This window comes from Chrysemys picta, chromosome 2 (genome assembly GCF_011386835.1).
Source record: "Chrysemys picta bellii isolate R12L10 chromosome 2, ASM1138683v2, whole genome shotgun sequence".
Taxonomy (NCBI): Eukaryota; Metazoa; Chordata; order Testudines; family Emydidae; genus Chrysemys; species Chrysemys picta.
In genome coordinates this window covers 275,106,690-275,249,210 of record NC_088792.1, presented here as the reverse complement: position 1 = coordinate 275,249,210, position 142,521 = coordinate 275,106,690, and the positions used below count along the sequence as shown (strand labels likewise).

Here is a 142,521-nt window from a genome sequence, read left to right as displayed (position 1 = left end):
AACTGTCAGGGTGGTTAAACACTGGAACAAATTGCCTAGGGAGGTTGTGGAATCTCCATCTCTGGAGATATTTAAGAGTAGGTTAGATAAATGTCTATCAGGGATGGTCTAGACAGTATTTGGTCCTGCCATGCGGGCAGGGGACTGGACTCGATGACCTCTTGAGGTCCCTTCCAGTCCTAGAATCTATGAATCTATGAATTTGTAGATGCACAGCACCTATTTATGCCTGTGTGTAATTAGCTCAGTGGTTTGAGCATTGGCCTGCTAAACCCAGGGTTGAGAGTTCAATCCTTGAGGGCGCCACTTAGGGATCTGAGGCAAAATCAGTACTTGCTCCTGCTAGTGAAGGCAGGGGACTGGACTCGATGACCTTTCAAGGTCCCTTCCAGTTCTAGGAGATGGGATATTATGTTCCAATTCCCAAGCTCCACCCTCTGATAAAATTAATTAAGATACAAGTTTGTTCTGATTTATTTTCCCCTGTCTGAGCTGTCCTGACAGCAGGAAAAAAAAAAATCCTACCAGCAGTCAGGAAAATAAACAGGACATTACTCTTAATGGATTCCAATTGTATTTTTTCTTTCCCTGATGTCAGTCCTGTCACACAGGGGAAAAGAAAGGAACTGATGTGCATCAGAGTCTCTTTTCTGGCATAGAGCGCACAGGCAAGCAACCGTGTACCCTGCCAATTCTTAGTTATTATTCAGGACGCAAGTTGGGCTTCATTTGGGATTTAAAAAAAAAGTATCTGCAGTGAAATTGTTGGATAAAATGAAAGCAGAACGTACTGCAGGCAAACCAGCAGGCTGAGCGTGGGCACATCAGTGACTGAAGGTTCCTCCTTCACTGTCGGCTGAGAGGAATGAATAAGGGACGGGACTGAGAGGTTCGGGGGAGGGTCTTTGTTTTGGGATTGTTTTGTTTTTAATCTAGTTAGTTTCAGTTCAGATACTGGCATAAACTGGATAAAAAGCTGTTGGATCTTTTCAAGCTCTGCCCACATGCCAACCTCTACCCACATGAGATGCCAGAGCAATATGCCACTCATAGTAAATTACCCAGAGGTTTACACTATGGCCCTGTGTGGGCTGGTGAGCTCCTCCGGCTTTGCTGCCTTTCAGTGGGACTTCAGGTGCCACATTTGGTTCCCCATTGGCAGAGCTTGGATGCCCTGCTGCGTCCTTGGGTTTGGTTCCACCTTGGTGGGGCTCAGATACTCTGCTGGGGGTCTTCAGATTTAGCTCTCCCTGAATGTGGCTTGGAGGCTCTGTGGGCCTGGTTCCTTGCTGGTGAATCCCACTCAGATGGTGCAGAACTTTATAATATGAGGGCTTTCCTCCTCACTTTTATGTTTTGAGCAACTATGAAATAATCATCCCTGTTGCAGTTTGCATGGTCATCATTAGGCTCCTGAGCTAACACCCCACTGCAGGGCCGGCCTTATGGGTGACGTGGGCAACCGCCCAGGGTGCCATGGTCGGGGGGATGCAGCAGGGCCGTGCCCATCCAGGAGGCGGGGGAGAGAATAAAGGGGGCTGCAGTACGGGAGCCAGGCACTCAAATGTGTCCCCTCTCTGCCCTCCCGGCAGCATGACACCTGCAGCACCACCGCTGCTCTACCTGCCTAGCGGCCACCTGCTGCTCAGGGAACAGGACTGAAAGGGCATCAAAGAAAGTTCACCCAGGGCACCATTTTCCCTAAGGCCGGCCCTGCCCCACTCATACGAATATCATGCTTTAGAGCTGCTGATGGGCATCAGAGCTACTGCGTTACAGGCAGAAACAGACTATAGCAGGGGTCGGCAGCCTTTCAGAAGTGGTGTGCCGAGTCTTCATTTCTTCACTCTAATTTAAGGTTTCGCATGCCAGTAATATATTTTAACGTTTTTAGAAGGTCTCTTTCTATAAGTCTATAACAGATAACTAAACTATTGTTGTATGTAAAGTAAATAAGGTTTTTAAAATGGTTAAGAAGCTTCATTTAAAATTCAATTAAAATGCAGAGCCCCCCAGACCAGTGGTCAGGACCCGGGCAGTCTGAGTACCACGGAAAATCAGCTCACATGCCGCCTTTGGCACACGTGCCATAGGTTGCCCACCCCTGGACTATAGAAACAGGCAGACATTGCTGCATTCACATTTTTAAAGGTTTTCTTCACAACCATATTAACAAGAGACAATTTTTTTAAAAGTCAAGCGGAGAAAGTGGAACACAATAGGGCATTTGTTCAGGAAAAAAAAGGACCCATTCATGAGACAGCCCTATTTAACCTTTAATGATAGAGATTATTACAAGGGGTTTTTAATCACTTATTTCATGCAGATAGTAATCAAAAATGCTTTGAGTTAAGTCATGTTATAGATTGAAATAATAAGTACCAGCAGGAGAGAGAAATTAAGAATTATAAGGCAGGGAGGGTGTTTTGGAGGAGATTCAGAAATAGATGGTGGGGTGCAGAGAAACGTGCCGGCTGTTCCAGATGGAAGGAGCTTCAGAGAAGGCTTTTGTGCTAGTGATGGGGAGTTTGAGACAGAGACGAGGCCAATAGCTTGTGAGCAGACAGAGAAGGGACATAGAAGAGGATCCTGATTCTCTGTTGCCTTGCAGCTCATATAGTCTTTTTCTCCAGCACAAAGTGCTAGCAAATGAGAATGTCCTACCTGGTGACTGCATCAGGTTCAAGCAGAGATTCAGCCCAATAGTCTGTGAAGTAGGGTGGAGGGTTTTAAAGGTAAAAGCAGGAAATTTTAGAATTGGACCAAGAAGAGGTGGGGAGCTAATGGAGTTTCTCTGGAGCCTGGGGGTGAGAGAGCTGTACTACGTGGTCCCTGTCAGAAAGGAGGCAGCAGCACTAGACACGCACTGGAGTCTGGAGCACTGGGAGGGGAAGAGCGTTGCAGCAGTCTAGGGTTGTGGAGGAGAAGACATAGCTGAGGCTTTCAGCAGGGATGGTGCTGAGTCAGAGGTGTATATGGCCAGCCAGTGTTGTAGTGGTGGCTGTTTGAAGGTTTGGCATGCACACGACCTATGGAAGGAGAAGGACGGCCTGCGATTCAGGAAGTTGCAAAGGTTACAGAGTGCAGAGGAATGGAGGAGATGGACTTGTGTTTCAGAGGGCTTCTCTGAGACAAGCCATAGATTGGCTCAATCACCAGGAGCAAAGGGGCTGGATGAGAAGGAGCTATGGCAGGTGTTGGAAGTGGAGGATTGTCAGCATGAAGGAGCCTGTGAGAAGACAGAGTAAGAACAGATTGAAGAGCAGAGGGCAAGACCTGCATCTTATGGGCAGAACCCTGCATATTTGACAGCAGGCTCCTGGATTCTGTGGAGCTCTCTCTTTGCCCTGTCTGTGTCCCCTGTCTTTCTCTCTGCCTTCTCCTGATTCTTCCATCAATTTCACAACCTACTTCCCCATGCCTCTCCTGGCCTCTCCACGGGTCTCTTCTTGTCCCCCGTTCCCCAGCACCATGGCTCTTTGAGCCTTCACCTCCTCTCTACGCAGTCTGTACGCCTCTCTCTCGCCACCCTAATTCCCCACCCATAGCCTGGTCTCCGCTGGGTGACTGCTGCTGTGCTCCCTAATGAACAAGGGTCTTTCTCTGGGCCGTCCCCAGGCATATGCAGAATATGCAGCTGCGTAGGGAACCATGAAATGTGGGGCACCAAATTGCCCCAAATTTCATGGTGCCCTAGGCAACTGAGTGCTGCATACACAGCAGCATCAGCTCCGGCGGCCAGCCCTAGTCTTAGTCTTTTAGTCTTTCCCCCCGGCCAGCCCCCCATTCCACTTCTTCCCCCAGCGATGGACGCAGCCCGGAGGATTAGCAGGGGGCCTGTGCAGGCAGCAGAGGTCGGGCCCGACCCCGCACTCACCGGCAGTGGTGGGAAGTGGAGCAACCTGGCCCTAGCCCACTCCACTCCGCCAGCTCCCAGCCACGTCACTCTGCTTCCCGCTGCCGGTGAGTGTGGGGGGCGGTCCTTCCCCCTCCCCCAAGCGGCACAGCTGGGGCTGGGGTGAGTCAGGGTGCAGGGGGACTCCCTGCCCTGCAGATGTGCCCTGGCTAGTGGGGGGAGGGGGAGGGAGCGGGCGGGAGAGAGAGAGAAGGGGGGCGGCCACGCGGCCCCTCCCGCCGTGCCCACTGCTGGGAGGGCTCCACACCGCTCCGGTCGGCTGGGAGGGAAGGACGCGGGCTGCCCTGCTGGGTTTGCTGCAGGGCGCTCCCATCCTCCACGCCACTGCCCCCTACAGGGCGGCTGGAGCGGAACAACAACAAACAAACAAAATAAAAAATAAAAAAGCGGCCGTGCCGCCCTAGGATTGGGCAGAATGCCGCCTCCTACAAGCTGCCGCCCCAAGCACCAGCTTGCTCGGCTGGTGCCTGGAGCCGGCCCTGGGCTGGGGCCAAGTCGCTCCACTTCCCGCTTCTGGTGAGTGCGGGGGGGCGGTCCTTTCCCCAACCCCCCAACCCAAGCGACAAGCCTGGGGCGGGGGGAGCAGAGCGGGCTGGGGCTGGCTCGTTCTGCTTCCTGCTGCCAGCGCCAGGCCCCCCACTAATCCCCCAGGCCACTCTGGGCCTGTGGGGCCCCCCAAAGTGGCCCCCACAGCTCCTGCTTCCCCGGCCCAGCAGGCCTTGAGCACAGCCCAGACCCTCCGCGGTGGGGAGCAGGTGCTCAGGCTGCGTAGGGCACCATAATTGGTGGGGATGGCCCTGGTCTTTCTCCAGGCCTTCCCTTGCATTGACTGTTGAGCCGCCTTGTACTCCTCTGCCCATTGGTCCCACCTGCCTTCTTGTGGCCTGCAGGACGGCTGGTAGGAGAGACTCCAAGTTCCTCTTTAGGAGGGACAGGTGAAGTGAGACAGAGCAGGTACAGGCTTTGAAAAGGGCAGGTATCCCATCCTGGAACAATTTAAGTCCTGAAACAAATATCCTGCATCAACTCATTATCTCTGCCTGCAAGAAAATAACTCTCAGCTTGACTCCTACTCTCAGCTTGCTGGCTGCTCTATTTCTTGCTGTCGATCTTGGTTTCATTGTAAATCTCATTTCATTTTTGTCAGTTGGATTTCTTCTATAACCCTCTTTGCCTCCTACAATCCCAAGCAGGTGTCAGACTAACTGTCTGGCAACCAAGTCATTTCTATCACCTTCAGTTACTTTTATGGGAGATACAGTTGTTGCCGTTGCATGATGACCTTGGGCGCACAGAGCTTTGTGGCTGTCAGCAGGGGGAAAACTTGACACTGTCTTCTCAAAACCTCAGGTCCCTCCCACTTACTCTCAAAGAGAATCTCCAGTCGCTGTGGCAGTAGTAGAGTTTATAGTGTTGTTGTGCCAGCTACTGAAATGCGACAAGATTACACACATTGAAGCAAAATCGGATATTCCCATCAGCAGAGGGCAGTGTTGCACTCAGTCTTCCGTACACACTCACAAGCGTACAGTAAATTGTCCTGAGATGAGACATTTGTTATTCAACTTTGGGACATTTTGGCACAGATCTCTGTTTTTTTACTCCTGCTAAACTATGTTAAATGTTAAGCTATGTTAAGACCTGTTATGGTTACAAAAGCTTATGAGTTAGTTAATCATTACCTCAGATGTTTATCACCTGCACCTTTAACTATTTATTCCTACCTTGCAGTACACACTGTTTTCATTATCTTTTAATAAGTAACTAATGTGAATGAGAATAAATACACCTGTTCTCTCAATACTCCAGGGACTTGCATTTCCCTTCGCTGAACATTTTGAGTAGAAGTTGCTTTTAAACTTGTTTTCTGAAAGATCAGACACCCAAATTCTCCTGTTCAGTGAGATGTATAAATGCAAACCTGGGAGTTTCCAGAAAATGAAATGAATCATGATAGTAGGGACAGAAAAGACCACTAGAAAAGGTCAGCCTGGCACTCCTTATTGCAATACTTTTCAACAGTACTTTAAATGTCATTCCCACTAACATCAGAACTGCTTATCTGCTGCCGTATGCCTTGTAGTCATTTTACACCTGTGCAAATCGGATACAACGTTCTACTAGCCTGTTTTCAGAGGGGCTGAGTATCTGCACTTCCCATGTACTTCAATGGGAGGGAGGTGCCAAAATCTGAGTGGTAGCATCTTCCATCCACTTTGAATTTGGGGTGAATGGTGACATAAGGATCCAGGGGCCCCCCTACACTCTGATTGCTTTGTGCAGTTCTGGTGACGCTGAACAGCTACAAACCCAGAATTATGGCTGCTTTGAGTCACCGGACCAATGCAGAGCAGCTGGAGAGCACCAGTTAATCTGGTCTAAAATGAAAGGTAGGGGAGAATCAGGGTTTATGAGCACTTTTAGTCCCTCCACATATCTTTTATCCTTCTATCATCTTGGTACTCTTTCCAGCTTTTCTAGCTCGTTCCACAATTGAGATAGCAGAACTACACATGATATTCCATGTGCAGTTGTATCAGGGCTTTATATAACAACAGTATTACTTCCCTAGTTTTACAGCAGATCTCCCTTTATGTGAAGCATATGAGGGGAAAGCAGTGGCTTTATTTATTGTGATGTTGTTCTGCAGGCTTCTCTCTCCTAGGGTGACCAGATGTCCTGATTTTATAGGGACAGTCCCGATTTTTGGGTCTTTTTCTTATATAGGGTCCTATTACCCCCCACCCCGTCCTGATTTTTCACATTTGCTGTGTGGTCACCCTACTCTCATCCTTTGGTCTAACTTGGCCTTTATGCTTTCCAGATGTGTCCCCCATCTGCAGATGTACTGCTGAGTTACACTCCATAGATGTATGCCTGTTGATGTCCTCTCATTACAGTGCTTAGCTGATTAAGCACTATAGAAGAACCATAGCTAAATGAAATAATAGCTTAGATGGACAGGCAGATGAAGGGCCCACTACTACTAATCTCTGCAGGTCACCTTACAGTTTGAATTGGTCCTTTTGTACATTTTCTGCTATTCCAGTGTTATCTGCAAATGTAATTGCAATTAAATTTACAAATCCCTATAGATCACTAATGAAAATATCTTTATTGTACCTAGCACAATGGGGCCCTGCTCCCTGAGTGGAATCTAGATGCTACAGCAATCGAAATGAGTAATAATGGTAAATTCTGCAGTACCCCCACTTAATCTGCCTCCACTTGGAGATTTTACCATTAATGTTTACTCTCTGTTCCTTTCTCATCAACGGATATCTAATCCCTTCTCTAGTGATTCTATCTGCTTGGCATTTCTCCAATGTTCTTTATCAGTTTATGTTGACTGCCTTCCATATGTGTAGATACATACTGGGCCAAACTGCCACCTGGCGTAAAAGAGTGAATACCATCTTTGTAGTCATTGGAGCTTTGCCCTTTTCCACCAGCAGATAATTTGTCCCACTGTTGACATTACATTTCCTTTCGTGGCTATGGTACTGCCATGGCATGTTGTTTGCAGTTGCAGAATCAGGCTTAAATCAGTAGTTATGTTGAAGGAGAACATTCATTTTCATAGTATTAATTATTCCTACTAACCCTGTGTGTATCTGTTATTAGATCTCTTTCTCTGAAACATCTCCATATTGACTCCCATTATTCAGTGCTTGGAAATTTTGCCTGGAATAAATGTCAGACTAATGGGCTAATAATTTCCTAATTCTTTCTCCCAGTGCTTCTTAAACATAGTCACTCTATTCACATTTAAGCAGCCATCGGGTGCCTCTCCGATACCTGCCATTTATTTAAGATTTTTAGAGAGTTTTTTATTCCCTCCACTTCATTTAAAAGACTCAAGGGTTTCCCACCTGCACCTACATTTAATTTTGCTGGGTAATTTTTCCACTCTCTGTTTGCCCTTTGCTTTTGATGTCTGTAGTAGTCTCTGTACAACTTTTCATGAGTGATGTACCCGAGTATTCTGATTCTAAATATCTAGACTGTATTGTTAAATTTATTCACCCAAATTTGGCTTATTGCTGATTATGCACTATATGTCTCTTATGACTTTAAAAACAAACTTTGTATTTGTGGATAGTCTAAGCACTACTCCCAGATGTACAAGCACTCGTTTCTCAACCTGTGTATTATATAATTTTAACGTTAGCTTTAATAAAATTTTTAAATCTGTTCCCTCATTTCCTCATTATCCTGGCCAGTGAAAACAGAGCAAAAATAGCTCTTTTGCTGTGACCCAGCGCTCCAATCTTGCACTATTTCACTGTGCCTTTCTGCCTCCCTTGCTTTCCTTGATGCATATCTTTTATTAGCTTTTTTCCTTCCCCTCGCTTCAGTGTCCTGGGGATGCAGAGTCTGATCTAAAACCCAGTGTCATCAATAGAAACATCCCCGTTGACTTCAATATCCTTTGGATCAGGCCCTTACTACAGTAAAATGAGTCAGCATTCATGTTCTCCATTCCTAGCTTTGCCTGTGACCAGGGCCGGCTCTAGGATTTTTGCCGCCCAAAGCAAAAACAATTTTGGCGGCCCCCCCGGTTCTTTAATTACCCCACCCCCGGCCCCGCCTCAACTCCGCCCCTTTCCCAAATCCCCAGCCCTGCCTCCTCCCCCCAGGCTCTCAAGCCTAGGAGGGAGGGGGAGAAGCAGCGCCCGCGCTGCGGCCACTCAGAGTCTCCCCCCCCCTCCCAGGTTTGAGAGCCTGGGAGGGAGGGGGAGACCCCGAGCCGCCGCGGCGCGTGAAACAGCTGATTCGCGCACCGCTGCTCCCCCTCCCTCCCTGGCTCCCAAGCCTGGGAGGGAGGGGGAGCAGCGGCGCGCGAAACGGCCGCTCGGGATCTCCCCCTCCCTCCCAGGTTTGAGAGCCTGGGAGGGAGGGGGAGACCCCGAACCACCGCGGCGCGCGAAACAGCTGATTTGCGTGCCACTGCTCCCCCTCCCTCCCAGGCTTGAGAGGGCGAGTAGCGGCGCGCGAATCAGCTGTTTCGCGCGCCGTGGCAGCAGCAGCGGAGGTGAGTTAGGGCGGCCGGGGCACATTTTTAGGGGCGGCATTTTGGCGCCGGCCATGCCGCCCCTAAAAATGTGCCGCCCCAAGCACCAGCTTGTTTTGCTGGTGCCTAGAGCCGGCCCTGCCTGTGACTCCCATGTGATCCTGCACAAACCAGAGGCTCTATTTACACATTTGTAGGATGGGGATATTGTCTACTTTGAGGGGTATTTGTGAGGCTTCATCCATTAATGCGTGTCAAGTGCTTTGAGATCTACAGATGATTGACACTCGGGAAGTACAAAGTATTATTAGTTCCTTATGCAATTCTTTCCTGCGGTTCGTTTCTTTCCACAGTTCTTTGTGAAGCATATGATTGCCACCTTTGTTTATTCTGTGGTTCCTTTCTGAACAATGACTGACTGTTAAAATAACTCAGCATATAAATTCCTTGTGTGTTCAGAACCCAGTTTACTAATTTGTGACAATAATATGTGTTTACTACTGTTAGCCCCACAGAAGCAATGCAGCTGCTGCATGATCAACAACCGTTACCTAAATTCCATTTTCAGGACCACCTGTGCAGTGCAACCCCACTGTCTCTGAACTACACCCTTCAGACCTGCCCAGCCCCATTAAAGACCTTAAGGTGGTGCAGGTGTAGCTGAGCATCCTCTAAGTAAAAGGCAGTTGGATAAATATACGTGAGGGCAGTAATTATTTTGCAGAACCTTTATTACAGATTCTGATATATGATCCAGAAAATGCACAGCTTGACTTCCCGAGCCCAGAATGTTTTTAGAGTTCAATTGATTGCTGTTAATTATTTAACTCTTTCTTGCTACCCGCCTCGCCTTTCCAGCTAGCAGTATAGTCTATTTTACATTGTATTTAAAGCCTGGTATCATAAAACTCACCCTGCCTTCACTGTGCTCTTTATTAAGTTGCCTGTAACGCGCCATCTGTTTTACCTGACAGAAAGAACAATATTTTGTATATATTATCAGTTTTCTGTTAACCCTGAAGGTTAATATGCAATCTGCCTGGTCTGAAAGGCAAAGGTAAAGGGTAAACAAGAGGGAAGAATCTTTAAAATGCCAGCAGTAGTTTTCCATTTGTCATCTACTGTAGGTAGTTTGCTTGCTGAGTACAGATAAATAAGGGATTAACAAAGCACAGTGATCATAGATCTAAACAGAAATGAAGTTCTAGAGAACAGAGAGAGGGCTTGATAATTTTAGATCCAGTAATAACATTCATTGTACTTAGAAGCTTCATGCATCACAGCTCGATGTCTTTTAAAATAGCTCAGGTTGGGCATCCACTGTCACTAGTCCTTTTTTAAAAGCTTTAGCCACCGAAAATATCTTCCTCTCTGAACGGAATGTTTTCTTCAGCGTATTGCATAAGGCGTCAGCAAATCTTTAAACCAGTATCCTGCAGGAACAAAGAGCTTGGCAGTCGACTGCGTTATTCTCTGCTGAGACATTGTCTCTCTCTGACAAATTTGGTATCTTGCCCTCATAAACAGCACACCCTGCAGCCATGAAAACAAAGTACTGTATCGTCACTCCAAAATCTTGAACATTACATAGTCTGCTACCCCTTTCTTTAAATATTTGCCAACAGATGTGAATTTATGGTCATTGGAGAGATCAGTGGAGTGTATGCTTGATTATCCAAATTCCAATATTCTGAATGCATTTAACAACACAATGAATTTCATTTTGTAGCCCACAAACATTCAGCAAGCTTGCATTTTCTAATTAAATATCCAGATGGCATTTCATCAAACTGAAGCAATCCAGCTTTCATGGGCAGGGACCTTCTTGTTCATAGACACCCAAAACCAGGCTGCGAATGAATTCCGTTGTCTCACCATTTTCCCATCACTTCTCTAATAATAAATGACTGCACCGTGCTTTGTACCAACACGAATCTGTGCCAAATGAAAGATGGTGATCATGGGACATGATCCATGCCTTGCATGCTGAAAATGATTTAAAGAACTTGAAAGTGTTATCTGTATTCTGAAACGGGGGAGAGGGACTCGGAGGGAGAGTTGGCAGGTGGCTGTGGAATTTCACAAGTCTTTCATTCTTTATTTAATGGGGATTTGTTTGAACTTTGACTTAGTTCCATGGCAAATAGTAGGAAAATATTGACAAATACATAAAGGTATCTGAGCAGAAAAGCCAGCCAGCGCTCCTCACAGTAGAATGTCAGCTTAACACTGGCCATGTAATGAGGTTCCAGTCAGTCACCTCCATCATGTGATAAGGGGAAATCAAGGCTACCAGTAAACTTCCAAGCGTAATGCATTGGTGAGTGTGCGATACTGGTCCCCTTCTGTGCTCAAACTGCAGATGCTATTACTGTCCCCATTACTGAGGCTTGGCTCTTTATCTCAAGCTGTATCAGCTCCTGCTTTTAGTTCTGGAGGTCCCCAGTTCAATCCCTAGTGTGTCAGCCAAGGTGGTGACCATCATACAAACACTGAAAAGGATTTAGGGGTCACAGTAGACAAGCAACTGACCATAACCTCCCAGTGTGATGCTGTGGCAAAAAGGACTGATGTGATCCTTGGATGTATAAATAGGGGAGGTATTTTTTACCTCTGTATACAGCTTTTCTGAGACTGATACTGGACTACAGCATCCAGTTCTGGTATCCACATTCTATAAAGGATGTTGAAAAACTGGAGAAGATACAGAGAAGAGCAACAAAAATGATTTGAGGGCTCTGAAAAAATCCTTATAGTGCGAGATGTAAAGGGTACAATCAGTTTAGCTTACCAAAAAGAAGATTGAGGTGACTTGATTACAGTATTGTGATGGGGTGGACTAGGCCCAGAAGCTCCCTTCTGGAGGCCTCAGGGGCCTGCCACACTTGTCCCAGGTAAATTGCAGTGGAGAAGTCCTCCAAGCAGGCTAGAGTGCCTGCAGGGGAATCAGCCAATCAGGGTCCAGGAGGGCCCTATAAAAAAGGAGCTACAGACAGTGCCACAGTGCTGTTCCTTGCTAGAGTTAGAGGAGTGTGGCTGGCAGAGGGAATTGCAGCACAATGGACAGCCCAGTGCTAGTAGGGATTGAGGGACTAAGGAAGAGGTCCTGGCTGGCTACCGGGCCTGAGCTTAAAAAAGCCCTGAGCTAAGGGTAAGGCAGTAGTGAAGGCTGAGATCTGGAGTAGTGGGCAGGCCTGGTCTCCCCCCGCCACCCTGAGGTCAATGGGGAAGGGCCTACAATTGAACATCAGTAAACCTGCAGAGGGGGACTGAACTCTCAGGAGGCCCAGCTGGGCCTGAGGCCAAAACAGAATTAAGAGGGCAAAAACGTTGCCTCCAGGGAGGAAGCCCTGGGGATACGGTCTGAAGGCAGGGCTGGAACTGGCTTAAAGACTGCGGACACACCCAACCAGAGAGGGCCCTCGCAAGAGGTGGGTGCTAACCCCGTTACAAGTATATAAGTACTTTGACAGGGAGAAAGTACCAGGGCTCATTAATCTGGCAGTACATGGCATAAGAAGAACCAATGACCAGAAGATTAAGCCAGATACATTCAAATTAAGCACACATTTTTAACTGATTAGCTATTGGAGCAAACTATCAAGGGAAGTGGTAAATTTTCCAACTCTTGCTATCTTCAGATCAACATGGGATGCCTTTCTTTAGATATGCTTTAGTCAGACACAAGTTATTGGGATCAATACAAGGGTAACTGAGTGAAATTCTTTGGTCTGTGAGTTACAGAAGGTCAGATTAGATGATCTATGGTCCCTTCTGGCCTTTGACTGTCTGAACTATTTGTGACTAGTATCTTCAGTTTTCATCCTAATTTTTGTCCTGTGGGTATGTGAACTCCCAACATTGCCCAGCAGGACTTGCCACTGTCACATGTTGAGATATGCTTCCAAGATATTATTTTAGAGTTGTTAATAGAAACACTAGTCCAAATAGATAACAAACCTCAGTGGATAAAGCAGCACATCCTTGAGGACTATCTGTATTTAAAAAGGTCCATTGGAAGTTGGTGTTCATGGAGAATTTAGCCTAATATTGAGAGGTGTTTGGATGAGGAGGAAGTGTAACTAGTTTATTTTGTTTTTATAAAATACAATTGTAAAAGGATGATCTGAGCAGGTTAGTGGATGGAGTTAATGCTACCAAAGGCTTTTGAAACTGGAGACTTGGTTTTCTTCTCACTTATGCTCACTTATGCTAGTGTAAATCAGGAATAACTCCATTGACATCAATGGAGCAAAACTGGTGTAAAAGCAGTGCGAGAAGAGAATCCAGCTTTAGGGTTTACAGAACCTATGGGCTATACGTATGGGGAGGGTGCAGTTACACTGACACAGAGACTGCGGTATCACTCTCCAGGAGGGGCCTGAGAAAGGACAAGCTAATACCATGATGTAAGTATAGTTGATATTTCAATACTCTGTAACTAAGTTTAGTACCACTCTAGCAATGATTCATGTAGATGATCTTTCTGTTTCTGTGCAACTGCCAACCAGATCTGAAATGATTTCGAGGTAAGACACCCTGAAGTGGGTATCTAAATGTTAGCTGGGGAAGCTACTGAATGAAACAATCAGTCCCTGGGTGTCTCAAGGTTGCAGCTTTCTTGCTCAGACTATGTTGTAGTAGGGCTGGTGAGGGCCACTGCTGGCAAAAGGTAAGTGGATTGACCCCAGGGTTATGGGAACAGCCCAGTGGTTAGATGGTTAGAGCAGGTGGCTGGGGGGTGAGAATTGCCCCATACATCTCAGTGAGGTGTTTACTGGCTTTGTCATTAATTTGCTGTCTGACCTTCAGCAAGTTACTTAAACTCACTATGCCTCAGTTTCCCATCTGTGAAATGAGGTTCGTGATATTTACCCTCTTCTCTAAAGTGTTTTGAGATTCTTTAATGAACGCTGCTTTTGGCATGACCATGTGATATCTGCACCTGCTACATACAGCTTGGAGAAGTTAACTTCCAAAACAATGGAAAATTCTTTTGTCTCATCTGGCTTGCTTGGGAACAGGCATCTTTCCATTTGCGTGACATTTTCTTATAAGAGGAGTGAAGGTAAATAATATACTAAAGAGCTCTTGTGAAAACAATTCATGCTCATATTTAGTCAATGGAATTGGGCAAGAAAACCTTTTACCAAATTCACATCATGATTCTTGAAAACACTGTAACAAGGAAAAGAAACATGATTAATATAGAACTCAAGCAGGGGCAGCTCCTGTGACGTATTCAGAGTTACCTTGGGTGGAAACAGGAAAAACAAGAACTGTTTTGCTTTACTGTAGCGTGACTCAGTTCTTGGCTGTATTGAATTGGGAAATATGCCCATGACAGGTGAGTATCACAAGGAAAGGTGTCACATACTTTGCTGAGACATGTTTCTGGAGAAATTCACTTAATCTCTGAGAGGCCAGACGGCGTACAGCTGCTGAGTCAGTGCCGGGACTTTCTAACGCGCAAGGTTTTCATCTTGTTTTCCTAGTGTTAGACAATGTAGCTGTTTAGCTTCTAGGCTTAACTTTTCCTACTGAAAAAAGAACAGGAGTACTTGTGGCACCTTAGAGACTAACCAATTTATTAGAGCATAAGCTTTCGTGGACTACAGCCCACTTCTTCGGATGCATATAGAGTGGAAAGTCTAGCTGTGTCTATATCCCATTGACATTTAACTTTGCTTGTGCTTTTCTCTTTATTTCTTATCCTGTGATGATAAGCTTTGCTTTTATTTTTGATAGCTGGATTTGGATACGGTAGTGGCTGTTAAATTGGAATTACCCATTGATGGGCAATTTAAAGATGTGTACAGGAGTAAGTATCCAAATCCCGTTGAAATCCAATTGGAGCTAGGCACCTAACTCTCTTTTGGAAATCCCAGCCTTGACCTCTGATTTCAGAGGGAAAGGAGTCAGCTGGAGTGTGAGACAAAAGGCAGAAGGGAATGCAACTGTCCCTGCAAATGGTGCTGTGAGGAAGTAAACTGAGGCAGGTTGGTATCCACACACCAGTTAACAGCTGGTTAACAGCCACCTGAGCCACAGTGTTGATTACACAGTGTTACAATATTTTCTGTCTCCCTTGGCTGTTGGTGAGGGATAGACAAGGGAGAAAAGATCCATTTGTTAGTGAAGCTGTGAAATGACCTGGAGAGAAACAGGATGGTTGTTCCAGCAGGGTAGGAGCTGCTGAGGAGAAGGCTCTTGCACCACCAGGGTGGAGCCTGTGTGGAGGGATGGAAAGGAAGCCAGGGCAACTGAGGGAGAGTTGGGGCAGAAAAGAGGGGGATCCATGCAGTAGTTTGGAGATCGTTTTCAAGGAAAAAATGAGCCGTTTCAAACTGGATCTTGGGGTGCATAAGGCAGCTACTGGGGTTCTCTGAGAATCGGGTGATGTGTTTGCTTCCCTGTGCATATGAAAAACTAGCTACTGGTTTGTCAAAACTTCCCCGTCATGCTCCATTTCCACAAGCAGCACACCTAAGGCTTTTCACAATCCCATGCCAGGACGGGGAGAGGCACTGACTGTTAAACTGTCAGGTGCCCCCATTTGTATCTTGAAAGAAAAACAAACTTTCCAGCTGAAACTAATTTTATTACCAGTACAAAGTCCAGTGTTGTTGTTGGCACAGGCAAGCGAACCTGTGACTTGAAGGCAATGCACTTGACCTGTAAGATTCCAAGGGAAAGTGACTGAGTGTCCTAGCAACTTATTAGAGTTCTTTGAAATACAGAGGTGGAGAAAACTCTTCATAAGACTCCCTAGAGTCCTCCACCTGCAATTTCTTCTCTTTTGCGCTTCCTTATTTGATTAACTGTCCCCCTACATGTGTCTGTCTTCTGATCTCATTAGCACCTTTTTTCCTTTTTCCAGCCTTGGCAAATGGTAGGAGACATTCAGCAGGTTCCTAAACTCCCAAAAAGCTGAACAGCAACCAGACTTGTAAACAGTCTTCCACTCTGCATTCGGATTCTCTTTTCACTTGGGCCCTATCTCTACTGAGGACATTTGTACCGGATTACACCCAGGGTTCAGATTCCAATCTGCTTCCTTGTGCTCTAGAATCTAATTATGGGTATGTCTTCACTACACAATTAACCTGAGCTCTGACCTGGGTTTTAGCCTTAACTTCTTAACTGCTCATGCTGAAAAATATCTGACCTGGGTTTGGAGGTGCTTTAAGTTTGCTGACCTGGTTGTGGTGGGGAGTTACAACCCACTTTAACTCAGGCTCAAACCTGCCCACTTTTCAGTAAGGACACAGGCTAAATCCCTTAAGTGCTAATAGTCCTCCAATGCCGTTCCCACGATTCCCCCCAAAGGACAAAGTCTCCTGCAATTGACACAAAAAATCCTACAGTGTCTCAGCACAAAAAACCCCTGTGATATGCTTAGAGTGACCAGATGTTCCGATTTTATAGGGACAGTCCCGATATTTGGGGCTTTTTCTTATATAGGCTCCTATTACCCCCCACCCCGTCCCGATTTTTCACACTTGTTGTCTGGTCACCCTAGATATGCCACACACACACAGGTAAGTGCAGAAACAGTGAGGACACAGCAACACCAGCAGGGCTTTGCAGTGGGCATGCTCGCATCTTGCCTAGGCTAACCTGGGTACCTATCCCCTCGGCTAACTGTGCGGTGTAGATATAGCTACCGCCTGGCTGTATCTACGCTAGGAGTGCTTTGCCACTGTAGGAACACCAGTACACTATACCAGCAAAGTGCTGCTAGTGTGGACACAGCTCTACCATGCTGATATACAGCTATATTGGTCAGGGGTTACACCCAGGGCCGGCTCTACGCACCAGCAAAACAAGCTGGTGTTTGGGGCGGCACATTTTTAGGGGCGGCATTCTGGTGCGTGCCATGCCGCCCCTAAAAATGTGCCCCGGCCGCCCTAACTCACCTCCGCTGCTGCCGCTCGCGCACCGCTGCTCGCCCTCCCTCCCAGGCTCTCAAACCTGGGAGGGAGGGGGAGCAGCGACGTGCGAATCAGCTGTTTTGCACGCCACGGCCGCTCGGGATCTCCCCCTCCCTTCCAGGTTTGAGAACCTGGGAGGGAGGGGGAGACCCCGAGTGGCCACGGCGCACGCGCTGCTTCTCCCTCTCCCTCCCTCCCTCCTAGGCTTGAGAGCCTGGGGGGAGGAGGCAGGGCTGGGGATTTGGGGAAGGGGCTGGGGGTGAGGTAAGAAAAAAACGGGGAGGGAGGGGGCGGCCAAAATTGTTTTTGCTTGGGGCGGCAAAAATCCTAGAGCCGGCCCTGGTTACATCTCTTCATACCCATGCCAGACATAGCTCTGGTGCGTAGTGTAGCCCTGGCCTGAGTGTCTAGCTGTCACAGGTGTGAAGAAGAAACACTCACTTCATGTTTTTGAGATTAACCTGGAGCCTCAGTCCAGAACAACAGCTGAGAGGTGAGAACTGCCCCATACATCTCAGTGAGGTGTTAACTCAGATACCTGGTATTGGTAATTTCCCTGCCAACATTGATTGTGAAAGCACATCAAATAGGAGAGGGAGATTGCAGACCTGTGCAATCTGCTATGAGTGATGCCTCATGCTGGCACCATGAGTGGGGGGCACTTGGGAGAGACGGCCACTTACCTTTTTCCCCCAGTCAAGAAGGAGCCAACCCCAAAGAGTCCAGTAGAGCCCATAGGTCTATTCAGACCCCACTGAAGAGGAACCAAGTAGCTCCCAGAGAGCATGCCCAATCCTAATTCAAACAGCTGTATAATGAATGCACTGCGAGCAGCACCTCATGTTAGCAACTGCCGCATGAGGAGCTTATTTTGTGGCCGGAGCTTGGAATACCTTTCTTCCGCCCCCACAGCTTGATCCCGCCTATAGCAGTGCAACAAAGCCAAGAATAGACACGCTGCTGTGGTGTAAAATAGAGCTTGCACCAGTGCAGCTTACCCCAGTTTGAAAGCTACCTTAGTCCAATATCCTCAGTATAGACGGGGCCTAACACTTGGGCTGAGTCCACAGATGGCAGTGTGAGCGAAAGACTCAGGTGCACGGTTCTGAACAAGTCTGATATTTTTTAAAGAAGCCAATAATTTCAGCTTAAATTCTCAGTCCCAAGGGGGTTGTTTACATCCGCTGCCGGGTGTGAAAGCCACTAACCTTTCAAAGAAGGCAAAACCTCTCCGCCAGCGGTTCTAGCGCTGCTTCAGGCTTTCCCCAAATGGCTGCAGCCTGGCAGCCCCTTGGGACAATGTCAGAGGCTGTTCTAGGCCTCTGACTGCATGTGCTAAGCAAAGTGTTTTTGCCCACTCCTCTGTCTGTGGACACCTGTCCTCCAGAAAGTGGGTTGAATCCACCAATTTATCTGACCCACACTACTGAACGGCATTCACAAGGCAAGATCTTTCACACACTGCCAAGCTGGGCTACGTTTAACATATGCCATATTTCACTGACCGCCTTATGAGCAATCCCAGGCCAGATGAGGAGTCATTAGTATGTAATTCTATACACATGCAGGCTAGGGTCGTTTGAATATGGAGGAGCAGATGCTTTGGTGAATTACCATATGAATCCATGGCATGCAAAATACCACACAAAAATGCTGCTTATGATGATTATGTCATTTTGTGGAAACAAAACCTGAAGCTAATGGGATAGAATTGCGCATATTGAAATCCCTGGGTAATGCAAACTGTCACCAAGGCCTATTGGATAGCATGGGTAGAATGCTGGAAGCTGACCTCTTTGCAAATACTTGCTGGGAGGAAAAAAGATGCAAAATACAGTTCCGAGTCTCTTATTTTTCATTCAGAATCTCAGATAATATCAAGCAGTGGAAAGGTAGCAATTAGCATTCATTTAAAGTGGAACTCGGGAGGAATGTTTAATACTAAATGTATATAAAGATGGGAGTTAAATTAGATACTATCTAGAAACTAAATTTGCCTCAGGGGAGCTTTCTCACTGGATTTGTTTGCCAGTACATTTAAATAAAAACTGTTTTCCATCCCTCAGAAGAGTTTCACCAGACAAGCTAAGGAATGCAGCCAGCCTGAAAAGAAATCACTCTCCCTACTCTGGCTTACAGGTTTGCTTTCCATTGTCATCCTAAGCATTGTCCCAATGCTGCATCCACGCATAGCCCTATTGGTTGAGCCTAAATTTGCACACAGTTCTAGGAGTTATAGTTACCACCATCTACTCTACAATTTATGGAGATGTCCTGTCTGCTGTACACCGCTGCAGTGCGCCTGGTGAAGACACTGCATGCCGATGGGAGAGAACTCTCCCATCGGCATAAAAGAACTACCTCCGTGAGCACCAGAAGCTAGGTCTGCGGGAGAAGCTCTCCCGCCATCGCCAATATACTGCTGTGCACATGAGCGCTTCCGTCAGTGTAACTTATGTCGCTCAGGGGATAGTTTATTCATAAGTTATGCTGACATAGCCTTAGTAACACTGTTTTATGGAAACTGACTAGGGCTCCAGAGAAATTACTCTAAGAACATACTGGTTGAAATACTGGCTCTATTGCAAACAAAGACAAAACTCCCATTGACATCAATAGGATTTCACCCATAGAAGTTAATAAAGAATGAGTTCTTTTCTATAGAACTTTTATTTTAAACCAGACAAGAGAATTTTATAGGATGGATTTACTTTCCTATTAATTTCTATAGAGTATTTAAAAGAACTATAAAGGATATCATGTTCTAAACCCTACAGGACTTATTCATAAAGGGCAATCCTGTGCAGCCTTCTTTATACAATGTCTTCTTTAGGACCCTGAGTCCTTGCATCCCCACACAGGAGCCCTGTCTTGTTAATTCAACTTGTCCTGTCTGATATGGGTGCTAGAAGCAGGTGGTTCCTTTCCTGTTAGTTATTGTGCCAGCCAAACAGAGACCTGGATGAAATCTCAGAGCCCTGGCTGGATGGAACCAAATTACACAGAGTCACACCCTGCTTAAAAATGTAAAAGGTTCAGATTAGAGCTGATATTATAAAGAGCTACACAGTTCCTTCCCATCTCTTATCTAATACATTCTGTTCTTCCAAGGCTCCTGGTAGAACACTGGCTGATAAGAAGCTATGGTACAATGGTTCTCAATCAATGTTAAATGTCATCATTCTTCAAGGGCACCTAAGGGTGGAGTGTATCATCACGAATATCTGATCCTATCTACAAACCATGGTGTACAATGATGGCAGTCTGTCTAGAGAAAGAGAGGACTGGTATCTATCTGCCTACCTACCTAGTCATATGGCTCCTAGCGTCAGAGAATCTGAACACCAGCCTAGAACTAAAATGTATCTCTCTCACTTTCTTTCCAGCTTTATAGTGTGTTTTGTTTGGAGGGGAAGGGGAGGAGGGCTTATGTTTGTGTGTACAGTTCACTATGGAAAAGCTAAGGATGTGACCAGCGAATGGAGTATATATTCAGCAGCCCAGAAGTCAGACGCAGTCTTTTCAGCAGCAGAACAGTGTTCATACGAACATAAGGACGGCTATACTGAGTCAGATCAATGGTCCAGCTAGCCCAGCACCCTCTCTTCCGACAGTAGCCAATGCCAGGTGCTTCAGAGGGAATGAACAGAACAGGGCAATTAGTTAGTGGTCCATCCCCTTTCTTCCAGTCCCAGCTTCTGTCAGAGATTCAGGGATACTCAGAACATGGGGTTGCATCCCTGACCATCTTGGCAAATAGCCATTGATGGTCCTATCCTCCATGAACTTATCTAGTTCTTCTTTTGAACCCAGTTATATTTTTAGTTTTCACAACATCTCCTGGCAATGAGTTCCACACACTGACTGTGCGTTCTATGAAGAAGTATGTCCTTATGTTTGTTTTATATCTGTTGCCTATTAATTTCATTGGGTGACCCAGATTCTTGTGTTCTGTGAAGGCGTAAATAACACTTTCTTATTACTTTTCTCCATACCATTCAGAATTTTATAGTCATATCCTGCCTTAGTCGTCTCTTTTCCAAGCTGAACAATCCAAGTCTTTTTCATCTCTCCTCATATGGAAGCTGTTTCATACCCCTAATCATTTTTGTTGCTATTTTCTGAACCTCTTCCAATTCTAAGATATCTTTTTGGGGACCATTTTTTACTTACGATAGTTAAGTCCAAAGCAGACTGCAAAGAGTTACAAAGGGATCTCACAAAACTGGGTCACTGGGCAACAAAATGGCAGATGAAATTCAGTGTTAATAAATGCAAAGTGATGTACTTTGGAAAAAATAATCCTACCTATACATACACAATGATGGGATCTAAGTTAGTTGTTAACACTCAGGAAAGAGATGTTGGAGTCACTGTGGATAGTTCTCTGAAAACATCTGCTCAATGTGCAGCAGAAGTCAAAAAAGGTAGCAGAATGTTAGGAACCATTAAGAAAGATTTTGTCTTATTATCTAATCCTATCAGAATGTCACTATATAAATCCATGGTACACTCATACCTTGAATACTGCATGCAGTTCTGATTGTCCCATCTCAAAAGAGAGAGATTCATGGAGTCTAGGTCCATCAATGGCTATTAGCCAAGATGGTCAGGGATGCAACCCCATGCTCTGGGTGGCCCTAGTCTCCGTTTGCCAGAAGCTGGGACTGGACGACAGGGAATGGATCAATAATTGCTCACTTTTGTTCATTCCCTCTGAAGCATCTGGAACTGGCCGCTGTTGGAAGACATGATGTTGGGCTAGATGGACCATTGATCTGACTCACTATAGCTATTCTTATGTTCTGATGAGATGAGGCGACCAGAACTACACGCAGTATTCAAGGTGTGGGTGTACCATGGATTTATGGTCATCAGACTGCAGCTGAACACACCAGGTCCACCCAGTTGGGACTGACTAACATGCGGTTAAATATAACCCATGAGACTCCTCTATTATGTGCAGGAGCAAAGCAGGTTCCCCAGGATGCACTGTGAACGCTGGGCAGTCCAGTAGGTGCATTCCAGGAGGGTATATTGGCAGCACAGCCAGCATGTTCCTCCTGTCACACCTAATGGAGTGAGCAACTCAGCAGCTGTAGGTTAGTACATTCAGCAGCAGTGCGGAGGCATCCTGACAAGCAGCAGAATCAGGCAGGGGAAGCTGGCTTAGCCGTTGACCACACCATGGATGTTGCTGGCCAGATTTTCAAATGCTCAGCACCTTCAATTGGAGCCAGATCGTCAAAGGGTGTGGCCCCAGTGGAGGGTGTTGATACTCAGTCCCCATGCAGTACCTGTGGTGTGGTTGCTATACAACATGGTGCCATTGGTTGCCACTGGGAATGCTTGTTGGGGCTGGACATGCTTGTGCAGTCCATGGGCTGAAAGCAACAGGGTTGCTCAGGAATTCCAAGACTCCAAGAGTAGGGCGGGGTGTGAGCTGGCAAGGGGGAAATGGTGGGGGTGGGGGGGTATGAGCGAGATGAATGGGTGGCAGGGGCTATAGCTGGAGGTAGAGAGGAGGATGGTGTAGGAGAAGAGAAGAGATTGCGAGTGGGAGAAAACTGCCCAACCCCTATTCCCTCCCACCTTGCCCTGTATGGTGCCGTATCCTGGTTTTGCACGTTGAGAAGTGGTGGAAGAGAGAAGCGTTGGGCCTCCTTTTCTATCTCCTTCCCCACCAACTTCCCTTATCCCCTCACTAGACCCTTCCCTGCCTCGGTTGCTCACTTGGAACATGTAAGGTGGAGGGGACTAGGTGGAGCAAGGAGACAGGGGGGTGGGGCTCTGATACCTGCCACCCCATCACACATTTTTCAGCACCAGCTGTTGCTCACTACAGGGCTATGAAACCAGCAGAAATAGGACATGCCTGGGTTTTGGTATATTTTAATAACAAATACAAAAGATGAACCTTGCAGCCATGTTTTCAGGATGATGGGACAGAGTGAAATTGCAGCGTGACACCGTTAACCATAAACATTTCTAAGCAACACATCCTCCATCCCACCAGGGCACCCTCCAATCATTTTGCTTTTTTGCAAACACTAAAATGTGCCTGAAAAATCAACAAGTTGAGGGACAATTTTGACCCCAAAAGTGCAGAAGAACAGGGCTAATGGAAACAGTTACTCCTGCTGGTCTTTTTAAGGGTAGACTACTAGAAACATGGGATTCTTTTTAAGCTCTGTGACTTGCATTTCTGATCATAAAGAGCAGTACAAAACCTGCAAGGCACCATCTTATCTACATATTTTTTTAAGATTCAATCAATCAGGCTAGCAAGTAAATCTTGTGACTTGCTTTCACCCCCTCACTCATGCTTCTCAGACCCAACAGAGGATATAATAACGTTCATTGTGGTGTGTTAAAAATAATACGGGGGAAGTAATACTTCCTTTTAGCTGAATCAGCCTGAGGCAGATTTTTCTAGAGAAAGGCAAATCCTGTAACAGGACATTTCACATTTTGAAAAATGCCACTGCAGACCACAACAAAAGCTTGTGTGTGGCTCTGCTCCTCTCAGTCTCAGTCTGTGACTATCCCAGCATAGCGCTTGGGCTACTATACAGACAGCTCAAACTGCTGCCTAGGGCTGCAAAATATTAGGGTTGCAGAACGTTCAGTTAATATTTGCTTTGGGCAGCTATTGGCTAGTTTTCCTGGGGCAGTAGACTCTGTAGAGACAGTACTGCCCCAGTACATAATGCAGTGGAGCAGTCTGGTCTAATGAGGCTGTGTTGTCTAGTGGTTACAGCATGGGATTTATTTTTGGTTTGTTGTTTTTTTGCATCAAGACCTGGGCTTGGGGGTCGGAGAGGAAACAAGTTTGAGGGTTATTGGATTTGTAGTGAGAAGTTGCCTTCAACCTTAATTGTAGAGACGCTACCGCTGTTCCAGAATTAATAGACATGATCTCACAACTTGTGGCCATCACAGAAGAGATTACATTTCAAGGGACAAACAGGGTGGCTCAGTATATGGGGCAACAGACTGGCACTTAGGAAGCTTGGGTTCTAGTCTCAGCTCTGTTATCAACCTTGGACAAAACACTTCACCTTTCTTTTCGCTTTCTCATTGATTTTGACTGTAAGCATGGGTGACGCAGGAACCCCTCCCTTTGGGGAAGCTAGTCCCCCTGCCCTGCCCTTTTTGCCCTCCCCTCACCTGCTGGAGTCCCAGCTGAACCACCCGGAGCACCGGTCCGCTCTCCCCAGCCACCCCAAGTCCCAGACGACCCCTGGGCTGCTGGCCAGCCCAAGCATGGACCTGACCCCGCAGCCACTGACCGGTCCAAGCATTGGCCCGCCCACCCCAATCATCCCACCCTGGGTCACCAGTCAGCCTGAGCTTCCCATTGGCCCAAGCCACCCCAGGCTGCCGGCCAACCTGAGCCACCAGCTGACCAAGCCCCAAGCTCCAGGCTGCCGGCCCAAGCTGAGCCCCCGCCAGCTTTGGAGGAGATGGGGAGAGAGGGCGGGGCCTCAGGGCAGAACATGGGTGGGACCACAGCCGGGATTTGGGGAGGCTTAGCCTCTCCTGGCCTATTATACCTGCCGCCCATGACTGTAAGGTCTTTGGGGCAGGAACTGTCTGTACGGTACCTAGCACCATGAGGCCCTTGTCTCTTTTGGGGCATCTAGGTGCTACTGTAATATTAACGAATAATAATAATGGTTTGAATGAGCAGAGAGAGACGGCCTAGTGCAGGGGGATGGGAGGTTGTTCTATGCAAAAGGACAGCATGGAAAAAGGAACTAAGTTGCGAGTTGGAGACAGAAATAAACAGGGAGTGAAGCGAGGCAGGAAGATTCCTTAAGTAGAGGAAGAAGTGTTGTGTCTCAGATACCTCTGTGTAGTAATGGTTGGCTAATGCTGACTGCTGTCCTCATGCCTATTTTTCACCAGCATAAATATCTATATATCCTTTCAGTGAGGAATGCAAAATCTGAAGGAGCAGCATAACTCTATGTTGGAGAAAGGGAAGTTTTTGGTAAAACTTAAGCATCTTATTCCCCAAAGTTCTAAGATCTCAAATAATTAGTGTAAAGCAGGCCTGCGCATCATGCGGCCCGCGTGGGCTCACTGTGCGGTCCGTGGGGGGTGAGTAGGTGGGCTCACTGTGCCGCCCGCGGGGGCTGAGTAGGCAAGCGGCGGGTGGGGGGGGGCTGAGGAAGCAAGCGGGCGGGCAGTGGCAGGGGGTGAGTAGGCAAGCCGGGGGGGGGGCTGAGGAGGCGGGTGGGCAGTGGCGGGGGGGCAGGTGAGCCGGCGGCGGGGGGTGAGTAGGCGAGCCGGGGGGCGAGGAGGGCTGAGGAGGCAAGCGGGCAGGCAGTGGCAGGGGGGCAGTTGAGCCGGCGGCAGGGGAAGGGGGGGTTGAGTAGGCGAGCCGGGGTGGTGGGGGGCTGAGGAGGTGAGCAAGCAGGCAGTGGCGGGGGGGTGAGGAGGCAAGCCATGGGAGGGGAGCTTAGGAGCTGAGCAGGGAGGGGTGGCTGACCTGTTCTACTGATCTGGTCTGGCTCCCATCCCCTCTCCAAGGGTTGCAGCTACCTGGAGGTGCCTGCCTTCCATGCCTTCCTCATTCACACCTCATTCATTCAACAGGGCAATTAATTACAAAGTGGGGGGAAGATCTTATTCTCCTTCTAGCAAAAATACATTTTTCTTTTACCTTAATTATACTACCTTAGGGGCCAGCTATAACATATTACCAAGGTTCAATACTGCTGTTTCAGCAGGGTGCCACTAGGAAGGAGGGTTTTTTTCCACGGGGCGGGCGGCGCTGGGGGGGTTGTTTTGGGGGGGCTAGGTGGCGCTGGGGGGGGTTCCGGCAGCACTGGGGAGGGTTCGGCGGGGCCGGGGGGTTTCGGCCCTCAGCTGTTTTCTTTGGAGTAATATGGCCCTCGTCACTTTACGAGTTGTGCAGGCCTGGTGTAAAGTCATGTGGTGTTCTTTTCCTTCTAGCAGTTCCTCATAATACCAGCGTATGCTCTATCCTTCATATGGCTTATTCTGATGAGATTGTATTTAACTCTCTGCTTTCAACTAGTCCTAATGGTGTTTGTAGACCTCTGCTTTTATCATAAAGATGTTGATGGTTCAGGAGGTGGCGCTCTTCCCTCTTACTTACTCACCAGTGCCCCAGCATGAGGCGAGGGGGCTGCAGATGCACTGCTAGAGATGCCATCTTTGGGAGGAGATGTCAGGCCAAAGAATGTAGGATGCCTTGTTTAAACTCCCATAAATCTCTGCTCTCATGGATGGATATAAACTGTTCAGGAAGGACAGGCAGGGCAGAAAAGGTGGGGGAGTTGCGTTGTATGTAAGAGAGGAGTATGACTGCTTAGAGCTCTGGTATGAAACTGCAGAAAAACCTGAGAGTCTCTGGATAAAGTTGAGAAGTGTGAGCAACAAGGGTGATGTCGTGGTCGGAGTCTGCTATAGACCACCAGACCAGGGGGATGAGGTAGACGAGGCTTTCTTCCGGCAACTAACAGAAGTTGCTAGATTGCAGGCCCTGGTTCTCATGGGAGACTTTAATCACCCTGATATCTGCTGGGAGAGCAATACAGCGGTGCACAGACAATCCAGGAAGTTTTTGGAAAGTGTAGGGGCCAATTTCCTGGTGCAAGTGCTGGAGGAACCAACTAAGGGCAGAGCTTTTCTTGACCTGCTGCTCACAAACAGGGAAGAATTAGTAGGGGAAGCAAAAGTGGATGGGAACTGGGAGGCAGTGACCATGAGATGGTAGAGTTCAGGATCCTGACACAAGGAAGAAAGGAGAGCAGCAGAATACGGACCCTGGACTTCAGAAAAGCAGACTTTGACTCCCTCAACAGATGGGCAGGATCTCCTGGGAGAATAACATGAAGGGCAAAAGGGTCCAGGAGAGCTGGCTGTATTTTAAAGAATTCTTATTGCAGTTGCAGGAACAAACCATCCCGATGTGTAGAAAGAACAGTAAATATGGCATGCGACCAGCTTGGCTTAACAGTGAAATCCTTGCTGATCTTAAACACAAAAAAGAAGCTTACAAGAAGTGGAAGATTGGACAAATGACCAGGGAAGAGTATAAAAATATCATTCAGGCATGCAAGAGTGAAATCAGGAAGGCCAAATCGCACTTGGAGTTGCAGCTAGCAAGAGATGTTAAGAGTAAAAAGAAGGGTTTCTTCAGGTATGTTAGCAACAAGAAGAAAGTCAAGGAAAGTGTGGGCCCCTTACGGAATGAGGGAGGCAACCTAGTGACAGAGGATGTGGAAAAAGCTAATGTACTCAATGCTTTTTTTGCCTCTGTCTTCACAAACAAGGTCAGCTCTCAGACTGCTGCACTGGGCAGCACAGTATGGGGAGGAGGTGACCAGCCCTCCGTGGAGAAAGAAGTGGTTCGGGACTATTTAGAAAAACTGGATGAGCACAAATCCATGGGGCCGGATGCGCTGCATCAGAGGGTGCTAAAGGAGTTGGCGGATGTGATTGCGGAGCCATTGGCCATCATCTTTGAAAACTCATGGCGATCGGGGGAGGTCTCGGATGACTGGAAAAAGGCTAATGTAGTGCCCATCTTTAAAAAAGGGAAGAAGAAGGATCCGGGGAACTACAGGCCAGTCAGCCTCACCTCAGTCCCTGGAAAAATCATGGAGCAGGTCCTCAAGGAATCAATTATGAAACACTTAGAGGAGAGGAAAGTGATCAGGAACAGTCAGCATGGATTCACCAAGGGGAAGTTGTGCCTGACTAACCTAATTGCCTTCTATGATGAGATAACTGGCTCTGTGGATGAGGGGAAAGCAGTGGATGTGTTATTCCTTGACTTTAGCAAAGCTTTTGATACGGTCTCCCACAGTATTCTTGCCGCCAAGTTAACGAAGTATGGGCTGGATGAATGGATTGTAAGGTGGATAGAAAGCTGGCTAGATCGTCGGGCTTAACGGCTAGTGATCAACGACTCCATGTCTAGTTGGCAGACGGTTTCAAGCGGAGTGCCCCAAGGGTCGGTCCTGGAGCCAGTTTTATTTAATATCTTTATTAATGATCTGGAGGATGGTGTGGACTGCACTCTCAGCAAGTTTGCAGATGACACTAAACTGGGAGGTAGATACGCAGGAGGGTAGGGATCAGATACAGGGGGACCTAGACAAATTAGAGGATTCGGCCAAAAAAAACATGATGAGGTTCAACAAGGACAAGTGCAGAGTCCTGCACTTAGGACGGAAGAATCCCATGCACTGCTACAGACTAGGGACCGAATAGCTAGGTAGCAGTTCTGCAGAAAAGGACCTAGGGGTCACAGTGGACGAGAAGTTGGATATGAGTCAACAGTGTGCTCTTGTTGCCAAGAAGGCTAACGGCATTTTGGGCTGTATAAGTAGGGGCATTGCCAGCAGATCGAGGAACGGAGCCTCATCTGGAGTACGGTGTCCAGTTTTGGGCCCCACACTACAAGAAGGATGTGGAAATATTGGAAAGAGTCCAGCGGAGGGCAACAAAAATGATTAGGGGTCTGGAGCACATGACTTATGAGGAGAGGCTGAGGGAACTGGGATTGTTTAGTCTCCAGAAGAGAAGGATGAGGGGGGATTTGATAGCTGCTTTCAACTACCCGAAGGGGGGTTCCAAAGAGGATGGAGCTCGGCTGTTCTCAGTGGTGGCAGATGACAGAACAAGGAGCAATGGTCTCAAGTTGCAGTGGGGGAGGTCTAGGTTGGATATTAGGAAACACTATTTCAGTAGGAGGGTGGTGAAGCACTGGAATGCGTTACTTAGGGAGGTGGTGGAATCTCTTTCCTTGGAGGTTTTTAAGGCCCGGCTTGACAAAGCCCTGGTTGGGATGATTTAGTTGGGAATTGATCCTGCTTTGAGCAGGGGGTTGGACTAGATGACCTCCTGAGGTCCCTTCCAACCCTGATATTCTATGATTCTAAAAGCCTAAAGGATGGTTGTTTAAGCTCCAAAGGATGGCATTGGTCCAGTCTTATCATTTTCCAAGGGTTTCCAATTACCGAGGGAGGTAGGGAAATGCTTACTGTGCAGAACACCTGCAGTCCACCCCGGGGTTAGTAATCTCTTACAAGTGATAATAAGAATTTAATCAATAACTGACTTCCAGTTTGCTTTCACCGAGACCCTGGATCACTACTGATCTTTGGTCAAGCACATGACCTGCGTCTGAGAAGCATACGAAGTTAAGTAAGTCAGAGTGCTGTATTTCATTAGGTCTTTTGAACAGTGGAACTGACAATATTTTGGCTCTTAGTGAAGGGCTTGTATAGCGCGATTGAGAGCACAGCTGGGAAGATCTGAAAGTAGGATTAAAGCGGAGTTCTCCTCCCCCATAGATCTGTTTCTCACTGAAAGGGTATATATAGATTTATGCGGGTGAAAAATAGGCATGAATACAGCAGTCAGCATTTAACCCTTCCCCTCCCGCAACGTTGAGGAAGTTCAGATCAACGTCAGAACTTCGTGGTTGCCTCATGAGGCCTCACCGGCCTCATCTTGGCTCAGCTTTCTGCTCCCTTTGCATAGGTGCTCTTACCAAGACTGTAAAATGGCAGCTTGGGAAAGAGAGGGAGAAGAATGCTATTGGGAATCTCATAGGATAGCCTTGCTTCTCAAGCAGAGGAGTTGTGTTTCCTTTCAACATATATGATTTTATTTGCCTGCTGAGTTAGTGCGTTAGCTGACAGGCCCAGAACAAAACCTCAAATCCCAACACCTTCAAACTTGGGTAGTGTTTGCATCCACAGCTGTACATTGCAGCCTGAGCCATTTTCCCCATTTCTCCCCCGTCAAATGGACTTTCCAGGGGGATGTCTATATGGACATTTGCAGAGGGAGCTAACGTCCCGTATGCCCTAACAAAGGGGGGACCTGGCAACATTTGTACAAAGACATCTTTTAAATCGTACTGCATTGCTACCTGCCACCTACATGGGTGAGTGGCAATGGATGTTTGCAGGGTGTTCCTCCAGCGTGTAATTTTATCTACATTGTCAAATAAGGTTTTGTTGTTGCTTTTCAACCATCTCCATTAAGCTTTTGTCTGGCACACTGATTCCCATTGTGCCATCCTTTTCTCTATTCCACAGAGGTGCTGGAGCAATGTGTATAGTGGGGGTGCTGAGAGCAATAGAACCAAACTGTAAACCCTGTATATGATGGAAACCACTTTCAAGCCAGGGGGTGCTGCAGCACCCCCCGCACCCCTGGTTCCAGCACCTTTGCTACTCCAGGTAGATATTCAAACTAATCATACTTTCCATTCTTGGGCAGTGTGGTCTAGTGGAGAGGGCACTGGAGTGGGGCTTGGAGACCTGGCTGTATTCCAGGCTCGGTCACTCACCTGCTTGGTGAATTTGGCCATGCCGCTTCACCTTGCTATGCCTCTCGTTTCCCCTTCCACCGCTTGTTGGTCTTGTCTTTTTAACTGTAAACTCTTGGGTGCTGTCTCTCACTGTGTGTTTGCACAGTGCCCAGCACAGTGGAAACCCAAGGTCAGTTGGGGCCTCAAGGTGCTACCTATAAATATAATAACCAGAGAGGAAGTTTGACTAGATGACCTAGTAGATGCTAAGGATGCAAAAGGTGTATTGAACAGCTGATCTTTTCCCACAACAACGAACATGCCCTTCCACAATACTGAAGTGTCTCCTTCTTGTCTTCCACTAAAAGGCTTGGCAAAGGACTATTTAAGGGACTTGTTGCATAAATTCCATTAATTCAGCCTCTTTGTCAATGCAGCATTCTTAAACACCAGAACCAAAACACCAGGAAGCCACCAATTCAAATGAATGTGGTGGCCAGTGGTAATACCTGGCTGCTAAACTTAAAACACCTCAGGGATCAGTAACTCCAGCAATGGAATCTACTGTTTTGAGAGCGGGGAAACATATAGATTACGGCAGATACTGTAACCCCATGCAGTTCCTTTGGAGATCACTGCATTAAATCTGTCACTGGCTTATGTCTGGCTGTGTTCTACTCCAGGGGGGAGGGTTACCACAGCTCCTCGGGAACTAAAAACAGATGCAGGGTGATTAAGGTAAGTCACTGAGACTAAACAACTCTAGAGAGGTACCACCCCCTGGAGAGGTTTGCTTGTACTGGTTCAGGCTGGGTTTTCCAGCGACTCAAACTAAGAAAGGGCTTTTGGTATAAAAAGGCTGAGTTTAACCTGACTCTGAGCCTTCTTTCTGATTCAGCAAACGGGGATGGGCCCCAACCGTTGTGGAAGGGTTGGAAAGACTTTGGCCTGCTCGGGCCCCATTCGACTGGTGGGTGACTCCTGGCGTGTTTTGTGTATGTTTAACTCTGTTTATTGTTTTTATTGTGTTTTCTCCGTGATGCTCTTACCCAAAGAATAAATGTGCTTGCTTAGAAAGAGCGGTGTGGTAACTTGCACTGTCCATAGTCCTTGGAGAGAAAGCCAAGCACAGGCACTGGCCGTTAGGCAGACTGGCTTGCTGTGGATATCTCAGTGGATGGCAGGTGGCTTTGCAGCATTAAAACCCCTGGAGAGAAGGGAGTGGGGCAAGGGTCCCAACCAGGGGTGATGGAAACTCCCTAAAAGTGGGGTGGCCACCAGCACCCAAACTGTGGCCCCGCCCCTCCCATGCCACCCCTTCTCTCATGCAACCCCTACCACCCAAGCCTTCCGCTGCCCCTTTCCCCAAGGCCACTTCCCCATGCTGCCATTTTCTCCTAACACCCCACACCCTTCCCCCTGAGGCCTCTTCCTCCTGGGGCCCCACCCCCTGCTCACTCCTCTCCACCCCATCACTCACCCTTATGGCCAGTAAAAGGTGGGCAGGCATAGCCCTTCCACTTTTAAAAGTGATGGTGCCATGCCCTCCACCCCCCCGTTCTGGCGTCCCTGGTCCCAGCCCAGAGACAGGTGATGGCTGGAGACCTGAGTCCTGGCTGGCCACTACTGGAGTGTGTGTATGTGTGGGGGGAATTACAGGTGCAGTTACTATGAAACTGTGACACCAATGATGAGAAATATTGGGCCAAATCTTGCTCACTGTACTGACATTCCATTAGATCACAGCTACTCAGGTGAGTAGGTGTTTTCTCAGCAGGGGTTGAGGTCATTACCACATGTATTTCCAAAGGCTGACACACTTTTTTTTTTTCTCCCCCTACTTCAACCCAAACAATTGTACGTTCACTTGCTATATTAAGATCCTATATAGCAAATCCTGGGGATTACGAAGCATTAGCCGAGTGCATTAACACTCCATTAGTGTGTTTGTATTTCTGGCACATTTATTCCCTGTGAACACTAAAGCTCCACCTTGAACCAGCCCAAGGATGGGCTTCCCCATGGAAGATGGTAAAGGAGGACAACATACCAGTCATACTTTTATAGGCTGTTGGACAGCACTGACGGTCTAACCCCAGATAAGTAATGGAATGTGCTTCAGGAACGTAAACAGATCCAGAAGGTTACAGGATCTAAAGCAATTAATTTTAAGGCAGTCCCTCACACAGAGTCTCTGATCAGCTAACCAACAATGCCCCTACCAAAAAACCTGCAACTTCATGCTTTGTTGGGGGGGGGGGAAGGTCGTGGGTTATTCATTGGCCAGTCAGGAGGCTCCTGTTCGTGATACAGGATTAACAGTATTGACCTGGGCTTAATTACAGTGCATGAAAACTGTACATAAAGTATATTTCTTTGAGGAGGTGAATTTGATTAAATAAATCTATCAGGAAGCGAGAACAACCCGACCTCAAGTGCAAAAACCAGGCATTTACTGTAGCCTCAGGTCATTTTAATCTTCCCTTGCAATCCTGTTAACTCCCTTTTCTGTATTTTTACCCAACTCAGCTAGAATTCTTCTCCAGGTTCTCATCCTTTCCTGTCTCAACGGCTGCCTTTACCTTCCTTCTGGCCCCCGCTCCTGCAATCTTACCCCCGTCCTCCTCAAACGCATTCAACACACATCTGCAGAAATCACTGCCTAGCACAGCGTGGCCCTGAGCTTTGACTAGGGTTCTTAGGCATGACTGCAATACAGATAATAATAATCTTCCCGATTTATTGCTTTGACCACGTTGCTCCCAGGTTTGCATCCGTCCACTGGCTCCCCCTTTCCCATTGCATCAAGCACAAACTGCTGTTCTTCATTTATAAGCCCTTTATGACTTAACCCCTGGCTGAGCCACTCATCTACAGTCAAGCCCCCCCTCCCCCCCCCACCGCCGCCGCCGCCGCCTCTGCTCTGCCAGTGATGGCAGTCTTCACTGAGCAATGAATAATGAAACTTGCTGATGAAGTTGTATCCATTCTTCTACCAATGTGCTGTATCACAGTTTGAGTGTGTGGCTTGTGAGCCTAAAATCCAAAAGTGGCCTTCGAAACAGCCCTCACAAAACTGTACATGCACTTGCTTACATGTGAAAAAACACAAAACTTTGCCCCCATCTGGACTACTGTTTTCAATTTTCTGCAACATATTACCAAAACACATTGGAAAAGCTAGAGGGAGTTGAGAGAAGAGCGATAAAAATAATCAAAAGGCCAGATGCATGTGTCGCAGAAAGATTACAAGAGCTAAATATTTGCCTGGCTAAGGGCCCAATTAAACACACATTGAAATCGATGGGAATCTTTCCGTTTATTTCAGTGGGAGCTGGACTGTGCTCCAAGTAACAACCAAAGTAGACTCAGCAATAATTTACAAAGCTTTGCAGCGGAGACGGGTCCAAGTCTCAAAGTCCAAACTTCTTCAAATGTCAGAATGTTTGTTTGGGTCCAGATTATTTAGGGTTCATGACATTTGGATCCATGGTTTCAGTTCAGGCCCATTTCCCATTTTAAACAGGCAGTTTTTGATTCATGTTGTCACATTTTAATCTGACTCTTTTTTCCCCAATGCCCTGGCAAAGTGACCATGTTTAATATGCTCGAAGTTAAGCACATTAGATAAATAAGCAAAATGTACCGAAAAATAAAAGATTAAAACTACTGCACGAAAATGTCTTGCTTTCAACAAGCACTGTTTGGAGACTATTCCAAAAACATTGCTAACTGCAGCTGCTTAATTACCATTGTCTTTGTGGCTGCTCATCTTATTCAAGCTATTAAGTTGGGAAGCCACTGATTTGTTTACAAGCTAAGATAAACTATTGAGTTTTGTGTGCGACGTCTTGTTCTGATTTTGTCCAGACACATGGCAAAGACAGCAATACTGACAGACTTAAAGAATGGTTCTCCTCCTTTTTAAACTTAATTTGATTTATTTCAACCTAATAAAAAGTAATGGGTTTATTCCTAAACCAGAATGATCTCTGACCCAAAGTTCCTCTCAAGTGCATGTGAGATGATTATAGATAGAGATTACAGTTGACATTCTGTCCTATGCCTTCTAAAGTGGAGAAATTAGTCTAGAATAGACTAGTGTCCACACAGGGATTTATACTGATATAACTATAGTGGAATAATTATTTTGGTATAGCTAGGGCACGAAATTTCCCCATGTAGACAAGCCTTTAAGAGGCACAGCACAGAACTCTCAGCCCAGGGGAAGAGGGAGCTAAAATGGCTTTAAGCCACCTTTGCACCCTCCTGATTCTAGCTGCTTTTTGTTCTGGAAAGGCCCCTGGCACTGATTTAAATTAAACTGAATTAAGGCCACTTTAATTTTGAATGAGAGCATCCACACTGGGGATTAATTCAGTTTAATTAATCCACTTTAAACTCACTCCTTTAGTTAATATGGATTAATTTTCCTGAGTGTCCCAGTGTGGACAATCCCTTAGTATATAAGGAAATAGCAAAATTGAGTGTATATTAAATCCTTCCAAATGTAACCAAACTGAAAAATAGAGAAAAAAGGTGTTTTCCTCTAGTGTTATTCAGTTGTAGTTATCTTAAGTGATTCTTTTAACAATCACAGATACCTCGTTTGAAAATAGAAATATGCTTTGGCCTTTTTATGATGTCTGAAGAAGACTGGAAAAGTTTGAGAGCTTTTTTCTATTTGCTTTTACATTAGAAACGCAGGTCTGGTCTAGTCTGGAAGAGTCAACGATGACCGGAGAACTCATGGAATGATGTCACAAGAAAGTAAGCAAGCATTGGACAGTTGAGAGGGAAAGGGATTTTCAGTCAGTGTACAAAGCTCTTAGATTTTGTTTGCTTTTATTGAGGACTATTTTTTGCAGACTAATTTACAGGTTTGAGCAGGGAAGATCTTAGTGATTCAAAAGCTCCTCTCTTAGGTTCATAGATTCATAGATTCTAGGATTGGAAGGGACCTCGAGAGGTCATCGAGTCCAGTCCCCTACCCTCATGGCAGGACCAACTACTGTCTAGACCATCCCAGATAGACATTTATCTAACCTACTCTTAAATATCTCCAGAGATGGAGATTCCACAACCTCCCTAAGCAGTTTATTCCAGTGTTTAACCACCCTGACAGTTAGGAACTTTTTCCTAATGTCCAACCTAAACCTCCCTTGCTGCAGTTTAAGCCCATTGGTTAAGGAGTTTCAGAGCAGAAAATACCTCCCTTGAGACCTTCACCTTGAGAGGAAGGATGGCTCAGTTGCTAGGATACTAGCTCGCATTCCCTGCTCTGCTTCAGGCTTCCTGTATAACCTTGGGCAAGACACTGAGGCCCAGATTTCAATGGGAGTTAGGAGCCTAAATACTTTTGATGATCTAGGCCTTAATCTTTCTATGTTTCAGTTCCCCATTTATAAAATGAGGATTATTACACTTCCCTACCTCACACAGCTGATGTGACAATAAACATAGACGCATTCTGATGCAATGCTAATGGGGGCCGTATATGTACCTAAGATAGATTCAGCAGGTCCTTCAAAGAAGACACGAACTGATACTCCTGATATTTTTAAGATTAAATAAATTCACCTTTCAGGACCCCATAAAGAAGATAAAAAAGGAGACAAATCAACATTTTTTGTGAATTCTTTGAAGGTTCCCTTTAAGGGCTACGTTTTCAAAGCATCTTCCTTTTCGGTGTGCACCCATTTTCCAACAAAACTGTTGCATTTGCAAACAGACTGGGTGGTCACAGACAAATTCCTGCATTCACACAGATTGGGGGGAGATTATATACACACATTTTGGCCAGTAGAATGAATACTCTATGTTGAGTTTCACATTGCACTGGCTTCCAAAGGGCAGATTGGGTCACATTATAAGCCTTTGTGTATCTAACTTCTGCATATCAAAGGACTGATTGCTGAAACCCCAGGAGCTTTGAAATGAGTATTAATGTTATTTCCACACAGCAAAAAACACAAACAAAGCAAACCAACTTTACTATGAGTTAAATTTGTTCCCCTTTATTAATATAGCTCATAACAATAAGATAAAATTAAGATACATAAAAGCTTAAAAAGCTATAGCAATGATCCATTATGGTTGATATATATAAATGTTCCATTACCCTTACAGCTGGTGCATTCAGTTAACAATATACATACGTAAAAAATTAAATTCCCTATACTTTTCAACAACCTTCACTCTGACCCACAGATCTATTTGCAAGCTCTTTCATTCATGTTTGTTTTAACCACCAAGAAAGGGATTTAATCCCATTTTAACTGGAAAACTAATCACTGCCATAACTACAGAGCCACTAACAACACTTCCATAGCAAAGGACTGAGATTTTTTCTTGAAGTTACTTTGAATAGGGGCAGGTAGGGATCAGAGCCTCCCTGCCTAAACAGCCAGCCAGCACTGACTGGGTTTTAGCTGACGCAAACCTCCTGGGGGACATTCACTCCAATGTGGAGGGCATTTGCAAGGCCCCTTTGCACCACTGACCTCTCAACATAGGGCCTAAATGGGGCTAGGGCATGGCTACACTTGCGAGTCAGAGAGCATTAAAGCAGCCCCGTGTGCTCTAACTCACGACGCGATTAGGGAAACCCATTTGTACAAAGCCAGTCACAATGTCATGCACGTTACCCAGAGTCAGGGTTCTTCTGAGCAGGATGTGATTAATGGCCCCGCAAACTTGCATCAACATGATTCCAATGGTTGGCTTTCCCACTCCAAACTGATTTGCGACCGATTGGTAGCTGTCTGGAGTTGCCAGCTTCCAGATTGCAATAGCCACCTGCTTCTCCACCATCAGGGCAGCTCTCAATCTCGTGTTCTTGTGCAGCAGGATGGAGGTGAGCTCCTCACACAGTCCCATGAAAGTGGCTTTTCTCATCCGAAAGTTCTGCAGCCTCTGCTTGTCATCCCAGACTTCCAGGACGATGTGATCCCACCACTCAGTGCTTGTTTCCTGAGCCCAAAAGCAGCATTCTATGGTGGTGAGTATGTCTGTGAATGCCACAAGCAATCTCGTGTCATATGTGTTACTTGAGTAGATATCATCGTCGGAGTCCTCACTGTCAGTTTGGATCTTACAGAGTAACTCGACTGCCAAACATGATGTGCTGACAAGACTCGTCAGCATATTCCTCAGCAGTTCAGGCTCCATTCCCGCAGACCGAAAGGGAAGACAGAGCGCGCAGTACAAAAAATGTTGAAAGATGGCGCCAAATGTGGATGGAAGCACAAGGATTGCTGGGATGCGAACCGATGCATCACTGGGTGTTGGGACAGGACCCAGAATGCCCTCCACCTCCTTCCCACAAGCCACAGCACCAGAATGGGAAGAGGTGCTCTGTGGGATAGCTGCTCATAATGCACCACTCCCAATGCCGCTGCAAGTGCCGCAAATGTGGCCACACCAGTGCGCTTGCAGCTGTCAGGGTGGACAGACTGCAGCGCTTTCCCTACTGCACTCTCCGAAGGCTGGTTTAACTCAAAGCGCTCTACATTTGCAAGTATAGCCATGCCCTTAGTGTTGTTCAGTGCCTTATGCAGGACCTTTGTATGGAGGTGGATTTCATCTTTGCAGGGTAACTCTCTCCACATCCCAGCAAGAGTGTTTCTGGCTTGTGAGTGACTCTTCTCTGTAATGAAGGTATGATCTCAGGGTTACCTTTAATCTAGGTGATCCTTTTTGGTCTTCCCCAGAAATATCACAGGCCTGTTTCTATCATCCTAACAAATGCAGAACTCCCATTAAAAATCAGTAGGAGTTACATTCTGTGAGGGCGATAGGGGCAGGAAGCATTCTGAAGCACTTTCAGGTGAAAGATGCAGTATACGTACGAGCAGGATTTTTCATAAGCTTTCTGATTACACTTAGCCTTGTAGTAGCTGAGCATCTGACAAACATATAGCCTCACGACCTCCCTGGGAGCAAGGGAAGTATTATTTTTCTCAGTCTGGCTTCCCTAACTCACACAAGTAGTCTATGGCGGAGATGAGAATAAAACCTAGATCTCCCGATTCCCACGTCTGGGCCTTAATCACAAAGCCATCACTTTGCTTTATTGATAAAACAGAGTCCTGAAAGCAATGTACTGCACGAGTCTCAACCTCTAAAACCGAACTGTCACACAGGCCTTTTAAATGTGTGGCAAAGTCTAATTAAAGAGATACATGATGAAAATTGGCGAGCGTACCACTTGTATTCATGCACAATTCATCTCTTTAAAGGGAAACTTGAAAAAAGATACATGTGCGGTCATGCTTTATCCCTTAATGGGATTTACTTTAAATATTTATGCAGTTTGTTTACTTTTTGCTTACTTTTTGCATTTCACTCAACTTGGTCATTGAAACTACACCGGTCAGATTCACTTTCCAGTTTTAATGAACCATCTGGGAAGTTCTGTAGGGGTATTTTTAAATCTGGCTTTTCACATGTTTAAATCTAAAACATCTTAAACTGTTTTTGCTCATTTATTTTAAAATCATGAAGACATAAGCCTAGATTTTGTAAAATTTCTTTATGCAAAATCTATATTTTGAACCTAAAAATGACAGTGTCTCTTTAAGGTGTATCTAAGTTACATTTTTAATAACCTAATTTTCATTATTCAACATATCTGATGTCAATAATTTACAATAATAAAGAGTGAGAGATTACCAAGTATGTGAGGGACAGAGGTAAATTTAGGTCTAAAATATTCTCCACAAGATATTCCATAATCTATTATTCCTGATAGGTATGGTCCAACCATTAAAATAAACCTTATGCAATTAAATATATAGTACACACACACAAATACATGAAAAGAACATTATTAAGCTTACAAAAATCAAGCACTCAAAAGTTGGGAAATGCCAGAATTAAGGTTTTCTGTACATAGCAATTTGTACATAATTCCCTAGGTTTTTTAAAAAAAAGCAAACTGAAAAGAACAGAAATTCCATCATGTGGCATCACATTGAAACCCACATGAGTCATCATCAGGGTTGGAAGCTTTATACACCGGAGAGATCTCTGCCACTTGAGATAGCGGAGAAACTGGCAGCAGTAATAGGTTGAAATCTTTAGGTGGAGCAGCACTACATGGGGACACGATGCTTTGCCAGTGAGTTACACAGATATTTGCTGACCGCAGAGGAATGGTGAGAGTCCGGAATCTTGAGTTCCCAGACTCTGCAGAAGAATGTGCTCTAGGGGGCACAGACTTTTTTGCCCATCCCTCCCCTCCGAATCTTGTCCCCTTCTGCCTCACCCCTTCCCAGTCCTGTCTCTGGGTACGTCTTCACTTACCGGAGGGTCCGGCGGCAGGCAATCGATGTTCTGGGATCGATCCCGGAAGTGCTCGCCGTCGACGCTGGTACTCCAGCTCGCCGAGAGGAGTATGCGGCATCGACGGGGGAGCCTTCCTGCTGCGTCTGGGCCCGCGGTAAGTTCGGACTAAGGTACTTCGAATTCAGCTACGTTATTAACGTAGCTGAATTTGCGTACCTTAGTCCGAAGTGGGGGGTTAGTGGGGACCAGGCCTCTGTCCCACACCTGGCTCCTCATCCCAGACCCATTCTCCTCACCTAACCAGTTCATCTCCCACTCCTCAGGCTTCTCATCTCGGTCTCTTTGCCCAGCAAGTTCTAGTCTACCCCTCCATGGTCATCCTGATTCCAATCTACCACCTTCCGACTTCCGTACCTCCACCTCCTCATACTGGCTTCTTGTATGAGCTGTCTCTCACCAACCCCTGGCCTTCATTGCCCCCCCCCCCCCATTGTTCCCCATCCACTCTGGTCTCCCTCCCTGTTTAGTATTTGTGTCCCGGTCCCCACTCTTCTTGTCCCAGACTCTTGTCCCAGCTAGTCCCTCACCCTAGCTCAGCCAGTCCCAGTTCCCCCCACCTCCCAGTTTTCCTGTTTCCCCCCTGCCATCCTGTAGTCCCAGTCCTCCTCCTGCCCCGGCCCCTTGTCCCAGTCGACTTCCCCTACCCTCAGTCCCACTCTTGTCTCCTCTGCATTCAGATCAGGTATTTTCCTCCTCCATACTGCCTGGGCACTGCAGGGGTGCACAGAAATGACAAGCTCCCCGCTCCCAGTTCTAGTACCTGGGCCTGGCACAACACAGCCCCCAGCAGCCCAGAACTGCAATTGCAGAGACTGTCCTGCTCAGCCCAGTCTGCGGCATGCTCAGTGAGAACAGTGTCTTCTGAGTTTTTAGCAGCAAAGCTCTAGAAAGTCTCTACTGAGCATGCACAAACTATGATTTTTTACCCAAAGGCTTATGATTTGGTCAAATTTGGGCAGATTTTCACAGGGACAGCAAAAGGGACAGCACTGACACGAAGGCCACGGCTCCACCAAATTTTAAGTCTCTGCTCCACTAGAGCTTCTCAAAGAAAAGGCCTCAGAAATTTTTAACATGGGCAAAACAGCATATTTCCCCCCTAACTTCGTCCTCAGAAATGGCTGAACTGTTTTAGCTGAAATTTTCCAAGAAAAAAAAAATTTCAGCCTGAAGCAGAAACCCAACATGGAAAATTTCAGGCCAAACGTTAAAGTTTGGCAAAGTCATAAGGAACTGAAAACTGGGTCATATAATGGGAAGCTTCAGGCAACCTTCATAACAGGCAGGGCTACCAGCCCTCTCTAAATTATTAGAATTCAGTGTGATTAAAACACCCCCATTCTTGGTACTGACCATACAGCACTGGTTCATTCTAATCCCTTTCATGCATCTGAAACAGAAAGCACCAGTCGATTAATGTCAACTTCTTATCATTCTTATAGTTTGTCTTATTATTTGCTTAGGCTGTTGCATGGACGAACGTTTTGCCATCTGACTTTGCTGTTTGTCATGTAGATATTTATTAAACCTTCAACCCTTCATTTCTTCTCCTGAATATCCATTTTGCTAGCATTTCACAAAAAGGGCAGACTTCTGAAAAGCTCACAGAGCAGAATGAGGATTTCCACTTATGCACAGGTTACAGAACAATGCCAGCTAGATCTTGCCGAACTTGTTTTGCATGTTTTCAGAATTATTTACACTGGGGGAAAAGAGGCATTGGCCCATTTTGTGTTGAAAATGCAGAGAATATGCTAAGGACTGCGCTAAAAAACCTCAAGATCTTTGGCTAAGAAAGGTAGCTGGGATGAATTAGTAAATTTCTCAGCCCATATGAAATGTGCCTTATAAAAACAGAGTAATCAATATTGGGTTCCATCCGCAGATGCATTGTACTCCAAAGATGTTTGCATACAGGTGGTTCTCAATTCCCAGTGATCCCTCATGGAAAATTCTGAAAAACCACCTCTCACCAACTTCCCCTTATTTGGTTGCCATGTGTGTTGCATTATAGCAAAGTCTTTGTCTGCCTGCATGCTAAGGGCATCACACAGGCAAATGCTGTAGGTTCCTCAGATACTAGCAAAGCCAATTCCTGCATGTCTGCCAAACCTGCAGCCACAAAGATACTTTCACTGACTATTCCCTTTATTGCTTCCTTAAACACAAACCAGTTCTGGACATGTTCCCATTACCTTATCTCACAGGACTGACTCCGCCCCCTTATCAGCTGGTGTGATAAAGGATCTGGGGGAAAGTTAGGTTCCACGGTGAAATTTTGGGCATTAGTGGTTTTGCAGGGGACCCCAGATTTGTTTCAATCAGCTCTGAAAGATGGTCCCCTTTATTCTAGCGCTCAGTTGATTCCTTACAGCATAACCATTCCTAAGAAGGGAGCCCATGTACATCTAATTATTATTATTAGAGCCGATTGAAAAGTTTCCATTGAAACCTTTTTGATGATAAAAAGCCTTTTTTCTCCATATAAAAATGTTAAGAATTTGCAGCATTTCAATGAAAATCCTTTTTTTTTTCCAAACTGAAACTTGAAAAAAATCTGATTTGAAAATCCAAACAATTTTTGGTTTTCAATTCCAGAAGCTGGAAAAAGTATTTGGATGATTTTTGGTTATGATTATCTCATGGAAAATACATATCTTCTGACCAGCTCTCATGATTGTAATATATTTTGTGGATTCAATTCTTAAGTGGCTATCTCTCCCTATGCATTGTATTGAGATTCTGGGCACCTAACTCAGGGTTTGTGGATTCCACTGGATAAGTAGGCACCTAATTAGGCACTGCAATGCTCAGAATTGCAACACCTAAGTCCCTTTGTAGATTTGTGCCAGTGTGACAAAGAGACTGATGGAGATCACTGGGTTAGATGCCCACGCTGTTCTGGGTAGTTAAATGTATAACTAGGAGGCCTTGACCAGCAAATAAATTGACGTGATAGCAGACTTACATGATGGATATAACAAAGATAATTAATAGCACCTTCACCCTGGAAGCTATCCCTTCCCCCACATGCACCCTATTGCTATAAGATATTGCATGAAGGAAGGAGCAGAGTTGTGTTGGAAGTTTAAATCTGATCTGGGCTATTTCCCAGTTGCAAAAGGGAAGCCAGTAGAGGAATTCAAAGACCGGAGTGACCAACTGAAACACATGTTGTCAACAATTAATAAATGATAATATCAAACCCATTTATGTTATCCTCAGGAGTCTCAGACCATGGTGAAAGCCACTATTGTAAATGGGGCTGCTAGATTCTGTTTATTTAGTTCTCTGAATACAAGGGAGGGAAAAATAACTGTAAGTAAAGTACAATTAGTCACCAAATAATAACTACTTTCAAACTAAAAGCCATGTAATATGCTGTTGCAAAAATGCATTGTCTGCATCCTCAAGATTATCCCTTTGAGATACTCTGTGATCCCACAAGACAAACAGTCAAAGGGGAAAGTTTATAGAGCCAGAGATTTTCCAGCCAAGTCCCCTTTGACAGTGCAGGAGTGGAGAAGGCAATGGGTTAGTGTTTGTAGGCCATTACACAACAAAGGAGTCTTAAAGGAAGGATTTGAATGAGAAGAGGGAGGAAGACTCACATCACTGATTTCTCCTGCAGTATTATTATCTATTCACTCGAGGCTTTTGTACTGTTAAAATGCTGACCATAACTGCATCATCAGTCAACATGGAAGGCCAAGACAATGCCTAGCATTGACCAGTAGATCAGCTCCCTTTTCCCATTCAGCTGACTTGGAGACATATCGCCCACTTAAAACTATTCGTTATGCGAAGCAGCAAAATGTAATTTTGTTTCTTTTGGACTTTGCCTCCCTTATACTTGTTTATAATGAGGACTAAGAAAAGAATATCGTCTAGCAGGGCTGTGAAGAATGTGAGATGCTTATTTTTATTATGCTCTTTCTAGGGTTTGCAGCTATTTTGGCTGGCAAATTGTGATATGAAAAAATAAAGTTATTTCTTTAAAAAAAGCCTATTGCATTTGATATTTTCTTTGCAAAGCATCAAAGCTCCTATTATCCTGATATGCTTCTCAGTTATGGGCTGAGTACCTTGGTGAACAAGAATCACAAAATATTGGGTCTCTGGTTGAATATAAGCTCTGGGGACTTTCAACATTCATGGCCCTTTCACTGTTATGGATCATCCCTAAACTTTGCACTGATGCAGCCTTCCTCATAAGAGGATCTCATCGTATTTTAGAGACTCCAATGGGCAACATTAACTCTGATCTCATACTTTTCCATGCGCAAAAAGCTCTTTATACCAGTGCACTTGTCTAGAGAGTGAAATTCACCCTGTGTATAGAAGGCCCATATCCCACTTAATCCCTATTGTGAGACGTAAGTATTGCATAGGCATTGTGCAGGCCCTTTATATAGTGGTGAATTTCACTCAGAGGGAACAGAGGCCATGTCCTCTGCTGGTATAAATATCAGCATAGCGCCATTAAAATCCGTGAAACTACACACATTTAGACCAGCTGAATATCTGGACCTATACCTTGATTCCAGCTGCAATCAATTAAAATAGAGTGTGATTTTTAGAGTGTGGAGGATCAAGAGGGTTTGTTATGGGGTGGAGGAACCTGTGAGTTTGCTTGGGTAGTGGGACAGTTGGGCATTATACCATGTGATTAACAGTTGCCTTAACTCGTAGCTTCCTTGATTTTTGGTGGGATTGCACTGAAGCAACCTTACCACTATTCTAACAGTTGTTTAGTGGGGAGTATTAACCATAATACACTGCGTCTCTACAGCACCTTTTATCTGAGGATCTCATTAAGCTCTACCAACCATTAATTAATTAAGCTTCGCAACACACTCAGGATGTAATTATCATTAACAGATAAGTAAACTGAGGCACAGAGACATTAAGTGGCTTGCCCAAGGTCACAAAAGCTATAATAGAGCTAGAAACCAAATCCAGGAGTCCTGACAGTGCTGACGCTAAATGCTAGCGTATATTCTGACAATATTATAGAAAATGAGGAAACTGGGATCTTAAAGGGGAGTCTGACAAAAGTTGAACAAATCAATATTATGGCAGCATTGCTGCAAGGAGGGAATCATGGTTTCTAAACAACGAGGACACTCAAGTAGTAATGTCACAAAATGAGTGACTTTTGACATTAGGATTTTTGTAGTTGTGTTGGTGATTGATCATAGAATATCAGGGTTGGAAGGGACCTCAGGAGGTCATCTAGTCCAACCCCCTGCTCAAAAGTAGGACCAATCCCCAACTAAATCATCCCAGACAGGGCTTTTTTGATGGATGAAAGGGATTGCTAAGCTTTTAAAAATGTCAATAACTGCTCTAAATGATTCTCGCTCAGCCATGCTGACAGGCAGGCTTATTGCAGAGGGCACAGACTGCTTTATGAAATGTAGACGTCTCTACAAAACTGTACAAAGAATGAACTTGGGGTAGTAGAACTCTGGTCGGGTGAACCTATTTAATAAGTAACAGCTAGTAACATATGCTCAGCAAAATTCTATTTAAGGGTTTTTGATCCTGTTCTCAACAGAGTCAATGGGAGCATTTTACTACTGACAGGTCAGATCTTTATCCCCTTATCATTGGCACAGCGTCAGTGTTTTGCGGCGAGAAGGTGAATCGGATCCCTGAGTTACTCCTTCTTTGCAGCCTGATCAATTGAAATCAATGGGAATCTATTAACTTTAATGAGAGCAGAATTGGGCCTTTATGAGACGTGCATCACAGTTAACATCCAGCAGCTAGTTTAAAATAAACCCAGAGGAAGCCTTTGTTTGTTCTGGATTACAAACCTCTTCCTTCCCACACCTGGAGCACAGCACCCATCGCATACTGTCAGTTCTGCTCTGGGGACAAACCGAGGATGGCCAAACTCTGGAAGAACAAGGGACACACCGCAAACTTTTTGGGACAGGGCCAGTCTTTTTCTTCTGTGTCTGTTAAGCACCTAGCACAACGGGGGCCTGGCCCATGACTGGGGCTCGTAGGAATTAATACAATGCAAATAATAAACAAAAATAATGATCAGATTGCCCTCGGGCTGCACCTAGTTTGCATATAAATGTGCATAATTTTTTAAAGTGAAAAAATAATCAGGGTTAATAATAATACTTGTTTGCACCTGTATTGCCCCTGGTAGAAGAGTAGAAACTGCCTATCTGAGTTTGTCAGGAATTGATCATCTCTGTTTTTACTCTGCAGGGAGTATTATATATTGTCCCTTCCTGAAATTCTACTCACAAGTAAACCCTTTTCCAATTATGACCGTGCTCCATCTCCACCTAACTAAGCAAGATCAAGTGCCTGCCTGGTCATATCAGCTTGAAAGGGAGGAGGGTGTGGCGCTCGGTCTCCATCTGGGTGGTCCGGAGCAGTACAGAGCTGGGCAGGCACAGATTGAATTTGCAGGTGCAGAGAAGCACGTCCCAGGTAATGAAAGTCCCGCCCCATTACCTCCACTCTGCTGCACTCTCCTCAACACTCCTCTTGTCCCGCCCCCAATTGTTTCTTCCTCCATTTGCTCCTTGACAAGGAAATGCAAACGCTGACTGACTCACTGCTTCTGCCTGTGGGTGTATTGTCTCTTTGGTAATGACTTTTTGCGCGTGCTTGTGCCCTGTGTGAACTTCTGCACGTCCCCTGGCTGGCAGACAGCATAACTCTCTTCCAAACCAAACCTCACATATCTAACTGCTTCCACTCTCAGCTTTTGGGATTGCATCAGAGACAATATAATAACTGGCTTCTTCCTGGCTAAATACTCTGTAAACTGGGTCATGGTCCAGCCACAAAGCACAGCGAATTTCCTCTCTTCCATCCAGTTCCTCTGAAGTGCAGGTCCACATACAACCCTACACTGTGCCAGGAGGGGTAGGATTCCCAGAGAGCCTACCGGAGATGCACACCCCCTTTGCACACTCAGGGACAGGGTGTAGCATCAGGAGACTTGGCTGGGTGTAGGGAAGAGGCTTTGCCCCTTTTGTACAGTGGGGGCTATCATTTAGTTATTTAACAAAAACAGCAAGGAGTCCTTGTGACACCTTAGAGACTAACAAATTTAGTTGGGCATAAGCTTTCATGGGCTAGAACCCACTTCATCAGATGCATGAAGTGGAAAATACAGGAGCAGGTATAAATACATGAAAGGATGGGAGTTGCCTTACCAAGTGTGAGGTCAGTCTAAGGAGACAATTTACTTAACAGCAGGATACCAAGGGAGGAAAGATAACTTTTGAAGTGGTAATGCAAGTGGTCCATTTCAGACAGTTGACAAGAAGGTGTGAGTAACAGTAGGGGGAAATTAGTATTGGGGAAAATAGGTTTAGGTTTTGTAAGTCAGACTTTAATAATTGGAAAATATTCCATTTGCTGGCAGCAGATCGCTCTTCATATGGAGCTTACAATTCTACTGTAAACTCTTCAAGGCAGGGATTGTCTCTTCCTATGTGTCTGTATGGATCCTAGCCCAACAGGGCCTCAATTTTGGTTAAGGCCATCTGCTATGCAAATAGTGACCAGGGGGGGAACTGCAGCACAGACAACCCATTTTAAGAGGGAATCCAAGGTGCAAAAGGTGGCATGGGGACAATATTTGTGGTAAATGGACAAAAACCAGAATCAGTGTAGTCATCCAGTTGGAGAGCCACAGTATAGACGTTGGGAGACAGGATTGAAATAACATAACCTAGTTTTTTTCCTTTTCTGAATACGTGTGTGTGTGTGTGTGTGTGTGGTGTTGTGGTTGTTGTAAAGTAGAACTTCAGCGTTACAAACAGCAGAGTTAGGAACTGACAGGTCAACCACACACCTCAGTTGGAACAGGAAGTGGGCTGTAGTCCACGAAAGCTTATGCTCTAATAAATTTGTTAGTCTCTAAGGTGCCACAAGTACTCCTGTTCTTCTTTTTGCAATCAGGCAGTAGAGAGCAAAAAAAAGCTAATATGGTACAGTACAGTAATGTGTTAAACTACTAAAAACATAAAGGGAAAGTTTATTAGAAAGAGTTGACAAAGTAAGGAAACTGTCTCTGTGCTTGTTTCATTAAAATTAAGATGGTTAAAAGCAGCATTTTTCTTCTGCATAGTAAAGTTTCAAAGCTGTATTAAGTCAATGTTCAGTTGTAAACTTTTGAAAGAACAACCATAATATTTTGTTCAGAGTTACAAACATTTCAGAGTTGCGAACAACCTCCATTCCTGAGGTGTTCGTAACGCTGAGGTTCTACTGTAGTCATGTTGGTCCCAGGATAGCAGAGAAACATGGTGGTTGAGGTATTATTTTTTATTGTACCAACTTCTGTTGGTGAGAGGGACAAGCATTCAAGCTACACAGAGGTCTTCTTCAGGTCTGGAAAAGGTACTCACAGTGTCACAGCTAAATATAAATGGAACAGATTGTTTTTAGCCTATGCAGTTAAGGTGAAGTGGCCTGTTAATGCCTCTGCGATCACAGGACAAAAAATGAACTCACACAGAAAAATGATAAAAGACAAAAAGACCCTGTCGCCGTGGGTGAACACTTTTCATAAAACGATTATTCCATATCTGACCTCAGTCCTAGTCCTCAAAGGAAACCTGCACGCAACCTTCAAAAGACAAGCCTGGGAGCTTAAATTCATAACTTTGCTAGATACTGAAAGTCATAGTCTTAATACAGACCCTGGTTTTATGGATTATAGATTGTTGTAATAAACCACTGGTCCTCTGTGACTGCAGAGGCGGTAACGGGCCACTTCACCTTGAATGGTCTCTTATGCCAAACAATCTGTTCCACTTTGTATTTTGTTGTCACTCTGAGTACTTTTCCCAGACTGGAAGAAGAGATCTGTGTAGCTCAAATACTTTTCTCTCTCACCAACATAATTTGGTCCAATAAAAGATATTACCTCACCCACCTTGTCTGTCTTTCGCGTGTGTGTGTGTGTTTCATGAGTTCAGTGAGTGTTTTGCCTTAAGAAGGAGCACATTAGGACAGCAGAATTCACCCCTTGACCTTCAGTGGGAGTTTGTCTGAGTGAGGAGTGCAGGATCGGGCCCTAGCCCTGAGGATTCTCTTCCCTACAATCACCATCCCAATCCAAGGATGTCCCCTTTGATCTAAAATTGCATGCCTGATAGAGAAACATGCCTGAAGCAGAGAGGGTGGGGTCAAGTAAACAGGGTGTGCTCTGATCTGCTCTGGGCTGTTTGGAGCATTCAGACTAACAGGAGGGTGTGTGGGTCGGGAAAACAATGAAGAGTCCGGTGGCACCTTAAAGACTAACAGATTTATTTGGGCATAAGCTTTTGTGGGTAAAAACCCCACTTCTTCAGATGCATGGAGTGTGCCCGAATAAATCTGTTAGTCTTTAAGGTGCCACCGGACTCCTCGTTGTTTTTGAGGATACAGACTAACACGGCTACCCCGCTGCTACTGGGTTGGGAAAGATTGCCCAGGGCATATTCTGTGACTATCACCTGCAATTCATAACATAAATGTTTCCCCACAGCAACTACCTTATTACGTGCTGCTCAGTCACGTAGACTTCTAGAGAGCATCTTTAAACCCACCTCCCCGTCATGTGATGAGAACGTTGGCACTTTGAACAAAGATTTAGGAGCGTCTTTCAATAAAGCTGAGCCAAGCTGTGAGGTAATATATTTTATTGGGCCAGCTTGTGTTCGTGAGAGAGACACGCTTTGGAGCTTACACAGAGCTCTTCTTTAGGTCTGGGAAATACTCATGTCTATACTAGCACTTTTGTCGGTCAGGGGTGTGAAAAAACACCCCCTTGGCCAACATACGTTTCTCTGACAGAACAGTGTCTCTCACCGACATAGCTACCCCCGCACATTGGGCATAGAGCAGCTACCTGGGAGACCTTACAGCGGCCCAGCTACAGCAGTACAGTTGGGCTGCTGTAAGGTCTCTAAAATTTGTGCAGTTTAGCTGCTGTTTGTCGGCTCTCCTGACGACAAAAAACTTCCACCCCCGACGAGCGTTTGCACGCTCTCCTACCGACAACACACTGTTCACACTGGCGCTTGTTGCGACAAAACTTTTGTCTGGGGGGGGGGCGCGGTTAATACCCCTGAAAGACTAACAGTTTTGTGGTTCAATTGCCAGTGTAGGCATAGCCTGAGGCCTTGGCTACACTCGCGGATTCACAGTGCTGCCGCGGCAGCGCTGTGAAGCGCGAGTGTAGTCGCGCCACCAGCGCTGTGAGAGCTCTCTCGCAGCGCTGCAAGGACTCCACCTCTCCGAGGGGAATAGCTTGCAGCGCTGTGAGCGAGCGTGCAGCGCTGCAGGCTCTGATTACACTGGCGCTTTACAGCTCTGCACTCGCTGCGCTCAGGGGGGGTGTTTTTTCACACCCCTGAGCGCAGCAAGTGCAGCGCTGTGAATTGCCAGTGTAGCCAAGGCCTAAGTGTCACAGCTAATCACAAGGTGGAACAGATTGTTTAGCATAAGTAGTTAACACATATTTCAAGGGACCATTCAAGGTGAAGTTAACACCCCTCAGGTCATAGGGGGGAAAGGGAAAAAAAAGCCAGCTGGGGTGTGTTGGTGGGGGATGTTATTAGTGGCTTATATATTGGTGTAATAAGCCATAAATCCAGCATCTCCATTCAGTCCATGATTTTTAGTGTCTAACAATTATGAAGTTAAACACCCAGGCTCATCATCTGGAGGAGTTCCGCAGGTTTCCTTTGAGGATGAGGACTAAGAGGTCAGATGTAGAGTGATGGTTTTGTGAAAAGGGTTCACTCATGGGTGAGAGGGTGTTTTTGTCTATCATTTTCCTGTGTGAGTTAATTCGAGAGCATAATGATTATCTGGGTTCACCAACATAGTTGTTTATTGGGGCATTTAGTGCCCTGGATGAAGCACATCTGGTGTTGTGATAGGCGTGTGTAGGAACCATGGATCTTGAAAGGTGGGTTGGGGATGTGTTGATCATCACAGCAGTGGAGATATGTCTGCAGGTTTTGCATGTGTCGTTATGGCAGGGTCTGGTGCCGCTTTGAGTTGGTGTCTCCTGGTCTGTGGGGAGCTTGCTTCTGACGATGAGCTTGGAGAGCCTGGGGGGTTGTTTGAAGGCCAGAACTGGGTGTTCAGGAAAGATTTCTTTCAGGATGTGGTCCCCATCAGGTATGAGGTGTAATTATTTAATGATACCCCATATGGGTTCCAGTGTGGGGTAGTAGGTAACAACTAGGATTGTGCGGTCGGAGAGGGGGTTTTATTTCAGTATTGAAACAGGTTCTCTCGGGATATTTGTTTAAACTCCAAAGCTTGTCTCTCTCACCAACAGAAGTTGGTCCAATAAAATAGATTACCTCACCCACCTTGTCTCTCTAATACCTGGGACCGACAGGGCTACAACACCGCATATTTCAATAAAGCTGACATTTCAGTCATTTTAGAGCCTCCCTATTCTGAAGTGTTTGTTTTAAAGTGTGTGTGTGGGGGGAGGGGGGAGTTGGCTTCACTTTGAGAAGATTTTTTTTTCATTTGGGGCCAGGCCCCGCACCCCTTGCTCACCTGAGTAGATTTAGTGGCTTCAGGACTGGACCTTTTATGTGTGTTGGGGAGTTGAGGAGGGAGAAGTTGAATGTCTTTGTTTTGTCTGGACCCCTGTGTTACAAAGTACTGAATGCCCTTTGATATCAGTGGGTGCTAAGGAAACTCAGTACCTGGCAGGATCAGGCTCTTTGGTTGTGAAAAAGTGTCAGTGGGTGGTAGGAAGGGAAACACCTACTGTGTGTTTCCATAGGGCTACCTTTCACCTGCTCATGCCACTTGGGCAGCAGGATTTCCTTCTTGCTATCCCTCGTTCCCTCGGCTTCATTGTTGGATTGGAACCTGATAGTATCTTCCTAGCACAAAGGGAACTAGAGCAGGAAGGTCCTGCAAGGAAAATCCCTAGAAACAACCACAAGTTTTACAAAATGCAATACAAATCATCAAAGCACCAGCAATGCCCCTCTGCCATGTACATTGGCCAAACCGGACAGTCTCTACGCAAAAGAATTAATGGACACAAATCTGACATCAGGAATCAAAATACTCAAAAACCAGTGGGAGAACACTTTAACCTGTCTGGTCATTCAGTGACAGACCTGCGGGTGGCTATATTACAACAGAAAAACTTCAAAAACAGACTCCAACGAGAAACTGCTGAGCTAGAATTGATATGCAAACTAGACACAATCAACTCCGGTTTGAATAAGGACTGGGAATGGCTGAGCCATTACAGACATTGAATCTGTCTCCCCTTGTTAGTATTCTCACACTTGTTATCTAACTGTCTGTCTGTACTAGGCTAGCTTGATTATCACTTCAAAAGTTTTTTTTTCTCTTAATTAATTGGCCTCTCAGAGGTGGTAAGACAACTCCCACCTGTTTATGCTCTCTGTATGTGTGTATATATATCTCCTCAATATATTTTCCATTCTATATGCATCCGAAGAAGTGGGCTGTAGTCCACGAAAGCTTATGCTCTAATAAATTTGTTAGTCTCTAAGGTGCCACAAGTCCTCCTGTTCTTCTTAATACAAATCATCGTTTGTCCGAAAGTTTGCATTGGAAATACCTCGTTTGTTATTCGTGAGTTAGTCGACCATGCAATATGAACAGCGAAAAGCCAAAGTAATCCCTGTGCTGAAAGTCACTCTGTTCTACCCAGCTATCTGGGCAATTCTTAGGAATCATGAATACAAGCCAAAAAGATCAGGACTGGATCACAAATGATTTACTGGCAGAACAAAGTGAAATACTGCCCTATGCAGAGGGCCTGTATGAGGCACTCACCCCACTCAAGTCCTCAAAATAGGCCTTATGTGAGACTTCAGGGGTGCATAAGCCTTTTGCTGGCTGGCTGCACAGGGCTGAATGTCACCCTAAATGTGTAGCTGAGTTTGACCATCTTTTCTTAAGACGTTGGTAAAAGTCGTAGAGCTCTCACTACAGGTGGGTGAGCAGGTTCCTTCTGAAATAATTTGAAAAGAAGTTCTTCCATACATTACACTGGGAGCCCTGTGTGATGGGTGAATGAACTTGCTCTGGATGCTGTGAACTCCATACTTTAAAATGGAAGCAGAAATTGTAGCCATTTACAGCCGGATATTTCCATTTCATAGATCCCCATCTGTACATGTATTTAACTCCAGAGGCAGCCCCACCTACAGAAGCCCCATTCAGCACTTCTGGCACATGTCTGTTATTGAACAGATGTCATTTTGTAAGTCCCCCTAAGCAGCTCCATTTTCCAATCAGAATTGTAACCAGAATTATGTATGGCAGAAAATCACAGCATTTATAAAGGAGAAACCTAGGAGAACTGACTTGCAGCTCAGCGAATTGAGGTCACCAGTCAAGCTGCTACAGATGACCCTCTTGCTTTTTCAAAAAGCCAGATGACTTTATTACAGCCAGCCTACTGAACAGATACCATTTATATTACAAGCCAGGAAGGAAAGCTAGGATATTCTTTTGACACTAACTTATTTTTTTGACCAGACAACAAATCAATGCATGTGGTATCATCAAACCGGTAACAGTCTCTTGAGTATTATGGTAAATTATTATCATCATTATAATATTTTTTATCTGTTTAGCCCTCAAGGCAACTCCCTCTTCATGTTTTCAAGTGCTTGCTGTCTACTCTGTGACTGTCTCGTTCAGACTGCAACCTCTTTGGAGCAGGGACAGTCTCTGTTCTGCAGTTTGCACAGCACTGAGCACATTATTGGCAGTGAGATAAAGGGCCTGATTCTGCCACCTGTGATCATTTTGCATAATGCCACTGAAGTCAAGTACTAACATGAGAAAATGTGGCAGAATCTTGCCCAGTAAATAATAATTATAAGGAATCACAGAATGTTTCTTTTTCTCCTCCCCCTCCGATCACTGTACAAAAGGTCAAAGTACATTAGGATTAAATTCTCTTTAGAGATTTCTAAAGAGATATTGGCTATTAGTTTAGGCCCCTATTTTTTAGGTAATATGGGTCAGGTTCTCAGTTAGTGTAGATCAATGTAAAACACCAGCTGGGACTCTGACTCACGTGTTTTGCAGTGTTATGTTTGAATCCAGAAATTAAATCTTTGGAAACATCATTGCTTAAATTAAAATGTGGATCTGGATAAAATCCTCAGTCCACGGTGTTAATACTAACTGTAATTGCAACACAAGAGACCTCTGTAGTAAATAAACACCTTTATGTCAGACAGAGTAGAACTCTTTAAATAAAAACAAAAACCCCCATAAAATTATGCCTTGCAGAGTTAATTTCCCCCAAAAGAATCATAAGATGTCTCCATACCTCCCACCTTAACTCCATGCTCCATTCATGATAGCTAGAGGACTGATTGCAATAAGTATCACAGTATGACAGCTAGTTTTGATATTAAACACTGGATATACTGGTGATTTGGCTCAGATCTATTGTGTTTGGGAACACTGGCAGAACCTTTTATGTCCACATGGAGTCCATTGAAAGCAGTGGAATTCCATTGGCAGTGCAAGGGTCTGCCCATGTAGATCCTTTTACCCAATTGGGCCTTGGCATGCAACCTTGGGCAAAACAATTAGATTCTCTGCAACTCAGTTTACCCATCTGTAAAATGGGGATAAAGATACTTGCCTGCCTTTCTAAAGCACTTTGAGAGCTACAGATTCTGGGTGAAATCCTGGCCTTCTTGAAGTCAGTGGAAGTTTTGCCATTGACTTCAATGGGGCCAGGATTTCACCAGTGTCTGCAGAATGGGGAATGCAACCACTGTAGGCAGCAAAGGGTTAAAATGGTTGCAAAAATATAAATTGTGAGGCAATCAAAGTTCACTAGGAAGATGAGATGATGGGTTAGTTCTGTGCCATGTATATGAAATGTCATAATAAAGTAACACTTTGTACATTACGTCTGAGGATGGCTACCTTCTTTATTTACCTCAGTTTAGCCTTAGATTTAAAGTTTTGGGGGTACTGTAGATCCTGATTTCTATGTGTAACAACATGGCATACCTGCTCTTTAAGGAAATAAAGTTTGATATTTGAAGTCTACAGCTGAGCAAGAGGAAGTGGTCCCAGAATGACAGTTTGTGGTTTGTCAGAGAACTTAGGCTTTGCAATATATCAAGGCTTCTTTTTCTCCCAGTCAAAAAGATTCCTGAGAAGTGTAGCCCCTGGGCTCTGGAATTTGTAGGCCTCCACAGCCAGGCATGCTGAAGTCTGATATAAGCAGTCTTTCCTCCACATAGCAGGGAAGACTGTTGAGGTGACTGGAGGCGGTCTGTTACCTACTAATTTTGTGGACTTTGACTGCCAGATCTCTAGGGAGAGTCTGGATTCCCCATAAAAATGTCTGAGGGAAAGAAACCTCCTAGAAAGGAGCTGTTTTGTTTGCTTTGAACTTTAAAACAAGACTTCCAGTTTGTTTAGGGACTTTCCCACTGGACTTCTGAGGAGAGCCTGGGCTCTCCAGCCAATGACCTGGGGTGGGGCTGTATTGCTTGTTTTTAAAAGAAGTCTGAGGGCATGACTTTCTGTGAATATTATCTTCCTTCCACACCCTATTTTGCAATGGCTTAAGGATAGTTAACTCTCCCCCGTACAACTTTAACTCTTAATTCCCTGTCTCTGAGGTCTGTGCAGGCGGCTGGTGTTTTTAATTACAGCATTCCATTAAGGTTTTCCCCTAAATAAGTTTAATTCCAGGTTAACAGATGTTTTAGTCTTGGAATTTCCTTACTTTGGGTTCTCCCTTTAATTAAAGAGTAGCAATTAATGCATGTTAATAGCTTGGAAGCACCATGCCGGTTGGCCCATGGATTGTCATCTTTCAGTAAGGAAATAGTTTCCCCATTTTGCAGACAAGGGTCCAGTTGACTGTGCTGATATTTCATTTATATTTTTAAAGTGACACTTAACTGAGCTAATCTAAGTAACCCAGCATGCTCCTCGCTGTCATCCTCCCTCCCATGATCCCTTATTTCTCTGCTTCTTTGACTTTTTCCTTAAAATGGGCTCTTTCGCAATGCATGTTTGTACAGCGTTTAGCACAATGGGCCCTGGAGGAACAATAAGGCCTCTGGGCACTACTGTAATGCAGCTAACAAACAATGAGAACAGTCATAAAGAAGATAAAACAATGGCACAGAGTGGTTCCTAATCTTTGGCCTCTGAAACACTGGGAACCCTAATGTTCCTGGACTGGAATGCAGACCTGGGGACAATTCCCACCTCTGCAGCTAACGTGCTGTGACCTTGGGCAAGTCACTTTACCTCTCTGTGCCTTTGCTGTCCTTCGTATTCATTGTCTGTATAGACTGCAAGCTCCTCAGGGCAAGGCCTGTCTCTTACTATATTAGTAAGGGGGCTGGAGCACATGACTTATGAGGAGAGGCTGAGGGAACTGGGGTTGTTTAGTCTGCAGAAGAGAAGAATGAGGGGGGAGTTGATAGCTGCTTTCAACTACCTGAAAGGCAGTTCCAAAGCAGATGGATCTAGACTGTTCTCAGTGGTAGCAGATGGCAGAACAAAAAGCAATGGTCTCAAGTTGCAGTGGGGGAGGTTTAGGTTGGATATTAGGGAAAACTTTTTCACTAGGAGGGTGGTGAAACACTGGAATGGGTTACACCTAGGGAGGTGGTGGAATCTCCATCCTTAGAGGTTTTTAAGGTCAGGCTTGACAAAGCCCTGGCTGGCATGATTTAGTTGGGGACTGGTCCTGCTTTAAGCAGGGGGTTGGACTAGATGACCTCCTGAGGTCCCTTCCAAGCCTGATATTCTTGATTCTATGATTCTATATGACTGTTAATCCATCTGCATTGTAGTTGCGGCTAGGAATTTTAAATGCGGATGGATGGCCCAGTGGTTAGGGCATTAGTCTGTGACTTGGGAGAACTAGGTGCAATTCTCTGTTGGGTGATCTTGAATGAAACTCTTAGCATCTCGGTGCCTCAGTTTCCCCTCTGTAAAATGAGGCTGCTAGCACTGCCCTACCTCACAGGAGTGTTGTGCGGATAAATACATTAAAAGATTGTGAAGTGCTCAGATGCTATGGTGATGAGGGCCATATAAATACCTAAGATAAATGGACCAGGGCACCTCGTCCTAGGTGTAGTACAAATACTGAACAAAAAGCGGGTAGCCCTAAATCGGTGACAATCTAAGTGGTATGTTTATGTGTAATGCCTGGCAGAATGAAGTTCTGGACACCGTAAAAGTTTTTAGGAACTATTGAAATACAAATAAATAACTGTTTTTTCTGACTTAAGGCCATATCCTGGCGTCATTACTCATACCAAGTCGTACCTTATTCCAGAATAGTCCCAGTGAAGTCAGTGGAGCTACTCATGGAGTAAGGTAATACTCAGTACAAATATAGAAACTAGCCCTAAACAGCTAGCCAAAGGTAGCCATCCATGCCAAGACCAGCAGCTTAAGTAGAAATCTGGAGATTCTAGGCCAAGCCATTTTGGAATTATACTGAACCACCAAACATTAAATCACCTCCATTTTTAACTCGAATAGCATTCTAATAGCCTTGTTTGTTTTGCCTCAGATGTCAAAGGTAAACGCTGCCTTGGCTTAAGATTGTGTCTATGAAAATGGATTTGTAATGGCCTAATCTTGGCAAAGGTGGAGGAGGAAGATTTAAAAATATACAGTTATGTATCATTCTATAGATATCACACACACACAGCAAAATGGCCTATCACTGAGTCATCCTGTTTCAATTCAGGTTCCAGGGCCAGCTCTAGGCACCAGCGGAGGAAGCACGTGCCTGGGGCGGCACATGCTAAGGGGCGGCATTCCGTCCATTCTTGGGGCGGCACAATCCGTGCGGCTTTTTTTTTTTCTGCTTCAGCAGTTCGGGCAGCAGTCCGAGTGGGCTTTTTTTTTTTTTTGGGGGTGGCAAAAATGGTAGAGCCAGCCCTGTCAGGTTCATTGCGGTTGGGAGGGGATGTACTGTCTGGTATCCCTTACAGTTGTTGGTGTGAAATATGCACCCGCCTGTCTAATGCCTGGTACTGATCACAGTATACGACTAGGGGACTGGGGACTTGACCTCTTGGGGCTGTGATGTACAAACTATGGAAATGCCCTGTTTAATTGATATTCTGAGCATCAGATTAGCAAGTGGTGTTTGGGGGGTGAAAAGGGTCCCTTTGCCCCTTCCCTCCGTCTTGACCGCATAGAAAAGGGTAGGATTTTGCTCACAGTAAGGAATGTACAACATTATCCTTCAATATCGGAGCAATGAAATTTGCATTTCTCTCACTCAAAGTCACATACTAAGTCTAGTTTTACTGAGTTTTTGAATGTGCTTCTGGGTTCACAGCTTCCTTGAGGAGCTAAACTGCTCTGTTTACAACCTCAATTGCATTAATTGTGGAGTTTGATACCAAGCTGTTTCCTTGCTCAGCAAAACTGGATGATCACAGATATGCTACTGGCAAATGTTGTAAATATCATGTTGAAACCCAGCAATGAAATGACACTATGATATTCTCTGCTAGGTGGAGCCTAATTTTAATTTTTAAAATCTGTTTAATTATTTTTTTCCAGTTTACTCCAGAAAGAGATGCTTTTCTGTACGTCATATAATAAAACACTGCTACAACATAAGAACATAAGAACGGCCGTACTGGGTCAGATCAAAGGTCCATCTAGCCCAGGGGTAGGCAACCTATGGCATGCGTGCCAAAGGTTGCACGCGAGCTGATTTTCAGTGGCACTCACACTGACCAGGTCCTGGCCACCGGTCCGGGGGGGGGGAGGGGGCTTTGCATTTTAATTTAATGTAAATGAAGCTTCTTAAACATTTTAAAAACCTTATTTACTTTACATACAACAATAGTTTAGTTCTATATTATAGACTCATAGAAAGAGACCTTCTAAAAACATTAAAATGTATTACTGGCAAGCGAAACCTTAAATTAGAGTGAATAAATGAAGACTCGGCACACCACTTCTGAAAGGTTGCCGACCCCTGATCTAGCCCAGTATCCTGTCTACCAACAGTGGCCAATGCCAGGTGTCCCAGAGGGAGTGAACCTAACAGGTAATGATCAAGTGATCTCTCTTCTGCCATCCATCTCCATCTTCTGACAAACAGAGGCTAGGGACACAATTCCTTACCCATCCTGGCTAATAGCCATTAATGGACTTAACCTCCATGCATTTATCCAGTTCTCTTTTAAATGCTGTTATAGTCCTAGCCTTCACAACCTCCTCAGGCAAGGAGTTCCACAAATTGACTGTGCGCTGTGTGAAGAATTTCCTTTTATTTGTTTTAAACCTGCTGCCCATTAATTTCATTTGGTGGCGCCTAGTTCTTGTATTATGGGAATAAGTAAATAATTTTTCCTTATCTACTTTCTCCACATCACTCATGATTTTATATACCTCTATCATATCCCCCCTTAGTCTCCTCTTTTCCAAGCTGAAAAGTCCTAGCCTCTTTAATGTCTCCTCATGTGGGACCTGTTCCAAACCCCTAATAATTTTAGTTGCCCTTAGTTACAATCGGAGCAATTGAATAGAATTGGCATAGATATGCATCACTTACATTTTAAAAATTAACAGTTAAGTCCTTGCCTAATCAATTTATCCAGCACAATCATTTGATCAATGAGAATTGATTCTAAGAGTTAGACTTATTCCATCAGGGATTTGAAAGTACCACATGTAACCCTCTGACAGTATGTGCCCACCAACTCCAGCCAACACAGCTCAATTTTTTGATACCAAATACTTGTGGCCAACTTCTTCCAAACAATCTAGAGACAAATAATTATTCATAGAAATTGTTTTGTGAATAATTTCAAATAACAAATAAATTGGGAAGAAATCATAGGCTGCTTATGGACAACTCATGAACAGAAAAAGAGGCTGAATTTGTCTAATAAATTGTTCTCACTGCTCTTGTAAGTATTATCCGCATTTAACAGATAGGAAAACTATAGCACAAAAACATTGAGTTACTGGCCCAAAGTCACAGAAGGCATCAGTGGCAGATCTGGGAACAGAACCCAGATCTCCTAGTCACCTACTCTAACAACAACTATACCTCCTTTAATTAATTATTCATTATTAAGCATTTGGAAGTAACTTGGTAGTAAGAACATAAGAACGGCCATCCTGGGTCCAACCAATCGTCCATCTAGCCCAGTATCCTGTCGTCCAACAGTGGCCACTGCCAGGTGCTTCAGAGGGAATGAACAGAACAAGGCAACTATCAAGTGATCCCTCCTCTGTCCTCCAGTCCCAGCTTCTGACTGTCAGAGGTTTAGGGACACTCGAACATGGGATTGTGTCCCTGACCATCTTGACTAACAGACATTGATGGCCCTATCCTCCATGAACTTATCTAATTCTTCTTTTGAACCCAGTTATACTTTTGGCCTTCAAAACATCTCCTAGCAATGAGTTCCACAAGTTTACTGTGCATTTTGAATACTGTCTGGTCCTAGTGATTTATTACTGTTTAATTTATCAATTTGTTCCAAAACCTCCTCTACTGACACATCAGTCTGGGACAGTTCCTCAGATTTGTCATCTAAAAAGAATGGCTCAGGTGTGGAAATCTCCGTCCCATCCTCTGCAGTAAAGACTGATGCAAAGAATCCATTTAGTTTCTCTGCAACAGCCTTGTCTTCCTAGAGTGCTCCTTTAGCACCTCTTTATGCTTCTGAGGGTACTTAAAAACAAAATTGTTGTTAGTTTTTGTGTCTTTTGCTAGTTGCGCTTCAAATTTTTTTTTTGGCCTGCCTAATTATACTTTTACACTTGACTTACCAGAGTTTATGCTCCTTTCTATTTTCCACAGTAGGATCTCACTTCCAATTTTAAAGGATGTCTTTTTGTCTCTAACCATCTCTTTGACTCTGTTGTTTAGCCATGGTGGCATTATTTTGGTCCTCTTACTGTTTTTATTTTATTTTTTTATTATTTGGGTTATACATATAGTTTGAGCCTCAATTATGGTGTTTTTGAAAGTGTCCATGCAGCTTGCAGGCATTTAACTCTTGTGATTGTTCCTTTTAATTTCTGCTTAACTAGTCTCCTCATTTTTGTGTAGTTGTCCTTTTTGAAGTTAAATGCTACTGTGGGTTTCTTTGGTATTTTTCTCCATACAAGTATGTTAACTGAGCAGTTCAGCTATACTCACCTCTTGAACCAGATCCTAGGTGCCACTTAGGACTAAACCAAGAGTTGCCTCTCCCCTTGTGGGTTCCAGGACTAGCTGCTCCAAGAAGCAGTCATTTAAGGTGTCAAGAAATTTTATCTCTGCATCCCATCCTCAGGTGACATGTTCCCAATCAATATGGGGATAGTTGAAATCCCCCCTTTATTATTGGGTTTTCTGTTTTTGTATCCTTTCTAATCTCCGTGTATTTCACAATTACTGTCACCATCTTGGTCTGGTGGTCAGTAGTACATTCCTACTGCTATATTCTTATTATCCAAGTATGGAAGTTCTATCCAGAGAGGTTCTATAAGATACAGTTTGATTCATTTACAATTTTTACTATATTTGACTCTATGGTTTTCTTTCACATACAGTGCCACTCCCCAGCCAGCATGACCTACTTTATCATTTCTACATATTTTGTACCCTGGTATTACCATGTCTCATTGATTAGCATTGTTCCACCAAGTTTCTGTGATGCTTGTTATATCAATATCCTTATTTAATACCAGGCACTCAAGTTCACCCATCTTAGCATTTAGACTTCTTGCATTTGTATACAAGCACTTATACAATTTGTCAATATTCAGTTGTCTGCCTTCATGTGATGTAATGGAATGGGGCTTCTTTTTGTTTGACTGTTTCTCTTCAGTTCCTATTGGTACTTTATCAATTTGCATGCTCTCCTCTTTACTAGGATATAGAGTATCCCCTTTAATAAATCCTCCCCAAGGGAAGTAACTGTTCAAACTCTGTGCTCTTCTTCACCTGTCGGTTCACATTGAGAAGGTTAAGCTCATTATATTAAAAGACATCTCACTGGCATACTGGCATCTTTTCATCTGTTTGGGTCTTGAGTCAATATTATATTTTGGCACTGACCTAGTCTGCATGAAGTGAAGGAGCAACTGCAGAAGGTCTCCATGAATGACTAAAGGTCAGCATTTGTTTTGGTTTGTGTTGTTTTTTGCAGCACATCCCATTAGTGAACAGGCTGCAGAACGTGCAATGCATAATCCTGTTTCAATAAATGTCACATTTTTCAGTCAGTGAGAAGTTAGTTACATCAGTCAATTCTTCACTCTGTCCTTGAAGGACTTCTGCTCCTACCATCCACTTCCCCTCTCCATATCTTAAACTACCACCCTCTCTTCGAGCTTCTCTTTCTCAGTAGAGTGTTTAAAGCGCTAGCTCTCTCTTTTCTCTCCCACCACAGAACAATATCCTTGATTGTTTCCCATCTGGGTTGATCTGGGCATGCCTGAAGAACACACTGCTCTGTGCCATTAGTAGCCTCCTTTCTGCTGGTGAAGGCTCTGCCTCCCACTTCATAGTACTTGACTTCAGTGCTGTCCTCAGTACTATTGGACCCCCCAAGGCCACCCTCTTGCAGCTTCCCTCCTGTCATGGCTTGTACTGTGCCTGCGTAGCTTCTGTCAGTGCTTCTGTTGCTACTCTTCTGTGCCATGGCCCTCTAAGGCTCCCAGACACCACCTCCTTTCTGTCTACCTTCTGTCTGTTGGCCAGTCTTATCTCTACCCTTAAACTACCACTTTTACATTGATGAGGCACTGTACATGTCTTTTGACACGTCTCTCTGCCTGTCTCTACCTAGCAAACTTGTGGCTTTATTTCAAACCCACAACGTTGCTTCTGCATGCCACTGTCTCAGCTCCACCTCTCCTGAAATCCTCCACCCCCCCCCCCCATCATCATTATGGGAACTCTCTCAACCCGGGAAGGTAGAAATTAGAGGTGGGGAAAAGCTGATTAGGTCATCTTGTCTACTCCACTGCATCCCTGTGCTCTCCACTAGACTCTGCACAATGCTTCTGGCTGCCTCTCACATATACACAGCCAAATGACCCCCATCCTCAAGCAACTCCAATGGACAAAATCCAAACTTGTTTTGTTTTAAGCCCCCCCTATAGACATGTTCCAGATTACTCCATGGAACTCCTCTCTCTCTCTCTCTCTCTCTCTCCTCCCATTCCCGCTTCCTTTGCTAAGCTCATGCCTGCCTCCTTTATCTCCCCATGTAGTTTCACCACTATAAGTGGAGCCTCCTCTGCAGCTCCATCATCTGGGAGAGCCTTCCTGTATCTCTCCACTTCATTGAGACTCAGTTTTCAGATGGCCATCAACCACATCTTTCCCTCCTTGCCTAGTCCTTTTCATTTTTCCAGCCAGTAACTCTTGTTCCTGTACTGTGTAACTGCAAAAAGAAGAACAGGAGTACTTGTGGCACCTTAGAGACTAACAAATTTATTAGAGCATAAGCTTTCGTGGACTACAGCCCACTTCTTCGGATGCATATAGAATGGAACATATATTGAGGAGATATATATACACACATACAGAGAGCATAAACAGGTGGGAGTTGTCTTACCAACTCTGAGAGGCCAATTAATTAAGAGAAAAAAAACTTTTGAAGTGATAATCAAGCTAGCCTAGTACAGACAGTTTGATAAGAAGTGTGAGAATACTTACAGTATTTCATACTATCAAGTGTTTTGTGGAGTTATTCCCAATTTACACTGGTGTAAGTGAGAAGAGAATTGGACAGATTCTCCTTTCACTTACACCAGTGTAAAGTGGGAATAACTCCACTGAAGTCAATGGAGTTGTCCCAGTCTGGTGCAAAACCTGTGTGAGTAAAGAATCAGGCCTGTTGTTTATGCAGAAGATACTATACAAAATGAAGGTGTGTTGCATTATGTTATTGTCACAATTATGAATTCTGACCTGTGTGTGTCATGTGATTGCCTTGTTAAATGAGCTTGAACAGTAACATTTTATTGCCAGCCTCTTAAAAGTATGCGAGGAGCAAAGTGCCGACAATAAACTGCAGTTTTAACTGCAGTCACACACTAGAATTTTCATTACTGTTTACAGACTTTCCATATAAAAGGCATTGTTGTAGCTGAAACCTGGAGTCAAACTGGCTAATCATTTGTAATGCTGTTTACTTTGTCCCAGGCTTATCTTGTAAGATATGAACCAGTTTCATAACCTCATCTTATAAACCTAGTGTAAGTGCCCATTACTCAATCTCACTGACATGATCATGTTAACTGATTTTAATAAATTTATAACTGAGCAGCAAAACAGAATGATTAAGAGACAAACTGTACACTGTATGAGATGTATTTCTTTAAGAGGCAATAGACCAGATTCTATTCTCCATTAGATTGATTTACATTTGGAGTATCTCCAAAGAATTGACCAGTTTTAGCCAAAAGATTAATTAACTTCAGTGGTGTTACCCTGGCTTTACACTGAACCCATATGTCTAGTGATAAGAGCAGGGGACTGTGAGAGTCAAGACTCCTGGATCCTATTCATGGCTCTGTCACTGACTCACTGGGTGACCTAGGGTAAGCCACTTAACCTTTCTATACCTGGGTTTACCCATCTGTAAATTGGATGAATAATACCGTTCTCAAGAGCATTGTTAGTACAGCTGTACCAAGGTGGTGAAATATTTTCATGATTTTGTCACTGGGGATCCCTGCAAGTTTGCTGCTCAGCGAATCGGGGAAGACTGATGGTTTTTAATATCTAAGTATTCTTGGGACTTTCCTGATCCTATTGTCTTAACCACAAGCCAGTTCTTTTTAGGCACAGAGTCACCCAAAAAGGCCAGGACCAACTGTCTTTCCCAAGGGATGTAGTTACTTGTTACCAGATGTGGCTTTAACAGTATAAATGGTGTCAAATTTGGCTCTCAATTACAAATTAATCGTGCCACACCTCACTGATGCCAACTACCGTCTGGATTTTTGTTAATGTTTGTTTGTTTATTTGTTTTTTACCATATGTGTTGGGATCCAAAGTTGGAGCTACAGAAGACCCTGCTACCAGAAGCTTTATGAAAAGAATCAGATTCTGCTCTAAATTACCCATTAACATCAATAGGATTGCAGTGAGTGACCTCACCTAGCCAATATCATCCATTTAAACTATTACCAGTTTGATAAATATAGGGGAAAGGCATTAAGGAAGGGAAGTTCCTCTTGTTAAATATTACAAAACCATTGATTACTGAACTTTGGAGAAGTTCTGCCTGTGGGTCAGTTTGGGAAACTAAATATCAGAACACACACACACATGGTGGAATCTTAGATTACAAATTAATCGTGCCACACCTCACTGACGCCAACTACCGTCTGGATTTAGATTAGCTCTAAGTGTACATCACAGCACATAGGTTTATAAGTTAAAAATATTTATGAAGAGTGGAGAGGACTTTAAATAAATGTTGGAATTTCATATTTATTTGGGGGGGGGGGAGGAATTGTCATTTGGCAGAACTTTATTAATGGATTCCCTGAGGGTCTCTTTCTGGGTTCTGGCTCTATAATATATCCTTGCTGACTGTTTTTACAATATCTCCTGGCAATTATCTATCTTAAATATTTATATGGAACCATTCCCCACAGTATCTGCAATATTTGTCACTTAACTACTCCAGAGGAACATAGAATTCAGTATCAGTGGCATGCTATAAAAAGAAGCCTAATGTGATCAGCACTGCCATTGAAGACTGCGGGGATGCTGTGTGTACTAGGCTTGCAGGATTGGGCTCTCATCAAAGACCGTGTGTCCCAAAATATATGGTTATAAATGCCAGGTACCTATATGGAAGTTAGAAACGTTCAGTGCAAACAAACTACTTAAAAAAAGGTAGCCTGCCTAAAGGTGAATTAAACCTCCACCTTGCACATATTATTATATTACAGTCTGTGCTGCTGTAACCTCTCTAATGTAAAAAGCAACAGAGGGTCCTGTGGCACCTTTGAGACTAACAGTTAGTCTCAAAGGTGCCACAGGACCCTCTGTTGCTTTTTACAGATTCAGACTAACACGGCTACCCCTCTGATACTCTCTAATGTAGCCACTCTATGCCAACAGGAAAGAGCTCTCCCATTGGCTTAATGACTCCAGCCCTCACGAGCGGCAGTAGTTATGTCGGCGGGAGAAGCTCTCCCACCGACGGACCGCTGTCCACACTGGCGCGTATGTCAATGTAATTTATGCCGTAAATTATGCTGACATAAGCTGTAGTGTAGACATAGCCTCGGGCTTTCCCAGCACACAGAGTGTGCGTTGTTGCTGCTGCTTGGGTGGTGGAATGGGTACAGGTGTTTAGATCATTTGGGTCCAGTTGGTATTATTTTGGCATGCTACTGCCAGAATTTTCCTGAGGAACACAAGCAAGAGAAGGGATATGGTGATTCCGAACAGTTTATAACTCAACTAACCCTGAATGGAATTTCATGAGACAAAGAACTCCAGCCCTAGAATTTTCCCCCTGCTGAATTCCCTGCTGCAAACAATGAACATGTCAGAGCATCTCAAGAAATAAAAATATAAAATTCAGTTTAAAAACTTGTAACACTCTTTTATAATAGTGTTAGGCAATCGAAATATAGGGTTGGTTCCAGCTCCCCAGATCTGCAGAGAAAATGTCATTAAAATTCATCTTCATTAGCAAGGAGGACAGTCCCTTTTGAAACGCTGCAAAGGGGCATGTTAGCTAGGACAGCACATAAGGCTTGGAAATGGATTCTGGGTTGCAATGTGTTTTTACACCTTGTGGTTTCCCTTCTAGAATCATTCTTTCCATTAGGATACAAAGGCCTTTGTTTGACTTCAAAAGAAAAACACAGCTTTGCAAAGTGCAAGATCAGCCAGCATTGCTCATTTTAGTACCCAAAGCAGTGCACAATCCGGGCCTTTGTGAAGATTGCAAGAAGAAGAACATATGTGAGCATTTAACTGGGAAATAAAAAGAAGTGCTGGGTCAACCACCCTGGAGCTGCGATGTTTATGGATCAATTTCCTAAGCGAGTGCAGTTGCAAGTGAGTAATCAGGGGATGATTAGCAGCAGCAAACACAGTGCTCCCATTTAGAAACCCCGAATGAGAAGGGCACGTACAAGCAGAAGCAATCCAGGAGATCAAGCCCCATCTGTGTCTCTTTTACAGCGTGGATGGGTTACAAAACCAAGTATAAACAGAAATATGGTTGTGCATTTTGTTTTCTTTAAACATTCCCCAGCAGACAGAGAGAGGCGTTGACATATGAAAGTGTGTAGGCAAATCAAACACATTAAACAGCAAAGGAAGACTATAAACTGGTGCAGATGATTGTTTCAGTCTCCCTTGGGAATGGTTTGCTTTTATAGCAGCCTCTCACCCCACTCCGAAAAGTGTTTTGTTGTCTTGGTTGTAACAAAGAGAGTTTTGGACACGGATGGTATCCTGGAGCCGTGCTTTTTGCCTGAGAAGGTACATAGTGGGGATACAAATGAAAGTTAATTTTCCTAAGTGGGTAAATAGAAACAGTTGCTTTCCATATTCTTTCTGGTGTCCGCAGAAGGCTCTTTGTCTTTGTGTCTGCTGGAATGTTAAAGGAGTGAACTGAGCCACTCCCTTTCTTTCCTCTCATCCAAGCACCAGCACTCATATATCCTTTCTAAGCAGTTTAATTATACCATCTCAGGAGCTGCTCCTCCCTTTCAGAGAGGTTACCAAAAGGGAGGCCAGTCTCCCTGTCATTCTGATCAAATTAAGGAGCTCTGTTCCTTATCTTCCTTTGAAGTAACAGGTCTGTGTGCGCATGAGTGTGTGGGGAGAGAGATTAGATATACTTGTAGAAACTCACCATTTCACAATTCTCGGCACACAGTGATTGGGTCACAAAGTTAGGCGTCCTAAAGAGGTTGAATGAGAATAACCTCTCCTTCCTGCCTCTGCCCACTCAGAACTGTGCTCAGTGGTGAACGGCAACTGGTAAGCAAAGAGGCCACGGGGATGGCAGCTCTCTGTGGCATCAGCCATCTACCACCTGTGCAGGGTATTACCAGGGGTACTACAGACTGAATGGGCATATCTGGCTCTAGATAGAGGAGAATCTTAGAGAATTCGTGGGTTTAGGGGACTCGCTGAACCATCAAATCTAGGAAGCTGCATTTTTTTGCTACTTTTTACTCCTTTTACTCCTGCAGAGTCAATTAAAAAAGAGACAGACACAATTTCTGGCTTGTGCATCATCAACCAAACTGCTAACTAATTCTAACTGCAAGGCAAATTCTGCCCAGGGTTACATCTCTGCAACTCCATTGAGCCCAACTAACTGAAACCTTGAAACTTCTTTCTTAGTTGATAGATATTCAGTCAGGAAGTCCCCATCCCCATGCCAGAATGTTTGATGGCTCACCAGTACCAGGAGCATGGCTGCTGTCAGTGGGGAGGGACAGGGTAGAAGATGTGGCTGTGGAATGTCTAACTTCCTGTAGCTGCTGGCGAGGGACACTTCCCCTTTGAATAGGAAGGAGCTTCTGCAGTTCTGTAGCTGTGGAATCCAGGAGGCGTGTGGATCCGGCAGTCACTAAAGCTTATTTTTCTTGGCTTGGGCTCTTTGAACCCAGCTGGAAGTTTAATTGTTTATGCTTGAGACAGTGGAATACAGCTCACTCCATAGCAGTGACATTGGGTGTGTTGTACTGATAGGACATTGCCTCCAGGGACATAGGTGCCGACTCCAGCCCCAGAGCACCCACAGGGAAAAATCAGCAGGTGATCCGCACCACTGGCAGCCAAGCTCCCCCCAGCCCCGACCTGCCTCTTCCCCACCTCCTGCCCTGAGTGCGCCGCATCCCCACTCCTCCCCCTCCCTCCCACCCAGTGCTTCCCCCCCGCCCCGCCCTTCCATAGAGAGGAGGAGGAGGGGGGATGCGGCACGCTTGGGGAAGTAGGCAGGAAGGGCCGGGGACTTGGGGAAGGGGGTGGAATGGGGGCGGGATGGGCGCGGAGCAGCGGCGGGGTAGAGCTGGGTCTGTAGGGGGGAGTCGAGCAGCCACCAACCAGAGGGGAAGTCGGCGCCTATGTCCAGGGGCAGTATGCACACCAGGGAAAGGCAGGTTGTGCTCCCACTGCTACTTTCCCTTGGGGGCTATGCCAAGGGCTAGTTCCTGCCAGGGGCTCCCTAGAGCTCCCTAGGCTGGTTCTATGTAAAGAAGAGTCCAAGTCACACCCTGGATCCTCCCACCTGTGAGGTGAGCCATGTAAGGACCTACAGAGGCTACTTCCACCGCTGGGAAGAGACAGTCTTTGTGGAGCAGCTCCATGGCTGCTCTGTGGCCAAGGGAGGATTTGTCCCCACTGAGAGCCCCGTGTATCTGCATAGCACCCAGTCTGGCTACTCAGGCTTGGCGAGGGTTTAGGATGTGCCACTAAATGCCATTCCCCAACATGCTTTCACATCTGAAAACTGTTAGTAAGCTGTAGGAAAGTGTGAAGGATTTGACACCCTAGTTCTTTCCCAGGCTAAAAGACCCCCCTGAGGGCTCTTGGACTAGGTAAATACATTGTGTTTAAAAAACGTTACCTAGCACATTCTTAAACAGTAGTGTAGTCAGAGTTTTACACCTTTAAAAATGGGTTAGCTGGGTGTGGCCCATCGTAGGCTCCCCCATCACATGTGCTAGTGTTTAAAACGTATTAGTTCACACATTTTTTAACCAACATCTATTTGCTTGTCTAGACATGACCTTGGAGTTTTGCCTGGCTATGGCTCAGAAGCTCTGGTTTGAAGTTTGAGCTCAAAACCCACAACGTCTTTTGTCATGCTTTTAAAGAGATTCTTGTGAAAAGAAAGTAGCCAATTATTTGCAGAACAAACCAAACAGTGAATGCATTCCATCAGGGAATACGTGCTAAAGAGGAGAAGTTACATTTAATAACAAATGTTCATTTAATTTCTAATCAATTTGCTTCAGGGCCTTTTTTGAACTAACAGGCCATAAACAAAACATTCTACATGTAATCTTCCAAGCTACATGGCCTCCTAAAAGCTCAAAATATTTTGTTTCAGTACCGTTACATCATGCTGTCAGCCTGAAGCCAGCATTATTTATCATACAAGTAACTCTTACTTTGTGGTTGAAATGTACACTTCGTAAAATATGAGACAATGTGGTGAAAGTCTTATAAATACTGCATGCTTTTATTGTCTTTGAAGATCCCATGATATCTTTTGCAAGAATAGAGGTATAAGACATAGTGACCTGGCCAATGACCAGTTTTGGTAACTGCATTCTGTCTGCCTCAATCTGTCTCATAGTTTTGAGAGTAAAGATGATCTTATGGTTATTAGAATCATAGAATATCAGGGTTGGAAGAGACCTCAGGAGGTCATCTAGTCCAACCCCCTGCTCAAAGTAGGACCAATCCCCAGATGGCCCCCTCAAGGACTGAACTCACAACCCTGGGTTTAGCAGGCCAATGCTCAAACCACTGAGCTATCCCTCTCCCCATGCTACAGGGCTGAGACTTCTTAACTTCTCACAACCTTTTCGAGTGACCTCTGGCAAATCACTAAGGTCCAAATTTTCAAAAGTGACTAGGGATTTCTGGTGTTGCTATTTTTGGGTGTTCAACCCGAGACACTTTAAAAAGGCCTCATTTTTCAGAGAGTAGGTGATCAGCATTTATGAAAGTCTGGCCCTTTTCAAAGGTATATCTAGTTGGCATCCAAAAAATGTAAGTGCTCCAATTCACTAGCCACTTTTTAATATTTAATATTTAATCTCTGTGCCTCAGTTCCCTATCTGTAAAATGGGATACTAACACTTCCTTTCTCTCACTCTTTGTCTACTCTGTTTCGATAGTAAGCTGTGCAGGGTAGGGACTGTTTCTTATTATATGTTTGTACAATGTGTTAGCACAATGGGGTCCCAACCGCCGTAGCAACTGTAATATAAATATTATTAGTAATAATTGGGCATAGAATTCTTCTTCACCTCCTGGCCTACCCTGTTGTGTGGCTGTGCTGTGTGCTATTAAACACCTGCGGCATTTCATTCCCTGGTGGCTGCACTTCAGTGGTAGGTTGATTTAGGGCTGGAATGTGGAACCCTTATGCAAGCCTGGAAACACTTACTCACATGAATAGTCTCATCTAGGGTGACCAGACAGCAAGTGTAAAAAATTGGGACAAGGGGTAGGGGGTAAAAGGAGCCTATATAAGAAAAAAGCCCCAAAAATCGGGACATCTGGTCACCCTAGTCTCATCGACTGATTCAACTTGCATAAGTGCTCACCGGGATTGCTTAGGGGGCAACAAAAGTGGGAGAGTTAACGGGGAGTGGGGAGCTAAGGCCCTAGTGCTAGTCTCTGGGACTTCAAGAACTGCATATGTGTTCAGTTTCTGCCCAGGGACAAAGAGCAGAAGGAGGCTCTTTATATCATCTCTCTTGCTTGCACAATTGCACAGGACAGGGCACAGCTGAGGCCATGTCTACATTATAAAGTTATGTCAACTCAAGTTACGTCGGCATACAGCCACTGAATTTAGTACATCACTTCTGTGCATGCATACTTGGCTCCTTGTGTTGGTGGTGTACATACTCATTAGGAGTGCTTGTATCGATGGAGAGTGCGGTGCACCATGGGTAGGCATCCCACTGTGCAACTTGCCACCACCAATGGGCTGTCTTTTTAGAAGCTTTGGCAATGCAAGATGGGGCTGAAATGAGTCGCGCAGGGGTGACTGGGAGCATGGTCAATCAACTTCCCAGTTTGCAATGGTCTCCATCCTATAATGGTATCTGTATCCCATTATTTTTGTGCCTCTTTTCAAAATCTCTCAAATCCGCATGGTCCTCCTTTCTGTTCACCATCTCTGACAGAAGCATGGATAGGGTTACCATATTTTGTGCCTCCAAATGGAGGACACTCCACGGCCCCCGGCCCCGCCCCCAGCCCCACCCAACCCCGCCCCCTCCCCAAAGTCTCCGCCCCCTCCCCTGCTTCTCGCGAATATTTGATTCGCGGGAAGCCTGAAGCAGGTAAGGGAGGTGTGGGGGGAGGAGGCGCGGCCCAGGCTGGCCCCCCGGTGTTTCCAGCCTGGGTCGGCTCGGGCCCTGGGGTGCCGGCCCCGGCCGACCACCCCGGCCCGCCCAGCACTGCCGGCCCCCGGCGGCCCGGCGCACCCCCCGGCTCCCGGCCCCGCGGGCCCGGCTCCCCGCGGGCCCAGCTGACCGGCTCCCCGCCGGCCCGGCTCCCCGCGGGCCCGGCTGACCCGGCTCCCCGCCGACCCGGCTCCCCGCGGGCCCGGCTGACCCGGCTCCCCGCGGGCCCGGCTCCCCGCGGGCCCGGCTGACCCGGCTCCCCGCCGGCCCGGCTCCCCGCGGGCCCGGCTGACCCGGCTCCCCGCCGGCCCGGCTCCCCGCGGGCCCGGCTGACCCGGCTCCCCGCCGGCCCGGCTCCCCGCGGGTCCGGCTGACCTCCCGATTTTCCCGGACATGCCCGGCTTTTGGGGATTTCCCCCCGGACGGGGATTTGAGCCCCCAAAAGCCGGACATGTCCGGGAAAATCCGGACGTATGGTAACCCTAAGCATGGACCCTGCACAGATCTTCACTATTGTCCTGAACGCTGCAAGCACAGGGCACAGAATCGTGCAGTATTTACAGATCCGCAAAGAACAATCGAATCAGTGGGGAGCATGACAATTCCTTGGAGGATAAATTGCTGTGGGACATAGCAAGAACCAATTCAAGGTTGTTGGTGGTGTTCACGGAGCAGCTGCAGATTGCGGACCACTACTTCTGGGTGGGCCCGAGAAACAAGCACTGACTGGTGGGATCTTATTGTAATGCAGGGTTGGGATTATGAGCAGTGACTGCAGAACTTTTGGATATGCAAGGCCATATTCCTGGATCTCTGTGCTGAGCTAGCTCCAGCCCTCCAGTGCAGGGAAACCAAAATGAGAGCTGCACTGACAGTGCAAAAGTGAGTGACGATTACATTGTGGAAACTTGCAACACCAGATTGCTACCAGATGGGAATCAGTTTAGAGTCGGGAAATCCACTGAGGGGGCTGTGTGAAGGGTCATTAATCGCCTGCTGCTACGCAGGACTGTGACTCTCAGCAATGTGCAGGTCACAGTAGGTGGCTTTGCGGCTATGGGATCCCTGTAATGCGGTGGGGTGATAACTGGTACGCATATCCCTATTGTGGAACCAGACTACTTTGCCACAGAGTACGTCAACAGAAAGGTTATGCAATTAGTGGTGAATCACCAGGAATGTTTCATCAACATCAGTGTTAGCTGGTCAGGGAAGGTGCATGATGCATGTGCATCTTTAAAATACAGGACTGTTCAGAAGCTACAAGCAGGGACTTTCTTTCCTGACTGGCAGAATACCATTGGGAATGCTGATAATGATCCTGAGGGACCCAGCCTGCCCCTAGATCCCCTGGCTCATGAAGCCGGCCACCGGCCACCTCGACAGCACCAAGGAGTGCTTCAACTACAGGCCCAGCAGATGCAGAATGACAGCTGAATGTGCTTTTGGTCATTTGAAGAGTCACTGGCATTGTCTACTCACAAGATTGGACCTCAGTGAGAAAAATATCCCAAAGGTTATAGCTGCCTGCTGTGTCCTGCAGAATATCTGTGAAGCAAAGGGGGCAAAGTTTCTGCTGGGGTAGAGAGAAGAGGTGGGGCGGCTGTCTGCTGAATTTGAATAGCCAGACACAGGGGCTACTGGAAGAACTCAACGCGGAGCTATATGGCTCAGGAAGGCTTTGAAAGAGCACTTTAACAGTGAGTAATGTGTGTTGTTGTAGTGTGCGCTACCTGCCCTTGTTCTTTTGTAGCCAGGTAGGAATTGTTTGGTGCTTGCTGTACATGTAGGAATATAACATTGTCAATGCACATATTAATTTTGTTTGTGACTGATCATATGAATTGTGGGACACTGTGCAGTAACAAGTAATTGGTTGCTTTTGGAACTGCTAAGCACTCAGCAGCATATGTTTTGAACTAATAAAGATGAATTATGTTCCAAATAATAAAATTTTATTCTGTAACAAAATCTGTGCAAAAAAAAAAAGGTGCAATTTTAAAACAAATACATTAAAAACCTAATAAAACTTAATAAATTAATAGTACAGAACTTATGGATGGGAAAGATGAGTCACGTTAATTTCAGCTACACACTCACCAACTGTGGCTTTCACTGGTCAGTGTAGGTAAAGCTGTGATTGTCTTTAATGTCCCCTGGGCTGGAGTGGTAGGGGTAATGCAGAGACCCCCTGATGCCATGTGGAATGTTGATGGGGGTTGTAGGGAGATCCCAATATTGACTCCCAATGGACAACACTGGGAGGTGAGCCGGGATTGTTGAACTTGCAGGTCCACCAGAGTCTGCATCATCTGTGTTTACCACCTGAGAAGCCCCATTATGTCCTGGTGCATCTTCCTCTCCTTTTCCAGTTGGGACTCCTGGGCCTTTCTCCTCTCCACTCTCTTCTTCTCCAGGTTGTCTGCAATGTTCATCCTCCAGGCCCTGTGCTCATGGTCCAATGCAGCACTCTTCTTTCTCCTCCTTATCTGGCTCAGGTGTTCTGCAGAGTGGAGGGGGAGACCATGAAGGCTGCAATGGGTAAGATGGCTGCAGATAAAACACATAGAGGTACCTCTGTCAGTCTATTCACTAGGGAAAGCAAATCTTAAGACACCAAACTCATTCCCATTGCTCCTCTAAAGTTTTAGGCATGACGTTTTCACTTCTGCTTGGGACTGCTTATGCACAGCAAAACTCACAGCACCAGCTATGGTAAATATGGCCCACCAGGGGTTGGGGAAATGAGGAGGGAATTGCTTGGTTGAATGAATCCAGTGGTATAGGGCAATGATACTGAGTACTGGCACCAATTTCCACAGGCAGTGGTGAATTTAGCTGATATCTCACTCCTGAGGGTCACAAAGGCAGAGAGAGCACAGCTGCTCCTGGAATTCCGAAGCCCCCCAGGCCCATATGCTTTCAGCCTGGGTACTGCAATGGCGCTTGCTGAAGTATCACTGAGTGGTATGGGAAAGTGTCCTACCGAGGAGGAAGGAATAAGGCAGCCCTCCCCAGAAACCCTCGGCAGAGGATTGCAGAGTATCTCCAGGAAAGTTTCATTGACAACTCTCAGGAGGATTCAAGGGACATCACTGTTTACATAAACTGCTCCGCATGGCTACCCCTTCCTAGCCCTAGAAGAGAATGAAAAGCAGATAGCAACTCTACCTCTCTTAGCTGTACCACTCAGTACCTATTCTAGCACAAGTAAATTAATGAAAACTCAAGAGATTGTGACCTGCTACTCTGGGGGGGGAGGGGCAGCATCTCTGTCATTGAAAATGTATCTACACTCTTACCAAGGTTCCTTCCCCTGCATCGGGCTCACCTGTGCTTGACTGGCTGGATTGCAGTGGAGTCAAAAACAGGTCCTGGCTCACTGCACCGCTGGATCCCCCGGTCGCCTGTTTCCCACACTTCTCCTCTTCCTCATCCATCTCTTCCTCATCATCATTATTCATGGCAGGGGCCTGTGGCTTGGGCTCCTTGGAAGTATCCCAGGTGCTGTGGGGGTGGTGATAGTTTGCAGCTCTTTGTAAAAGTGGCAGGTCTGCGGCTGATCAACAGATAGCTTGTTGGCCTCCCTGGCCTTCTGGTATGCATTGCACAGCTCCTTGGCTTTCATGTGGCACTGCTGCTGGTCCCTGGTGTACTCCTTCTTGTCCATCCCCTGAGCAATTTGCTCATAGATGCTGACGTTTCTACAGCTGGTTCGAAGTGGTGCCTGCACAACCACTTCTCCCCCAAAAGCCCAGGAGATCCAATATCTTCTGTCTTCTCCAGGCAGGAGCATGCCTGGAGTGTGTATCTGGCATGGTCAGCTAGGCAGTTGCACTCAACAATGGAGAACTGCTAGGTGTGCTCACCAAGCCGGGCAATCAGGAAAAGGCATTTCAGAAATCTGCAGGGCTTTAAAGGCGGGAGGGCTTCCAGTTTCCGTGACATCTTGGCAGTGGAGTTCACAATGGTGACCAGAGTGGTCAGTGTGAGGGGACAGTTAATAACGTAGAATCTGCGTCAACCTAAGTACATTGACCATGGCTCTATGCCGCTCAGAGAGGTGGTGTTACTGGTCAGTGTAAGAGAGTGCTTACAGAGATGGAAGATCAATTTAAGTGTATACACATGGACAGCTAGGTTGGCGTAAACTGCCTTGCGTTGATCTAACTTTGTAGTGTAGACCAGGCTTGAGCCTTTTAAGTTTACACTTGTGTACATTGGGATTTGATTGTGGCCGAGTTACTGAGCTGGTAATCGAAATGGTGGAATTTTTTATTTCGATTTGCTAACCTGGGACATGAAATCAGATGTTCTGCCAAGAACCCAAATAACTCTTATTCATAGATTCATAGATTCATAGATTATAGGACTGGAAGGGACCTCGAGAGGTCATCGAGTCCAGTCCCCTGCCCGCATGGCAGGACCAAATACTGTCTAGACCATCCCTGATAGACATTTATCTAACCTACTCTTAAATATCTCCAGAGACGGAGATTCCACAACCTCCCTAGGCAATTTGTTCCAGTGTTTAACCACCCTGACAGTTAGGAACTTTTTCCTAATGTCCAACCTAGACCTCCCTTGCTGCAGTTTAAACCCATTGTTTCTGGTTCTATCCTTAGAGGCTAAGGTGAACAAGTTCTCTCCCTCCTCCTTATGACACCCTTTTAGATACCTGAAAACTGCTATCATGTCCCCTCTCAGTCTTCTCTTCTCCAAACTAAACAAACCCAGTTCTTTCAGCCTTCCTTCATAGTTCATGTTCTCAAGACATGTTCTCTTGGAGGAGAGCAGATCCAAGAGGTTGATAAATACGTTTATTTGGGCCAGGAAGTCAACATGATCAGAAAGGCGAACTGTCGCGCAGAGAAAAAGCTGGATGGTGCGCATTCAATTACATCAAGGACCTCCTCCAAGGAAAGATCAGCAAAACAACTCGTGCAAATCTTTTCAACTCGACCGTGCTTCCAGCGATGTTATATGGCAATGAAACATGGTCGCTGACAAAGATTGAAGAACATCAAATGTCTGTCACACAGAGGGCGATGGAACGAACATTTTTGGGCATCTTGCTCCGCGATCACATCCCCAATGAAATAATTAGGCAGCAGTCTGGCGTGCGAGACGTTGTTGTTGTTGAAAGCAGGCTCAGCAAAATGCAGTGGGCGGGACATGTGGCCCGACTCAGCGAAAACAGATGGGCCGCAGCTATATCCAAGTGGTATCCGCGAGAACAGAAACGGCCACGTGGTCGGCCTCCAAAGAGGTGGGATGATTTCTTAACAAGGAGATATGGACAAGCATGGCGAAGGATGGCCACAGCGAGAGAAAATTGGAAGACGTGTTGTGATTGGCTCAGTCTCAACTGATGAAGGACCGACAGTCTACGAAGTCTACGCAACCTGGGACAGACTCATGATGTCCGATTTAATAGGGAGTTATCTTTAAAGCTACAGAGTCAAAATCAGTGCTGATTTAGGGCCAATTGTGGATGTTATCTCCATTGTCTACAACAGGAATAAGGAGAACTCAAATGAGCAAGAGCTGCTGCAGGATTGGACCCTAACCCCCTGTCTAGTCAGTCAGATTACATGGCATGTAAATCAGCACAGCAATGTCATTCCCTGTAACAACTAATCAACATCTCTCCCTTGTGTTGAAACAAGCAAACACAAACAAACCCCCAAACCCTATTTCTGAATACAGAACAAGGAATAAACTGAAACAGGTATTTGTTTACTGGGTGTTTATATTTTGAATCCAGAATCACAAGACCATATGCTTAATTAAGGGCACATGGTTGCAGTCCTTGTTCATGTGGTCAGTTCTAGTATGCTGTGGGAACAAGTTTAATTGCTATGAGCTTGCATGAAAGTGGGTACAAAGCGGTGAGCTCAGCATTCACAACATATGACTTTAAAAAACATTCCAGGGTCATCCAACAGTTTGAAAGTGTTACACGTGATTTAGGACAGAGCTGCCTGATCCAGACCTTTTCTTTCCTTTTGATATTCATTCCACTTGCTATTGCTATGTAAATGTGCACTCTGCCTTAGAGCCCAGAAGTATATATACCTTCAAATGCAACCAGGGGCTATACATTATTACTGCCTTCTTACTGATATTAGACACCAATTGTGCCATTTTGCTAGCCTTCCTTATCAGATCTGAGTAAAGACTGAATTCTACTTGTTTCTGAATTGTATTCAGTTGGATGTTCTCTATAACTGATAGGCACCTGCAAGCTTGTTTCGCCTGATTTCAAACCCACTCAAACTTTGTGGGTTCAAAAGTTCAATGTAAAGGCTACTTGGATTCTGCTTAGGAGAGACCATGCAGGGGGAGGAGGAGGAGGACGAGGGAGACATTCTGATATATATATATATATATATATATGGGACATACATGTGCCAGCCCAGTTTTTGAGGAGGGTTCTTCAATTCCAAATGTATAGCACTGGCTTCCATCTAGCTAGAGGAACATATTTTAAAATAGAATTGGAGCAGGAGAGCGAATGGTTTTGCAAAGTCAAATAACAGACTAAGTTAATCACAAAATGTCAAACTCCACTCAGTCTGTTCATCCCTTATGCCTGGTATGATTCAGGGGTGGCAAAATGTTAGCCAGAAACCAACGCTGCAACCAACTATTTAGCCTTTGGCAACCATAGCTCCCAATATGGATTGCTCAGAGTGGCCTAGTGTATCAGATCAAGAGGGAGCATTGCATGCTGGGCCATGTAGTCTCCAGGGGTCACACAAATGTGTTGAACAAGGTGGTTGCAAACTGCTACATTTTACACAAATCAAGAAAAGCCCTCTGGCTTGTGGCAAGTTGTCTGTACAGCCCTCAGCTGAGTAAAGCATGAATGTCCCTCGGTCAGTGTCTGCTGTGGCAAATGCTGCTCAGGAAATTCATCTCATCACCAATGATTAATGAGAATCTCAGCTTTCAAAAATAAATGTATAGCCCTGATGGTTGCAGAGTAAAGCTTGGAAATGTAAAGCCCTATTGCTCGGAAGCCAAATAAAGGCCTCAACATTTATTATTGGCTTAAAAATCATGAGATTTTAAAACAATCTAATGACTTTGGGGGGCTTGCCTCATGAATTTTGAACATTTGCCATTGACAATACTGCATCTGGTACCCTAGGTTTGAATTTAAATGAGAGGGTGAATTTTAACAACTTATAATATATTTAAGAAGTAGCAAAATAATAGGGTTTTGTATCTTTTATAGAACCAGCTTTGGGGGACTTTAAGCTCTGCGATGGCGGGCACACTAATGCAGGATAGGCTAGGTGGGGGAACTAAACATGAGCTCAAGTTGCAAAGTCTGGATCATATTCAAGCATGTCTAAAGTTTGGGAGACTTTAGATCCAGGGTTTCTGCCCATTACACCACTAGAGACTGTAAGGATACACAAACTGTTTCTTTAAAAGTTTACCAGGCAGCCTAGTAGAACAGGCTGGGGAAGGTTCTACAATGAGGTGGAAAGAGAAACGGGATAGCTTTGGGAATAATATCCCTTTCCTCTTTCTAATACAGTTCAGCGTTAGATGAAAAGTAACTTTCTGTTATTCTTGAGCATTATCACATCACAGATACCAAGATGATGTTCAGATCTGGATCCAAAGTTTCTCAAAGCGTGCTCAGGACATGAAGCATTTGTTTCAGGCTCAATCTTAGAAGTTAAAAATCACATAGATTCCATTCTCTACTTAGCAAAACTGGCTGTGAGGCAGTTCTCTTGGTAAAATGCTCAAAGACTTCCTTATTAAACTGCATTTGCCACTTCAGCAAAAGAGCATATTGAGGGAGAGAGTGACCTTAAAGACAAATATTTAAAAATCATAATCTCTTCCTCTACAAATGTTTCAGATTTGACCGTAAGACTCATGCTCCCAGACAGAAAATGACCTCATCCCACGTATAAGTTCTGCTGAATTAGTCAGATAAACTGGCCAAAAGCAGTTTACAAACTGGAAGGAAATGAGTACTTTTGTGTGGCTATGAGTAATGAATTAATTTCAGGCAAGCATCAGGCAAATCTGTGACAGCAGCAAAGCGGCAGGGGAAGAGGAGGGCGGAGTTGATGCAGCAGGAGGCAATCTGTCGTGTTATTTATTTATATTTTTAAATTGAGGTCAGCATCCTCGATCTAAAGCTGCAATGGATGATTTCTAGAAGGACAATTGATCTGTGTGGGTGCATGTCAACATCACCAAGGGATCCATAGACAGCAAGGGAAGGTTCTATTACACCGTAATTCCCAGTTGGTGGGGTGTGTCTCTCGAGAGTGGAATTTCACTTCAGCATAGACCAGCGAAGCTCTAATATACTGTACATGATGTATACGTTAGCTGTTCAAAATTACAACGGCAGCACTATTAATAAGCACATGGAAACACCCAGAGTTACTCATGCAGTGACTAATCATATTACTGCTGCTTGAATGTAAAGAGTGTGTAGGGTTTGTTTGTTTGTTTTTAATTAAATGCACAATGGTCTAACTGGAAAAAATGATACTAAACTTTAACTTTTACTCAGCTTTTCTTCCTTGTTTACAACTGGCAGCAGTAACACTTCCACTCCCACTTTTAACACTAGAATTGCACTGATTTATATGTCAAAAAAAAAAAGGAAGGATGATCTTGTGGTTAAACTCCAGGAGACCTGGGATCAATTTTGGGCTTTGCCACAGATTTCCTGGGTGAGCTTGTGCTTCAGTTCACATCTGTAATATGGAGATAATAAATCTACCCTTTGCTGGTCTGTCTGTATTTAGATGGGAAGTTGTCTGGGACAAGGGCCCTCTCATTTAATGTGTTTGTTCAGCGTTTAGGGCAATGAAGCCCCAGTCCAGGTTGGGGCCTCTAGGCAATACTTAATACAAGTAATAATAATAATGTCCTACATTTCTCGAATTCCTGAGTCCACCTTTAGCGCTAAGCATTATTGTTAACCTGCCTGTATTTTTACGTTCCCTGCTTCAAACAGCAGCATTCTATGGAAGGCACTTTTTGCAGTTTCTTAAGTGGTATTTAGACACATTTCAAGTCCGCAATGCACTACTGACACAAGAGGCAGAGTGGGTTAGTAGATTAAATAAAAATGTGGACAGCACGAACATCTGTGTTCCAATTGTAGCACTGACACTGATTTGGAGCCTGATACAAGTCTAAGCGCATTGAAGTCAATAGGAGTCTTACCATTGACTTTAGTGAATTTTAGATCAGGCCCTTAACCTATTAGTGCTTCATTTCCCCCTTCCTCCATTAGTTAATGTTTGTAAAGGGTGATCTAAATACCTGCTCCGGGTCTACACTCAAAAATTAAGTCAACCCAGTTATGTCACTAAGGGGTGAGAAAAATTCATCCCCCTGAACGAGTTACCTAAGCTGACCTTACCCCCAGTGTAGACAGCTGTAGATTGACAGAAGAATTCTTCGATAACCTAGCAACCACCTCTCAGGGAGATGGAATAACTACTTGATGGAAGAACCTTCCGCTGCAGTGTTGCTGCTGTAGTGTTTCAAGTGTAGATAAGGAAAGCTCTAAGTGTTATGACTTCTCGCTATCAGAACACAATAGGCAGGCGAGAGAACCTGGTTAGTTAGGGTTACCATATTTGAACATTCAAAAAAGAAGACACTCCATGGGGGGTGTTGGCCCCACCCACAGTCCACCCTCACTCCTCTCCCGCTCTGCCTCAGGTCCCGCCACCGCACCCCCCCATATCTCCTAGCCCGCTGCTGGCTTGCTGCGTCCCTCCTCAGTTCCCCACCCACCGCCCGCCTCCTCCCACCTGCCACTCACCTCCTCACTCCCCTGCCAGAAACCCCCATGCCCACCCTGAGAACCCCCGCCTGCCGCTGGCTCACCACTTCTTGCCTCCTTATCCTCGCCCGCCCACCTGCCGCTGGCTCCCTCACACTCGCCTCTTCAACCCCTGCTGCCTGCCGCTAGCCTTTTCACCCCCACCCCCGCTCACCTACTCAACACTCACCTACTCAACCCCGCTGCTCACCCCTCGCCTCTTCACCCTGCCCCGCTCGCCTACTCACTCCTCCAGCCGCAGGTCCCTCTGGCTCCTAGGATCGGGGCAGCCGAGGGGTCTCTACGAGCTGCGCCCGCCACAAGCACGAGCTCCGTGGGTCCCATTGGCTGGGAAAAGCACCAATGGGAGCTGCCAGAGCCACGGAGTGGGGCTTGCAGGTGCCGGCAGCGCGCAGAGAGCCCTCCACCCCCCCTGACCCGACCCTAAAGAGCTTTCGGTTCATAGCTGTACCGCTGAAACAGAGGAAGTCCCTGGGATAGATCACAGCACAGGAAGCGTGGCTGCAAAAACCAGCATGTATTTTGATAGATCATTTCAACCAAATACTCAGTTTGCATCAGATTTGTGGTAGGACCCACTGAGAAGCATAAACGGTCTCTACAGAGATTCAGCCTACTCGGGGGGTTTCCCACTATTTGGTGGTTGGAGTTTATTTACATATTTTAATCCCAAGCCAGAACAGCCTCTCTTTGAGGAACCGGAGAGTCCAATATCAATCTTAGTAATACGTTGCTTTCAAAATTCCGCGCAGGCTACTAATATTAATGGACTAATAAATCTGCAGGGCGCAGAAACTGGAAACAGGTGATTGATTTCAGCTTCCAGATTTAAGGCTTGGGGGGAAAATCTCCACCGCAGGGCCCAAAGCAACTTCCCACCCCCCCACCCCCCTGCTGGGACTGCTGCTGCGCGTGGGAAGCGCCCAGCCGGAGTCGCACGGGCTGGAGAGCGGCGGGAGCCAGGAAAGTTGGAGCCCGGGGAGGAGGTGGCTGCATGCTCTGATGCCGCCCGCCGCCTCTGTGCCTCCGCAGATCGCCGGAGCCTGGCGTTGGCTACTGCCCTGGGAGTGGCAGCGGGAGGTGGCGCAGGACTAGGATGTATGCTGCTGTGGACCGTGGCACCAGACAGAGTGGGGTTTCCTGGGAAATGTTCCTGACCATCGCCATCTGGCTGGCTTGGCAGGAAACCTTCACGGCACCAATTCCTAGGGTCAATGACCTGAACCTGGGAGTTGTAAGTTGCAGCCTCTCAGGGTCCCCTTCCCCTCATGTTACTAGGGTTACCATACATCCGTATTTTCCCAGACATTTTTAGATACTTAAAAATTCCTCCCGGACAGCGATTTAAGGACTAAAAAGCTGGACATGTCCCGGAAAATACGGACATATGGTAACCCTAGGTTAGTCCTTTTCTCAGCAAGGAATTGTGTACAATTTCTCTTTGGATTTAAACTCTCTCAGTATAGCTATATAGATATAGATACATAGAATCAGAGAAGTGTAGCACTGGAAGGGATCTCAATAGATCATCTAGTCCAGTGCCCTCCACTCAAGGCAGGACTACGTAATAACTAGACCATTCCTGACAAGTGTTTGTCTAACCTGTTTTTAAAAACCTCCTTAACTGTTACCAACTTATCTTAATAGAACAAAGTTTATGACGCCTCTAACTTACTTTAAAACACTAATGATAGGATTGCCTGTTAGGCCTCCAGCTACTTGGGCAATGAAACTGACAACAACATCTGTTATATTCCAGGTTAAATACTGCCATTGCAAGTAACAGCCATACATAGGAGTTTGGGGCAGGATGGTACTGGGTGCACATTAGTTATAGGAAACAGACTGATGGTGGGGGCTGGATGGATCTCGCTGTGCAGCCACCGAGAGTGACCCCGCCTAGGACGTGTAGCACACTGCAGTATAAATACTAATTAGCTCCATAGGGATTGTGGTACACTAGTTTGTATGGCAACTTGCGTAATTCTCTAGCACTCTTCTGAGCCCTAAGCAGGCCTCTTGCTGTGAACTGGGGCAGACACAGAAAGAGACTCCTCAAAGCCTTATCAGTGCTCCTCTGTAGCATAGGGCAGGATTTGGCCTTTTGCATAGTTTAGATATTGCATCTTCACATAGTAAATACTTCCTAATTTGGACTACTGGAATTACTGTTTTGTCTTGCAATCCATCCTCCTGCCCAGAAAGACATCATAAACCATTATGATATTCTCAGCCTGAAAATGAGTAATAAATCCCATCCTTACAATGGACAATATACCTTGGAATGTTGGTCTTTTGTGGGTTTTAATTCCCAGGGTTTCAGTTCACATGGGTTTGCACCCCTTATATTATGGATGCATCTCTTCATCTATTTTCTGTCTGTCTCAGGTACTTCTAAAGTGCCTCTCACCATGTGCAACCTAAATTTCAAATAAACTGCAAAGCTCAAAGTGAAACTCAAATGAAATGACCAAGTTTTGCCTTGTTTTCATCCCAAACTCAGCAAAACTTTCAATGAGTCTGGTTAGTAATAAAACCTGAAACCAAGTTCCTGAAACCAAGTTCATTGCAAATGTTGCCAAAGCTTTGCCCAGCTCTAGTCTGACCTCCAGTTTGTTCCACTGGATCTCTTCAACACGCAGGACCCTTCCCCAGGAAGCACCGAAGCACAGCAGACTGAAGAACTCTTAAGTTCTGCATGAAGATTGGCTGAGCCACAAAGTCCAGACTGGAATTTTCCCCAAATGTGGGTGTTTCTGAGCTGGGGTTTTGTTTCAGGCTCATCTCTATGAAGGAATAATCCCTTGGGAAAATAGTCCTGTCTACCTTTTCCTTCCAGTGTTCTTGTTCTTATGGCATAGTTTTAAAAACTGATGAGCTATATACACATTCTGGCATGATCATAACAAATGCAGTGAGATTCAGTGGGGCAGTGCATTGGCTCACCTCTTAGTTTTGAAGGTTTGGATTCAAAATAGGCTCAAGTTCCAAATGAACGGATTTTGGTGACTTCCTCAGCTTCCAGGTCTCAAACTATAACATGAGTACAAAGATGGTAGAACTACTATGTCCAATGTAAAAGACCATGGAAACATGCACTAAGCAAACATGTCCATATTTTAATGTTGTCACCTTTGCTGTTTTGGACCAGTGCAGGGGGGAGGAAAAAAGGGGGGAGACAACTACGCACCATGAGGACACTTTATCATTATGTTAGTGTTTCATAGTTCTGGCTAGTGCAGGACGCAGAATAGATATGTTAAAATCAGGACTCCTCTTTGAAATAGCAAACAGTATGTCTCACAGCAAACCAGAGAAACGGACTTTTCTCCAAAGTAGCTCAAGCCTGTAACAATTTAAACCTACTCCATTGTGGACTTGTGTACATCATAAATCTAATACCCACAAATGTGGTATTTACTGGCAATCTTTACTCAACAGAGCCCAGGCTGTTGATTGACTTCAATGGGAGCACAAGCAGACTGTGTGTTAGAATACAGATGTGATATTTTGAAATTCACAGTCTACCATACTGGTTTTGCTTTATTTTAAACTGATACATGTATATGATACTCTTTTTACTTTCTACAACGAGAGTTCGCTATTATACACATTCATTTTTCAACATTTCCTAAAACTACTGAGCTTTGGACCCTTTTATAAATTGCCACTGCACATCCAGTAGGTGAACTGTGATAAAAAGGTTCTTGCTAGTACATAAAGTGTGGGGACTGAGAACCATGACTCTGGGTTTCTATTTTCAACTATTCCACTGGTTCACTATCATTTGGTCATTTCATGGGACTTGATCCTAAAGTCCTTGCTCATGCTAGTAGTCCCACTGACTTCGTTGCCAGCTTAGGCCCTTGATAGGTGTGATACAATGCCAATCTACAATTGGAAGGAAAGATGGTCCTGTGGCTAGAGAACTAACCTAGAATTTAGAAGATTCGAGTTAAATCTCTGCTCTGCCACAGACTTCCTCTATGGCCTTGGGCAGGTCAGTTAGGGCTGCTCTACACTGCAAATGCATAGCAGCATAGCTGCGTCTCTCAGGAGTGTGAAAAATCCACATCCCCGAGAGACCTAGCTATGCCGACCTAACCCCTGGTGTAGACAGTGCTATGTTGATGGAAGAATTCTTTTGTCAACCTAGCTACCTTTCAGAGAGAATTAACTACAGCGATGGGAGAACCCATCTTATCCTTGTAGTGAGTGTCTTCACTGAAGCGCTACAACAGCTGCTGTAGCAGTTTAAGTGTAGACTTAGCCTTACTCTCTGTACATCAGTTCTCCAATCTGTAAAATGGGCATAATAGTACTCCTGTACCTCACAGGGGTGTTGTGAAGATAAATACATTAAAGACTGTAAAGTGCTTCAATATAAGTAAGTATATACAGTGATTTTTAAGAGTTTAAATATAATCAGTTAAATTCACATAAAATATGATTGTTAATCTCTGTGTCATGAGCAAATTCCATCACACTGTTCTGTCTGCCAGAATGCTTCACTTCCTGTCCTAACCTGTATTATGATATCACCATGCACTGTTAAAGCACTACTGGCCTGCTGGGTGACCTTGGGCAAGTCACGTCATTTCTGTGCCTCAGTTTCCACATCTGTAAAATAGGAATAATGATACTGATCTCCTTTGTAAAATACTTTGAGACCCACTGATGAAAAGTGCTGCATAAGAGCTAGATATTTATTTTCATTATTATTGCATTTCACCCCCAAATTGCTCCATTTCAGAGATGGGCAAAATGATCCCTGATTCTAACTTTTATTTATTTATGTGGAACAACAGGTTTGGCCTGGTTTCCCCTTTCCCCTGTGTAATAGAGGTTACTGCTGTGGGGTGAATGTGGGGTTAGGTCACCCTCCAGCCCTCCTCCTCCCCCTGCGACCTCCCCTTCTCATGGGCCAGGATTAGTGCTGGGGTGAAGAGAGTTACAGCGGGGGTCAGTGTCCCATGGCAGTGTAGTATAGTGCATACATTGAATCAGGATGCTACATTCACCCCTGAATACGGATTCACACACAAGCATTGTGCTTTGCTGCCAATCTAAAGCCAGGGTCCCTGCCCCAGGAAATTTATTGTCGAAGAAAACTTTTGAATGAAGGGTACTATAGAAATTAAACCTATTTTATTGCTACTTGATATTTTAATTTTCTCTTTGAAATGGGAAAAAGAAGGATTTAAAAAATAAAGGTTAAAAAAACATTTTAAACATCAAGGAATATATTAGAGAACCAGAGCACTGGATCTGACTCCCTCCCCACCTGCAAACACCTGCAATTTGCATCCTGGGCCCAAACCAGAACACTGAATCTGAACACCACTGAACATTGGGGAGGTCAGGATCCAAACTGTGCAGGTTGGGCATATAGAGAGCAGGGACTAGATTCACGAAGAGGACCTAGCCATCACAAACTCAACAATTAGGGCTTGTCTACATGTACAACACTGCAGTGGCACAGCTGCACCACAATAGCGCTCAGCCCTGATGTACACTACAAACTTATGTTGGTTTCACTGTCACTCAGGGGTGTGGAAAATCCCCCGACCTAACCCCCACTGTAGACAGCGCTCTGTCAATGGGAGGATTTATCCCATTGACACAGCTACCACCCTCTTGGGGAGGTGGATTAGCTACCCTGACAGGAGACGCTTTCCCCTAGGTGTAGTTAGTGTCAGCGGCGCAGTTAAGTGTAGACAAGCCCTCAGCGAAGATGCTACCTATGCCGATGGGGAGCTTCTTCTGTTGGCGTAGGTACTCCACCCCACAGAGAGGTGGTAGCTATGTTGACGAGAGAAGCCCCCCCATTGGCATAGCACTGTCTGCACCGGGGGCTAGGTCAGATAACTGTGTCACTCAGGGGGGGTGGATTTTGCCATCTTGCGTGAGGGCCAGGCCTGCTCTGGCCAGGCTTATGGCCTTGGGCCCTGCAGGCAAGCTAGGCTACGAGCACCCCGTGTGCCCATCTTGCTGGTGGGGCGTTGGCAACGGCTCCCTCCAGCTCGCGGGCTGTCTATGGTGTCAGGCCAGGGGGCAGAAACATCAAGGCCTGCGGGGTTGGCTGGCTGGTAGCCAAAGGGTGGTTTTGTGACTATCCCTGGCCCAAAGCGGCAGGCGGGGCCCAGCTCCCCGCAGCCTCAGCTCCAGCTGGGCGGGCCTGTAACGGGCCAGGGGCGGAGGGTGCCAGCCTGGACCTCTCACGGGCCAGGGTAGCTTCCCTCAGCTTCCGCGCACAGCTCGGGCCTGGGGGCGGGGCAGGGGCTCTGCAGGCTCCGCCGCGCGCCTCTCCCCGCCCGCGGACAGGCGGAGCCCCGCGCAACAGGCGGCCGCAGGTAGCGCTCGAGCGGGGCGGGGCGGGGCGTCCCCAGGGGCGGCGGCGGCGGCGGCGGCGGGGGGGCGGGGCCGGAGCGGTATAAATACCTCGCGAGGCGGGGGCTCGGACCCAGACAGGCTCGGCGTGACTTGGCTGAGGAGCGGGGTCCGGCTGCAGAGACAGACAGAGGCGGCGGTTCCTTCGCTAGGTGAGCGGCGCTAGCCCGGCTCCTGCCCCGCTCGTCCGTGGGGTGTCCGGGAAACCCCGAAAACGAGGGGCGGACCCTGCCCGCCCCCCACTTCTCCCCCAGGGCAGGGACGGGGGGGTCCTTCGGCCGTTGCCGGCCCCTCAATATCCTTTCTTCTCCCCCCCCCCCCGGTCAAGGAAGGGGGGTCCTTCGGCCGTTGCCGCCCCCCCCCATATTCTCTCCGCCCCCCCCCCCCCCAGGTCAGGGAAGGGGGGGGGTCCTTCGGCCATTGTCTACCATATTGTCCCCTAGGCGCTTCTGAGGGTAGAGAAAGGGGGTTCCTATGGCCATGCCCCTCCTCCTCCATGTTTCTCCCCCCTCCCAGGGCAGGGAAGGGGGCCCCTCGGGCATGCTTGCCCCCATTCTCCCCATTGACTGCAGGGAAGAGGGGGCCCAGTGGGCTTAGTTTGGTGCTGCTGTCCCGGATGTAAGTGTCCTGTCCTGCGGGGTGGGTGTGTTAGTCCCCATGGCTGTGGGGATCAAGTCTTCGCTCAGTCCCACAGGACCTAGCGGTCAGAGCTGCTCTGCTGTGGCGAGCTGCAAGAGGCTGGAAGGAGGGCTACTTAACTTCCCAAAGTGCGACTCCTCTGAGGGCTGAGCATCCCAGCCAGAGTGGCTCTGCTGCTCCGGAAGGGCTGTGCACTGAGCTCCTCTACCTTCCCTCACCCTGCTTCCCAGAGCCCTGCCTCGAGAACGGGAGCACCTGCCCCCTCTCTGCTCCAATGTTCCAGCTTGGCAGGGTCCCTGCTGCCTGTGGGTGGGGATGAGGGACACGGGAGGTGTGGAATCTGAGGGCTGCACCCTGGGGAGGAAGTTAGTCCCTTGTGGTGGGGGGGGGGGGGGGAGGAATGGAATAGGCAGGATCAGCAGCAGTGTGTTGATAGGAATCAAGATGGGTGAGATCCATAGTGTCCACCAGTTGGACCCTGAAGAATTGGGGGAAATCCTGGTACCTATTGACTTCTTCAGTTTGGCCAGTTACTAATGTATTATCTGAACAAATTTACTAGCTGGGCTCTATATTAAGTCCCCTAGAATCTTAGGGCTTGGAAATCTCACTGGAGACTTGTGGCTAATGGGAGAGATACAAAGTACTGGCAGTTCAGGTTTCCATAGCAGATGTCCCAGCTCTTCTCCCTGCCCCTCTCTGAAAGCAGTGAAACAGCTGGAATCTTGTTAAATGCTGATGCTATGATTCAGCCTCTTTGCACTTACAGAATTGGGAAGGGTTTGGAACTGAAAAACTATTTCTCTTTGTATGAAAGGCATTACATAAGTTAGTTATTAGTGTATTTCAGCCATATCTACCAAATTTTCTAGCACAACTGTAGCCTTGACTGCAACAGATCAGTTTTCATTGTTTACTCTTGTGTGTCTCACTATGTGTTTATAGCTGTAGTTTAAGTAGACTGACTACTTCTGAGGCACTATTCATGTTCAAAGCAAGATGCTTTGAAGATGGAATTGGATGAAAATGTGTGGTTAAGGATAGTTTTTTTTTTTAAGTGTTGCTGCCTTCCTTTAGAATGCTTGCAAACTGAGGTGTCCCTGTATCTTACCCATTGTTTTATACAGCTCCCAAGAAGTGTTCCCTACTTAAGGCTTGCAGAGATTAATAAGTAAGATGGCAGTAAACATCTGTTAATTTCTCCTGAAAAGTCTGAGGGCATCATCTAAAAATAGATCTTGGAGGACCAAAAGAAGTAACTTAAAGGGAAATGGTTGGTTTGTAAATGGTCAGCTTGAAATCTAGAAAATTGTAAAAAATTAAAAAAAAAAAAAATCAAAGGTGGTTTCAGGCCCTATAGCTGTCCTTGAGTGCCCTTGCCAAATGTTGTGGTTAGAGGGTCATGATTTCCTATGTTTGACATATATTTTTTTTTTTGTCTCCTGTTGTGTAAAAGACATGCAAAGAGAAACTGACCATACAGGGGAAACAATGAAACTGACTTGTCATATGGTCAAAATAAATGCTAAAAATAGGGAGAAACAAAACCATTGTGTCTAATTTGCAGTTCCAACAATCAGATGTAACTTGTAACAATGGCAGCAAAAATTGAGACAAATGCATTAGAAACTGTCACTTTAAATTTAGTGCTGGGAACAACAGGTACTTCTATTCCTTAATCTAAAATCCTTGTTCTAGCATAGTTTGACTCAGAATGCCTTTACTTCGCATGTGATAAAAACACATAGTGCTGTTTGTGGTGTGTTTATGCTCTAGATACTTCCATGCACTGTAAGAATAATGATTTTACAGATCAAATAGTAAAAACAGGAAGTAAATTGGAAGCAAGAGAATAAGACTATACCCAGAATACAAGTAAATTTCTTCCATGCAAGTTTGTGCATTAGTCTGTTTGGAAAGCATGAGTTTTCAGAAACTGTATAGTGTATCTTTTTTTTGTGTGTACAATCCTTTATGAAATACTACTCTGAAACTAGTCTGAGCTAGTCATTGTAAAAGGCTCAATACAATGAAAACAGAGTTAATGCAGTGAGGATGAAAATTTGATAGATTAATGTAAATAGGAATATTACAGAAATTTGTTTACCTAGTACTTTGCAGTACAACCTGCACAGATACCATCACATAGGGTTTATAGTGTGGAGTAGTTTCAAACTGGGGTAAAAACTAAGGCTAGGTAGTCTCTTGAGACTTGTGTTGGCATTCAACTTTGAGAATTTGGGCCCAGAGTTCCTAAAATGAACACGAGTGAGCAGAGACATGAAAACTGTCACATGATAGGGAAATGAACATATAGGATAGTGGTTAGACTCAGCCAAACTTGTGGTGAGCACAGCCTGGAAGTTTTTAAAGAGTTGAATGTACTGTATTGGGCAATGGCTGTCAGAACTAGGGCAGAAAGATTCTTTGCACCACTAAATCTATTTGAAATTGTAGTACAAAGCAGAACTCTTGTGCTACAGGATAAAAAGAATACTTGGCCCAAATGAAGTATTGGTGCTACTTCACTTAAGTGTGGTTGTATTTTTTTTGGAAATTTTTTTAATAAATCTGGATGAAAATCAGAATTTCCATTTCCACATGTGTTTTGGAACAAAACATCTTAATTTTTTTCTCTGAAATTTCTATTCAATCAGTTTGGAAACATCACTGTTTTGTTCAGACACTTCTGATTTGAAATGTTACAATAGTTCTAAACTAAAATGTTTTGTTTATTTGAAGAAAATAAAAACACTTTGGGTCAGTGATGTTAATCTGTGTCCACCTGAGTTGCCATGCTGTCTCCTGCCCCTCTTTTCATAGTTTGGGCTCCCCAGCTGGACTACATCTCCCATGATACACTCTGGTCATAGGATTTGACTGATGAGCAGTGGTGGTCCAACCAGATATGGAACCACAGTGAATCATGGGAGATGTAGTGCAGTTGGGGAGCCAGGTCTATTAAAGAGAATGAGTTCACAAGGCACTCAAACTACAACTCCCATGAGACACTGCAGCAACTGACCAAGGTCAATGTTGATTTGACAACAATAAGTATTTTGATTTGGGTCAGCTCAAGACAGTGTCATTTTGATTTTTCTGACAAATGCAAAAAACTTACCTATGGCCTCACAGAGCTGGGAACAGAATCCAAGTGGTTTGATTCCCAGTCCAGTGCCTTATCCAGTAGACTCTATTGTCTTCCAAAACTAATAAGAACTTAAGATTTACCAACTACATACATATGCAGCATGAGGGCCTTTCTGGAGAGTTAACTGTTCGTTCTCTTTAGCTCAACATATGTCCTCTCCAGAGTCTAGAAGTGTGTTTTAGTTGTATGAAACAAATAGAAAAACCTGGGAAAGTAAATAGATGGAATTAGTTCAGACTGTGCCAGCATGCAGTACCAATGAGCAAATCCTACTTGAACAACAAAATAGAAATTGCAGAGTGCTTGAAGGAATATTATTGTGGTAGCAGTGAGAACTTCAAGCAGTAATTGCATGCATCAGTCATTGAAATAATGAATGACTAAATGCTGATTTAAAAAAACAAAAACAAAAAATGAAATGATTGTAGTCATTTTCAGTTTTCTATAGTTCAGGTCTAAGTTTCACATTCTTGTCCCTTAAATAATAAAGCAAGTTTGAACAGAAGAATACTAAGAACAAAATGCATGCAATTATCAATAACCACATTACTAATTTCTTCCAAAACAAAATGAAGTAATGTTAGAGAATTGGCGTACCATTAATCAAAATTGCATGCACAATATTAATCTTCCTCCCATCACTGCCTTGTAACTAATCATATTTGGAAGTTGATTGGTGTTTGGAAAATTTGTACCATCATGTCCTGCAATTGTACAAGAATTTCTCAGTGAGTCTTACTGCTCTATAGAAAAAGGAGGAAGAAATAGTAAATTCCATCCTCTTAACAACTGTACTTGGGTCCCAATGTACTTCTCAGAGGTGCATGTTTTAAAAAAAGAAAATAGTTTCCTTGGCATTGGAAACACGTGAGGTAGCCTTAGCCTTTTTATATAAGGCTTGCAGTAGACAGCAACACCCTTTTCAAATACTGCTTTGGATGCCAATGAAGATGACTAAAATCTGGGTGAGGCCACTTGAAAATCATGCTCAGTACCACTGAATACTTCAGTAATTCTCTCCAATCATGCTCTCCTCCCTATCCTTCTCCCTTCTGCGTTCTTTGGTCAAGATGAAGTGAACAGTTGGCTGGATGTAATCCCCATTGCCAATTCTGCTTGGCTATGAGGCTTGGCAGAATTAGATTTTTATAATTTTGTTGGATAATATCAATTACCTTTAGGCAAACAATTTAAAATGATAAATGCTTATCTGTAAATTTTGATTCTCAATAGAAATATTTTTTCATGGGTTTGTGCATGGTGAAATGACCCTTACTGACACAATAAAAATCTAATCTTTCCAGCCGTGCAATGATGTGGACATAGGACTGGAACGGAGCTCCTTTGTCTTGAGTCCAGTCCCTTGCATCATAAGCAACCCAACATGATTCTTTTCATAAATTTATCCATCTTTATTTGAATGTATGTTAAAGGAATAGCAGCAGTAAGAAGCAATTCAGAACTATTCCTGAATAGGTATCCCTTCAAATAGTTATATCTGAATATAACACAGCCTAAATAGTGCTTGATTTTGGTGGGTTCTCCACATTGACTTCATAAAGAGTGGCAGGAGAACATGGTTCACATACATGCAGGCATCATATTCATCAGTCTTGGGTCCTTTAGCCCCAAGAGTAGAAGCAGCCCCTACACCTTGAACTAAAGAAGTCAGTTTCCACTTACTCTTAGATCAAGAGGATGGTGCAGGATCAGGCCTGTTTTCTTCATACTCTCATAACAGAATGTTATTGTCTCTCGACTATCTCCAATTCCATAGGCCAAATTTGACTTTGTATAGCATAGATATACAGTGTCTTTGCTGATGTAAGACTGAGTAGTCTGGTGATATTTTCCAGACATATATTTGCACAAAGCAGGATGCATGTGAATTTTACAGTTCTGATTTTAATGTGTCAGACAACACTTCCTGTATTCCTTTTGTTTTGCGTTACTTCCCTTTCAGTTGTTACAATTCTATTAAATCTTTTTCAGTTGTCAATAATAGTATTTCTCTGCATAGCTGGAGACCTACCACACAGTTCCTTTCAAATAAACACTGCTTGTTACAAACAGAGCAGACTTTGCATACGTGAGCTAAAAAAGTAATTGGTGGCAGTAATAACTGATTCTCTGTGGAGTAGCCACTAGAGAGGGATGTGGCACTTTGCCAGTGGATTGCATGACTGCCCGACAGCAATGAAATGCTTTAGAGTCATGATTCCTGAGTTTTCATCCTGGCTTTAGGAGTATGCTCTAGTAGCCAGAACAGGTGGACTGAAATAGGAATCTGGGGTACTGTTAGTTAATAATAAATAATGCTCCAAATCCTTTGATGGTTGGATAGTTGAATTTAACTGAAAGCAAAGCCAAGCATGATTTGGTGCATGGCAAGGTGTATGAATCTGTGCTTATTGATTCCAATTTTGCCAGTAGTGACCATGTGCAACTTCAGATTGACATTTGGCTGCTTGCTAGGGTAGATGGGGCTCTGCTTTATAATAAATTGTTATACCCCAAATTTCCACCCATCTGTGGAAAAAGCCAAGTCACAGCTTCCAGATCAGTGCACTTTCCCTTAGACTAAAGGGTAATTTGAAGTAGAGGGTGGACAGGAAAGCAAGCAGTAGGAAGGGTCAGAAAGTTAAGGCGCAAATGTAGAACAACTTCTATTGAACATGTGCAAATGGAAACTTTCAGAGAACTAACTATGCTGAGTTTAAGATAGATTTATCATAGGAGAACAAAAAGAACAATGAGCAATGCGTTCTCTGGGCTGGATATTGTATGCCAATGCCAGATTCTCACCTCCTAAAGCAAGCCTCTACTCTCAGCTCACCCATGGTCAGGGATCCCATGGTGGCCAGAGGAAATGCTACGAAGGCAAACTGAAAGCATATCTCAAGAAAACCAGATATCACAAGTTGGGAGAAGTAAGCCACCAGCCAACATCCTCCATCAGGCAGTGGCCTGCTTTGAGCAGAAGTGCCTTGTTCTTGAAGCTGAAGAGAGAAGTCAGGAAAAAGAGGACTTTCTCCCAGCAGGCAGCTGATGTGCCAGGAAATGTCTGCACATGCTGTGGGTGGATCTGTGGTTCCAGGATCGGACTCCTGGATCATCTCAGGACCCATATGTTAATCTGTGGTAGAGATAATCCTTGAATCTAGGGATTGCTGATGATGACCTCACCATAGTACCAATAATTCAGTCAATACATAGAAAATATATGACTTCAGTGACCAGTCTTCCCACATAACATAGTGAATAGTCTAAATACCGGTAGTTTGTTCACAAAGTGTAGGCTGACATTTGTGCATGAACTATCTGAATACTTATTCATCATAATAATTTTTATGGCAAGATGACTTTCCAATTAGTCAAACACGGAGAAACTGATTTTTTTTTTCCAGATCTCTTTATAAAAATACCTCTAATGAAAGCTGAACTACTTTGATGAACATAGCTTAAATTTTGCAGTATTATACATTGGTGCTTCCATTGATTGAATTCCTGTCTTCAGTAGTTCAACTGAGATGGAGTTTTTCTAAAGCTCAAGGGCCCTGTGCAGTTAAAACAGTGATGGTGTTAACTCATTATTACTATTATTATTTTGTCAATGCCATGGCAGACTGGTATACAGCTCCCATTGTTAGCAACAGGAATAGTCTAAGTGGTCCAGTAAAAGGCTGACAATGCTTGTTTGGGCATCACGTAAGTTTTCTTTGTTTTTAGGGTCAAACAATGGGACTTTTGTCACTTTCCCTCCACTGATGTTTAACTTGCTACTAGTTTAAGGATTCTCATCAGTTTCAATTACCAACTTTTGTGGAGTATTGAGGATGTTTTAGAACCTTAATTTAACAATTTATCATGCTGACCCATATTGTCTCGCTGTTTACCATGTCCTCCTCCATCAGACTGTATCCATCACTCTCTTCTTCTGCTTAGACTATAAAATCTTATGGGGCAGATGCTATCTTTGTGTTTTGCTTTTTGTGCAGCACCTAGAACAGCAGTGTTTCAGGTCCATTACTGGAGCTTCTGTAGTACAAGTAGTAAACTATTTTGTAATCTACACATGCAACTTAATAGGTATATCTCTATATATTAATCTCATAGAGCTGGAAGGGACCCTGAAAGGTCATTGAGTCCAGCCCCCTGCCTTCACTAGCAGGACCAAGTGACCCCCTCAAGGATTGAACTCACAAGCCTGGGTTTAGCAGGCTAATGCTGAAACCACTGAGCTATCCCTCCCCCACTTAAGCACATAACATTCAAAAGTTGCAGAATTGTAAGTAGTGGGTACTATTCCAACTACTCACTAGTACTGCTTGCAGTAGCAGTGCTGTCCTGCATCTTGGAACACCTTCTCACTATATATTCTTATTTTAAGTATTCTCTCCACTACAATCAATGTTATAGCAGCTGATAGATGGAAATTGCCTTATGAACTGGTCAGTCTTAAATCTTTCCCACACCTTAGATTTTCATTCTCCTCACCCCATCAGGTAACTAGGAAGAGAGAATGCAATTTAGGCAAGGGTAAATTCAGCTGTGTATCTGTCACACCAACTTCTTGCTTGTGTGACCTCTGAATACTCAACTGTACTGAAGCTAAATTACACTTGTAGCATATAAAATGTAGTCCATTAAAAGATTTGGAATGGGGGGTCTGGGGGAACCCTTTGGCTGAGTCTCTTGACTCTTTATCAGTGTAAACCAGGCTTCCAGCAAGGGCTCCCTTGGAGCATAGGGTCATCCATTCTGCACTTAAACAGATACAGTTGGCCAGCCTAGATAAGCTGGACCAGGCTCTACTTCTTCCCATTCCTACTATCTCTTGCTTCACTGAACTACTGGAGAGTGGAATGGATGGTCTGTTTTGGAGAATCTTGAGTCTTGCAGTCTTTTGGATTGCAGTCTTTTCTTTCATGAGCAATTCCCGATTTGTTATGTAGAAGATCTCTGGGTGACTGATATTAGTTCCTTGCTTCCATAGCTTTTTGTGTGAAGTCCAAGAGTGGTGGTGGTAAACTCTAATTATCAATGTACCAACACACTTGATTTGAGTTATGGATCTTTCCTGCCCATCATGGGGTTTTGTGGGTGATTTTGTGATGTAAGCCAATGTCCATGAGGAGCATAGAATCATAGAATATCAGGGTTGGAAGGGACCTCAGGAAGTCATCTAGTCCAACCCCCTGCTCAAAGCAGGACCAATCCCCAACTAAATCATTCCAGCCAGAGCTTTGTCAAGCCAGGCCTTAAAAGCCTCCAAGGAAGGAGATTCCACCACCTCCCTAGGTAACACATTCCAGTGCTTCACCACCCTCCTAGTGAAATAGTGTTTCCTAATATCCAACCTAGCCCTCCCCCACTGCAACTTGAGACCATTGCTCCTTGTTCTGTCATCTGCCACCACTGAGAACAGCCGAGCTCCATCCTCAGCTATCAAATCCTCCCTCATCCTTCTCTTCTGGAGACTAAACAATCCCAGTTCCCTCAGCCTCTCCTCATAAGTCACGTGCTCCAGACCCCTAATCATTTTTGTTGCCCTCCCCTGGACTCTTTCCAATTTTTCCTTCTTGTAGTGTGGGGCCCAAAACTGGACACAGTACTCCAGATGAGGCCTCACTAATGTCGAATAAAGGGGAACGATCACATTCCTAGATCTGCTGGCAATGCTCCTACTTATACAGCCCAAAATGCCGTTAGCCTTCTTGGCAACAAGAGCACACTGTTGACTCATATCCAGCTTCTCGTCCACTGTGATCCCTAGGTCCTTTTCTGCAGAACTGCTACCTAGCCATTCGGTCCCTAGTCTGTAGCAGAGCATAGGATTCTTCAGTCCTAAGTGCAGGACTCTGCACTTATCCTTGTTAAACCTCATCAGGTTTTTTTGGGCCCAATCACCTAATTTGTCTAGGTTCCTCTGTATCTGATCCCTACCCTCTAGTGTATCTACCACGCCTCGTAGTTTAGTGTCATCTGCAAACTTGTTGAGAGTGCAGTCCACACCATCCTCCAGGTCATTAATAAAGATATTAAACAAAACAGGCCCCAGGACCGACCCTTGGGGCACTCCGCTTGAAACCGGCTGCCAACTAGACATGGAGCCATTGATCACTACCCGTTGAGCCCGACGATCTAGCCAGCTTTCTATCCACCTTACAGTCCATTCATCCAGCTCATACTTCTTTAACTTGGCGGCAAGAATACTGTGGGAGACTGTATCAAAAGCTTTGCTAAAGTCAAGGAATAACACATCCACTGCTTTCCCCTCATCCACAGAGCCAGTTATTTTTTCATAGAAGGTAATTAGGTTAGTCAGGCATGACTTCCCTTGGTGAATCCATGCTGACTGTTCCTGATCACTTTCCTCTCCTCTAAGTGCTTCAGAATTGATTCCTTGAGAACCTGCTGCATGATTTTTCCAGGGACTGAGGTGAGGCTGACTGGCCTGTAGTTCCCCGGATCCTCCTTCTTCCCTTTTTTTAAAGATAGGCACTACATTAGCCTTTTTCCAGTCATCCGGGACCTCTCCCGATCGCCATGAGTTTTCAAAGATGATGGCCAATGGCTCCGCAATCACATCCACCAACTCCTTTGGCACCCTCTGATGCAGCGCATCCAGCCCCATGGATTTGTGCTCATCCAGTTTTTCTAAATAGTCCAATAGAGCAAGGGATTACTAAACTCCCCAACTCCTGAATTATGCAGTATTTGAACACTATCACTAGAACTGAAAAGATTATTTTACCAAAGGAATAATTGACTTATCTGAGGTATCTAGGGCAACACTTAGCCTGTCTAAGGGCTTGTCTACACTGACACTTTACAGCGCTTGCAACTTTCTCGCTCAGATGTGTAAAAAAACACCCACCTGAGCATAGCAGGTTTAGCGCTGTAAAGCACCAGTGTAGACAGTGCATCAGGGCTGGGAGCCACGGCCCTTGTGGAGGTGGGTTTTTTAAGAGCTCTGGGAGAGCTCTTTCCCAGTGTTCTGCTGTGACTACACAAGCCACGTTAAAGCTCTGCCACGGCAGTGCTCTAACATTGCCAGTGTAGACTAGCCCTAATTGAAGGTCTTTTCTTCTCTACTTCTGTAGGAGACCTATAATGTAGATCCTCTGCACCAGTGTCTTATTGAAGATCAAGTTGCACCAACACACAATGCCCTCTTTGTGTTAGCATAGTATGTATTTTAGAGGATTGCTGTAGCTACACCAGTCTAATGTAGATAGGGCCTAAAAACATGAATGAGATTCCCCACTTTTTTGTTGGAGCCCCCATTGTAACGGATGAACTATGAGGTTTCCTTTCCTGTTCCCCTTGCCTTGCCATAAGCTAATGTGATTCTGCTCCTGCAGGTTGGCAAGCACTGATGTTTGATCAGTTTTGAGAAGACTCTGTTCCAATAATTAAGGTGCATTAAGGCTTTAATTCTCCTCAGTAATCATGTGTGAGCCTTTTGAAATTTAATCCTTTACCTTGGCTGGAATTGCATCTAATAACCAGGTTCAAGTTTGTGGGAGCCTACTGCTGAATATGTTGGCAGGATGTTAAATTAATATAGACCCAAAAGCTGACCTGGCGAAGTGAAATGAAAACCTTGGGATTTTGTTTTTTCCCTGGTGCTGGCAACTTTACACAAATGCTTGCAAATATAGATTAACTTTGTGTATTGAGCACTTGGGCAGGGGAAAACTATTTTGATCCAGGAAAGTTATGCCGGTACATCAGCTATAAGCTACAGTGTAGTATTAGAGGGCAACACACAGCACCTCTTTAAACATAATGAAACTTGCAGTGAACATGTGTAAAACCACTTTCCCCAAGCAACTTTCTCTTCAGAAAATAAATTGGCTCACTGAGGTCAGATACTGTTTGTGCTTCAGTCTTTGAATCAGTGGAACAATACTATGCCAATTATATCAGGAATATTGGCTTTTGTTGAAAATCTTTCAAGTGCTCTTAATTGATAGAAGGAAAACCTACTAAATCAGAAATGCCTGAGCTGATGCAGAAGTATGATTTGAATATCCAGTGATTTCCAGATATCAAATCTTGTTACACACAAAGCTTTTTCTCTTTAGATCTTCACAGAAGTAGTGGAGAAGCAGGTTGGTCAGCACTTCCTAGCTTTAGTTTTTACTAAACATAATGTAACAACTTTGAACTATTGCAAAAACAATCATTTCAGTGCCATAAGATATCTAAGGTATTCTTTCTGGCATGGCTTTTTAAATCCTTTGTTTTGTGTTCTAACGTCCTGGAAACCTAAACCATTCCATGTAAAAACGTATGGGTATTTCTACCACAAAAATACAAGTTGTGGTGTGGTTCCCACCTAATACTGGAAAAATGCAGTCTTACCTTTCACAATCCCTCACGAAGACATGTTTGCATCACTTTTATGAACTTGAATTGAAACTAATGGACTTGTAGCAAAGCATGACAGTTTTTTGTTTTTGCATTCTTCAGTCCATAGTGTAGAATTCAGTGAAAGGTTAACTTTATTTCACAGTATCCCCATTTTAGCTATCAGACAATAGAGAAATATCTCTAGCTTTTAAATAGTGCATTTATTGTGAACAGTAGCTGACTATGTATTGTATATGGATTGCATAGATTTCTGTTCAAGGTTGCCTAACATTTTCCCTTGCCTTCATTGTCAGTTGCTTGTAACTGACACTTTTTTAGATGAACATGTTTATTCCCACTCTCTACCTCAGGCTGAAACTTTTCTGAAAAACTTAAGCAAAAATGGTAAATCCATTTCAGAGAACAAGATTAGGTGGAAAATAGTCATGCTAGTAATTTTTTTTGTCTCCTGACCACTTTGAATAGCTTTAGTACTTGGTGTCAACTCACTGTCATAAACATGCTAGGCTGTTTCCCTTTCACCATGTGTAACTTTTATTCCTCTGCACTTCTACACCCAGAACATAACACAAGCATCTTGTAGCAGGCGCTTTCCATGCAACCTTCCTCCTTAGCCCAGTTACTCTTAGCTTCCTGTTTCTTCTACTTATGTCCTCCCAATTACATCCTTAGCCCAGTAATTACCACCCAGGTGTTCACAATTAAGACTGTTTTATTAGTCACAGGTATTTTTAGTAAGTCATGGACAGGTCATGGGCAATAAACAAATTCACGGCCCATGACCTATCCATGACTTTTACTATATACCCCTGACTAAAACTTGACAGGGGGAGGGTGCAGCAGGCTCCCTACCTGGCTCTGTGCCTCCACCGCAGTAGCAGAGTTTGGGTCTGGTAGGGGGTTGGGGCACAGGATGGGGTGAGGCAGGCTCTAGGCGGCACTTACCTGGGGGGCTCCCCAGAAGCAATGACATCCCCCTTGCTGAGTTCCTAGGCAGAGCCATGGCCACGCAGCTCTGCATGCTGCCTCCACCTACAATCACCACCCCTGCAGCTGCCATTGGCTGCAGTTCCCAGCCAATGGGTGCTGTGAAGCCATCACTCTGTATGCTTCCTCTGTCTAGTAGCTGAGCGAGGGGGATGTCCACTTCTGGGGAGTCCCCCAGGTAAGCACCACCCAGAGTCTGCCTCACCCCAAACTCTGCTGCTGGGGGTGGGAATGGGGGGCACAGTGATCCCAGACTGCCCCAGCAGGGGCTGCCTGAGCTGCCACTGAGCCAGGCGCACCAGCTGCTGCAGAAGTCAGAGGTCACAGAAAGTCACGGAATCTGACTTCCATGACCTCTGACAAACCCGCATCCTTAACCATTTTCTATTCAGGTATTATGAGTAACTTCCTCCAGCTGGGCCTGCAGTCATGCCGCAGAAATGTCTGATCAGGGTGCTGCTGCTAGCACTTGATCATACTTTGATTGAAAGCCTCTTAGGGTAGGGCCAGACTAGTATATCTAGTATAGTGAGGTTATCTCCTGGTGCTACCACAATACAAATGATGATTAATCAGGAGTTTGGAGCAGAAAACTTGGAACTGAAATTTGACAGAGGGATTGTTTTCATAGGGGATAGTAATATTCCCAAATGTCCTCCAATTTGGATGAATTATAATCCAGATTCTTAAATTCTGGAAACTTGCTGTGCCTTTGCACAGCTGAATTTGTTAAACACTTGCTTCTTAATTTTCTGGAAATCTCATCACCACTGCTCAGGGTGAAGTTTTAAACTGCCTGCACCATCCTATTTTCCCACATCAAAAAACATATTAGCCTAGGTGTACTGGTCTGGGAACAGATGTCTTGAGTTCAGATTGCACCTTTACCACTGTGTTAAGATTACTGTGCACTTGGTGTCTAATAGAATAAATCCAGAATCCTATCCACTTAGCTACACTACCTTTCAGACTGTGCCAAATCCATATCCTTAGCTATGCTGTCTCCTAGTTCTGGTCTTAGATGACATTCCCTTCCCAGAATCAGGAACAGAATGCAAGTATCCTGATTCCCACCTTTCTTCTACTGTCCAGCAAATAGCAGTGTATTACATACCTCTTGTGGCTGTCCACATGGAGGAACTCCGTTTATATTTGCTATTGGTTACTCCGTTAGCTAAAGTGGTAGAATTGAGTGCTGTGAATCCGTCCAAGATTCAAAAACTGCGAATGAGTGTACTGGATTTGATTCCCTCCCACTCCCATAAATATAGAAAACTTCATGGGGAAAGTTTAATTGGGGGGGGGGGGGAAGGGACAACTAGGGTTACAAAATCAAATATTTGGATTAGGACATATCAGAAGTAATTACTCATGCAACCTTGATTCTGACTCCTTGTGCATATACTTTGATACACCCTTGAGTGACATGAACACATTCTATCTGCTATAGAATCATTGCCTCACTTCTGTGCAGTGTTAATTGATTTTGTAACCTTCATATCCTAACTAGGGAGGTGGGGGTGGGGAGAAGGGGTGTGTGTGTGTTTCCCAGCAGATTCACAATCTTTAATCTGAGACTCTAGGAGGTAGGAAGTGGGTGGTGGTTGTGGTTGGTTGGTTCCCCCCTTCCCCCCCCCAACTGTTTAAAACTCCTTGGTATAAAATAACAAATATGCTGAAGCTTTCTTGATCTTTGCAGATATCCGCTACTAACCATGTCGACAGAACTCCAGGATGCTCACCTCACAGAAGTGAAACCTCTGGTAGAGAAAGATGAGGTAATTTTAACTAAACAGTTACATTTTGTAATCTGGGACTTGCTTGAATTGCATTTTTTCTTCATCTGAAAAATTTGTTAAATTCTTAATCCTTTCAGAAAAAAGCAAATGTTAGGTATATGGAAACACTGGGGGCTAATCTTGCTGTCTGAAAATAATCAGAGTAGGATTGGGCCTTATCTAGTCCTCTAATTAAAAAACAAACCATGTATACTCAACCCCCCCCGCCTCCGTCATCTTTGGAAAGAAAATTTCATACAGGTCATACTATGACACACAGAGCAAGGAAGGCTGTCGTTTTCTTTTCCTTTCAGCCATTCATTCCTCATTCTTAGGGCTGGTCTGCATAATTTTTATACCACTTTGACTATCAGTTTAGAAACTGATAATGACATTGGTGCAATCCTCTAATGTGGATGCAGTTATATATTTACTGATAAACTTACAGAAATAAGCTGTATTGATAGAAGCACTTTAAAACAGCGCAAAAACTGTAAACTCACCCTTACTCTCACTGTTTCTACTTTAAGGTTAGTTGTCTTCCCCCATGTATTTTTCAACTTGCTCTCTTGTCCACAGCATTCAAGTTTCATGGCCATCCTAATCATCAATAGCACTAACACTCGGTGTGCTTCAGTGGCTCTGGTTCCACATTCTATTAAATATTCTAGATCACCTGTATTCTTGGCTGGAAAGCACCAGTAGTCCTAGAACATCTCATCCCAATGATCCATGAAGCAGCACCAATGTCCCAGACGTCGGCCAGATTGTTCTGTTAATCTGTGCAATTCTAGGCAAACAATTTTGCCTTCTCTTTTTCTGAGTGGAAAGTTGCTGTAATGGGAATACGTTCTTGGCAAATGTTTGCTATTGCCTGCGAATGGATCTCTCAATTTTTCCCTTCTTAGTGCTTGTCTACACCACACAGCTTTTAGCAACAAACAGCCTTGTCGCTGAAAGTCAGTGTGTAAATGCTGTTTGTCAGTACTTTGTCGGCACTTTTGCCAACAAAATACTTCCAGCCCCGTAAGCAGCATTAGCTTTGTCATCAGGAGAGTGCTTCTGCCGACAAAGCTGCATTCACACAGCCACTTGGGCAAAATTTTTGTTTTTTGCGGGGGGCAGGCGCTTTTTTAAATACCCATGAAAGACAAAAATTTTGTCTACAACTTTGCAGTGTAGACATAAAGCCTAAGTCTTGTTAACATGTGGTTGTAACTCCTGGCAACAGTAAATCTTGCACAGCTTTCTGCACTGTGTTCCATGCTAGAACTCTTAATTCCTATATTTGTAACTTTCTCTTTCATCCACCCACCTTCATTAAGCTTAGTTACACACCTCAAAACTTTGGAAATCCACTCACAAACCACTTTGTTTCAGTTGTGTTAAAATAGTTCTCTATTCTCCTTTATTACCAAGAATGCTTGCATGAAAACAATTTGGAACCTGGGTAAGAGGAGCAGGTAATTTGTTCAGAAACAACAATCCTCTTTTCATACTTTAAATTCCGGGTGACATTTGCAAGAGGAGAAGCACTGAGCTTTAATGTCTCGCCTTAAGCATGTATTATTTCTAAAAGATGTTGACATCTCTAACAAAACACTGCAGAACTCTCTGGATCTCTGTCATGGGCAGATGAAAAATTGGTCTTATTGAGCAAAAGAGGAATATATTACATGCTCTGACCCAAGATGCTACCTTAGTTCAAAACAGTCTAAGTAGCGCTCAATCTCTCTGGATGCACATTATTTACCTGCTTTCCAGCTCTAGAGTACCACAGAACCCTGTGGTGAATAAATGAATTAGCTATGCTTTCTACCATTAACATTTCCAGAGCCATCTATGACTTGTTCCTATGTATAACATTGTTCCTGGTTATAACCAAACAAAACCCATTTCCTACAAGATAGGAGGACTTGGTTTTTAAAAAAAAAAGACCAGCTCTCGGAGGCTTCAGAAACTTCTCACCCTGCAACACTGATGCTTTTGGGGGTTACAAACTTTACATTATATTTTACTGCACAATGAGATATTGCCTAGCTACCAATATAAATACCTTGCTTTCTATAGCCCTCTTGTAATCCAGACTCAGACTTCTGATAAAGCAATCATTCCATTGAGGCCTCATTTATATTTCTAATTGATAGTTTATCATGATGCTATTGGTCAAGACCAGAATGTTAGTTACTAAAGCAGGGGTTCTCAAACTGGGGGTTGGGACCCCTCAGGGGGTCATGAGGTTATTACATGGGGAGGTTGCAAGCTGTCAGCCTCCACCCCAAACCCCAGTTTGCATCCAGCATTTATAATGGTGTTAAATATATAAAAAAGTGCTTTTAATTTATAAGGGGGATGTCTCACTCAGAGGCTTGTTACTTGAAAGGGGTCACCAATAGAAAAGTTTGAGTACCACTGCACTAAAGTATTCTGGTTTAGTCTTCTGGGGTCTCATTGCCTCTGGTGGTCTGTTTGTTCTTTTTGCATGTATATTTTTCCTTTCAGCCCTTTCCCTGGTGTAGCTTGATGAATATGAAGTTCTAGGTCCTGCTGCTCTTATCCATATTGTCCTCAGCCACCATCTCCTTCCTAGTTAAATTCTCTGTTCTCAAAATATATGCAGCTAATATGTACACTGTTTATTTTATTGCATGTAGAAATATTTAAGATGGCATACATTTAGCTCTTTATTGTCTTAAGGCGGTTATAAAACCTCTTGGCTTGCAGGGGTGTGTGTGTGTGGGGGGGGATGTGGTACCGTATGCCTACTTTGTGTTGGGCAGCCTTTAATGGCTTGTTTAATGTTGGGCGGACACCAGGGTTAAGCATCACAATCCTTGTTTATGCTGAGGGTTAAATCTCTCCTGCCTTACACAGACAAGTAGTCCCATTGACTTCAGTGGAAATTCACATAAATGAGTAACAGCTGCATAAACATGCACTAACATTTTCACAGCTCGTTCAAACATGGGTTCTCAACCTTTCTCTTTTTGAGGCTCCCCAACATGCTATTCAAAACTCCATGGCCCACCTGTGCCACAACTGCTTTTCTGCATATAAAAGCCAGGGTCGGCTTTAGGGGGTAGTGAGCAGCGCAACTGCCTGAGACCCATGCCACAGTGGGCTCCACAAAGCTACATTGCTTAGGCTTCAGCCTTGGGTGGTGGGGTTTCAACCCCATGTGGCAGGGCTTTGGCTTTCTGGCCCTGCTTGGCAACCCCCCTGAAACCTGCTTGCAGCCCCCAGGGGGCCTCAGACCCCTGGTTGAGAACCACTGTTCTAACATAATGTAACTTTCCAGTGGAGAGAAGCCCTAAAAGAGTGCTACCTAGCTGCTAGAACAAGGAATGGAAGTTAAAATTCTTGGATTCTATTCTCTGTTCTCAGTCCATTGACTTAATTCATTACTTTAGGTTAATCATTAGCTTCTCTGTACTTCACTATACATTCTACAAATTAAGCAAGTATATCTCTTGAAGCATAACTAGTGTCTGTAAAATACTTGGGGCTAAATTCTTCACTTGCTGAGTAAAACTCCCACTGAAGGTAATGGAAGTCTTACTGTATTTTGGTGGGGAGCGCTTTTGAATGTGGTCTTTTTTTGTAAATTTATTTAATTCAGACTAATTTTGCAGCTGCAATGCATATCTGCATTAATAGGTTACAAATCTCTCTTCACAGGCAATCACTCGCCTTCTTCCGGATTTTGATGTTCAGGCAAGTAAAAACACTTTTTTCCACTCTCCCATTTGGTAAATCAAAATTTATGCGAAATCTGATCAAGTGTGTAATTACAAAGCATGAAGCTGAATAGTATCAGAATTATTTCATAATGTTGTAAAGAGGACTATTCAGGAGAGGTCTTCAGAAACTGGTTCTGAGGAAGTATCCACTTAAAGAGGAAAAAGCATTGCATTTTGCTAAAGAGGATGTGACTGGCAACCTGGTTGAAGGTGAAATCAATTGTTCTAAGAATTTTCTTATATTGCAGTGAAGTACGTGCACTTCCTCTTGGCAGGTAGGTCTTGTATGTCTTCAGTTTTTTTATATATAGTTTCTAGTTTCCAAGAGATTCTTGGCATATGTTGAGCAGTGGAAAGCAGTAAGTTTTTTGGAAAAATTACAAGTAAGGAGCAGACAAAGTCCATGGTCTGCAGTTCTAAACTTGTGAATCCTCCACATCCAGTTCAAAAAGTGATGTCTTTCTCATTAGCCACACTTGTCTTTGAAGGCCTGATAGACTTCCCAAATTCTTCAATCTCTTTACTACTTAAAGTTGTGGTGGCTCTTGTGTTTAGCAGTATGCTCTTTCGCCAAAGATAGTTGATCAGGCTAATCTAAACAAATGTCCAGAAACACTGCTTCCTATTCTTGCAGAGATGTAACTTTGAAACAATGGAAAATGTGAACATAAATAGAAAAATATTTTCATCCCACACTTGACTCAAATGGGAGTTTTGTCTGAGTAAGGACTGTAAGATTGTTCCTCTGTTCATACATCAGAATTTGCCAGAACCCATAGACCATGTAAAAAAAACCTACCCTTTTTGTGGGGGACCTTAACTTATAATTCTTGTCCAAGGGATGCAGTTTCCTCAAAGAAATGACAGGCATTAAATACAATGTCAGACTTCTGCTGATGACTAAGTTTGGGGAAGTAGATACTGGAAAGATGTGAACTTGCAGAGTACAGTATACTTTAAATGTATCTCTTTGCATTCTCACTTGAGTGCTGTGCAATTTTGCTATGAGAAATACAGCACTTAATAAACAAAGCAATTTTTTTCTTGGAAACCAGAACCCCAAACCCTCAAGTGCATCTTCTCATGGAGGCTTGTTCCTGTGTTTTATCTACAGTAAATATCTGTTTTATAGCACTCATTGAAGTAAATCCTCTTTCTATCTTTATGATTTTTGACAGTCTCTATTTTAAATATAACTGTAGTCAGCTAAAGAGTTGTTGCAAAAGCAGGCTGGTTGTTTTTGCAACAGCTGATGGAATAAACTAGTTAGCATGTGATTTCCTATTGCTTTTTTTAAGTAGCACATGGAAGATAAGCTTCCTGTTTGGGTCCAGATTGATCAATTGTTCCAAATTAATCTGAATCCCAGATTAAGTTTGCTAACTGGAGTATTGCAATATTTTGATTAAATGACTAGAAATGACCTTTTGTGTCCTATCTCTATTCTGACTACTTTAATTTCAAATTTGCTTGGTTTATAAATCAGAGTATTAACTGCAATGAAAAACCAAAAATAAAAATTCAGATATCAACCACTAATCCAGACCAACAATGTCCTGATTGTATTTAGCCAACAATAACTGTGTCAAATCTATGATCTTTCTCTTTGCTCTGCCTTACAAGACATCTGCCATCTTTAGTAGCAATTGTATATATTTTTTCTTTTTGAAACACAATAGTCCAGTATGTTGAATTGCTACTGGTGATAAGGAAGAGCACACATGTGCTGCTAATTAAGGTACCTAAAATTATGTATTTAAATAAGTGGCAACTTTTTTCAGAGGTGCTGAGCACCCACAAGTCAAATGTTAATGGGAGCTAAGCTGATCAGCACCTTGGGGGGGGGGGGGGGGGAAGGAATCTGCTTTTTTTATGCCTAAATATGGATTTGGGTGCCTACCTTTAGATTCAGAAATGTTGTTCAAAATCTTATGGGGCTATCTAAAATATTTGTAAACTAGTGACTTTATTTCTTCCAGTTAATGGAAACTTCAACCTTTTTTTCTTTGAGGCCCCCCCAACATGCTATAAAAATGCCACAACCCACCTGTGCCACAACTGTTTTCTGCATATAAAAGCCAGGGCCGGTGGTACAAGGTAGCAAGCAGGTCAATTGCCTGGGGCCCTGTGCCACAGGGTGCCTCACAGAGCGAAGTTGCTCAAGCTTTGGCTTCAGCCCCAGGTGGCAGAGCTCAGGGCCCTGGGCTTCAGTCCTGCATGGCAGGGCTTTAGCTTGCCGCCTTAGGCCCCAGCGGGCCCAACACTGGTCCTGCTTGGTGACCCCCTGAAACCTGCTTGTGGTCCTCTGGGGGCCCCCAGACTCCTGGTTGAGAACCACTGCTATAGACTGCTTCTGCAATGACATTTGAATTTCAGGAGATGTTTTAACTGGTAATTCAATTTGAGATTTGGGAGTAGGCATAGTCTGTTTTATATACCCACCTGAACTGTAGGACTTGGGAGAGAAATAGCCAGATTATGATAGTGGAAATTATCACTATCAAACATACAGCAAAACAGTCCCTGTCCTGAAGAGTTTATATAATCTAATACATTTACTCTGTGTGGAAGCGCTCCGCTAGGGAGCATAATAAAAACAAGGGAAAAGTTGACATAATTAACTCCTAAATTGTTTCTCATGTCTGGATCAGACTTGCCAAACCTGCGGGGGGGAGGGGAGGGTAGAAATTGGGCTTGGTTTTGGTTTAATTGGCTTGTGAGTTGCTTGTTGACTAGTTTTTGGCTTGGCTTTTTTATCTGCTCCTGGCAAGGGGGGGCAATCAGGGGACAGGGGGCGGGGGGGAAGGCAGTCTAGGTGCACAGTGGGCCAACCATAGTCTCAGACTGCATGCTGGGGGGATCCAGTCACATAGTGGTGGGGTTCTTGAGATTGGCTTGTTTTAGCCTTGTTTTGAAACGGGATTAGCGCTTTTTTTGGTCTTATTGTGGACAGTCAGGGTGCTTATTTACCGTGTGAAAGCTGGCAAATGTAGTCTGGATGTGTTAGTCAGTATTAGTTGGGCACTTAACCCTAAAACCTGAGTTACCACTTGGAATTGTTACATCGTAATTCATGAGCACTGGAAATTCTAGACATGAGGGGAGCTGTTTTAATACCAATCTATGCTAAAACTGATGCAGAATAGAGCATAAACTTTTTGGTTTTGCATCATAAATTTAGGACCTGTCTAAGCAGGTAAGGGTTGGTAGACATTATTGGTCATAAGTCTTTTCCCTACAATGATCGCAGTTCAAAAGTGGGTTATCAGCCATCAAACTTTTTTTATTTACCAAATAACTGAGTGCAACTGTTTCTGCTGCACTATAGTTGTAGGTGGCAGAGATGAGTTGCAATTATTTCTTAAAACTCCATGGCTATTGGCCATCATTGTTCACTGGTAAAGTGACTGTCCGTTCATCTCCCCCTACTGCTCTGTATCTTTCTTACAAAAAGAGCAATGTCCTAAATTGACAAGAGCCTATCTCTTTTCAGTACTTACAGGGGCAGATCCCCAACTGGTACAAGTAGTCATAGCTACAGTGATCAGCCCCATAGCTGTGTTCTCTCAAATGGATGGTTGAGGGGAGATGCATTGAAACACTACCTTGGCAAAATAGTGTAACCCATTTGCTAATTACGATGTGAACAATCACTGGCCAGAACTAGAGTGCCTGCAGTAAGGTACCAAAATGCCATCTAGACAGTGGTAATCGTGTTATAAATGGCCTGACTCTGAGGTACTGAGTAACTATTTCTATGGAATACTGTGGCACCCAGCACCGCTGAAATCAAACTGTTAAGGTGCCCAACTCCATGCAACTGAAGTAGGGAGATTTTGACCACTAAACTGAACACTGTCAACTTAAATGTAGGCTCCATGCTTAAACTTTGACCAAGCTTTTACACATAACTAAACATAGATAAAAATGTGGTGACCATCGTTAAATTCAGTGAACGCAGTTTTAGACCAACATTACCCTGCAATTAGAGAACCAAACATTGTGTGCTAAAATAGAAGTAAAAATGCTTTGTACATTTAAAAAAAAATCAATAGAGAAATAAAATTAAACAGAGAATGAACAGTAGTTAGTAAATGGAATTTTAAATTTTCACTTTCAATTATCCAAGAAGTTATAAGTAATATGGGTTTAAAACAAGCCTAAAGGTAGGATACAGTTTACACAAGTTTAGGTTAATAAGCCCCTTTCTTTATATTTAAAAAAAAAAGGCTGGAAACCTGCTTCCCTAGAATTTCTTGAAGGTGAGAGACCTAGTGTGCATAGAATGAGGGAATGGTACCTTTTTTAATAAATCCAAATAAAGCACTTGTCGAGAATAAGGGATTAAGAATAAGCTTAATCTTTCAAATAGTGTTGATGTAGCACTAGTTTGAGTTGAAACACAAAATATTTGGCTTCAAGCAAAATGCCTGCCTTATTTCTTTATTTTTTAGTGTCTACGATGGTCTGAGCATATATCCCATAGTTTAAAAACTATAAACATATATCCAACTTAACCACCTTCCTCAACAGTCTAAGGCTATGGCTACACTACGAGGCTTTTAGTGACATGGCTGTGCCGCTACAGCCGTGCCACTAAAAGGCACACAGTGTGGCTACTGTTTGTCAGCAGGAGAGAGCTCTCCTGTCAGCAAAGCACTGTTTTCTTCAGTAAAAACTTTTTTGTCGTTCGGGGGCAGTGTTTTTAACACCCCTGAACCACAAAAGTTTTGCGGACAAAGGGCCAGTGTAGCCAAAGCCTTAGAGAAGAGAGGAAATAAATGGTCTTCTCTGTATGCTATCAATGTACAAATTGCTTCATTCCTCTAACCGAATGACTACACAACAGAGTGTCATTTGACGACCAAAGTGTCTATTTTAAAATGGATAAACTCTTTTTCAGACTAAAACATCTTCTCTCAAATTGCATTATATAGAACATTCCCATAACAACTTTGTGTGATTTTTGTTTTTGTTTATAGGACGCTCAGTAGGGATGTGCCTTTTTTAAAAGCTAGAGATATAGGAACAGATGGCACGTTTGTCTTTTATCCTTCTATAGGATTAGTGTACCTTTGATTTTTTTTTCCAAGACAGTGTTTTAATACGAATTGGTCAGTGAAGAGCCTCTTAATATAACATTGACGTTGATTGGGATGTGCTGCCATCTGTTTTCAGTGCTCTACATTTTAAAACGCTCATCCCCAACATCACGTAGACAGATTTCTGGATCTGTAATAAGGATCAGTAGAGATGTGAAGTAGTTAGCTTTATATAAAGGACACTGGTTTAATTTGGCCAGGTATATGAGAATTTCTGGAATTCTTAATGATTAAACTCTGGTGGGGAAAATAGTCTGTCAGGTAAAAATCTGTACCATAGTCTCCTAATAAAGACTGAAGAATTACACCTCCTGTTAAGAACAGTTTTATTCACATCAACAATTAGAATTTTTTGTCTCCCAATCCTACGTGTGATTCAACCAAAAATAGTTTGGTGACACTAGGGGTTGAAGTTAAGACAAATTTTAGATTAGGCAAATTGGAATACTGAAGGGTCAGTGGGTTGTGTAGGTTAAATGGCAATGGCTTTGTTTAGTTGAAGTCTAAAGATCTTTCCATCAAATGGATAAAATGAAAAAGTATTTAAATTCTAAATTTAGACTCTTCTTATAAAAGAGGGGAGTTGCATTTTTTCCAGGGGCAACCACTGAAATGGAGAGAACATTTACAGCAGCTACCATGCAGTAGTATTCCATACCAGTATCTCTAGCTAGAATAAAAAATAATTGTAGGGTATTGAGGTGTACTAAATCTATAAATGCTATAGTTCAGGGGTCGGCAACCTTTTAGAAATGGTGTGCCAAGTCTTCATTTATTCACTCTAATTTAAGGTTTTGTGTGCCAGTAATACACTTTTAACATATAACTATACTATTGTATATAAATGTTTAAGAAGCTTCATTTAAAATTAAATTAAAATGCAGAGCCCTCTGGACCGGTGGCCAGGACCCAGGCAGTGAGAGTGCCACTGAAAATCAGCTCGTGTGCCACCTTCGGCACGCGTGCCATAGGTTGCCTACCCTGTCTATAGTTCATGCCTTGTTTAGAAAATAAGCCATACAAGTGCAAAGTAACAAAAAAAAGTAGCCCTTTTAATCATTCCTGTTGGAAGAAAAAGTGCTATTTTAAAGTCCTTGTATACCTTCTAATTCTTACTAGAAGCTTCTTCAAACTCAGTACTCTTCAGAAAAATGTGTATCTAATTTTACATTTGGGGGGGTGGGGGGGAATGTAGACTTCGTGATTAAAAGCTTTGAATTTTCTTGTATCTGAAATAGTTGAGTTCTGCTTCTACCAGTGTATGTGACATTTAACAGGAGTTGCATCCAAAATTAATTTGACTTGGGTGTATTAAGTGTGGTTGTATTTTTTCCTCCCCCCCCCCCTCAGAACAGGTTGTTCAGCATTATGTACAGTGGAGAGTTGCACTTTGTCTGAACTGTATTGAATAGGCATGTCTTCTGATCAAACCTGACTCAAATCCTATTTAAGAATGACGTCCTCCTAAATTAGTTTGTTTTGGTTTTCTGTCTGGAGCATCACGGGAGCTGTGAGCTTATGCAGAATAGCAGCTTGTCTATATAACCCAGTTTTCTACAGAGTAAAACTAAAACCTGCTACTTGTTTCTGCCTGGTGACTTGTTGGATTTATCACACTGCTGTTTCTAAAAATGGTGCTGGATGTGGAAGATACTGTTTACCTAATAAATAATGCAGTAAGTATTGAGATCTGGGGGGCGGGTGTGAAAATACTTTTGAGACTGATTGTTAGTGACATTGAACATAGGTCAGAAAGTGTTATCTAGGCTCATTTAGTGTTTGTGGGTCTTGCAATTTTGGTGCAGATACAACCAAAAATGTGACTAAAAAGAGAAACTTAATGCTAGAATTTGTAAATTCTACTTTACTTTAGTATTAGATGTCTAAGGTGTACTATATTTTTTTTTTATAATTACTGAGTTGTGAATTAGATTAAAGGTGAAGGTTTTTTGTTTTTTGACCCTACTTATAAGTATTGGATATTTTGGCTTTGTACTGTAAAGGTGTTTGGATGTGTATATATATTCATTCCTCTGTGCAGTCCTTTATTTAATTTGAGAAAAACAAAGCTATCCTGAAAGTATGCCTTAAGGCAAAGCTCTTTATTTTTCTTTAATTTTTTTTAAAGGCAAGTTAAAAAGAAAATGCATGCCTGGAGCTGGCAGGGTGCCAAAACATTGGGTGTCTCCATACCATACAGTACAGTGATGGGATATCTAGGAATAAGGTTCAACTAAGCACTCTTGCTTTTACCTGAATTTCATTGCTTGGCTAGTCAGACTCATTACACTTGAGCATAATCTTTTGTGGTTTACCTTTCTTTGAGTTTTTATTTCAACTATCTTTAGTACTGATTTTCACAGAATCATAGAAATGTGGGGCTGGCAGGGACATTGAAGTCCTTAAATTCAGCCTCCTGTGCTGAGACAGGACCTAGTAAACCTAGACTATCTCTGGCAGGTGTTCATCTAACCTCATCTTAAAAACCTCCAATGATGGGGATTCCAACTTCCCTTGGAAGCCTATTCCAGAATTTAACTACCTTTACTACAGATTAAGCTCCTTACTTCTGGTCTTAATTCCAGTGGAGATGGAGAACCATTGATCAGTCCTCTTGATAACGGCTCTTAACATATTGGAAGACTATTAGGTCCCCTTACAGCCTTCTTTTTTTTTTTTTAAAGACTAAACTTGCAGAGGTTTGTTTGTTTTTGTTTTAACCTTTCCTCATAGATCAGGTTTTCTAAGTCTTTCATCATTTTTGTTGCTCTTCTCTGGATTAGTTTCAATTTGTCCACATCTTAAAGTGTGGCACCCAGAATTGGACACAATATTCCAGCTGATGGCTCACCAGTGCAAAGCAAAGTGGGACAATTACCACCTGTGTCTTACACCACTTCTGTTAGTAGATCTCAGAATACTAGCCCTCTTCCATAACTGCATCACATTGCTGACTCATAATCAATTTGTGATCCGTTATAGCCCCCAGGTCCTTTTCAACAGTACTACTGCCTAGCCAGTTATCCCCATTTTGTAGTTGTGCATTTGATTTCTCCCCCCCTTTCTAAGTGAAGCACTTTGCACTTATCTTTAATGAATTGTATCCTGTTGATTTTTTTCATAGATTCTAGGACTGGAAGGGACCTCAAGAGGTCATCGAGTCCAGTCCCCTGCCCGCATGGCAGGACCAAATACCGTCTTGACAAATTGGTCTAGATCATTTTGAATTCTAATCCATCCTGAAAAAGGCTTGCAACCCCTTCTAGCTTGGTTGGCAAATTTTCTAATCATACTCTCCATTCCATTATTCAAGTCATTATTGAATAGTACCAGACCTAGGACTGACCCCTGTGGGATACCAGTGGATATGTCCTCTGTTTGACAGTGAGCCATTGGTAGCTGCTGTTGAGTACAGTCTCACAACCAGTTGTACATCTACCTCATAATTTCATCTAGACCTTACTTCACACATGAGAATGTTATGTGGGACTGTCAAAAGCCTTACTAAAATCAAAATGTCTGCTGCTTTGCCCCATCCTCTAAGCCAGTAACCCTGTCAAAGAATCAAATTAGGTTGGTTTGGCATGATTAGTTGGCTGTTCCTTAACCCTAATATCCCTCTAGCTGATTGCTTTACTTGTTCCAGCATCGTTGAGTATCAAAGTTAGGCTGACTGGTCTTTAATTTCCCAGATCCTCTTTGTTCCCTTTTTTTAAATGTTTTTATGTTTGCCCTTCTCCATCTCTGTGGGAACCTCACTTACCCTCATGAGTTCTTGCAGATAATTGCTAATGGTGCTGAGATTGCTTCAGCTGGTTCTTTAAAAATTCATCCTAAGGTACTTATCAGGCCCTACCAACTTGACTGTATTTAACTTATCTAAATATTGGTATGACATTCCCCTGGTGTTATCTGGACCATTGATCTGCTAGGCCACTTTAATCCTTGATTCTGGGAGCCAGCCTTACCCTGCTCTGCTGTGAGAGCCCCCACTCCCAGGCTGTTCACACACAGCCTCTAGCATTTAAGCTGCTCCCAGCTATGTGAGTGAGCACTTTTGGCTAGCTGCTGCTTGGATTGTACAACCAAATGCCATTAGCCAATATCTCTGGTCCCAGACACAACCCTAGGAACATCTGTCTTGCAGTGTCCAGCAGGCTTAACTGGACACTGCAAGCTTATATATGTTTGTCAATTTAACAAAGAAATTGATATGTACCAGGCTTGTTATCCCAAGGGGAGTGTATGACACACTTCAACCAAGCGCACTGAATAAACAAACAAATTAACTACAGAAGATTTTTTAAGTGATTATAAGTCAAAACATAAGTCAGATTTGGTCAAATGAAATAAAAGCAAAACGTATTCTAAGCTCATCTTAACACTTTCAGTGCCCTTACAAACTTAGCTGCTTCTCACCACAAACTGGCTGGTCGCCCTTCAGCCAGGCTCTCCCCTTTGATCAGCGCTTCAGTTGCTTGGTGATGTCTGTAGACCGAGGTGGAAAAGAGAGAGAGAGAGCGTATGGCAAACATCTCTCCCTTTTATAATGTTTCTTCCCTCTTGGCTTTTCCTCTCCCCCACCACCGCTTCAGTCAGGTGAGCATTATCTCATCATAGTCCCAAACTGACCAAGAGAAGGAGGGGGGGGGGGGTGTGACTCAAGAGTCCAACAGATCCTTTGTTGCCTAGCCCGGTGTCCTTTGTTCCTAGGGTGACCACAGATGTCCCGATTTTATCGGAACTGTCCCGATATTTCCTTGTTTGTCCCGCGTCCCGACCGACGTGCGGTCAGGACGCGGGACAAACAAGGAAATGCGCCGGAGCCTGGAGCCCAGAAGTGCTCGCACCCCCCCCCCCCGCCCCGACTCCACCCCCTCCTCCCCCGATTGGCTCCCTCCCCGAATCCCCGCCTCTTTCCCAGGCTCACCATTCCTCCTCCCTCCAAGCGCTGGAGGGAGGCCCGGGAGACTTAGAGGGAGCGCGGGGCCGGGGTGAGTAAGAGTCCGGCCTGGCCCCGAGCAGGCAGGACCCAGTTGGGTGGTAGGGAGAGGAGGGGGGCTGCCCGCAGGGCCAGGTGGCGGCTGTTCTTCCCCCCCCCCCCCCCCGGCAGCGGGACTCGGGAGCAGCCGCTGCTGCAGCTCCCACTGCCGCGGGGGAGGAAGCGGCCATGGCGCTCGGCGGCTGCAGCTCTGGCGCCCCCGAACCCCCGAGCTGGGGCCTGCTGCGGGGACCCAGTAGCACACACGGTGCGCCCAGCCCCATGCCAGTCGCGTCTGGGCTGCTCCCCAGGTGGTGCTATCCCGCAGCGGCCCCAGGGCGGAGGCATCGGCAGCCCAGCCCTGTTCGTTCCCCAGCGGGACGGGGGGGCTGGGGCCTGCTTTTAATATTCTATTAATATTAACTACGCCTAGGGTGGAGGAGTATGCTATGGGACTGAAAACATTGATGTATTTCTCATGACTAGGTAGTGTAAGTCCATATCACTAGATAAGCATTACATTGACCATAATGTAGACTACTAACATGTGAATAAAATATTTCACAAACTCCTGTATTTTCCACCACCTCTTTTGGTACTTAAAAACATAAGGAGACTTAGTTGAGAATTTAGTACTAATGGGTGGGTGGGGGTGTGGGGGTGTGAAAACTTCAAACTATTAATTTTTTTAAATCATGCAGATACTAGACTACAGTACAAGATTGAACCACAACTCCTACAGCTACTGCTCCTGAGGACATTCTGCAACAAAATAAATTCTGCATGCAATATTTTAAAATTCTGCAAATTTTATTTGTCAGAATAACATTACATAATCACACTAGTTTCATTTATTTTGGTAATTTATTTCAAAATGCCAGTCAGCAAGTATGTCTGTAACAATACAGATACACAAAATTCCCCCAGAAATAGTGTTAAAGAAACCCCTATGAAAACCCAGTTCCTGTTTCTCTGCCCCCTCCTCCCCTAGAGGCCAGCTGGGGGGTCAGACACCCACAACTCTCCTCCTCCCCTGCCCCATAAGCCAATACACCCAAACTCAGTCGCAGGGCCCTCCTAGCCCAGGTACTCGTGTTCCCTTCTCCCCCAGAGCCCAGACACCTGCCCCCTCCACACACCAGAGCCCAGAGGGAGATACAGCCTGATAGTTGGTCCCAGGCTTGCACAGAGTTTTCTTTGCACTACCATTTCTTTCCCTCAGGGCATGCTGGGAACTGCAGCTGCCAGGAACCCTCTAGCTCCCTCCCCTAAGCAGTGTCTTGTGTGTGTGAGATCTGGGCTCTGTTGGATCCAGTGGCCACTAGTGGCAGCCAGCAGCACTGCAGCCTATTACTGTGGGGAAAAGGAAATTCTTCCCACATGACGTTAAATTTCTTCAAAAGTCTGCATTGTGCAGTGGGGCAGAATTCCCCCAGGAGTAAGCTACTGATATCTGCTTAATGAGAAACAGCCCCCTAACAATGGCCTTCCACAGAGTTGCTGTAAGATGTTCTAAACTTCAAACTAGTGCAGTATAAGGGTTTGTCATTTAACACTTGCAGGCATAGCAAGGGGTGGCTGGTTTTTTTTTTTTTAATTTGTACTACTTATTTGTATTTGTTTTTTAGTGTCTCTTCCTCTAATGGAGTTAAGATTTGGGCTACCACTGGTTATAATACTCATGAAGTGGCTTTATCTAGTACTGACCACAGATGTATAGAGATGATGCAGTCATCCTGATATCTGAGTGTGACATTTTTGTGTGTGGATGCTTACAGTAAAAATCAATGAAGTTAACAGGGCACTTTACTTTAAAGTAATAACCTTTACTATGGCAAAGGGCTATGTTGTAGTCATCACAAGCACCACAGTGTGGGAATTCTTGACAAATGCTATCTTACTTATCTCTCTAATATCTTGATCAACATGGCTACAACAGCACTGCATGTGACTCATTCTGATTTCTGTACATGCTGTTAACGGTGGTTATTTATTGGCCAAGGTTGCAAGGCCTTGTAATCACTTCAAAGCCTTTCTCTCTTTGGATAATGTAACACTAACTTTTGAACACCATATCCAGTCGATCCCAGAACTTCAGGGAGTGTTCAAGACATTAGAGGGCAGAATGTTTTTTGGTGATAATTGGAAAACTGAAAGGAAGAAATTGGGTGTCGGGGGGGACACGACACATTTACCCTCTAGCATCTGGTTAGCAGAGCTAGCAGCTTCAGCTGCCCATTTAAGTGTCTGTAGATCAAATAACCAGTTGATGGCGTCCATTAATGCATTCCGGGATAACAGAACCCTTCACTTTAGGTCTGCCCATTTCCTCAATACATTTGAGAAATGTTGACATCCTGAAAGACCAAAGAATGGGGCAGGAAGAGTGGCAGGCATGTGAGATTGGAGATGCACATAGAACCCCGGTGTGGGTAGAATGGGGACCATGGTGGGAGACCCACAGATCCTCTGGCATGGATGGGGGGGTGATCAATTCTGGTATGGGGGGTCATCCTAGCCTTGGCATGAAGGAGGGTTGCATTGGGTCCCTAAAATAAAGGGGAATGGGAGGATGGCACATGGAGTTTGTGGTGGAGAATAGAGGGATACAAGGAACCCTTTGTGTGTGCAATAAGCTTGGCCTAAAGAAGCAACAAAGTGTATGAACCCCCCCCTGTCTTATTTAGTCTGATTTTTAAAACACATCTATAGACACCCATCCAGTGCTCTTGACATCTATCCCATAAAATAAAAATGACCATGAACTTGGTGTCTGTCTCAAGAGTCTAAATATTGCTGTGATGAGTTCCTTAAGGTTTTTCCTTTCACTTTGAATGATGTTCAAATTATGCTGGATGTGCATGATGCAAAAGATCTAGTAGTATTTACTGAGTGGAGCATTAAAATAAGTAATCAATTGTTCCTTATTTGCAGGAGCAAGATATTGAGACTCTGCATGGCTCTGTCCATGTTACTATGTATGGGACTCCCAAAGGAAACAGGCCTGCCATCCTAACATACCATGATATTGGATTGAATCGTAAGTGTGATCTTTCATACAACAGCACAGTGATGGCCAGCTGTAACAGCTGATCACTCTGTGGTTCTTTAACTTACAACTTGCCATGATCCTTGCAGCACATAATTTTCAGGGGTAAAATTAGGATCCTGGTGTGGGAGCTTGCCAGTAAATTGTTGCACAGTGCAGGTTAATCCAGATTGGCCTTCGCTGCATCCCAGACTTTGCTGTGAGCCATTATATGCAACAAACCACCATGGAGGTACAGATGAACAAGGGGCCCAGACTTTGTTCCTGATAGAAATGGGCTAGCTGGCAGTCAGGAGGAGGGACTTGAGGCTGAATGCAGGCAAATATGAGTAGAAGGTGGTGCCCTTTGACAGGCTTTCTACTAAGATAAAGGGCATCAAAAGACTAATTGTTGGCTTGTGTGGAGCCACTCTTTCCTCTCATAGACATGACTTTCTTAATACCCTGATTTAAGGGACAAAGTGGCTTGAGTTCTAAGTGGATTTTTCCCTCTGTATAAATCCTTGTACCTATAAATAAAATCTTTCTAGATGAAAGGCGAAGGACCTCTGGGTCAAAAATAGCCTATATTTGGGGACCTTCCAAGCACCATGCAGCAACGTGTGCTTGATAGGGATTTTGGAGTGGGAAAAGGGTATGTGTCACAAAATGACACAAGGGTGGAAAGAAGCTTGTGGAAGATTCCTTTTTGAATAATTGTCCTAATACTGCCGAGGGTTTTTATGTATTTAGCTACGTCTAGAACTTTGTATAGATTCAAACTAGAATAAATCGGTGGATGATGAAATGGTGTCAGCGCAAAGTGTGACGTTTCTCTTCAGTGCTGCATGGTTTAATCTTGTATAGATGCAATCCAATAAAATGCCAGTTTGACAAAAAAGTCAAAATCTAATACCAAATATGTTTTGGCCACTGTCACTCCACAAGACTCGACACTTCTTTACTCAGTTATTAAAGTTTACTATTGGACACTACCACATTTAGGATTAGGGGTCCATTGTGCTGCCTGTAAACACAGAAAGCAATGGTCCCTGCTCCAAAGAGTTTACCTTTCCATCAGTAAGCCTATTGTAACTCATTTCTTCATGGTGGTTTGATAGAAGCATCCCTATATTTCATTTCGTATTCTCCATGGATTAGGGACAGGTGGCCTCTGGGCCTTAACAATTGTTGAGATTGTAAGACTTCTATCTAGGAAGGAAGAAAAACCTGTCTTTATGCTATGTAAAGTTTTATTGCTCATCACATTTTATACTAAAACTATTCAATTCTTAAGTTACATGTGATGTTAAAGGAGTTGATATTTAAACATTTTTATGCTAACTTTGCTGTTACTTACCTTGCATTTTAACAAGGGAAGGGTTTAAAAAAATTAATTTACCCATTTGTGGTGCATTGCCTAACTTCTGGATTTCTTTTCATTTTGAACAGTATAAATAGGTTATTTCTATCTGGGTCTCACCCTAGTGCAATACAGCTGGCATTAGGTTTTAAGTTCAGGAGGAAATGAATAAGCCTTAAACAGGCATCTGCTGAAACTTTAATGTGAGAAGTTCATATTTCTAAAGAACCCTAAATTTTAGGCCTAATCTGTTTGATAGCATTCCTGTAAAAATTTTCATCTTAATGTATTCTGCTTGTAGCTACCATAGGAAATCTCAGACTAGCTTGGTGTAACTTGCAGTCCTTGGACATAAGGACAAGAGAATACTGCAAAAAAAGATGATTGACTTTGGATTCTACTTTGGATTTGCCTTTTCCCCCCTCTCCCCTTTTATTATAACCCTAAGAAAGATGACTAAATGGAAGTTGTTTTAAAAGCCAAATCCTGGGATAAACACTTCTACCCCACCTGACTTCTAGTTTAACTTTCATGTCAGGAATTTCCTTGAAACTTTTGGTCTGCCACAAATTTTGACCAGGAGTGCCAGAATTTAACCACTTACATGAGAAAATTTCTTGAGAAACAGTTCAGTTTTCTGCCTCAAGGTGTTAAATGGTGTTAAAGTAATAAAGCAAGTTATCTTTGGAGCAGGATTTTGTTAATCCCCTTTCTAACAATAAAGAGTTGCCAATTCTTCAAGAATGTAACAGTTGAACCGGTTGAACCATACTGCAAATTACTGAAAAATTAAATCTGCAGAGAAACTTAAAGAAACTCAGACTAAAATACTCAGACAAACTCTCAAATTGCAGTTTCTTGTGATAGCTGGATTAAAACTGTATAAGCCATTCAGTCTTTCATCTTAATGACTATTCTGTTCTTTCCCCCTCTGTTTCTTGAAGACAAAACTTGCTTCAACCCCCTCTTCAACTTTGAAGATATGCAGGAAATAACACAGCACTTCGCAGTCTGTCATGTGGATGCACCGGGGCAACAAGATGGAGCAGCATCTTTCCCAGCTGGGTGAGTTGGAGCTGGGGAAAGATCTGGATGCTTGCAGGGTTGGCTTGTTAACTGGTCAGAAAAGAATATTCTTGATCTGCAGTTTTAATTTAGAAAGAACTTTTGTGGAAACTTCTGTATGTTCTGAACTGGTATCGGTAGAGAATCTCCACTTAAATCAGTGGTGTGATAGAGATCAGAATCTGGGTCTGCAAATTCACACTTCAATATGTTATTTCTTAAATGAGACTCTGGTCCCAGAGTGGTTCTCAAAGCAATCTGTGCTTTGGTCAGTTTAAATTATGAATCAACTAATTTACTCTCTAAAGAATGTCTTCCAGCTCTTTTATTCCTACTATTGGGGTGGATCTGTATCTTGTTCCCTCATAGCTATATCTATCCAAAGTACAAACATACAATGAAATCAGAATAAAAACAATATAGGTATTTATCTCAATTTTTGTGGTATCTTTAGACAGTGTAATTTATAAATTACTTTTATAAAAAGCAGTAAAACAGAACTGATAAACTAAAATGCTAGTGCTACTTGGAAAATCCAATTTGCTGACTATATTAACAAAAATAGTTCCTTAATAGGATGCCTTATACATCTTAAGCTGTTAGCTCCTGAGCATTGTTTTGTAACCCTGCTGAAAATCTTTTGTCCTGTTCAGTGTGAATTTTTTTGTACTAGTAAAGTCTTCCAACGTGTAAAAGGATTATCTTGGCCAAAGTGTGTCTGATGTTTTAGCCAAATAAGACTGGATTGCCCTAAGTTAAGATGTATTTTGGATAATACTCAACATGATATAGAAGGAATTGCCAACGGGCAAAGGAAGTAAGAGTTGTACCGTGTAAGAGCTAGGTATAGTAGTACTAATTAATTAGCTTACTTTTACCCCTGTTATGTGAGTTGGGCTAGATCGCTTACTTTTAAGCAGGTATGGCAATGAGAAGTCTCGTTGGAAAAGATTGTGAGCCAGATTCTCAGATGGCTTAAATTGGCATAGCTTCACTTACATCAGTGGAGCTACACAGATTTTACAACAGCTGATAAGCTGACCTTGTGTGAATTCAGTGTACTTCTTGGTGCAAGAGCTTTGTCTCTCATCTACTCAAACTTGTAGATTTTGTGCTTCTAAGCAACCTAACCGCTGACGCTGCCCAACATCTCCTATAACAGACTTAATTAAAAAAACAAAAACAAAAAACACAACCTAGGAATTAGACTAGGCCTTTGTCTATGAAGCCTCTAAGCTAGATAGCTCATACCAGTTTGAGCAAAATCAGGTATACTGGCAGAAAGCAACTATAGGACAACTATATCTACACTGGGGCTTTTGCCAGTATAGAAATGCGGTCCCACAAAAAATCACACCCCTAGCTGACATTGCTGAAAATACTACATGCACCACAGTCAACAGTGTTGTTGCTTTCGCTAGTTAAGAAACTCATGCAATTTGTACATGTTGTGGAATATCTTCTCTTTGGTGCTTGCTGTCGTTTTGAGTGGCCTGTCAGGAATGCCACTTCAGTCTCTGGCGGGGCCACTGGATTAGATTCTTCCCCTGTGCCAGTTTGTCTTCTGTACATAGGTTCTTAAACCACGTTGATAGAAATAGTTGGAAAACTGTGTGTGTGTGTGTGGGGGGGGGGGTTTGTTTAACCTAACACTTTTTCTAGCCCAAAATGGATAGAGATAGCAGTGTGGTGTCAATTCAGATATTTCTTGTTGGTGGAGTGGGGTGGCAAATTCTAGCCCCTGCCTCCCTGTCAGGGACCCTATTCTAGTCCTTGCTCATCCCTCCTCCCCAATCTTCCTGCAGAGACCCCTGTCTCTGTCGACCGGGAAGTCTCCCCTTTTTTTACTCTCAGTGCGTGAGCCAGTGCCACCAGGAGTTGAGTTCTCTGTGGACTCCCCTGTATGCTGTTGTAGAGGAACACTTTGTATGCCAGGTCGCAACAGCATTTGGCCCAGCTTCCCCTTTATCTGGGGGTGGCATTGCAACCCCATGAGCCAGTTTGCAATGCCACCCACTGAAATTTGGCCTGGCTGCCTCTCCTGTCTGTACAGAGGGATGGCGGGTCAAATATCAGTGATGATGCAACCATGCGGCCAGAGTAATGCTCCAGCAGCAACTGTATTGATTTAAGCAGGGTTCTTCTTAAAAGTGGTCAGGTCATGGCCTATGGAACTTTGAGCAAGTGCAAAAACTGGCTGGGGGCAGGGATGATGGCATTCCCCCTTGCCCCAATTGGCATCACAGAGAGAAGAGAGCCTCCTTTATTCAAAACATTTAAATGTAGTTCTATCCCACTGTTAAGTGCCAGCATTAATTGGGGGTTTGTGGTTCAAGGGGGAGTAGGAAGCCAAATACCTTTCCTCTCTCTTTCATGACCCAACATAGCTTCACCTCAAGGAAATTGATAATGAGTGAAAGTAGGCACGTCACAGGAGATAGCTGTGGTTTTCTGCCGAGTGGTTTTTAAGAGAGGCTCATCAGTTATTCAACACTAGTCAACAGCAAGGGCTTCATTTTGCTTACCCCAGTAGCATCTACTTTGGTGGGATAATTCTTGGATTCCAAAACAAAATCCACTTGGACGCCTTCTATAAAAGTCCTGTATTATTGCCCTAGTAGGGGCCAGGACTTCAGGGTATTAAAATTCTGACCAGTTAGTAATGAGTTAATTCCCAAAATTTTGCCCAGCTAGCCATTAGCTGATTCTCTTATTGTCACAATAGACACACTGACTGTTAGACTTGCCGTAGGTTAATACTAATAATGAAGTACGCTTAAGGCAAGTGGGCTTATTTTAAACCCCGGGGGCAAGCTGGCATAGTTCTGACTTTAATAGAGCTGCACCAATTTAAATCTACAGTGAATTTGACCCTTAAACTTCTCCAGCATATTCACTGCATGGTGGGATTTAGGGCACATTTTGTTTGGTTTTCTGATGCTTTCTTAGGCTTGTTAGCTAGTAGGCAATAAATCATGTGGGAAAAAATTACACACAACTTTTTTTTGCTGAAACATGCTCTAAAGGGGGAGTTTGTTCGGTCATTGAATTTAGGCAGTAAACAGTCTCCTTACTAAGGAAGCATCTAATGACCAAAGAACAAAACTGAGTCAAGAGCTCTGCATTTAATTGCTCCTGCTACAAAACTAGTGGCATTAGGCAAGTCACTTACCTTTATAGTTGGTGGTCAACATTATTTTTTTATTAAACTTTTTTCTATAAAATGCGGTCTAGGTTCACGAAACACTTCTGTTTCAACAAGATCAGTCAGGATCTGGGTGGGGGGAGGAGAAACTCTACAGTAGCCAGTAGTCTGGCACTCACCTGGGATGTGGGAGGTCCAGGTTTAAGTCCTGGCTCTGCTTAATTCCTGCAACCCAGGTGAAGTGCCTTAATCCGCGGGCTATACAGTCAGTTTCTCTGGCACAGTGAACATTTAATTTGCACACAGTGGAATGGCTCCAACTGGAGAGATGGAGAGACTGCTGCTGTAGCCTGGTGGTTAGGGCACTTGCCTGGATTGTGTCTCCGCTCCAAATCAGGCAGAGCAGGGATGTGAACCTGGGTCTCCCATGTCCCAAGTGAGTGCCCCAACCACCAGGCTGTTTTACAAAAACTCATGATGGCTTTGGTTCCATATCTGAACAAAAACATATCAAAATTTAATTTTTTTTCATGAAATGTAACTTTCCTTGCCCGCCCCCCCCCCCCCCCGGCTCTCCTTACACCATTTGCAAAATGATGACTTCATCATTGTACCAGTGCTGAGGCTTAATTGTTTCTAAAAGCACTCACAGATCCTTGCCTGAATTGAGCCAGAAGTGCAAAGTGTTATAGATGTAACACCTACGTCTTTTTTCTTCAATGTCTGTCTGCTCCAGTGGATGAAACCTTCCTGGCATGTATAATTACCAAATTTTACCAATACCTTTTTCCTGTAGATACATGTATCCCTCCATGGATCAGCTGGCAGAAATGCTCCCTGGGATCCTAAAACAATTTGGGTGAGTAGAGTTGTTTACTAATCATTCAGCCTTCATTTTGGTCTTTATAGTCTTCTGACAGTTCCTTCAACATGTGGTGTACTGAATAGATAAGAAAGTTCACCTAACTTTTGGGAGAATGTGTCCAGCTTCTAAATGCAAATGTTCATATACGCTGCTTCTCAATTTTTGTCCAACTCTTTATTTAAAAAAAAATCCTTTTATAGAAAGATTGATTCACTGCTATTCTTCATTTTAATTTCCACCTTATTCCCTATATTGCACTTGTCCTTTTTTTCTAAAAGTACTTAATTTTATTACTTCTCCTTGTTTTGAGAAGTCTTGTTCAGTTATTGCTAGTTTAAAATTTTTTAAACCATTTCAAATTTGTCCATGGGTAGACTTTTCTCATTTAGTTTAATTTAAATTGTTCATGGTGCAGACTACTTACTGCAAGAACTTGGACAGAACTCCTTTTGTCTTGCTCTTTCCCTGCCCCAATGGTGATAAAGTTGTCTTGAAAATGTAATGTGATCAAATGTCTCTATTAGTGTAAGACTCTGAATCACTGAAAATTCTCCTAGCACCTTTCCTCTGAGAGCAAGACATTCTAAGGTGGAGTCAGATAAAAGTTAAACAATAAGCCTGTTTGGTATATGTTTCCACTTATTAATGTCACTGATTAGAATACACCAGTCTCATGTCAGCTTTTTATTAAAATATTGTATGATTTGTTTTTGTGAAGGTGTTTGTCTTGTGCTGATTTTTTTCCCCTTCTACTGGTTTTCAAAGACCCCATTGCAGTAAATGCTTTAATTTGCACTGAACTGAAATTGGTACTATTCATGCCTAACAGGTATATGCGGTTCAAGTTATTCCTAAGACTCGCTTCAATTTAGTGTATTCTGGTAATTTTATGTATTGCCCGATAACTGGCATAGCAGCCTTGTTCTTTCACTACTGAAGGAAAAAAAAATTGGGGTGACATTGTCCAGTAGTCATGACTGCCAGAATCAGAATACTATAGTTCACCCAGTATATTTCTCTAAAGAACAGTACTGGAAAGCAGATGGACAGTTGTCCCATGAATATAACTATTTAGCTGAAATCAAGAGAGCAGAGTTACTTTGCTAACTGCTAAGAGCAGAGCTGTTAATGGTGTAAATTTTTGAAGCCCCATTGAAGTCAATGCAGTTGTGCCCACTTACACCAACTGCTGACCTGCTCTATAATAAACATGAACTGGCATGTAGTAGTTGTGCCCTAAAAGAGAAATTGGTTGGATGGAACTCGTTTGTTTTAGTGCACTTTTACTGACACTTTCTCTTTTTGTTTTATTGCACGTAACTGCTCTATGTAGGCTGAAAAGTGTTATTGGAATGGGAACTGGAGCAGGTGCCTACATCTTAACTAGGTTTGCTGTAAGTTTCATGGAGCTTTCTTAAAACGTTGACTCTCATCTACATGATACCTGTAGCCTATGCACATTTCCTACCCTGCCATACCCACTTATTTAAGCAGTCAAGTTTTTAAAGTGGAATAACCTGATCTGCAGGATGGTAAATTCAGAAGATCAAATCTGTTAAGCCCAAGGCTCTACCCAGTTAACTTGTGGATGGTTGTTTCTTAATGGAAATTCTCTTTTTAAATTTAAGATGGAGAAGAAGTTAAATATTATCAAAGTTGTCCAGCCAAATTACTTTGAGTAAAGACACAAGCTTATTGCATAACTTTCACATGATAAAATTAGACTTCCCAATGCCCTGCCCCAAAATGATTATCCCTCTAATTTAAACTCTGTATTGTTAATCTGTTTACAACATGTATCTGGCTACTTGCATGTTCACATGATCTCTTAAATTGCAGCTGAACAATCCAGAAATGGTGGAAGGACTAGTTCTCATCAATATAAACCCTTGTGCTGAAGGATGGATGGACTGGGCAGCGACTAAGGTTTAAAAATTTTTTTGTTTTAAATAAACAATAAATGTCTATCTTGAGATTGCATGTGAAGGTTTGCGCTTGAACAATGGGCTCTTAAAATGTCACATCAGATTTTAGCTAAGCTTTTTTCAGTGTATATTCCCTATTAAAATTGTGGCTGCAATATTGAAGGATAATTGCTTTTGGTTCCATTCTTCAGTTTTAACTAGAGTACTTCCTGTAGGGTTGGTAAACTTTAGCTCAGTGGTCTCCAACTTTTTTATGCCCAAGATCGCTTTCTGAATTTAAGAGCAACCCAGGATCTCCCCCAACCCGTTGCTAGCATAGGTGGCTAGACTCTCTGGAGCCACAGCTGAAGACAGCGAAGGCGAAGCAAGAAAGGTAGTGATGTACGTGCAGGCTGATATGTGGCCAATGAGGGATAGGCAAGTACTGACCCAAACAGAAGGACTGCAGACCATTCAAGCCAAGTGGGCAGTCTCCCTGAACCTGCAAGCCAAGTTTCTACCAGAGGTTGTTTCTTTGTTTTCATCTCAACCAACCCATACTTAGCTGTTTCTTTATATAACTTCCGCAGAGGAGCGGCGCCTTCACTCCCTCAATGTCCACAGGACCTTGGCCTTTTACAAACGTGCAGAGGAAGAGACCAATCAGGAAATCTCCTAGTCTGTTTGTCACTATAGCTGAAAGGATTAAGAGACAGGCAGTCTCCACGCAGGATTTCTAAATGGATTTTAGGATGCGTTACACTTTGCTATTGGTTACTGGGATTGCCTCCACCCCTTGGGTTGAGAGCCCATTCCACAAGAGTGCAAGCGTTGACTACGGCCGCCCTGTGCAATGTGTTGCTTCCAGACATGTAGGGTAGCACATACCTTCATTACGCCTTTGCACAAGACTCTGACAGATGCCTCGTTTGGCGTGACTGTCCTCTGGTCAACTGTTCCATCCTCTTCCTTGCACCCTCTTCCAACTTAGGTACTGCTTGTTAATCACCCTCTGTGGAATACAATAGGGACCATCACTCAAATGATGTTACTTACCTATAACTGGAGGTACTTCAAGATGTGCGGTTCCACTTCCCACCTTTCTTCCCCTCTGCTGTGAATCTGTTCATTTGCTGTGGAGAAGGAACTGGAGGCCCAGTCAGTCCGCTCTGCTCTTTATTATCTCAGTTGAAATCAGGAGGTAAAGCAAGGGCGCATGCATGAACCAATGGACACTATACTTTCAAATTCTCCGGCTCCAGATGCATGGTATTCATGTGTAAACCCTTAGTGGAATACAGATAGGGACCACACATCTCAAAGAACCCTTCACTTACAGATAAGTAACCCTTAGCTTTGCCTGCCAACCAGCAATCCATAATGTGAGCTAGGGCATTGAAAATTGGGGGGCGGGGGGAAGTACATGTTTCAAAAATGTTAAGGGAATCGGACAAATGCATTAAATAACTAAAATAGCAAGGAGGATCATGACAAAGGATTGTCAAGAATGTCACTACTGTTTTAGAAGTGACACCTTTGTGCATTTTCCTGCACAGTAAAATCTTCATGCATCTTCTGACCACATTTTAATCTGAAGACTAAGGAATACTAACGATCATAAGCTTCAAGGCCTAACATTTAAATGAGTGGGGAGTAATAGGTTTCATGTTACCATTTTTAGGCTTGCATATGGTACACAAATGTATGTCTGTACAAGATAATACAAACATGTCCAAAAACATGCATCTTGTCCAGTAACATGTTTATATTAGTGTGTGGGCACACTTGCCCCCCCCCCAGAAAACGGGTGGCGGGCTCTAAATCTCTGCATATAGAACTTCCTACATTTATCCATTGGAAGCTACAAAAACTCTGATTTCTAGGCTAAACAACTTGTCTGCCAAGTCCCAAATTGAGCAAATCAATGCACACTTTGTAATGCCATGACACAATGTGCTCTGGTTCCAGAGATGGGGGTGTAGGACAATCTTTCTCAGATTGAGAGCTATTTACCTCCTTGGTTTAACAACAGAAGAGGGTGTTTTTTCTTGTACTTTACTGGATTAACAAACACTACTTGACCTGGGAGGGACTGGAAAGCTACTTATAAAGATGGGCTAACTGGCCTGCAAAATAGGTGATCACCTCACCCAATAGCCTTGGTTCATTTTAAATTCTTCAGTGTCCCAATCCCAATGCTTCTCTCAACACTCATTTGGAATCACTGAGCCTAGCAGGTGGTACCATTGGATTTTGCCCCTTTCTCCTTTCAAAATTTATTTGCATTTGTTCTGGGAACTACTACTGCATGTGTCTTGTGTACCAATTTAGGAACGTTATCCAGATGCAGGTTTTGTCCTAAGGGTAGAATTTTGTTCACAAACTGCCCATATCATGTCAGCTAGTCCAAAGTTCTAAGAAATGATTGCATGAGTATGGGGCATTCTTTCCCCATCTACTGTGCATTCATTATGTTGACGCTTATGAGCTTACACTAGGTAAACTGCAAGGATAGTCCAAGAGTTCTATCCTGTGGGCACTTTTCAAGTGTGATTTGTGCTACTTGCACTTGTAGTGCCTTCTGACATAACTAGTGTAAATATCTGACCAATCATGGGAGAGCAGAGATTTCTAGCTGACCAATCCTCCTTTTTGATTATGCTGTTCAATGTCTCTTGTTTAACTCTTTTTCTCATTGTTTAGATCTCAGGATGGGCTCATGCCCTTCCAGATATGGTCATTTCACATCTTTTTGGGAAGGTAAGCTACTTTGAGGCTCCCACTTGTTTAGCTCTCATATTGTGGGGAATGCTAATGTCCCCTTGATCAATCAGTCCTTTCAGAAAGAGTGCCAATCACAACATGTCGTTCGTGTTCTAGCCATTCCTTTAACTACCCGCTGGCCAGGCTGTCAGTGGCACCAGACACCCGATTGGCATAGCACACTGCAGCCAAGAACCTGTGAGCTCAAATGATCTGCCAGCCTCAGCCTCCCAGGTAGCTGGGAATACAGGTGCATGCACGGCCCCACGCTCTGTAATGCTAATGTATCATCCCTCAAACACTGGAAAACATGTACCTTTGTACCATTTTAAAATACCAAAACTAAAAAACAAGCTGTAACTTCTGTCTCAACCACAAACTGTTCACAACATTTTAAATTCAAAAGTTTCCAGGTGCAACTTGCCCTATCACTGAAGTTTGATATGCAGTATATGAAAGGCTGCATATAGCCATAGTGGAGAGATTTAATTGCTTGTTAAATTGATTGTTTAAATAAAGTTCTAAGCAGAACTCCTCACTGATTTCAGTGGCAATTTCTGCTCTAAACGTTGATAGTACAATACGGCTTATTGTTTTAGCTCCTGATAAGAGCTCTCCTGCTGTATTTTGGCACCATAATAAGTCATAAATCTGGAAAACAAGTTACTGGTATAAACTAAGCTTTTTTTGTGTGTGTGTCTACCTTAATGTCAAATACTCTATTTTCTAAGGCTTGTGTAGAGGTAGACTCTAAAGTACTAACTTTCAAAGACAACCATTTTAACAACCTTGAAGCTCTGCTACTTGCTCTTGTCTTGCAAAATTGAGCTCAGTTTTGTAGATGTTCACTAATTTTTGTCACGCTTTGAACATCTGTTTTGGTCTGAACATAATTACTAAGTATTTTTTTTAACTTGACTTGTTTTTAAAAATCTGGCTCTTTAATCCTGCAGTCTCTCAGCAGTTTCAACTGTATTTCCTTGATACTATACATCTCTTCAATGACTTTTCTTTGCATCCTTTGGTTTGTTAGAAAGGATGTGGATTTCAGGTTGATCATCAACACTGCACGAGCAAACTGCAAACCATGCAATGTTATGAGATTAAGTGCCTTAAATTAATAAAACTGTACAACGTATTTAAGTCTGGAACTGACTTTCAGACAACTTGCATTACTTCAACCCTGAAAAAAAAATATTGGTACTAATGGTTTGAGAACACTTAATACCTGAAAAGTTTCTTAAAGGGGCTTGCTTGTTTTAATAAGTCTTTATTTGTAATTAAGCAATGCTACAATGCCATTTATCATAGTAGTATCTTAATATTAAATTACACTTTTTAATCTAGGAAGAGATTCATAACAACCATGATCTGATCCATACTTATCGCCAACATATTATCAACGATATGAATCAAATCAATCTTCATCTCTTTGTCAACTCGTACAACAGGTAATATACTTTGTTCTCCAATTAGTCTTTACAGTGAAACATGTTAAGCAATCACTCAAGGGATCAACAAATATCATTTATGCAGCAGAGATGCTCTCTAACGAAAGGTCAAGCAAAATTGTATTGGAATTCTGTCAAAGGGTCATCTTGAGACACTGCCTATAGTGTGTCCTTTTTTTTTTTTTAACTTCAGGGGCTGACTAAACTAAAACCCAAAGAAAACTCAGCTGTGTGTGTTTGTGTGTATAGATATAGATCACTTTTTCTCTCTCTCTCTCTCTCTCTCTCTCTCTCATTTATCATATCTGTGTGTGTGTATACACACACACACACACACACACACACACACACACACACACACACACACACTTTTCTTTAAGTAACTTGTATATTTTAATGTTGTGAAATGTGTAGAAATTCACATGAATACCTGAATCCCAATGTATCAATAAGCTTTTTGTCTCTCAATCTTCAGTCGAAGAGATCTTGAGATTGAGCGTCCTATTCCTGGAGCAAATGTTGTTACTCTACAGTAAGTATTACTGGTTCATATGAATTGGAAAAATATAAAATCTGTGCTAGATTTGAGTAACTATTAATGGCATGGACACTGTTATGGGGACAGTCATTAGAGCAGTGATACTCAGACCTCAGTGGTTCAGGAGCCAAATTAGCAATCAGCATTACCCAAAAGAACCACATGAGTGTGAACTCATTGTTTCATTTACTATAATACTAGTATATTAATATTTAAACAGTATGATAGGAAATATATTTGTATAAGATGACTGACCAAGTATTGTCCCAATTACAACTGGTTAATAACCTAATAAAAGCATCCTGATTGATTAATGTTGGTTAATAAGTGTTTTAATATAATATGCCACAAGGAGACCCATTAAAGAGCACTTCTTGAGTATCACTGTGTTAAAGGCCTTAAAGCAGTGGTATGATTGGTGGGTGTTTTGCATATACACGTTCCAGGTTTGTAATTGAAATAAAAGCTTCCAGTAGACTTTTTTTAAAGCTCAGTATTGCAGATGCATGCTGCTGCTTATGGGTACAAAGGGGTCTCAAAATTTGGATTTGGGGTTTAAAAACTTGCTGCACATCCTGGACTTCCTTAGGAAGAGTTTGTTGTGCCTCCTAAAGTTGTAGTCTCACAAGTTGGGTGTAAAGTGACCCTCAAACTTTAATAGCGAAGAGATCAGAGTATAGTGTTTTGTTTATAAACTTAATTAGCCCGAAGGGAGGAGCAATTGCAAGCATTTAAATCTCTGTGTGTTGTCACTCTAATCCATTCCCCCCCACCCCCCAAGAGTCTCTAGTTAAATTTGTCACAGGGGAAGCATGCCGGTGATGGGTAGCTCTTCAAATGGGGATTAAATGTGGAGAAGATGGTGATGCCTGATGGTGCTTGTACTCTTACCCATGATGGATTTGCAAACCTGAGTTTAAGGTGTTTAAACTGCTTTACTTAGAAAGTGGATGTAATTGTTCCCTTATGTGGGGTAAGGCTCCAAATTATGTCCATCACCTTGCAATTTGAACATAAAAGTATGAATAATATATGACAAATAGAAGCATGAGTGCTTTTACAAAGCTTTTATTTACTGGGGGTGGGGAAGGAATAAGAAGACAAATTTGCACGTTAGCTAGTAGAAAAAACAAGTTTCATGAAATGTAACATGTAAATAAAATTCTGTAACCAAACTCATTCCACTCTTCTCCCCCCCCCCCCCCCCCCTTCTTTGCAGATGCCCTTCACTGTTGGTGGTTGGTGACAGTTCTCCTGCTGTTGATGCTGTGGTATGTATAGTCAGACTTTCATAATAAAGAGCATTCTTTTCCCAGTTTGCATACTGATTAAGACAAAGGAAGTCATGCTGGCATTGCAGAAATCATACCCCATATAGGAAAGTCTCCTGCTATTGACCCAGGCCAGTTAACACTTCCCTTTCACACCTTTCAAGACAGAGCTGTCACTGTTCTTAGATGTCTATGCCTCTGTCTAGATACCGTTATGTAATGGCTACTGTTCTAGGACAGTTGCCACATCCAGTGGGCTGTAGTCCACGAAAGCTTATGCTCTAATAAATTTGTTAGTCTCTAAGGTGCCACAAGTACTCCTGTTCTTCTTTTAGCAGTACTTTAGGCATATAAGGAGCTGGTTGAGAAAAATGTCAACTACAAATGTTTTTCCTTTAGAGGAGAATCTGTAGCCAGTATTGTAGGGTGTTCTCTGCTGTTAAATGGAGTTTTGCCCTCGTTTCTCTGGAAGCAGTGTGTTGCTTTGGCTGATATACTAGACTCAATGGCTCAATGACTTAAAACATTGTGCCTTAATGGGTATGTCCATTCTTTGGCCATATGGCTGCTTACCATCTGGGATTCTACCACATGATCCCCAGTCACATGACAGGGTTTGTTGCCACTACAGTGTGTGAAGCACAAAACTCTCCTACTTCCTTGCTAATGGACTTGCTTGTACATGTGGGAATAGACTATTAGAGCAAAATTTGAATAATATTTTAGAAAAGCTTCAGGGGGGAAAAAATCTAAAATATGCAATTTTTAGGATATACCAACCCTTTCGGAGAACCAGGTATTAATACAATTAAGTTAAGGAAAAAGTAGTTGGATGAGAGAACCGTGAAGAACTGATTAGTTCAGAATAATGGTCTTGAAGATGAGAATAAGATGCTAACAGTGCTATTTTTCCATATAGGTAGAGTGCAACTCTAAACTGGACCCAACAAAGACCACACTCCTAAAGGTAATAGGAATAAGAACTGTAAATTACATATTTGTGTTACAATGATGCAACCTCATTGGTCTTAAACAAGTGAGAGAGCACAAGTTAGCCCAGTGTGGTGCGTGACTGTACATACTGAGCATTTGTTTAAGATTAGTTTTAAGTAAACTTGGGAAAGTGTTTTCTTGAGCACAGAGCAGTCAGCACTAGTGAATGAAATCATTACTGGAATGGAGGATAGAAAATAGGTCAGTAGTTGCAGAAACAATATTTGAGGAGAAAACTCTGCTTGCGTGCTTCAGACTTAGCAGGGAGGGGAAATAGCTGTGGGCTCACTCTAATTTAATTTTAAAAAAACCAAAAAACAAACAGAAGATGAGACCATTTTCGTTATACACAACATATGTACACAGTACTTTAAACTTGCGGACAAAAGTGGCTTTAACCTGTAGATTCCCTATTCATGAACATACAGAACCTCAGGGGTTGAAACCCTGAGCTAAACATTCAGAGGCGGATGATACTGGCTGTATATTTAGAAACTATCCTATTTTTAAAAACTGGAACTTAACAGGATTAGGAGGTCATTTAATGAAGTAAAACTGTATTGTCCGTGTAAAATGCTGCTGTAGAGTGAACTAGTCAGGCTTCTGCTACTAGGATATTTTTGCCTCCAAAGGAATAGTCACAAATGTCTGTCTTTCCTTCTGGATTTTAGTAGCCGGACATTTTGTAGAATCTATTAATCGCAAGTGAACAACTTTATCTTAATTGTCTTGTGTCAAGACCTAGGCTATATCGGAAGTAAAATGAAAACCATTTTAATATTTTACATGTATAAAGAAACAGACTTAAATCAATTTTACTGAGTTTGGTAGACACGGGCTACAGCCCAGATCAGCAGCATAGCCATGGTGGCAGTGGAGGCATTACTGCGCTATACCAAGTACAAACCCACCTGCAACCAGCATTTATACTTGTGCTAGCGTCATGTGAGTTCCCTGTTTATGCGTACCCATACTCTCACTACCTCTTCCTGCAGTAACAAAACAAGCTGTAATTACTCTGTAGAATAAATACATAATGTTCTGATTTACATGCACTGTCCTACCTGGCTGCCTTTTCTGTTAGCTCAGAATCAGAAATGTATTTTAATATTTCCCTTTATTTGATAGTCATGGAGTGGGTGCATCTGTAGTTTGCAGTACTTAACCATTGTTAAATAAAAGTTATAGGAAAAAAGTGTCTGCTCAGGATCTGGAGTTCTTGCCATATTCCCTACTAGGATATAATTAAAGAAGGCAGTTAGTCAGTGCTAATGTCTAAGCCAGGGGTCGGCAGCCTTTCAGAAGTGGTGTGCCGAGTCTTCATTTATTCACTCTAATTTAAGGTTTCGTGTGCCAGTAATAATTTTAACGTTTTTAGAAGGGCTCTTTCTAGAAGTCTGTAATACATACAACAATAGTATAGTTATATAAAGTAAATAAGCTTTTAAAAATGTTTAAGAAGCTTCATTTAAAAGTAAATTAAAATGCAGAGTCCCCCCAGACTGGTGGCCAGGAACCTGGGCAGTGAGAGTGCCACTGAAAATCAGCTTGCGTGCCGCCTTCGGCACGTGTGCCAGAGGTTGCCTGCCCCGGTCTAAGCAATAGACTCTCGATGTTTTTTGTTGTCTAACATTAATAGAGAATTTTAGCCATCCAAATCCTCTTCTGCCCCCTTCACTGCAATCATAAATTTTCATCTCTGCCATTGTTCAGCTGGAGACCTCCTTACATGACCACTCTTTCTGAGGCTGAGGTTCTGAATTATGTTACAGTTCTATTTCTAGGCCATTAGCAGGGTTTTGGAGCTGTGCTCCAGCTCCAGGTAAAAACCTGTTGCTCCACGCTCCAGTTCTGGGCTCCGCTCCAAAGCCCTGAATTTAGCAGGATTTGTTTTGGCTAATCCCAGATAGGACTGCAGGCTTTCTGTAATTCACAATTTGACTGTTTCTGTTCATAGTTTTCACTGGAATAGCCCTGTTCTTGTTGGTTGAGGGGTGGACAAGCAGGAAAACTGAAGTGGTACAAAAATGTGAAGGCAATCAGACTACCTTCACAGATCTGGCTTCCTTTAACAAATCTACCTTCTGTTAGAGTCCTCCACCATCTCAGCCATTGCTGCTGGATTTTAATACCCTCACCTGTAAGGATCTTAGGTACTTTCTTTCTTCACCAATGTGCCATCTCCCTGTTCATCGCCAAGGCATACCACTGAAATCCAGTAAAAAGAGCTGGATATCCAGATTTCTAGGGTAATACATTAAGAAACTGGTGTTCACTTTATAAAAAGCCTTACATGTTGCCTTCTACTGAAGCTTTCCTATCTGTGATGAGAATAAATGTGTTTCTAAAGTGCTTTGAAGTGCCAGATAAACAAACCTTGAATATATTTCTTGGTACAATCTCTGAATTCAGAAAGGAACTCCTGGTCTGGCATTATGCTGACCTATTTTTTTGTTTACTTTCTTGTAGATGGCAGGACTGTGGTGGTCTCCCTCAAGTTTCCCAGGTATGATTTGACTGACTGAAAACTTGCTAATACTACTTACACTAGTCTGTTTTGCAAAATGTGACAAATGGGCTCCATTTTGAAGGGTATTCATTGTTCCCAAGTGTTAAGTGATTGGTGGCCATTCATGAGTAATGATGGCATTCAGTCACCTGATCTCACTTCTCTAAAGACCAACCAAGCACAAAATTAAGGTTAGGATGGGATATATATTTCCACTAATTAAGCCTTAACTGTGTAAAGGTTTTGATTGGGAATGTAGAATGCATTAGGAATGCCTACTAAACTAACATGGATTACTTCTTCTGGATGATTATTAAGTCAAACATTTAGTTATTTGTGCTATTTATAGTTCATGGTGGGAGGCAGGAAATAACTAGTCTGTTCTTGCATGCACTAATCTGGTTTAGGAGAATGAAGTGTTTTTGAAACATGTTTAGACATAAATTCCAAGGCTCCCAATACAACAGGCTATGTACACTACAATTTTAACTATACTATTTAGTGGTGATTTACTAAAGAAGCTGACCTCTACATTAGCTTGTAGGGTATACATTTTTATAGTCTGAGCCAAATGGAGGCATTCTGAAATGTAGGCCTGAATTTTTGTTACTCTGAAGAAACTGGAATTTGTAAACAGCTACAATTGAAAAGAGGACTGCGCTAGCATTGTATAGTGTGATTCGTGACAGGGAGGGGTGCAAGAAAGACGCTCCATCCTTGTTTTTTTTTTTTTAAGTTGTTTAGAATGGCAAAACTTTAAGTAAGAAGCTTGAATACCAGTGTAGAGCTTATTCTGCCCCTCAAATTGATGCATGTAAATTTAGACCAAAAAGAGCCATTATTCTCTAGATTTGGGGTGTAAAAAAAAAAAGTTGCCTGCACTGCAAGCTACAATCTTGCATAAGTTCAATTACAAATATTGTCACCTCGGTTTGTTACTTGAGTCACGGCTTTGCCTGGCAGCAGAGGAAAACATTCTTGTGTCAGTGCAGCAGTTCAAGAGTAGTAGCAGGCTATTAAATGATGCTTGTATAGTCTCACTCATTTTATGGCGGGAAAAGCTTGTCAATGCAGAACACACTTAAAACTTCAGCTAGTTGGAATTGGTCTAGAAACTGCTATAAATAAACTGTCCTATGTGCTTTGTGAGACAAACTGGTCCTTTGAACCTTCTGCTTCAGTAACTGCATTAGCAAAACTTGGGTCTGGTTCAGGCTGAGGTCCGTTGGAGAATTGACTGAACTAATATGCTGCATGCTAATATTAATGTACAATAGGTATATAACGGGGTGGGGGGGGGAAGCAGGGCAGAGGAGGAGAGAACAAAATCGGAACTGGGGAATTTTCTCAGTTGTGTACTCATTCTTTACATGTGTAATACTATTGAGTAGAACCCAGGCAGACAATAAGACAGTATATACTACGGTCTCTCACTTGACTATTACTGTATTCAATATGTTTCCATTTCTTTTTACAGCCTGCAAAACTTGCAGAAGCTTTCAAATATTTTGTTCAGGGAATGGGATATAGTAAGTATTTATTAAAAGAAAATTACTAGCTATAGTTAAGTTGTAGTTAAGTGGACTAATAGAGTAACCTGTTGTTGTCTGTGAAAATCTAGATTACACCACAAAATTTCTGCTGTCTGTGAGGGAAGGAAGGGCTTGTGGACCAGAGCAGAGTAGCATGAGAACTTAGTCCAATCAGTGATATTGTTGCCCACAGATATTATATGTAGTGATATCTGAGATACTGCAGTTCTCCTGTCTTGTCCCTGCTATCTCAGTATGACTTGACTGTGACTATTGTATGTACTTCAGTGGTAATAAATTGCCATGGTGCCAACTCAGAGGTTGTTTGGATGCATGGCTTGTAAAGATGCCCTTTAAAGTGCTCCTTTCCAACTAGAAGACACAGAACGAAATAGTCTCGTACTGCTATATCAAATCATCAGAGATGAACTGAACTAAATCGAATCTCTTTACTGCCTTTTATTCCCTTTTTCTGTTTTTGCCTCATGGATTGAAGAAATTAATCTCTTGCACAATTTGAACCAGTATTTTCAGAGTCTGACTCAAACTGATCATGCAACTATGGGTCATCTTGGCACACTAGCAGCTGTGCACAAACTTGTAAACATCTGACTTGGCTGTATAAAGGCCAGGTAGATAGGACACTGGCTGTCTGTGCACCCAATTAGAAATGTGTGCGAATTGTAAAAATACATGCACAACTTGGTTGCAAAGCAGACATTTTGGTATTTGGTTTCTGTGCCTATCCCCTGTATTCACATAATGAATGGATATTTAAATTGAATTTTAAAAATTGAGGGGAAAACTTAACCCTCCCTTAAATGTTTGAGTATACAGCATTGGCTCTGCTATGGCATGCAGAATACCTGTAGTATGAATCTAAAATTACTTTACACATTCTCTTACATTGTAATAACCAGCAGACACAGTTGACTTGGAGTGTGTAAATTGGAACTGAAGAATCAAGGTCAGTTGTTGGAGTAAAATTACTAGTCTGCTTTTAAACACGGAGGCATGTTTTTTTAAAAACGACTGCCCCTCAGTTTGCACATCTAAGAAGTTAGTCCTGTTTGTTCAGTTTATACCCAATTTCCCACATGTACTGTAGTACCAAAGCACTGTTTAACTTCATGCATCATGAACAGTGGGACTACTTACATGTGTAAAATAAGCATGTGCAAAAGTGTTCAGGATCAGGGCCTTAGTCTGTCAGCTTGGGCATTCAAGACAAGGGCTTGTTTTCAAGCACACTGAATTGTTCTAAACAAATCCACTAATACAGGACTCTTCTTTCAGTGCCTTCAGCTAGTATGACCAGGCTTATGAGGTCCCGTACAGCATCTGGTTCCAGTGTCACATCTTTGGAGGGACAAAGGAGCAGATCTCACACTGGGGAAGGAACAAGAAGCAGGTCCCATACCGGTGAGGGTGACAGGAACAGATCCCATACTGGTGATGGGTCCAGGAACCGCGCTCACACAGACACACGCGTTGAGCTCACTCCTAACTCTGCAAGCAATGCTGAACAACCTACCCCCAAATCCATGGAAGTTTCCTGTTAAATACCTTAAAAAAAAAAAAAAAAAAACACAAAAACCTGGATGTAGTTTGAAACTGTAAACCTTTTTAATGGTTGCCCACTGTGTATCATAACACATAGCTGGTATTAATCTCAAGCTTTCCTGTAAGATGAACTCTGTTCACCAGAGTTTAAAAGGGACCAAAGAAAGCAAACATCTCAATTGCTCTATTTTTATTACTTAATACGGATGGTTGCTGCTATTGTGCCCTCCAACTGATGCCAAAATTTAAGGGCTGCTTGCCAAAAGTTAATATGGCTGTGAACATTTCAAAATCAAACCAGACTTACCTAACATCCTGTTCAAACAAAGTTTTGAAACTAGGATATGCCCACTTCTTATCTCTTATTTCTTTGGCTAAATAAAGTGACCCAGTTTGTGGCACATATTTAAAAAAAAATTTGGGGGGGTGGGGGGGAGGGAAAGCAGTGCTTTATGGGTAACTTTAAAAACAACAAAACATGGTACAGCCTCATGTTGAAGCTGGAGTTAAACTCAAACTGTATATAGTTTAATTTTTTCCTATTTGAAATTAAACTTGTGCATTTATAGGCCTTCGAATTAGTATTTGAGCCTGTTTTACCTAAGTACAGTAACGTTACTAAAATAGGCAACTTTTTTGTATTTGATGGGTTTTTTGAGATTTAGTCCCCCCCATCCCTCCCCCATTCCTAAGACCTGCTTAACAAAGTGAAGACCAGGTTTAACTTTTTATAAGCAGGTTAATATTTTCTCTTTGGCAGGATCTTAAACCAAAGAGCTCACAACACAGCAAAGCTTGGTGACGTAGTTGACACTTAAGTAGCTGTACATGACAATGATGACTGCTCAGTGGAAGCAGTTTTACTTTCACATTCGGTGGCTTTTAATCTTTGGAGTTTGAGGTGTTTTGTGCATCCAGCCCAATTGTAAATCTCAGTTCTGTAAACAAAGCCAGATGCAGCTGTTAATTGTTGAGGAAAGATGAAAAACTGAGGGATGGCTTGTAATTAAATACTGTACACTCAACTGTCACTAATTACTAGCTCCTAAAACCTCTGATTTTGAATTTGCTGGTGCTGAGAAGTGTATTCCACAGCGGTGGGAGGGGCAATTTTGTAATTGATAAACATAATATTTAGTGACTGTAAATTTAGCAATGCATGATTCTGCATCTCAGTGTAACCTACTGATATCTCCCAGGTTCTCTTCTTTTGGAAGTAAGTAAGTGGGCATGGCACCCACAGTTTTCATAGTGTTCTTCAGCTTTTCTTCCATACATACTGGGACAGTCTTTCACTTGCTTTGATATATATTTGCTACATCACAATTCTTATGTAGCTATGAAAAATCAGATTCTGAGTAATTAAATAGCAAGTGTTAATACCTAAATTTTTTGGGTAGTTCTCTGTGTTCAGAAGAACACAACTTAATGTTAGGTTACTCCACATTGACTAACTTACTCTTGTGCAGAGTTTCCATGGTGGTTGGTAGGAAGAACAGATATTAAAGAGAATGAACTATTGTGTAAAGTCTATCAAAAGTTTTCTTAACGAACTATTTGTATTTATTTCAAAACAAATAAATTTGTAACTTTGCAATGTCTTGTGTCTTAATCCTGTATCCTGAGCAGAGAAATCTTTCAAGATGATTGCACTTTATCCTTTCCACATGCCTTAACTCTCAGGCTAAGCTTACCCTGCCTGCTATCTAGCCCGGGGTGGGCAAACTTTGTGGCCCGAGGGCCACATCCGTGTATGGAAATTGTATGGCGGACCATGAATGCTCATGAAATTGCAGGTTGGGGTGCGGGAGGGGATGAGGGCTCCAGCTGGGGGTGCGGGCTCTGTGGTGGGTCCAGAAATGAGGAGTTCAGTGTGTGGGAAGGGGCTCTGG

At 43.7% G+C, this 142,521-nt stretch overlaps 1 protein-coding gene across 4 annotated transcripts; it reads left to right on the top strand.

Annotated features, from left to right (window-relative positions):
* Positions 1-72,695: 72,695 nt before the first annotated feature.
* NDRG1 (N-myc downstream regulated 1) lies at positions 72,696-142,223 on the top strand. Of its 4 annotated transcripts, none has more exons than XM_065586216.1 (16): positions 72,696-73,345; positions 102,738-102,816; positions 106,495-106,530; positions 119,574-119,679; positions 121,975-122,095; positions 126,037-126,099; positions 127,439-127,499; positions 127,945-128,031; positions 130,713-130,769; positions 132,120-132,223; positions 132,699-132,755; positions 133,981-134,032; positions 134,952-134,999; positions 137,495-137,531; positions 139,012-139,063; positions 140,363-142,223. In XM_065586216.1, exons 2-16 carry the CDS (start codon positions 102,754-102,756, stop codon positions 140,373-140,375), a joined length of 957 nt encoding a protein of 318 aa, XP_065442288.1. In that variant the 5' UTR covers positions 72,696-73,345; positions 102,738-102,753; the 3' UTR covers positions 140,376-142,223. The 4 variants fall into 4 exon arrangements, with proteins under 4 accessions (XP_065442288.1, XP_065442289.1, XP_005310568.2 ...); XM_065586217.1 differs by lacking the exon at positions 72,696-73,345 and adding an exon at positions 87,755-87,842; XM_005310511.4 differs by lacking the exon at positions 72,696-73,345 and adding an exon at positions 87,872-88,031.
* Positions 142,224-142,521: the final 298 nt, after the last annotated feature.

Bases quoted from the DNA above. Each gene is read 5' to 3' on its own strand.
- NDRG1 (XM_065586218.1), top strand. From the start codon at position 102,754: ATGTCGACAGAACTCCAGGATGCTCACCTCACAGAAGTGAAACCTCTG. The intron at 127,500-127,944 runs GTAAGTTTCATG...CTTAAATTGCAG, and splicing joins ACATCTTAACTAGGTTTGCT to CTGAACAATCCAGAAATGGT. The intron at 130,770-132,119 runs GTAAGCTACTTT...TTTTTAATCTAG, and splicing joins TTTCACATCTTTTTGGGAAG to GAAGAGATTCATAACAACCA.